Source organism: Xenopus laevis, chromosome 7S (genome assembly GCF_017654675.1).
Source record: "Xenopus laevis strain J_2021 chromosome 7S, Xenopus_laevis_v10.1, whole genome shotgun sequence".
NCBI lineage: Eukaryota > Metazoa > Chordata > Amphibia > Anura > Pipidae > Xenopus > Xenopus laevis.
Genome location: NC_054384.1, coordinates 52,983,013 through 53,089,894, shown reverse-complemented (window position 1 = coordinate 53,089,894; position 106,882 = coordinate 52,983,013). Strand labels below are relative to the sequence as shown.

Sequence of the window (106,882 nt, the reverse complement as noted above, 5' to 3'; positions counted from 1 at the left end):
GAAACAAATTACAATAATGACCCATTTTTTTCATTTTCTTCCCTTTAAACCTAGTAGCAAAAAAGCACACAGTCCTGCAGCTGAAGAAGAGGAGGATGGAGCCCCCGCAGCAGCAGATGAGGAAGCCCTTCATACAGAAGACAAGGAAGAGGAAGCGGAAGGAGCTCCCGCTGAAGACCCTGCAGTGGAGAAGATGATGGAGGAGCAAGCTCCTGCAGAGGAAGAAAAGGAAGAAGAAGCTCCTGGAGCAGCAGAAGAGGAAGCTCTTGCCTCTCAGGAGAAAGAGAAAGGAGCTGAAGATAATGATGAAGCTCCAACAAATGAAGAAACAGCTCCTCCCGCTGAAGAACAGCAAGTCCCTGAAGAGGAGGAGAAAGAAGAGGGAGCAGAAGTAGGAGGTTCTGCAGAAGAACATCAAGCCCCTGGAATGGAGGAAAAGACAACGGAGGAGCAATCTCCTGCAGTGGAGGAGAAAGAGGAGGGAGCTGATGGTGAAGAAGAGATCATCAAAGATCCTCTGGTGGAGGAGAGGCCGACCCTCCGAAAACAGTTCAGCAAGGCCATCATGAAGAGGCTCCGGAGAGTTTGGGTAATGTATCAATTTACTGACAATTACCCATTATCTAGAGATGCCGTTGTCCAATGCAGCTCCCCTTTACTTCCTGCTGTTCTGAGCATTTTCAATCAGAACAATAAAAGGAAATCATACACTGTCTGTTGAGCCCGCAGGCTGATTACTTTGAGGGCACCCCATAGACCAATGTTTGGCTGCCTTTAGGTTGTAAGAGGTTGATGACAGATAAAAGTCTGCAGATAAAGTGTCGATTCTATAGTAGGCCAATAACAGGGGAGGTAGGTAACGTTTATAGGGCTGCTGGACATCTGGCTTAGATATCCACCTATGGAAATGGGTTGCTACTGGGTAATGGACTGGCACCAGGTGATCAAAGCGTATAAAAGAATAAATGGCGCAGGCTCAGACTGAGATTCATAATAGGCCAAGGCATTCCATGTGTAGAGAGACCCAAACAGTCCCCACAGGCCCAACGCATAGTGCGTTCTTAAAGCAAGACCTGTAGCCTTTAATATCATAAGGAAACAAGTATGTCTTTATTCTTATGTCAACACTATATCTTTTCTTTTCAGCATTCCACCCAAAGACTCGCCTGCTGCTGCTGCCGCCGACCCGACCCCATGGACTGAATCCAAAAAAATCCTAAATGATCCAGGGTGTAAAACCGACTGCCGTTTCTAGGAGTCAGGAAGGAATTTTTACCTACAGTGCAGATTGGTTCCCATAGTACTCTAGGGTTTTTCGCCTTCCTCTGGATCATTGGTCGTTAGGGATGCCCAAATATAAATTAGCTGTTCATTTTAATAAATCCTGTGCTCTCCGACAGGTTTCCCCATAAAAAAGTCTCTGTGTTTTTTAATCCCTATGGTGAATATTGAGGGAAGGGGCTCCTGTGCCTCATTCTTCTAAAGATGACTGACCGGTTGGGTGACGGGGCAATTAATACTGCTGGGAGCTGCTCAAAATGGCAGCGTAAGGGGAAAACTGGGTTGTGGTGCGTATACAGTGGTTTATTGAAGAAGGGAATGGGTTAATATCTCTGCAGGGTTATTTGCTTAATATGTAGATTGATGGGGATGAAAGACATAGGGACACATATTGATCTACAAAATTGCTTTACTCCATAGGCCACAATGTAAGCATTTCCATTCAAGTCCATTGCCCTCTTAATATTGGAATTCCATCCACTTCCCACCAGCCTATTTATACTATACCAGACATTTAGTATATGAAGGTGCTTGATATTGGGGAATGCCTGTGCTGGATTTGTTTTTTGGTTACCACTCTCTCCAGGTTATGAGACATCCTTTTGGGGTGGGGGATTCCTGCTAAAGCGATGGAGGAGTATTATATTTCTTCCTGCCCCCACAATGACACACTCCATTGTTTGCTAGGCGAGGAAGCCCTTTGATGAGGTAATAAGGAAGGATTGGGGCAAGTTGGGCCAACCCTGCCCCTGGATCCACGAACCCCCCCACTCAGTACCAAAGTTCACATGGACATGAACCTGGAACAGTAACTTTTGGTCAAGGTAGACTCTTTAAACAGTTACCTAACTCAACCTAAATCAAATTTATTAGTAGAACTTTTCTGCATTTCTGATGTGTAAATATGAGGCAGTGGGTAAAATACTTTGGTCAAACACTCGACGGTCCGAATAAAGGCAATGGTAAACGAGGAAATGGGTTGCCTATGGAAAATCTGTGCTACTATCAGGTGACAATTCTCATGGAAATACTTTCCCCTCCTTTAAATGTTAAAAAAACATTGGTGGCCTAGGGCATTAAGAGTTGAAAACATTGGTCACCTGGGGCCCTAAGAGTTAAAAACATTGGTGGCAAGGGGCCGTAAGATTAAAAACATTGGTCGCAAGGGGCCCTAAGAGTTAAAAACTGATAGCCTGGGACCATAAGAGTTGAAGACATTGGTCGCCTGGGGCCCTGAGAGTTAAAAACATTGGCGGCAAGGGGCCCTAAAAATTAAAAACATTGGTGACAAAGCGGCCCCAAGAGTTAAAAACAATGGTGACAAAGGGGCCCTAAAAATTAAAAACATTGGTGACCTGGGGCATAAAGAGCTAAAAACAATTGTGGCAAGGGGCCCTACTACAAATATCCTTATCATCTACAGTGGGGGTACAATATCCCTTATAATACACAATACTCAGAGTTCCCTGTATAACTCAGCCTGTAGCCTTGTGCATTTATATGTGATGTCTATAGCCTTATAATTTACAATGGGGGTTTATTATCCCCTATAATACATTTGTAACAGTTCCCAGTGTAACTCAACCTGCAGTCTTGTGCATTTATATTGTCACAGAACCCCTCAATGACTTCTAATATCCTTATGAATGACAGACAGTATAGGGTGCACAGTCTCTGTTATAATACATAACACATGAGTTAAACGATAGTTCCCTGTATAACTCACCAGCAGCCGTGTGCCTTTATATGGATTCTCAAATCCTTATAATTTACAGTAGGGGTACATTATGCATTATAATACACAAAATATACTCATTGTTCCCTGTATAACTCAGCCTGTATCCTTGTTCCTTTATATGGTCCCAGAAATGTTTCACCGTCCCTCTCTACTATAGCACCTCATCTATTCAATGTGGCAAAACTGCTGATCCCCACATGATAGAAATCGCTGCAGCCCCCAATAATCCAGGACTGGATAAACAAAATGAGTGAATTATACCATTCTGAGGAAATCTCAGCTACAGCCCCTGAATATGTCACTAAATTTACAGCTAAATGGATATACTGGACCCTCTGTAAAGGGGTTGTTCACCTTCCAAACACTTTTTTCAATTCAGTTGTTTTTAGATTGTTCCCCGGAAATGAAGACTTTTTTCAATTACTTTCCATTATTTATTTCTTACTGTTGAATGTTGAAAGTTGAATGTTCCTGTCTCTGGTGTTTGATTCTAGCAGCTCAGTAAATCAGGTGCAGACTCTGAACTGTTACAATTTTGGAACATTAAGTTGATACATTTCTCAGCAGCATCTCTGGAGTATTAGCAACTATTGTATCAATTCTAACAGCTGCCTGTAATGAAACCCAGAGATTCTGCTCAGCAGGGACAAAGATAAGAAATGTATCAACTAAATGTATCCATTTAGAACAGTTTACAGGGTCGGCGACCCCCAGGGCTGCTTCAGAAGGTGAAAAATGACACTTTACACTCCAATATTAGAAAAACTGTGACACATAGAAAATAGAAAGTCATTGGAAAATGTCATTATTTCTGGTGATCTATCGGAAAACAACTAGTTGTTTGAAGGTGAACCACCTCTTTAAAGGGAGGCTGGGTTGTGCGCTGGGCCCCTCGGAAGTGCCAATTTAAAAAAAAAAGCACCCAAATTGCCTACCTCTACAGCCACTCTGAAGATAATCCTCCCAGCCGCTCCTAAATGAATCGTTCTAGACACTTTGCAGATAATCCTCCCAGCCACTATGAAGATAATCCACACAACCGCTCTGGAAATAATCCTCCCATCTGCACTGCGGATAATTCACTCAATCCATATGAAGATCATCCGCTCAATCACAACAAAGAAAATCCTCCCATCCAACCTGAAGATAATCCTCCCAGAAGCTTTGAAGTTAATCCTCTCAGTTTCTCTTTAAAAAATCCTCTCAATCGCTCTGAAGATGATCCTCCCAGCTGCTCTGAAGATGATCCTCCCAGCTGCACTGCGGATAATTCACTTAGTCCATATGAAGATAATCCTCTCAGTCGCAATGAAGAAAATCCTCCCATCCGACCTGAATATAATCCTCCCAGCCGTTCTGAAGATAATCCTCAAAACCGCTCTGGAGATAATCCTCCCATCCAATCTGAAAACAATCCTCACAGCCGTTTCGAATATAATTCTCCCAGCAGCTCTGAGGCTATGGATACACGTGCGGATGTTCGGCGCAGTTTCAGTGCAGTTTTTAAAAAAAGCCGACCTCTGCATAAATACTCTAGCAGTTTCAATCTTAGGTTTTTTTTAAAAAAAAACGCGTCGCGAACCTCTGAAAATCCACACGTGTCAATAGCCTGAAGATACACCTCCCAGCCGTTCTGAAGGTAATCCTCCCATCCGACCTGAAGATAGTCCAACCTCTCGGAAGATAATCAAGCCACTCTGAAGATCCTCAAAGCAGCTCTGAAGATAATCCAGCTGCTCTGAAGATAATCCTCCCAGGTGCTCTGAAAGATAATCCTCAAAAGGCTCCAAAAATAATCCAGGCACTCTGAAGATAATCCTCCCAGCCGCTCTGAAGATAATCCACCAAACCGATCTGAAGATAATCCTCCCAGCCGCTCCAAAGATAATACTCCCAACCCTCTGCAAATAATCACACAAAATGAGGTCTCAAAAGTAATTGCTTTATTGGGCCAAATTCCAAATTGCTTTCTTAAAGAACAAAAAATCAATATTCTATTTATCCAGATTAGCATCCAGGCAATCCTAGCTCCCCAACTGGTAAAAAATCTTCAGTACAGGTATGGGACCTGTTATCCAGAATGCTCAGTGTTTTCTGTTAACTAATCTTTCCGTAATTTGGATCCTCATACCTTTAGTCTACTAGAAATTCATTTAAACAATAAATAAACCCAATAGGCTGATTTTGCTTCAAATAAGGATTCATTATCACTTAGTTTGGATCAAGTACAAGGTACTGTTTAATTATTACAGAGAACATTTTGGATAATTTGAATAAAATGGAGTCTATGAGAGAAAGCCTTCTTGACATTCAGAGCTTTCTGGATTACAGATCCCATACCTGTAAAACAAAATTCAAGCAAGTGATACTAGAACTACCACAATATATACAACATGAAAACAACCTTCTGTAGAATTTCACACCAACCACATCACACTAAAAACCTAAAAAATGGGTACTATGCTAAAAATAACCCACAATATCAAACCCCCAATATCTCCCACAGCAATGCTGGACTAAATACAAACATGTTCTGTACCGACCAAAGCCATAATACTTACCATGAGAGTGTCCCAGGCAAACGTCTTCCTCTGTCTTCTGATCTCTCTTCTATCCCTTCTGCTATATCCTTCTCTTTTCTTCGGCTTCTTATTTGTATATTCCTGATAAAGACAAATGTATGTAAAAAAATACATTAAAAAAACCTATATTATGTTTTTTTTTTGACAACATACACCTTTCAAATCTGCCGTTGTACAATTCCATTTCTGTAACAAGATATAGACTAAAAAAATGAAGGGGAAAAAGATCAAATTGAAGGTCACTTTTGAAACCAACATACTTTAGGTTCCAAGTCCAAAACTCCCACTAACTGTAGGTTCACCCCACAGAATCATAGACTTTTTTTTTGCAAAATACACACAACCACCAATATGAGCCCATAACCCTTTAGCCCACACAAAAACCTCTGGCTCACTGTCCTGACCTGACTCATAACACTGCTACAGTGCACTATAAGAAAACTAAACCTATGCTAACTGAGCCTCACACTTCCTACTCACTTGGGTCCTGGTTGTGGTTCTCCTGCAAGGTGGCTTCTTCAGTAGATGTTCATCCTGTGATGCACATCTGTCCCTGTGGCTTGTCTCCAATTCTCTTCTAAACTCCACCCCTTTCTATGTGTTTCACTACTCTCACTCCCTCTAGTGGCCAAACACTATATATACAGGTAACATAGATCCAACCCAACTCTACACTGCCATCTAGGAGCAGAAGTTGGTAATTACAATGCAATAACTTGTGAATGCCTTTAAAGACGGATGGCACACTGGGAGATATGATGCCCACGTTTAAATTTGTGCTACCATGGGTGAAACATATCCCTGAAATGTTTTTCCACTGGCCAGGGCCAGAACTAGGAGCAGGCAGAAGAGGCAGGTCCTACGACGCAATGAAAGGGGGGCGCTGGGAGCTACCATTAAAAATGTCTTCTGCCTTCCCCTAGCCAGGTTCGCACAACTTACTCCCCCTTGCTCTCCCCTCCCTCCCCTCCATTGCTTTCTCTTCCCACCCTTCGTCACATTCTCCTCCCCTCCATTGCTCTCTCCTTCTTTGGGTGCATCCGGGTTGTTCTGCCACCGGCAATAAAGTAAATCGCCAGTCGGAAAACATACTCGGCACTTTGTTCCCAAAATGCAACTTCAGGTAACTTAAGGAACTTTTAATTACCAGCAGGGAAAACATTTTGAGAGAGATTTGCATAAATTCTATTTTCCGTATAATCTTGTCCAGCCCTAGAAGGGATTTTGATCTCCATCTCTTAATTCTGCTAAAAACATATAAACTTTAACTTAGTTATCATCAAGTACAAGACATTGTTTTATTATTAAAGAAGTCATTTTTAAAAAGTATATGTATTCCTTTGTACTAAGCTTTATGCAATGAATCTAGGATTTGCATATTCAAATTAGGGGTGGGAAGGGAAATCACGTAACTATTTGTCACAAAACAAGGAAGTAAAAATGTTTTTTCCACTTTTTACATTCCTGTTCACTCCTGGAAGCAGATTAAGGTTAGCAGACAATTTGTTTCGTATTACCTCAGTAGTTGTTACAGTGTATTTGTTACACTTGGATTTTATGGACACTGTAACGTGAACCTTTTTGAAACACACTGGTGACATCTTGTGGATGTTTTTAAGTATTACAAGTTGATCTTTTAAATTATAACACGGACATGGTTGTTTTCAAAAATATTAAATATTTATTCACGTATTTATATTTTTTATGGAAATACATAGATGTATATTTATGCACTGTTGATATATACATGATGGACACGCTTTTGTTTATTTTAACATATATGCAGATTCGCTACATGTGATAGGCACTTAATTGAAACACATGATTCACACGGAGATGTTAATTGAATGAGGGCACTGATTGGTCTAACTTTGTTATTTAATGTGAGTTTTTAAAGTTTTGTATCATCCTTGAAAAAGGTCGCATCATAACCCCTTTTTAGAAAAGGAACTTAAAGTTATAAAAGAGGATAAGATAGCTGGGAAGAAAAATTATACAGCAGTGGCAGGATAAGGTCTTAAATACTTATCAATCATAGGTGATTGGGGCCCTCTGCTGCGCCCTTGAACATAGCAATATCTTGATCAGGACATAGATTCTCATTTGGGGTGCCCGTATAGCTATTAAATCCATGTAGTACTCTAGCTATTCTTATCCATAAGTATCTGGGTATGTCGCTCTGGGGCTCTACTTTTCAGGGTTCAAAAACTCCTAGCAGCTCCAGAGGGAGGAAGGCTTCCAATGGTATTGCCAGTATCATCTGGAGACAATCTTGCATTCCACGGTGTTCTTGAGATATCCAAAGTTCTCCTTAGGGCCCTTTACTTGGGTCGCATCCTCCTGTAGTTCAAATTCTCTTCTGTCAGTTGCTCCAGGTCCTTTAGCCAACCGGTAGATCTATTGGGGTAATTGAGTTTTTGCATAAAACCTTCCGTAGCGGCAGGAGATCTGATAACTTGCTGTTATCCCACCTTGATCACCGTGAGGGAGAAGGGGTTCCCCACTTGGAGCTATATTTTTCCCTCTTCATATCCGGGTCAGTGCGTTTCAGCATTTTCCCTTTTAAGCAAGGTTTGCCTTGATAAGTTGATAAAGTCTTATAGTGGCTTCTATAGGAGACGTCGTCTGCCTCTCTGGCTTTCAGTAAAATCTCCACTTTAAGAGAAAAGTTATGAAGGCAACACAGGATATCACGTGGGGCGTTAGGTGGCTTTAAACTTTTGCACCCTGTGAGCTCTGCTAATCTCTATCTCTAAGGTTGACTCTCTTTTCAGGAGGTTGTTAAATATTTGGAGGCAGTCTGGTTGGATCCCATCATTTACTAACACTTCAGGAACATCTCTTATTCTGATATTGTTCCATCTACTCCTGTTCTCCTGGTCTTCCAGTTGTCTTGCAATTCAGATATTTATTATTTTGATCTGGTGATGTGTTTATGCATTGACCTTTGGTGGCGGAAACCTTATCAATATTTGTTCCAGGTTGTCCGTCCGTATGGCAAAGGCACTGATGTCTCTTTCAATATCCTGGATATCCTCTTTAATAGATCTTGTCATCTCATGGAGCATGTCTTTAAATCCGATTTAGAGGGTAGTTGTGCAATATAGGACTGTGTTTTTGAAAAAGGCGCCTTGCGAGGGGGACATGATTACAACTTTACAGAGTACATTAGAGGACATTTATAGACACAATTGGCAGGGGACCTTTTTTACCCATAAAGTGGATCACCGTACCCAGAGGCCACCCCTTTGTAGACTAGAAGAAAAGAACTTTCATTTGAAGCAACGTAGAGGGTCTTCACAGTCAGGACAGTGAGGTTGTGGATGCACTGCCGGGTGATGGTTGATGGCTGATCAGTTAATGCCCTTTAAGAATGGCCTGGATGATTTTTTGGACAGGACATAATATTAAAGGGCTATTGTGTACTAAACTCTATAGTAATTATAGGTATGGGTATATGATTAATTTTAATTAAAGTAGGGAGGGGTGGTGTATGGTGCTGGGTTTTTATTGGAGGGTTGAACTTGATGGACTTTGTCTTTTTTCAACCCAATTTAACTATGTAACTATGTAACTATGATCAAAACACCTCTTATAACCTTAATTACCACACAGTGTTCCTCCTCCCACCAATTACCTCATTAGTCCAGGGTAATAGTAAAAGTGTAAAATAGGTAGAAAATGTAAAACGTATAAAACGTTAAAAAATCCCAGTGATCTCCAGTAAAACTATGGCAGCATAGGTATCCCCTGTAGTAAGCACAATTCAGCAGGAACAGGAAGTTACATCACACAGAACTTATATGGTGCCGCAATCATAAGCAAATGAAGAGCTTCTAGAGCTGTTTTATGCAGGTATGGTAGAACATTCTGCATAATCAATACAGCGTTCTATCTTGCACTATTGTGAGAAATCTATTAGTAATATAATGCATCACTACTTTTCCTTCTGGTGTTGATCTTATAAAAACATCTTGTAATTTAAAGCATAAGCAGCGAGTAACAGGCCCGAACTAGCAATGGGACACTACTGATTGGGCTGTTCCATGGCATATTTAAAATGTAATTAGATGTAGACACACAGCAACGCGCTCTCTTTCTGCAGATAATCCACTGAAGATAATCCAGCTGCTCTGAAGGTAATCCAGCTGCTCTGAAGGTAATCCATCTGTTTTTAAGGTAATCCATCTGTTTTTAAGGTAATCCATCTGTTTTTAAGGTAATCCAGCTGTTTTTAAGGTAATCCAGCTGTTTTTAAGGTAATCCAGCTGTTTTTAAGGTAATCCAGCTGTTTTTAAGGTTATCCATCTGTTTTTAAGGTAATCCATCTGTTTTTAAGGTAATCCATCTGTTTTTAAGGTAATCCATCTGTTTTTAAGGTAATCCATCTGTTCTTAAAGTAATCCAGATGTTCTTAAGGTAATGCTCCTAGCCGCTCTGAAGATAATCCAACCACTCTGAAGATAATCCAACCACTCCTCCCAGGCGCTCTGCAGAGAATCATCTTAGTCCTTCTGAATACAATTTTTCCATCCGCTCGGAAAATAATCCTCCCTGTATCTGAGGATAATCCTCCCAATTGTTTTGAAGATAATCCAGCTGCTCCAAAAATTATCCAGAAGCTTTGCAGATAATCAACCCAGCCGCTCTGCAAATAATAACACAAAATGAGGTATCAAAAGTATTAAGGTCCACATGCACCACCCTGAACCTTCAGCTAGGGGAGCAGATGAAAACGGTATTATGATGGAGCAGACAATAATGCAACAATCTTCCAGACAGATGTGTAAAAAGAATGTAGTTTATTCAGAACGCAAAGGTACATTCTATTTACATCTGTCTTTAAGAGAGACAGAGAGCAAGTTCTGATGCAGCCGCCAGGCTGGAACACTATGCCTGGACTGCTCCACTAGATGACGGCGCATCCCCTTTGCGGGAAGAAGAGAACACCACGCCAGCAACAATGTTTCAGAAATGGCAGCATAGGTATTCCCCTGTACTAAGCACAATTCAGCAGGAACAGTCTACTAAGTTTGCTACTTTGCTCATAGACTGTACAGAGTTCCCCAAAAACTATAGCAGCATAGGCATTCCATGTACTAAGCACAATTCAGAAGGAACAGTCCCTACATTTACTAGTTTGCTCATAGCCTGTACAGAGAGATCACATAAACCTATGGCAGCATATTCCTCCTTACTAAGCACAATTCAGGAGGAACAGACCCTAAGATTGCTCATAGCCTGTAAAGAGAGATTCCATGAATCTATGGCTGCATAGGTGTTCCCATGTACTAAGTACAATTCAGTAGGAATAGTCCCAAAGATTGCTCATAGCCTGTAAAGAGAGATTCCATGAATCTATGGCTGCATAGGTGTTCCCATGTACCAAGTACAATTCAGTAGGAATAGTCCCAAAGATTGCTCATAGCCTGTACAGAGAGATTCCATAAAACTATGGCAGCATAGGTATTCCCCTGTACTAAAGGGATACTGTCATGGCAAAACATTTTTTTCAAAATACATCAGTTAATAGTGCTGCTCCAGCAGACTCCTGCACTGAAATCCATTCCTCAAAAGAGCAAACCTTTTTAATATTTATTTTTGAAATCTGACAAAGGGCTAGACATATTGTCAGTTTATCAGTTGCCCCTAACAGGTTATTGTGCCACCACTTTAGGATGGAACGGCTTTCTGGCAGGCTATTTCTCCTACTTAATGAAACTGAATTTGTCTCAGTGGGACTTGGCATTTACTATTGAGTGCTGTTCTGAGATCTACCAGGGAGCTGTTATCTTGTGTTAGGGAACTATCTGGTTACCTTCTTATTGTTCTTTTGTTAGGCTGCTGGTGGGGATGATATCTCTCCAACTTACAGCACAGCAGTAAAGAGTGACTGAAGTTTATCAGAGCACAAGTCACATGACTGAGGACACCTGGGAAATTGACAATAGGTCTAGCCCCATGTCAGATTTCAAAATTAAAGGGAATCTGTCGTCATTTTAAACTTTTTTTTTTTGCATTTTTATAAAAAAACACACATCCATAAACACTGTCTGGCAAATAAAATGTTAATCCACAAATCCATGCATAAGTTATTTTAGTTTGTATTTTGTCATGGGGGCTTCCATTTCTGCTCATTACACATTCATCCTGTGCTGCTCTAACAGCAGGCACAGCATTACCTGTGTGCTTGGAGGCAGCCACTCTGTAATGAAAAGCCAGGTCGCACTACGACATGAGAATCTAGCTGTACACTCCCCCTCCCCTCTCTGCCCATGCGTGTGATGTTTGGAGGAGAGAGGTCACATGGTTTGCAGGGAAGCAATTACTTTCACTTTCCTAGTCCTGCTCTACAGCTGCACTAGCAGCCCCTCCTCCCACAGACACTATCAAAGCTCCTGCCATTCTGTAAATTTGTTCTTTGCATTCCTTTGGAGGGGGGAGCTTTCTCTCCTTGCTGCCTTCCTAGTTTGTTTTACTGGTTACTAGATGAGGTAAAGGAGCTGTGAGCTCCCTCTGCTATCCACCTCACACAGACCTTGCTCCTTTCCTGCCTGCAATACTTCTTTTTTCATTAACTACTTACTGCCTCCTTTCTCCTGAGCTATTTTAACCCTTCCTAGACTTCCTCCTAAGTTTTCCTGGTTTTCAAGTATGTCCTCCTTATTTTATCCTTTTTTTCTATTCCCTGTCATCAGTCCTGGGAGTGTATATATAATTTTTTTTTTTTTTTTGAAACTTAAGTGGGGGCAGTGATCACAGGACTATCTTATTTCAGTCCTTCTGAAGCAGGGGCGCTCCGCCAATGAGGCGAGCTGAGCCGCTCGCCTCAGGCGGCAGCGCCAGACAGGATTCCAGGGGCGGCAAAAAGCCGCTCCTGCACCTTTAAGAGCCGAATTTCCGGTTTTTAAACCGGAAATTCGGCTGCGCTATTGCGAGAGAGCGCAATTGCGCTCTCCGCAATCGTTTTCCTGCCTCCCCTCGCCGACAGGTAAGTCGGTGCGGGGGCGGCAATGCAGGAGCCGCCTCAGGCGGCTCCTTCCCCAGAAACGGCGCTGTTCTGAAGTGGTGTCAGTGGGAGCTTATCTTGATACCTGCCTATTGTTCAATTGACAGGCTCAGCAGACAAGGCTCTATTTACATTACATCAGCTTGTAGGAGGGAGGGGTAATGACATCACTCCAACTTGCAGTGCAGCAGTAAATTGTGACTGAAGTTTATCAGAGCACAAGTCACATGACCTGAGGGCAGCTGGGAAATGTCAAAATGTCTAGCCCCATAGCAAATTTTAAAACTAGATAGAAAAAAAAATCCATTTCTTGTTTTGAAAAACGGATTTCAATGCAGGATTCTGCTGTAGTAGCACTATTAACTGATACATTTTGTAAAAAACATGTTTTTCCATGACAGTATCCCTTTAGGGTAAGGACACACTGGACGATTTGTCGCCAACGTTTTTAAAAAGCAAATCGCGGCGACATATCTCTCGTTTTGTCTCTGAACAAAACCAAATGAAAGACGCCAGCTCTTGTGCCCACAGCGCGTTTGTGAATCGCCTGTAGCTCCAAAACGCACTGAGACCCTTTTCCGAGCGATTTATCAGAAATAGCATGTACTTAGAAAAGCACTAAAATCTCCTAGACACGCACACACATACAGATAAGTAGCAGCAATTGTATTCAAATTACAATGCGAACGCAATGACGCAAGAACGTAAAGACGCCAGGTTACAGCGGGAAGCACAAACCGTTTCCGGTTTGGGTGGAGCACGTACCGCACAGAGTAATGGGATACAAATCGCTCTGTGCCAATAGTCGCTGTGAATCGTCTGTTCAAAAAAGACGATCGTCTTGTCGCCGCGATTTACTTTTTTAAAACGTTGGCGACAAATCGTCCAGTGTGTCCTTAACCTTAAACATAAGAAAAAATCTGTTTGCTCTTTTGAGAAATGCAGAATTCTGCTAGAGCAACAATAGTAACCGATATGTTTTGAAACAAACATGTTTTCACATGACTATCCCTTCAGCACAATTAAGCAGGAACAGACCACTTAGTTTACTCAGACTGTACAGGGAGATCCCATAAAACTGACAGCATAAGTATTCCACTGTACTAAGCACAATTCAGCAGGAACAGTCCCCTAAAATTTCTCATAGCCTGTAGAGAAAGATCCCGCAAAACTATGGCAGAATAGGTATCCCCCTGTACTAAGCACAGTTTAGCTGGAACAGTCAGTAAGTTTGCTCAAAGCCTGTACAGAGAGATCCCTGTATAACTCAACCTGCAGCCTTGTGCCTTTATATGGTGACAGAACCCCTCAATGACAGCTAATATTCTTATCATTTACGGTAGGGGACACAATACCATATAATACCTGTGTAATACTCGGGGTCCAATGTATAACTTAGTCTGCAGCCTTGTGCCTTTATATGTACACAGAGCCAGTCAGTGACATCTAACAAATTTATTATTTAAAGTAGGGGGTGCATTATCCCTTATAATCAATGAGTGATAGTCCCCTGTATAACTCAGCCTGCCACCTTGTGTCTTTATATGGTTAGAACCCCAGCCCAGTGCCCAAGGCCCACCCCAAATTCTGCCAAGCCCACACCACAGTAAAAAGTAGGGATGCGCCGAACCCACTATTTTGGATTCGGCTGAACCCCCGAATCCTTTGTGAAAGATTTGGCCGAATACCGAACCCTCATTTGCATATGTAAATTAGGGTTGGGAAGGGGAAACATTTTTTACTTGCTTGTTTTCTAACAAAAACTCATGCGATTTCCCTCCCCGCCCCTAATTTGCATATGCAAATTAGGATTAGGTTCAGCTGGGCAGAAGGATTCTGCCGAATCCGAATCCTACTGAAAAAGATTGAATCCTGGCCGAATCCCGAACCGAATCCTGGATTTGGTGCATTCCTAGTAAAAAGCCCAGCGCTAAAAACTAAACTCCCCACACAATTTATAAAAACCCATTGGTGGTTAAAACAAAAACATTGTTGGCCAGGGTCCCTTTTTAAAAAAATCATTGGTGGTCAGGGCCCCCCATAAGTTAATAAAAAAAATTGGTGCCAGGGCCCCCCATGTTTTTTTTTTTTTTTAATAAAAGAAAATTGGTGGTCAAGTTAAAAAAAAAAAATCATTGGTGGCCAGGGCCCTCCCCCTATAAATTAAACAAAAACCTTTGCACCAGGATCCCCAAAAAGATGTTTAAAAAATAAATAAATAAATAAAAAAAAACATTGGTGGCCATGGCCCCCTCTTAAAAGTTAAAAAGAAACATTGGTTGTCAGGGGCCTATATAGTATTAACATAATACATTGGTAGCCAGGGGTTTAATAAAATGTAAAAACACATTGTTCAGTGGACCTTACTCCTTTCCTGGCTTTGGGTCCTTTCAAGGCTTCAGGACTTCAACTTCGGGTCTTTTCGTGACTTCAGCTCTTTTTGCGGCTTTGAAGACCCCCCCACATGGTAGGTCATTTCAGGTACTGCAAAATCAACACATTTACAGCATTAATTTGGGGGCAAAGATAGTATAAAGTATGTTCACCCCAGAAAACCATATATTTTCAGAATTTATTTATTTCTACTCCAAAGCACCAAGCCACAAGCCTTTCCTAAATTTGGCGATTTTGGTGACATTTACAAAAATCACCTCATAACTTTTATCTTGCAGCATCTTATCTACCACATGCTATTAGGTACCAATATAAAACACCCCACATATGAAAGACTGGGGTCCCCTGAACAGTTTGATACCCAATGTACATAGGCTTATTGAAGTACATAGCATGTAAAGACAAAATCTACCTTGTGCATACTTATTTGATGGCTTACATTTACACTCATTTATAAACACTGGCAGTTTTATGTGGAATAAAAGCTACAAACAATTAAAGTGACCCCTGAAAACCATATTTTGTAAACTACACATTATGATGACTCCATAATGGGCGATTATGTATTTCTACTGCAAACTGTGAAACGGCAAAGCAATGTAAGAAAAAAACTGCAAAAAAATCACCAAAAAAACCCAAATACAATTAGGCAAATCAATAAGATAACTGATCAGATAGCGTGGTTAGTGTTAAGTCACCCTATGACATCTGTTTTGGGGGGGGGGAAGGGAAAATTATAAAAATGAAAAAAAAACAAAAACAAAGTGATCTGCGTTCCTGTAAAATTCAGCTTGCAACTTGGTGCTTTTATATGGTCATAAAACCACTCAGTGACATACTGTGGAACTACAGTAGCCCTTTTAAAACATGAGTGGAATTCAGAGATCCCTGTATAACTCAGCCTGCAGACTTGAGACTTTTTATGGTCACAAAACACCTAGGTGAAATCTAATATCCTTGTTTAAAGCAGGGAGTACATTATCACTTATAATTTATAGAGAGTTCCCTGTACAACATAGCCTACAGCCTGGTTCCTTTATATTGTGACAAATGGCCTCAGGGACTTCTAATATCCTTATTATTTCCAGTAACAGGGGCATTATCCCTTATAATAGATTTGTGATACCCACCGTTCCATGTATAATTCAGCCTGCAGCTTTGTGCTGCTATATGGTCACACAACCCCTCCATGACATCTAATATCCTAATCATTTACAGTAGGGGGTACCTTATCCCGTAAAGTAAAAATGAGTGATTCTCAGAGTCCCCTGTATAACTCAATCTGAAGTCTTGTGCATTTATAAGGTTAGAGAGCCCCTCAGCGACATCCAATATCCTTACAATTTACAGTGGGGCAACATTATCCCTTAAAATATGAGATACTAAGAGTTCCCCATATATATCACATCCTGCAACTTATGTCTTTATATGGTCAGATAACCACATAGTGACATCTATTCTTATCATTAACAGTAGTGGGTACCTTATCCCTTATACTGTATATAAGGGATATGTAAGTGATTATGGCTTAAAAGAGGGGTACATTATCGCCTATACTACAAAAGTTATACTCAAAGTCCCCTGAATAACACAGCCAGCAGCCATGCGCCTTTATATGGTCACAGACCCCCTGACTTCTAATATCCTTATCATTTACAGTAGGGGGTATTATCCCTTACAAAAAGTGATTGATACCCAGAGTTCCCTGTATAACTAAGCCTTCAAATTGTGTCTTTATATAGTCACATAACCTTACAGTTGGGGTACAATATCACTTAACATGACTGATAGTCAAAGTCCACTATATAAATCATAGTCTTTTATGGTCACAAAACCCATTATAAAATACTTATTTAAAGTAGGAAGTACAGTATATACATATAATCAATGAGTGATAGTACTCTTCATATCCAAGTCTGTAGCCTTGTGCTTTTACATGGTCACAAACCATCAGTGACTTCCAATATCCTTTAATGTACGATAGGGGGTACATTACCCCTTATAATATGTGAGTGATACACAATGTTCCCTTTATAACTCAGCCTGGGGTGGGGGGCATAACATAGTTACATAGTTAAATTGGGTTGAAAAAAGACAAAGTCCATCAAGTTCAACCCCTCCAAATGAAAACCCAGCATCCATACACACACCCCTCCCTACTTTTAATTAAAATTCTATATACCCATACTTATACTAACTATAGAGTTTAGTATCACAATAGCCTTTGATACTATGTCTGTCCAAAAAATCATCCAAGCCATTCTTAAAGGCATTAACTGAATCAGCCATCACAACATCACCCGGCAGTGCATTCCACAACCTCACTGTCCTGACTGTGAAGAACCCTCTACGTTGCTTCAAATGAAAGTTCTTTTCTTCTAGTCTAACGGGGTGGCCTCTGGTACGGTGATCCTCTTTATGGGTAAAAAGGTCCCCTGCCATTTGTCTATAATGTCCTCTAATGTACTTGTAAAGTGTAATCATGTCTCCTCGCAAGCGCCTTTTTTCCCAGAGAAAACAACCCCAACCTTGACAGTCTACCCTCATAATTTAAGTCTTCCGTCCCTCTAACCAATTTAGTTGCACGTCTCTGCACTCTCTCCAGCTCATTTATATCCCTCTTAAGGACTGGAGTCCAAAACTGAACTGCATACTCCAGATGAGGCCTTACCAGGGACCTATAAAGAGGCATAATTATGTTTTCATCCCTTGAGTTAATGCCCTTTTTTATGCAAGACAGAACTTTATTTGCTTTAGTAGCCACAGTATCTTATCCTTTATTAACCCTTCGAAAAGCTTTCCTACCACTGACGTCAGACTAACTGGCCTATAGTTTTGAGGCTGAGAACGGGATTATCCCTTATAATTTAGCAGTGATACTCCTTGTCCACTGTATAACTCCGCCTATAGCGTTGTGCCTTTATATGGTCACAAAACCCCTAAGTGACTTCTAAAATCCATATGATTTACAGTAGGGTTACCTTATCCATAATATGAGAGATGGATGTACATTATCTCTTATAACACAAGACAGTGTTCCCTGTATAACTCAGCCTGCAGCCCTATGCCTTGAAATGGTGACAAAACCCCTCAGAGAGTTTTAACATCCTTATAATTTACACATTATCACATGTAATACATGAGTGATACTCAGATTCCCCTGTATAGCTCAATCTGCAGCCTTGTGCCTTTATATGGCCAGGGAACCCCTCAGTGACTTCTAATATCCTTATAATTTAAAGTAGGGGGATATTATCCATTATAATACATGAGTGACACACAGAGTTCCTTGAATATCTCAGCCTGTAGCCCTGTGCCTTTATATGGTCACAGAATCCCTCAGTATCTAGTATTCTTATAATAACAGGTACAATATCCATTATAATACAAAACTGACAGTTCTTTGTTCAACTCACAGAACCCTTCAGTGACTTCTAATATTCTTAGCATTTGCAGTAGGGGGTGCGTTAAACCTTATAATACATGAGCAATACTCCCTGTATAATTTAGCCTGAAACCTTTTGTCTTTATATGGTCACAAACCCCCTCAGTGAATTCTAATATCCTTAGTTACACAAGAGGTACAGTATCCCTTATGATGAATTAATTTCACCTCTGTGAAATCTAAATTCCTTATCAAGTAACGCAAGAGAGAAATCATCCCTTATTATAAATGAGTGTTATGCTAAGATCCTTGCATAAAAATACCCATCAGTGGGGCTCATTTATAAACACTGGGCAAATTTGCACCGGGGCAGTAACCCATAGCAATCAATCAGTGATTAGATTTTTCCAGCCAGCTACAAGGAGAACAATGAAAGCAAACATCTGATTGGTTGCTGTGGGAAACTGCCCAGGTGCAAATTTGCCCAGTGTTTATAAATGAACCTCATTGACTTTTAATATCCTAATTTATAATGGGTGTAGAATATCCCTTATAATACATGAACAATTTTCCCTGTAGCATTGTGCCTTTATATAGTCACAGAACAGTAGTTCACAATAGCGGTTTCATTATCCCTTATAAAAAATGAGTGATCGTCAAGAGCTCCCTGTATGATGAAACCTGCAGCCTTGTGCTTTTATATGGTATCAGAACAACTCAGTGTCTTCCAATATCCTTATCCTAATACAGTAGGGGGTACATTATCTCTTATAATATAGGAGTGCTGCTCAGTGTTGCCTGTAAAACTCAGCATGTAGCCTTGTCCCTTGGTATGGTAACAAAACCACTCAGTGACAATTACTATCCTTATCAGTTACAGTACGGAGGAACCAGTACCCCTTACAATATGAGTGATTGGCAGAATTTCTTGTATAACTAAGCCTCCAACATTGTGCCTAATAACTTAACCCTTCAGTGACTATTTACCAGTAGGGGGTTACATTATCCCTTATAATACATGAGTGATGCTCAGAGTCCCCTGTATAAAACTAACCTGCAGCCTTGTACCTTTATATGGTCCCACAACCCCTCAGTGACATTGAATATCCTTATCATTTAAAGTAGGGGGTACTTTATCCCTTATAATACATGAGTGATACTCATTCCCCAGTATAAAATTTATAAAAAAAGTGATACAGAATCCCTTGTAATACATGACTGAACTCAGCCCAAAGCCTTGTTCCTTTATATGGTCACAGAGCCACTGAGTGAATTCTAATATCCTTATCATTTAAAGTAAGGGGAACAGTAACCCTTATACCGTAATACTCAATGATACAGTTCCCTGTATAACTCAGCCAGTAGCCGCGAGCCTTAATACGGTCACAGAAACCCCTCAGTGACTTCTAATGTCCTTATAATTTAAAGTTGGGGGTACATTATCCCTTATAGTACATGAGAGGGATGTCACAACTGTGATCAGTGTCTGTTGAACCTTGGTTTCAGTATGAAGGATCTAACCTCCCCCGCCAGTATGCAGCTTTTAAGGGAGAGGAATTGTCCAAACCAACGTCCATTTTTAAAAGTATGGGACCATACTGGTGGGGGAGGATAGATCCTTCATACTGAAACCAAGGTTCAACAGACACTGTAAGACTTTTTACACTATGGCCAGAGGCAAACAAGTTAGGGACCGGCATATGGGGTTTACCTTGACGTGGTATGGTGGCTTTTCAAATTTATGATCCTAACTTTGTAAGTAAATACCCCTGTTTTGTAAACTTACTTTTGAGACAGGGTACCAGGGAATGTGCATTAAAACTAGCACTTCCATTATACTTAAATATACTATAACTTAGCCTTTAGAGTGCTTCCACACACCCCCATTTTTGTACATGGATAGATAAAGAACTAGAACTCATCAGCACAAAAATGTCAGAAGTCACCAATTGCCAGTTCTCATACCCATTCAACCAGAGAAACATTACCATTGCACCGTTAACATTCCTTTTAAATATAAAGTGGCTATCCATCAATTGCAACAATCAAACTCGTGTTGGACTGCGGTGTAAGGGACCCACTGGGGCTGCCACCAGTTGCACCCATATGGTGCCAGCCACCCACCTGCTGCACAGTGTGAACCGGCTCTACTCCTTGCAACCACAATGGAAATGGGAAGGAGGACCAGCGCCCACATGTCCTGATGGGGGGGCGGGGGAAGCGGGGCCTCAGTCGGAGAAGGCCCACCAGGTCTGGGGCCAATTGGGTTTTTTTCTGGTCTCCCACCAGCCCAGTTTAACCCTGAATCCATCAGCCAGATTTAAAGGAAGGATTTAAAGTCAATTCAAGATGACTTGGCCCTATGGATTACATGAAGCTTTCTAATAAGAATATCCTATTTGGGTTATTTGTACTGGACAATGCAAAATCTATTTAGTGAATTAAGACAAGAAATATTCAGCATTGTGTGATTTTATATAACCTTTGGAGGAGTTACTGTAGAGTATAAATTACCATGGACCTGGGCTAGCAACAAGAACTGGCTGGTTTTATAACATTTCTTTATTTTCTCACACATTAGGTACCAATGTAAAAACACCCTAAATATGAATGTCATGAGTCCACTGAACAGTTTGATGCCCAGTATGTATAGATTTACCCAAGTATGTGGCATATAGGAGCCCCAAAATGTAAACAACTCATTTGAGCTTTCCAGATATTGCAAAATCAAACACCTTTACATGGTTTTGGGGGGGGCAAAGATAGGAAAAAAAAAAAGTATGTTCACATCCGGAAAACAATATAATTTCGAAAAAATTACACATTCTCCCTAATCCAAATTGGGTATACATGTCTTTCTACTCCAAAGCACCAAGCCGCAAACCTTTCCTAAATTTGGTGGTTTTGGCGACATTTCGAAAAGTCACCTCAAAACTTCCACCCTGCAGCATTTTATTTCCAACATACTACTCGGTATCAAGATAGATCGCCCCAAATGTAAAAGCCTGGGGCCCTCTGAACAGTTGGAGGAGGTGGTGTGTAGCTGGGAGGGTCTGAGGTGGAGGTAGGCCTCCGTATAGGAGCAAGCCAGTGTCTGGTCAGAAACTGTAATAGGTCACTATAGGAGGGACAGTTAGTGAGCAGCTAAGGCTCCAACAAGGAGTTCAGGGTTGAAGGGTTAGCACAACTACAAAGGATCAGACAGTAACCGTGAGTAATACAATTGTGTGTAAATAACCTGCTGCCACTACTTGCTTCGTGGAGTGTACCATCTGAGCATGCATCTTGAATATGTGACTGAATATTGAGAAGTGTACCGTCAGTTCAACAAATCGTTTGACTGTTTTAAAGAACCACTGGTGCCATAGTTTATCAAGAGTGACTGCTGTGTGCTTATACCAGCACGGTAATCCTTTCCTCCATACCATAAGCGGGGGGCCCCACATAAGGATAAAGAGTCTAATTATATTGTCCAACAGGAGTTGCTGGGAATTGGACTCCTTGCCCAGGTACTGAAACCAGTGGATAGTAACCCAAGGGAAGGTTTAGGTAATACCTGACCCATTCACCTGTTACACATCTATAAGGATTTTATAAATGTCATCCTTTTGTCTAATGCAAGTAACCCCCCCCCCCTTTTGGTAGTGTCCCAGATTGCATCCCATTCTTCCAATCAACCTATGAGATTTTCACATTTTTGCATACAGCTGTGTTTGTATTCTGGGGTAGTGAAAGGGTTGTTTAAATCTTCTATATTCTGGATATTACTACTTTCTGATGGAGTCCATGCAATGCTAAATGTTCAAAAAAAAGCTAGGGATGCACCGAATCCAGGATTCGGTTCGGGATTCGGCCTTTTTCAGCAGGATTCGGCCGAATCCTTCTGCCCGGCTGAACGAAATCCTAGGATTCGGGGGGGTCGGCCGAATCCAAAATAGTGGATCGGGGCATCCCTAAAAAAAAATAAAAAATCATCTGTTATACTTTTCCAAGGATAGATAAGATCTATTTGTCAACTTTGCTCAAAGATCCATCACAATTAAATATTTTGTACCGAAATCTATAAATACCAGGAATGTACAATAACTCAAAGCTCGAAGAATGCCCATTAAATCACTTATGCAGGCCTTTATATATCACCTCTTTCCAAGATTCTCCAGTTACCAAATTAAATGCATCTGACCTGTATTCATGATAGATACTTTGGGGTCCGTTTACTAAAGTGCGTTAAAAATATTCGCACAATATATAGACAGAATTTTCGCCAAATATGTTATCGCCAGTTTACTAACCTGCGGTAAATATAAATTTGCGAATTTTCTTGAGCAAGAATAATTGCCAGTTATCGCATTCGCTGAAAATAACGCTACGTACACATTAACGCATGGTTTACTAAACAGCGAAATGTGCTAAAGAAAAAATTAACACCAGAATATTCGCAAACTTTTACCGCCACCTATGTAGTGGCGTAAAAGTATTTTTTTCGCCAGAGAATTCTCAAGGGGCAGGAAATATCCCATAATACTGTTTTTTTTTACCCATCATTCTTTGCTGACAGGAGACAGATCTGTAGCTATTGCTGACAGGATGTTTTGGCTTCTGCTTCTATCTGTTGCAACAGCAGCAGTTTCAGCTCAGAGGTGTATTATTGGCAGCGGGCATCACAGTCCAAGGATTAGTCAGCCTCTACGCTTTTTTGGTTTCATTGTGATTCGCTACATTAAACTGTGCATTTCTATGAAGCAAAGAGATTGACTGGTATCATTTCTTGTTCCTATGATTCTATTGGCAGAAGGGTTTATATGATGCATACATGTTTGATTGGTGTTACTCTGGTGATGTTGTTGGATGTTGGCGTTTTGAAGATGCATTTCTGGCCATAAATGTCAGTAAAAATTGCCATAATAACCGCCATAAAACAAGACTATTTTATAGCATAAATATTCGCAAAAACTTAATTTTTCGCCAGAAAATTCGCAACTCGCTAAAATTACCGCTAACGTAACCTGGTTCCTTAACGTAGTTACCGCAAGTGATCGCAATGACTTCTGAGCGCATCGCTGTTTAGTAAACTTAGTCGCTGCGAATATTCTGGCGTAAAAATATTCTCAGCGATAACATTCGGAAACTTAAAGTCAGATTTACCGCACTTTAGTAAACGGACCCCTTTATGTTAAGCCCTGCTAGTAAACCCCCCACCCAAGTCTTAGGAACTTTCAAGCAATATCTTTGCAACTAAAAACCAGCATCTGGTCCTGTACTCACAAACTTTGCTAAGAATATTTTTAGGATAACTGGCTTATTCTATAACTACAAGAAGGTAGGCAGTTCCATCAAGAATCAAAATGACAAAGGTCTCTTGATTTTGCATAGTCAATTGAAAAACCTATAACACTTTCTAGCAACGGTATGCCACAGTCAGACTAATTTTGTGTGTGTGTGTGTGTGTATGCGCCTTTTATTATAAAGCTGAATATTATAAGATCAAAACCAAATTGAAAATTGATTATATACAGTATTAGAACAAACCGATAAACAAGGTTGCTTTTGAGAAGATTATTGGCAAGTAAATTAAAGGATAGGCTGTCAAAGGCAGAGATTGTCTGTAGGAACCCAGCTGCTATGTGGGTGGGCTGAATGCAGGCAGGTAACAATATGTTAAGTTTAGAGTGCACCACTGACATCTATAATGTGATTTATCTTAGCTGGCTAGAGCTAAAAGACAAATGTCTTTCAGTTCCGCAAAATAATGAGAATAATGTACTATACATGACAATGATTCTGGGGGTCATTTATGTATCTGAAAAGTTAGCATGGATAAGTAGTAACTGTATCACTAATCTTCCACAAGTACCTGTGCCAATATGGTTATGAACACAGAAAAAAGGAAGTATAATTTCCACAATATACAAAACCAACTTTACACTACATGCATGCTAGGCTTCCCAAAGCAAACATATGGGGTGCCAAATGTTAGGTAATCCCTAAGGATTTAAATTACTTACCTGATACCCCAGGCCAGAGTTTCTCTTAGCAGAAAACTGCACAGTCCAGGACACTAGTGAGTGACCGATTGTTTTTCTCTCTTCTTTATTTGCATGGGTGTGCATGTGCAGTAGAGTCAAAAGGTGGACTTTAACCAAAAAAATTTTTAAAAAACTAAAAAAAAAAAAAAAAAAAAAAACCTGCCCTTTCCGCTATAATGCCCATGTGTTGTCTGCTGGGTTTTGAAGAAAGAAGAAGGGAAGAGGAGGATCTCTTGCTCACAAGTGCCCCATGCTGGTGCAGTTTTTTGCCAACAGGAGCACCAGCCCAGGGTATAAGGCAAGTCATTAAAATTCGGCACCACCCATTGTTTAGGGCTTTTGTTATTTTTTAAACGTTCAAAGAATCATTTTAGATTAGACCATTAAAACTTTCCTAAAGCCTTGAAGCCTAGACAATCAAATTCACATTTCTGCATGGGAGCAGGTTGCTATATTACAGGTATGGGACCTGTTATCCAGAATACTCTGGACCTGATCTTTCCTTCATTTAGATCTTCATCCCGGATGTCTACTAGAGAATCAAGTAAACATTAATAAACCCAATAGGCTGGTTATGCTTCCAGCAAGGATTAATTATATCTTAGTTTGGATCAAGTACAAGCTACTGTTTTATTATTACAGAGAAAAATATAGTTTTTACTTGGATTATTTTGCTAAAATGAAGTCTATGGGAGATGGTATTTCCATAATTAGGACATTTCTGGATAACCGGTTTCCAGATAATGGATCCCATTACCTGTACTTGCCTTGAACAGCTTCTCCAGTAAATAGTAAAAATGACAGGAGATACAGGTATGGGACCGTTTATCCAGAAAGCTCCAAATTATGGTAATGCTGTCTCCCATAGACTCCATTTTATCCAAATTTTTAAAAATGATTTCCTTTTTCTCTGTAATAATAAAATAGTAGCTTGTACTTGATCCCAGCCAATATATAATTAATCCTTATTGGAAGCATAACCAGCCTATTGGGCTTATTTAATGTTTACATGGTTTTCTTGTAGACAAGGTATGAAGATCCAAATTACAGAAAGATCCATTATCCAGAAAACCCCAGGTCCCGAGCATTCCGGATAACAGTTGCCCTACCTGTACTAATAAACAAAATATTTTGGCTCTTCTATTTTACTGTTAGTAAATTCCTACTTATAACAGATCGATATTGCATTTCTAAATGTACAGCTGGTATAGGAAGAGAAAACCCGGAGATGCATAATACATGTGTGGCACAAGACCGGCCCATACAAAATAATTATCTATTGGCCTTATACATAGACCTCAGTGCACTGGATTTTCTGCCAGGCACATTTAATATCTGAACAGCCTTGACCAAAAGAACTAGTTCAAATTCAGTGGCTAAAGGAGGCCCATATCTGCCAGAAAACCTTAAAGGACCAGTAACATTAAAAAAAAAAAGTGCGTTAGTTTACAGAAAAAAAACCCACCAAGACAAAGTATACTTTAAAATCACAAAGTCTTTATTAAGAAATAACTTACCAAAACTCTGCTTCCCCTCTTCAGAAAAGGGACAGAGGGACCATCAATCCTGCGGCGTTCGATTTCTCCTCCCTGGCTATTCTACCGACAGCATGCGACTGGGAAGCCCTGCGGATAGCGCTCCCACAGGCCAAGGCATGAGCTTCTTCCCTGGGAGAGATGGCTAGCGGCGGCTCCAGCTCAGCCCCGTCCTCTCAACCTTCAGGAGCAGCATCCCAGCCGCGCTGGGACAGGGTCTGATAGAGTCTGTGCGTCACCCCTTGTCAAGCAGCGGGCTTCTTGGGGCAGGATGGACTTTGTGATCAGCGCGATGTACGAGTAGGGGGCTTCACCAATGTGCTCCTGCTGACCCAACCCGACCCTGCCGCCTTGTATGGGTCTTTGGTGAAGGAGCAGCGCGGGGAGCGGGGCATCAGCAGGTCCCCATCCTCTTCCTCCTCTGCCCGCGGCCAGGGCCGCTATTAGAAATCACAGGGCCCCGTACAACAATTTTCAGGGCCCCCTGGGACCCGCCTACCACGGCCCCCAAGCCCCAATTCAGATCCCGCCCACTCCACACTACAGTTAAAAGACCACATAGACATCAGTGCTAAAAAAGGTAACCCCCCCCCCACACACACACACGTTATGAAAAGCTACAGATTGTCAGGCCCCCTTATAAGTTAAAAAAAAAACATTAGCGCCAGGGCCCCCCATAATTTTTTTTTTTTTAAATTGGTGACAAGACCCTCCCTTAAAATTAAAAAAAATAAAAATTGATTGCCTGCCCCCCCCCTCCACAAGTTATAAAAAGCCATTGGTGATCTGGGCCCCCCCTGCAAGTAAAAAAAAGAAATTGGTGGCCTGGGAAAGTTAAAAAAAAAAAAATTGGCTAGATATCCCCAAATTTTTTTAAAAGATACTTGCCAGGGCTTTGTGTCTAAGGGGGGGCCCGGCCATGCTTCACTTACTTGATTAGCCGCCCCCCCCTGCTTTCAGCGTGCTGCCAGTGGGACACTGCAGCTCTGTGCACAGTAATTTTCTCCAATCAAGATTTCCTGTACCCTCGTGGTCCTTTAAAAATAAGTCCAAGTAAAGCTGTACAGGGATTGGACAAGGGGATCCAATCCCAATGCAGATTTACTGGGATTTATTCTTAATGGACCAATGAGGGTACAGGAAATCTTAAAGGAACAGTAACACCAAAAAATGTAAGTGTTTTAAAGTAATGAAAATATCATGTACTGTTGCCCTGCACTTGTAAAACTGATCTGTTTGCTTCAGAAACACTAATATAGTTCATATAAACAAGCTGCTGTGGAGCAATGGCGGAAATTGAAAAATGGCTATATGGCACAGGTTAACTAATGGATAACAGATAACACCATTAGACAGACAGAGCTAATCTGCTATCTGCTGTGTAACTTGAGCTTTTTCTCCTTTGAATGGCTGCCCCCATTGCTACACAGCAGCTTATTTATATAAACAATAGTAGTGTTTCTTAAGCAAACAGCAGTTTTACCAGTGCAGGGCAACTATATTATTAGAATTATATTTTCATTACTTTAAAACACTTTTATATTTTGACGTTACTGTTCCTTTAATTGGGAAAAGCTTCCGTGCACAGAGCTGTAGTGTCCTACTGGCAGCACGCTGAGCTCAAATCAAGTAAGTAAGCACGATTGGGCCCCCCCCAGACAGAAAATCCTGCGGCTCCTCGTCTTCTCGTCTGGTTACTTTCTTATTTATCTTACAGATGACAAAATAAACTAGGAGAGCTCATGTCCATGTCACAACCGGCAACCAGCATAACCAAAAATAAAAACATGTGGGTTTCATATACAAAAAATAAAAATTTACTCAAATGTAGTTGGTACTGGCTCAGTAAAGTTTTAGCCTTATAGACCTCCTACTATGTTATAATCCCTTTACAAACTGTCACAGAAAGCCTTGCCTAGCAGTACATGGTTATGGAATGCTATCCATTACGGTACTGGCATCGAACAGGGCCATGAACATTACCCGATAGTAAGGATATGTCCTTCGTTTTTCTCATAGCCCGAGAGCTAAAACGAGATATACATAGAGAGAATAAATCTAAATTTCCTTGTCTTAAGCACAAATAGATAAGTTGTCCCAGTTAAAGAAATCCATAAAATCACACCTAATCACACATAATAATACATGTGTGTTGTCCACGTGTGCCACCGTAAAATTCCTCACCAGCGATTAGCTCCCTGCTGCTACATGAACCTTAACTTTACTAAATGCTTTACTTTCATTAAAAAACAAAATAGTTAATTGTGTGCTCCAAAGTTTGTCTCATACTCCAATATGTAACAAACTGGTTTGTTTACCCTTGAGAAAGATCACAGTCCACAGTTCAGCAAAAATGTAAAAACAAATGGTGTACACCTTGTTTTTTAATATCTATATTGTATACAGAGATTCAATTAAGTAGTCCTATACTTTTTCCTTATACAGTAAGATATATAATAACTATAAATACTCTATGCTACAAAATGTTATTTATTATTGTCCCCTAAAAAGGACATACTGTATAAACAAAATACTATCTGTAGGTAAAGCAGGATTACCTGAAAAGGCATTGCTTGTGTTTAGAAAAGAGATTTCTTACCTTCCATCTTCATCAATATCACAGGCAGCGACCACGATAGCATTACCTTGGCGATCTCGTAAAGCATAATATGGAGAGCTCCATTCATCCACAGCTACAGTATATGGACTAGGTGAAATCTTTTATATATTTTAGCAGTAGATTTGGCCCATTGTATCTAAGATAGAAAAAGGCAGAACCAAATTAGAATGAAGTTGCTTAAAAAAAAAATATTAAGCCAATAATAAATGTATTTTTGTACCCGGTCATAAACATGCAAAAATATGTTCTCAAATGATTACTAAATTGTCCTTTATTTTGATTCAAGATTAACAAGCAGTTATCAGCAGGACATTGCGAAGGTTATTTGTTATAAGTCCAAATGCCAAATACTCCAAAAAAATGTAACTATAAAATCCAAATTTTTAGAGAAAAAAAAAACTAAATTTTTTTGAGATGTGAATAGAAAAAGTCAGAATCTGTAAATCCGGCATTCTCAAGCCTTCCGACCTTGAATATATGTCAATGGGAGAGGTCCCTATCCTATTTGCAAGTTTCTGTGATCTGTGTTGGAATTAGCCTGAAAACCCAACTATTTCGGGTTTTTCAGCCAAAAATCAGAAAATCGTACTATTAGAATTTTCATTAGTTTTTTCTTTGTGTTTGCCCCCCGATCTGATTAAATTTTGATTTTTTTTTTTAATAAATAAGGGCAAATCTTGGATTCTAGTTTGGTCTGACTTTTCTCATTAAAATAATCAGAAAAATTCGGAATTAATAAATAAGGCTAGAACTAAAGGTTTTGGAACGGATTTAAAAATGACCCAGAATACAGTGAACTGCGTATACTTTTGATGGTTCTGCCATTGTGACTATTTTTATATATAAAAACAAATGAAAAACAGCCCAGTAAGGTACTTTCCAAGATAATAGTATTATGTTATATTATCCAGAATGCTGGGGACCTGGGGTTTTCCGAATAATAAATCTCTCCGTAATTTGGATCTTCATACCTTAAGTCTACTAGAAAATCATGAAAACATTAAACAAACTCAACAGTCTGATCCTGCTTCCCATAAGAATTAATTATATCTTGGTTTGGATCAAGTACAAAGTATTATTACAGAGAATAAGGGAATTTTAAAAACATATTATTTGGATAAAATGGAGTCTATGGGAGATGGCCTTTCTGTAATTCAGAGCTTTCTGGATGAAGGGTTTCTGGATAACTGATCCCATACCTGTATTAATATTATAGGTCTGGTTACTATTTTAGATTTATAACTTTAGTTAAGATTGATTGGCCAAACAGTTCTACAGTACACCTTAAACTGAAATGTTATTAACCTATTATAAGGCTACTATAGCTCAAAGTTATAGCTAATATGACTTTAGTTACTAAAAAAAAAAAAAAATCACATAACTTGGGCACTGTTCGGAGGTATGGAGCTGTGATTAAGAGGATTTTCTATTTTCCCTGGGGCTACAAAAATATTTGTATCCTGAGATTGAGTCCCAAATATAGCAGAGCTGTAAAGGTAACTTTATAAAATATTAAGTATCAGCAAAATATTTGTCAGGTCATCGGGCCATGTCTAAATGTATGTCTCTGGCAAGTGAAGGTAGTTTTTGCTAATGCGCTTATGCTTCCCCTATAGTATCTGGTTATATCCCCTTATAGGATATGTTAAACTGTCTAATCAAATTAAAACCTCAGGAAACACAGCCTAATTACATGTAGGTCTTGGGATAATTCTCCTAATTGAGATATTCCCCCCCCAAAATATTGGACCATTACTAGTTAGAATCAAAGATAACTGCATGCTTTTTTAAATTCGGGTCTTCTGATAAAAAAAGATTATCTATGAAGGAGGCATATTGGATTTAGCATTTGAAAACAATAAGACATCTCTAGTGGAATGAATAAAGAGTGGGAAGTATCTTGTTACTATTGGCTTCTGGTTCTCTCCTGCAATTTTATATGGTTTCCTCTTTTTTGTAAAAATGTATGGATATTTTAAATAAATAATTGTGATACTTTATTGTGCATTATGTATTTTTGGATAATGTACATAACTACATTTTTAGATTCCAGTTTGTCACTTTCCGTTGTGCTTTATACTGGTTTTTCGTGCATTTGTAGTACAGGTATTGGATTAGTTATCCGGAAACCCAATATCCAGAAAGCTCAGAATTACGGAATGGCAGTCTCCCATTGATTCCATTATAATGAAATATTCCAAATTTTTTAAAATAATTTCATTTTTCTCTGTAATAAAGCAGCACCATGTACTTGATCCCAATTAAGATATAATTAGTCATTAAAGGGGTGGTTCACCTTCAGGTTAACTTTTAGTATGTTCTAGAAAGGCCAATTCTAAGATACTTTTCAATTGGTCTTCATTATTTGTTTCTTTTTATAGCTTATGAATTATTTGCCTTCCTCTCCCAACTCTTTCTAGCTTTCAAAAGGGGGTCACTGATCCCATCTAAAAACAAATCCTCTCTAAAGCTACACATTTATTGTTATTGCTACATTTTATTACTCATCTTTCTGTTCTGACCCTCCCCTTTAATATTCCATATTCTCATTCAAATCAATGCATGGTTGCTAGGGTAATTTGGACCCTAGCAACCAGATTGCTGACACTGCAAACTGAATAAAAAGCCAAATAACTCAAAAACCACAAATAATAAAAAATGAAAACCAATTGCAAATTGTCTCAGAATATCACTCTACTTAATAATAAAAGTTAACTCAAAGATGAACAACCCCTTTAATGGAAACAGAACCAGTCTATTGGGTTCATTTAATGTTTACATGATTTTCTAGTAGACTAAAGGCTGAACTCCACGGTGCGCCAAGGAGAAATCTGTTGGCATGCGATGACACGCATGCGACGTGTAGGATGTCCATAAGATAAAGGAAGTGAATGAGAAATCGCAGGTAAAAACTACATATATCCGACTGTCGGATGAAGACGCAGCGTGGGATTTGGGATTTAATGTCTTGTGCAGCCTTCTTTTTTAAAAAAGAAAAAAAAAAACAGAGTCCAGAGTCTATAAAGCACTTATGAGCACCCAAGACTCTAAACTTCCAACACTTACTTACCTAAAGTGACAAGTAAATATACCCGATTTAACGACAGAGAAATGGGAAGATGCCACTGAGGACCCATATACCCACCTTCCCTCAGGGACAAACTTATTCAGTGCAAGTTCCTGCACAGGGTATACATAATGCCCAAAAAACTTCACCAAATAGGACAAAGAACAAATGACAGATGTCATAGATGTAACCAAGCCCCTGCCCACTGGTTTCACGTGTGGTGGTAGTACCCATGCATCAAAAATATTGGGGCAAAATAGCAATATACATGGTCAATGATCTGGGGCTGCCTCTGACAACGGAACCCAAGCAGGTGCTACTAGATGTTATAGAAGACCTCCCAAATACAAGCAAAGCTACACGTATCTTAGTAAAAACCCTTCATTACTATGGTAGGAAAACGATCCTTATGCATTGGATGGGGAGGAAAAACCCACTATAATAAACACGGTACTTCCTCTATACAAACTTACGTATGAGAAAAGGGGAAACAGCAAAATATAAAGTATGGGGACCATGGTTAACAAGAAAGATCTGGATTAGACGACCTACAAAACATGAAATGAGCAATAGGGAAACAGGTAATTTCCCCCCCATACCCAATGTTATGTTTTGATTATGCTGTACCTCATGTATAACATCGCAGTTGTTGTTATGCATGTGATTGTTTGAATAAAAACAAAAAAAACATTTTATATAAAAAAAAAAGAGAGAGACAGTATGTCTGTAATTTCTAAAATAGTCTAAAAATATTTTCACAAACAGCTCAAGTGAATACACTATTTAATTCCCACGTGTAAAATGAAGGCAGATAATCCCAATACCCGCAGGCACCACAAGCAAATAAAAACCAAGATGCCCAAAAATGTTCTGCATATTCTGCTGTTATGATAATACAGAAGGGAGTTAAAATTTTCTACAGAACCATGTTTAAGAACATACCTTCTGGGGTTAACAACAATGACATCGAATGGCTGATTCATCTGAAATTTGGGATTTAATGTCTTGTGCTGCGTTCTGTTATTGTTTAAAAAAAAAGTCAAAAAAGTAAACTATATCTAATTTCTAAACTTCCAAAACATCTTCACAAACAGCCCAAGTGACGGAGTTAGTAGATTTTTCTATAGAATTTTTATTGGTGCCACCACTAAAAGAAGATACAATAGAACTCCTGTTGAATGTATTGAGTCGATATAAAGAACACAACCATATGAGCAGAACATTCATGTGATTTACAATGTGATTGTTCCCATTCTGACTAATCTAAACTCACTCACACAACTGACCCGACACTGACTAAGCCGCACCCTCTCTACTTACTTGTTTGCAGGTGGTGTCTCCTAGGTGGCGCACTTCTGTCGGCTTCTTTCCTATTCTAAACACAGGCCTCGGTCCCAACCTCTTTTATAGCCTTGGGCCGCACCCCTCTGGAAGGATTTCTGGGGCGTTTCCTTGTCTCTTTTGCTCCCTCTGTTGGTTACACACTAAAATTGCACCCTAAATGTACTTTTCTTAACACTAGTGACAATTTAGTAATTACCTTAAAATAGCTGCTTTTTTTTACAGGTTATAAACTAAACCTCATTTCCCCCTATAATAGGAAACATTTCTTAGGATATCAGTTCAAATAATAAAAAAGACATAATTAATCAAACATCATAATGACCTTACAATTAAAGCTAACATTCATTAACCCTTTAAGTGCCAGCAAAATTTCGCATTTCAGTTGCATGAAATGCGAAACGTTTTTGAAACATTTTGTGCTCTCTCACTTTAAGGGCATTTTCTGAGGGGAAACCTTTAGTTTACCTAGGAAAACTATACATTGTTTTTTTAGGGAGAACCTGAGCTTTCTAAATCTGCCTGAGTTTTCATGTATTTCCACCGCTGCAAAAAGATTTATATCACTAAATACAAAAAATACAAAAAATTCCTATTTTTCACAATATATGAATATATAACAGAAAAATATTTAGGGGCCGATTCACTAACTTCGAGTGAAGGATTCGAAGTAAAAAAACTTCGAATTTTTGTGCTCCTCGACTATCGAATTGGCTTAAATTCGCCTGAGTAGAATGATTCGAATAGATTGAGTGCAAAAACGCTGCGACTATTCGCCATTCAATAGTCGAAGTACTTGATCGAGCGCAAAAACGCTGCGACTATTCACCCATTCGATAGTCAAAGTACTGTCTCTTTTAAAAATACTTTGACTGCCTACTTTGCCACCTAAAACCTAGCGAATTGCTTTAAAAGCCTATGGGAAAGTCCCATAGGCTTGTTTTCCAAGTTTTTGATCGAATAAAAAGGCATTCGATCAAATGAAAATCCTTCGAGCAAATATTCGATCGAGCGCCTATTCGCCTGGCAAATATTCGTCAATTTGACTATTCGCCAGCGCGTAAATTCGCCCGAATTGCCTATTCGATTCTATTCGATTCTATTCCCCAGTCGAATTTCGAGGGATTTAACCCCTCGAAATTCGACCCTTGATGAATTTGCCCCTTAATTTTACACAGGAAAACCCAACTGATTTGGAAAGCCTCATGTCTTTCGAATGTGCCAATAACTCCAGGCAATGTATTACCGAATTTTGAAAGCACTAAGGCAGAAAACAGCATACTTTAGATTCCAAGGCCAAAAAATCCTAAACAATAGGTTTACCCCCAAAAACTATATATTTTTTAAAAAAAGTACACATTCCAAAATGGGTAACTATGTCTCTCTACTCCTAACTACCAAACATCAAAGCTTGTCTGAATGTAGCGGTTTATAAAAATGTATTAAAATTCTGAAAAAATCACTTCAAAGGTTTTATTTTGCTGCTCCACATCTCCCACACCGAATAAGGTACCAAGAAAAAGCACCCTGAATATGGTTGCCAGGGGCCCTCCAAACAGGTTCTGAACGCCAGGGGTCTACAATACAGTTTGATGCCCAATATGCATAGATTTACCAAACTATGTGGCATACAGAGACCCCCAAATCCAAATAGTGCATATGAATTTTCATGTATGACATGCTGGCTACTACAATATAAGCACCCGGTATGATTATTATGTGCCTTGAGACCCTCTAACAGTATCGAGACCCTAGAAAACCATATATTTTCAGTACACATCCTAACGAACCTAAAACGAGTAAATATGTCTTTCTACTGCAAACGACCAAACTGCAAAGCCATGCTAAACAATGTTTTTTTAGACATTTCTGAAAATTGTCACAAAGCTTGCATTTTACCCTATTGCATACCCCACAGTTCATAACGTACCAGCATCCTAAATATGAATGCCAGGGGTCTAGTGAACAGCTTGATGCCCAATATGCATAGATAAACCAAACTATATGGCTCACAGAGACCTCAAAATGGATATATAGCAGACAAAATTTCCATGGGCAAAACAAAGTAACAAAGAACAGAGCGGAATTCGATAAAATCACTAAAATCAAAAAAAAACACACAAAAAGCAATGCTTTTTTTTTTTCCCCTAGTGTAATTAGCAGTCAGAATCAGAGTTGTAAGCAGCAGATCCACGTTGAATATCGTTGAACTGGACTGGAGGCGCTGGAGGTAGGTGTCCCACGCAGATCCAGGTCGAGGGTCGGCGCAGGGAGGGAGAGGAAGTAGGCTGTGATACAGGAAGCAACAGAAACTTGTCCGCTGTTCCTATGGGGCCCCTGGGCGATCCCGCCAAAGGGGTACCTCATTGCCTAGAGGCGTGGGAACAAGCAGAAACGAAAGGCGTGTCTTTAAAAGCCGCTCCTTCGCTCCCCCAGTAGTAAACGCTGCAGAAAGTAGATTCTAGTTTCTATGGCATTTAAAAGGTTAAACCCACTTAGTTGCATGAGCATCATTTCTCCAACCACTACCCCCTTAGGTGAATAAACAATGGTGAATAAATCAATCAGAATAGACTGTATATAAATAACTAGAACTCATCAGCACAAAAGTCGCTAATTGCCAGTTCTCACACCCATTCAACCAGAGAAACATTACCATTGCACCTCTAACAATCCTATCCTATATAATAAAATCCAAGTGTCTCTGCGTCCAGTCCGTCCCTGTGTCCGTGGAAATGCGCTACTGCGCATGTGCAGCACGGACCGTCTCCTAGCAACATAGCAACAGTTCTAGCGCCGCGCAGCCAATAGGAAGCGAGTCGGTTCTAGGCTAATCCAGTGCTCAGCGCAGGCAGGAGCCGGAGGGAAATGCCTTGGGACGAAATGAGCTCTCTCGCACAGAAGGTGGCCCGGCAGAGTTTTCACAGCAGCGGAGGGGTCGGTCTGGGCCTGTCGGAGGAGAACTTGGGACAGCTGTGGAAAATGAGCCAGGTGCAGGGTGGAAGATGTGGGTCTGGGTCCTGGGAGGGACTCGGCGAGTCGGCTCGGGAGGGAAGGGCCCGCGGCCGCCCATGACTTACATGCACATCTGTGAGACTTCGTGCTTCGGCATGGGAGTGTTCCTGCTGCGCCCCGTGGACTGTATCAGCTTAACGTGCTCTACGGCAAGTTCCACATTAACGGCTTTGATCGGCTGGAAGCGGCCGGTGCAGCAGGAAAGGAGCCCCTCGAAATTCTCACTTTCACCCCTCCGCTGCTCCCCTTCCAGTGCGGCTCTGTGCGCCTGGTAGCGATGCGCTCCGTGCGAAAGTTCGGGATAACAGCCCGTCCTGCCTGCTAGCTCCACACAGGGGGAACCTGCATCACATCAGCGCATTGGATGGGCCCGCTGCCTTCCTGGTCATCCTGGCATCCCCTACGACACCCAGCGGATGACGGGTATTGTCACTACTACAGCTCGATGATGTCTGGTGTGGGGGGAGCCGGGGGGGGGGAGCCTGGGCACAGGTACAGATTTGGGGCCATATTTAAGGCTGACTGCTGGCACAATTACAGATTTGGGGGCATATTTATGGCTGACTGCTGGCACAACAGGTACAGATTTGGGGGCATATTTATGGCTGACTGCTAGCACAGGTACAGATTTGGGGGCATATTTAAGGCTGACTGCTAGCACAGGTACAGATTTGGGGGCATATTTATGGCTGACTGCTAGCACAGGTACAGATTTGGGGGCATATTTATGGCTGACTGCTGGCACAACAGGTACAGATTTGGGGGCATATTTATGGCTGACTGCTGGCACAGGTACAGATTTGGGGGCATATTTATGGCTGACTGCTAGCACAATTACAGATTTGGGGGCATATTTATGGCTGACTGCTGGCACAATTACAGATTTGGGGGCATATTTATGGCTGACTGCTGGCACAAGTACAGATTTGGGGGCAATATTTATATAAATGAAAAGTTTCATCAATGTTTTGTAAGGTTTGTTTATTAAAAAACTGTAATGGTAAGGTGGGAAATGGTAATACAAGATAAGGGGGGCGCTAATTGAAGTCCTTGCCTAGGGTGCCAAACTACCTTGGCCCGGCCCTGCCCACGGATATGTTCTAGCGCCCGTTAATTTAACGGGCTTAATGTCTAGTTAAATATAAAGTGGCTATCCATCAATTGCAACAATCTAACTAGTGTTGGACTGGGGTGTCTGGGACCCATATCTTCGTTCTTCTGAATTTGTATCTGGACAAACTGTAGGTGACTTTGCAATGTGTAGGTTTTACCACTGGCAATTTCAGTTATTGCCAATGGAAAAGCATTTTTGGGAGGTTTGTAGCCCACAGCCATGCATTTTTATCAGGGGTGACAAATCTCCCTTCACCCCTGTGGAGGCTTATTTATTAAAGGTTGGATATTAGTGGTTTTTGAAACCAAGCCTAAACTCACAAGCTCTTAAACACCAAGGGGCCGATTCACTAAGCTCGAGTGAAGGATTTGAATGAAAAATACTTCGAATTTCGAAGTATTTTTTGGGTACTTCGACCATCGAATGGGCTACTTCGACCTTCGACTACGACCTTCGACTTCGATTCGAACGATTCGAACGAAAAATCGTTCGACTATTCGACCATTCGATAGTCGAAGTACTTTCCCTTTAAAAAAACTTCGACCTCCTACTTCGGCAGATAAAACCTACCGAAGTCAATGTTAGCCTATGGGGAAGGTCTCCATAGGCTTGCTAAACATTTTTTGATCGAAGGATTTTCCTTCGATCGTTGTATTAAAATCCTTCGAATCGTTCGATTCGAAGGATTTAATCGTTCGAACGAAAAATCCTTCGATCGAACGAACGAACGTTTAGCGCTAAGTCGAAGGATTTCAATTCGAGGGTCGAATTTCGAAGTATTTTTTACTTCGAAATTCGACCCTTAGTGAATCTGCCCCTAAATGTTATTGAATTTATTAAAAGATCCATATATAAAAAGTATGGACACAAAAAAAATGCTGAACCGATTCGCTAAAAATTATGAATACCTTAAAAACCATTTAAAATTTTAGTTTCATGGACAAAGTCCAAAATGATTTACATTGGTCCAATAAGATCAGCACAGCTATCATGGACTTCTATAGCATCTAAACAACTTTTACTTGGAGAATTCTGGCATTTGAGGTTTTTGAGGTATTTACATTAAATAAATTTCCAGTTTTTAGAGCTTATAATATAGGAAAACCATACATTTTCTGAAATTTGCGGGGAAAAAACCTCAACTCAATTGTTAGTAAACGGGCTCATCACCATTAGGGGCAGATTTATCAAAATGTGGGAATAGAACTCAACACAGAAAAACTCACTCACTTTCTATTCATTCCTATTGGAGTTTTAGAATCATATTTATCACTGGAGTTCATCATTTGATAAATGTGCTTTTCGAAATCCCATAGGAATGAATAGAAAGTGAGTTTTTCTGTGGCAAGTTCTTTTCTCGCATTTGAATACATCTGCAATGTAACACTCAGATTTATAAACATTATCTTAAAGGGCTTGGTCACCTTCCTAACACTTTTTTTTAGTTTAGTTAAGGTATGCACCAAATCCACTATTTTGGATTCAGCCGAACCCCCTAATCCTTCACGAAAGATTCGGCCGAATACCGAAAGGAATCTGAATCTGCATATGCAAATTAGGGGTGGGAAGGGGGAAACATTTTAACTTCCTAGTTTTGTGACTAAAAGTCATGCGATTTCCCTCCCCGCCCCTAATTTGCATATGCAAATTAGGATTAGGATTCGGATTCGGTTCGGCCGGGCAGAAGGATTCGGCCGAATCCGAATCCTGCTGAAAAAGGCAGAATCCCGAACCGAATCCTGGATTCGGTGCATCCCTAGTTTAGTTGTTTTCCAATTATTCACCAGTAATAAATACAATTACTTTCCATCTTTTACTTTTTCCATTTTTTTCTATAATTAAGAAGTTGAATGTTCCTGTCTCTGTTGTTTGAGTCTGGCAGCTCAGTGATCTATGAGCAGATTCTGAACTGTTAAAGGGGTTGTTCACTTTTAGTATAAATGTAGAGTTATATTTTAAAACAATCTGCAACTGGTTTTCATGTTTTGTTGTTTGCTGTGTTTCAGTTTAACAGCTCTCCAGTTTGCAATTTCAGCAATCTGATTGCTAAGGTCTAAACTACCCTAGCAACCATTCATTGCTTTGAATAAGAGACAGAAAAATGAATGACAGTTCCTGAATAAGATAAAAAATAAATACAGGTATGGGACCCGTTATCCAAAATGCTTGAAACCTGGGATTTTCCAGGCAACGGATCTTTCCGTAATTTGGATCTTCATACTTTTGTAATGACATACTCAGGGGCCTCATGAGGCCCAAATAAAGAGCAATTTCAACATATATTGGTAAAACAGGTCAACCTCTGTGTATTTTGGGGGTCCTAAAATTAGTTTGCTGTGGGGCCCAATAACTTCTAGTTAGGCCACTGGACATACTAAATTGTAAGAAACTCTACAGCACCCAGCAGCAACTGGAAGGGTCTACCACTTGCTCTTCAATTAGAAGCCCGGCGGTGAGCAGTGTGACAGGAAGTAGGCGTGGCTTAAAGCAAATGGAGGCGAGGATTAAAGCAAATGGAGGCGAGGCTTAAAGGAATTGTTCAGTGTAAAAATAAAAACTGGGTAAATAGATAGGCTGTGCAAAACAAAAAATGTTTCTAATAGTTAATTAGGCATAGATGTTATGTATAACGGCTGGAGTGACTGGATGTGTAACATAATAGCCAGAACACTACTTCCTGCTTTTCAGCTCTCTAACTCTGAGCTAGTCAGCGACTTGAAGGGGGCCACATGGTACATATCTGTTTAGTGAGTTTTCAATTGATCTTATTGATTCAAAAGCAACAGATATGACCCATGTGGCCCCCCTTCAAAGTCTATGTTCTGTCTATGTTCTGTCACGCCAGTCTTTATACATTACATATTTGGCTAACTAAGTATATTAGAAACATTTTTTATTTTGCACAGCCTATTTATCCAGTTTTTGATTTTGATTTACATTGACTGGTTACCCTGGTTACCAGGCAGTCACCAATCAGAGACTTGAGGGGGGCCACATGGGTCATATCCAGTAGCGTAACTAGAGGGGGGCGGGCCCTGGTTTGTGATGCGCAGCCGGGCCCCGCCCCCCTCCATACCGCCCGCGTTTTCAGTGGAGCGCGGGCTGCCGGGGGCCCTGAGGGGGTGCGGACCACTGGTCCTATCTGTTGCTTTTGAATCTGAGCTGAATGCTGAGGATCAATTGCAAATTCACTGAATAGATATGTCCCATGTGGCCCCTCAAGGCCTCTTCAAGTCCACGACTAAATCAGAGTTCTAGAGCTGAAAAGCAGGAAGTAGTGTTCTGGCCATTATGTTACACAACCAGTCACTCCAGCCTTTATACATTATACATTTTTGACTAACTAACTACATTAGAAACATTTTTTATTCTGCACAGCCTTTTTATTTACCCAGTTTTTATTTCTACACTGAACCGTGCCTCAACTTTTGTCAACTAAATCGTTTTTCTATTGTGGTTTAAAAGAAACCCTTACAGTATTTTGAATAATTGTCCGTCGCGCTGTGCGTTACTCCTTTACCCTCTCATATAGTGAAACTTCAGCTTTAAATGCTTTGATTTGAAGTTTCCCTCCTTATACATTGTTTTCTATGGGTGTTCTACTGAATGCCTTACTACTCTCAAACGAATGTGCTTTTCTGTTAATTCCTTCCAATGTCAAGCCATATTGCTTTCCTTTCGCTGAACTGAGGATTGCTCCACCAGGTTCAAAATGAAGCAGGCGCCGCAAGTCACATGTGCGTGACGTCACCGGAGGCCTAATATTGACACGGAACTAGCGCGACGTTAGCATTGCCTGTTAGCAACTTGGAACTAGCAGCTACCGTGGAGGCATGTTGAAGGTGGAGGTTTCGGTAGATATTCGGGAAGATCAAGACCAGTCACGTGACAGCACCGAGACCATTCCCGGTTTCTCAGACAGACGCTTTTGTTAAGGTTTAGGTTTTTGTTAATTATTTTCCTTCATGCATTGAAATTGTAGCTAGAACGTACACACCAGTGATAGCTGAGTATTTTTGTTACGTTAATACCGAAGATTACGTTTTTCACACATTTGAACAAAAGCTTAGGTAATGTTTAAATCAGTATTGTGTGGAAGGCAACAGAGCAAATTTTATCACTTAAAATGCTGTATGCGAATCCCCTTCACACACTTTCTGACATATTTATCTCCAAATCTCAACTGTTCGTAAACATGCCCCTTTCCCGCATAGAATAAATACTATTTGCGAAGAATTGCTAGTGAAATCGTTGCTTACATTTGTTGAATCACACAGCACTCAGGAGTGATTTTATCTATTTTTATTTATGTTATCTATAGTTGCTTACGATTAAAGGGAACAACCCCTCCCTCTGGTCTGCCAAGTAACATGCTAATTAAAAGTTAGTTTATTAGGGATTAGACCTAAAATACTGTAATTTTTTGTGAGTCCAGTTCAAGGCAAATACCTTGTGGATTTACAACTTTTTTTTACAATCTTACGGTACTTGTTTTCCAGCATGCTCTTGGAACAGTTGTTTCAGCAATGAAGGCTTCCACTGGTCTTCCACAGGATGGGGATGAATATGATTTTTACCGTATTTTTCCTGGATTTCGTGACTTCTGTGAATCACGGGGAGACCGTTTACTCCACTGGTAAGATTGTGTTTATTGTGATAAAATGTTTGGAATCTTGTCACATCTGAAGTTCCATATCATTTTGGTCCATGATAAACAAAATTGGAGGTTATTTAAAGAAAAGTTGCTATGCTGGCAACAGATTTTATTACCTACAGCAACCAATCGGCAAGTAGTAGTTTACTGTTTGCATGTTTTTTTTAAAAGTTTTTTATTTAAAGTTTAAAACATAACACAGTTAAGAACAACAAAGAGACAAAGAGACAGAAAAGGGAGAAAGTTGAGAGAGAGAGGGGGGAGGGGGGGTAAGGTATAATATGATACATCCAATAAATTAGTGTATAGGCAGTTAACCAGTTTGCACATTCAACCAAGTACCCCAGATCGCTTCAAATTTCGCGGGGCATCCTCTCGAGAGATAGGTCAGTTTCTGATTCGAGAGAGAATCATTTACCAGAGTTTTCCAATATTGTATCGTGGGAGGGTTGAGCGATTTCCAGTGCATTAATATGGCTTTCTTAGCATAATACAGGAGCTGTAAATAACATAAACTAGTATACGGGTGCAGCTGCAAATCCCCTACTATCCCCAACAGACAGGTTTCTGGCGAACGAATGCTGGGCAGTGCAAGCTTTTTATTCAAGTATTGGAGGACTGCACTCCAAAAACTCTGAATTAATGGACAGGACCAAAACACATGAAACAGAGTACCAGGTTCCACACTGCACTTAGGGCACAGGTCCGACACCGTAGCATAGATTTTAGCCAGGCGGTAGGGGGTTAAGTAAACTCTATTTAAAAATTTAATTTGTATAAGCCTGTCCCTCATGGATATTGATAGTGCTGTTACAAGCTGTAGTGCGTCCTTCCATTTTTCATCATCCAGGTCAGGAATGTCTGCTTGCCATTTGCCCTTAACTCTCTCAAGGGGAGAGGGACCAGCGGTAGATAGTATCGTATATAACCAGGATAGGGGTTTTGGTAGGTCTAACCTGTGCAGATAGGTCTTTAGGTCCACAGGCTTTATTGGGAATTGCACGTTGAAATCATGGCGTAATTGGAAATAACGAAACAACTGGCTAAAAGATAGACTACAAAGAGTGGTGGTAAATGGAACATTTTCTAATTGGACCAGTGTTGTTAGTGGAGTACCGCAGGGCTCTGTACTAGGTCCCTTGCTTTTCAACTTGTTTATTAATGACCTGGAGGTGGGCATTGAAAGTACTGTCTCTATTTTTGCAGATGATACTAAATTGTGCAGAACTATAGGTTCCATGCAGGATGCTGCCACTTTGCAAAGTGATTTGTCTAAACTGGAAAACTGGGCAGCAAACTGGAAAATGAGGTTCAATGTTGATAAATGCAAGGTTATGCACTTTGGCAAAAATAATATAAATGCAAGTTATACACTAAATGGCAGTGTGTTGGGAGTTTCCTTAAATGAGAAGGATCTAGGGGTCTTTGTAGATAACACGTTGTCTAATTCTGGGCAGTGTCATTCTGTGGCTACTAAAGCAAATAAAGTTCTGTCTTGCATAAAAAAGGGCATTAACTCAAGGGATGAAAACATAATTATGCCTCTTTATAGGTCGCTGGTAAGGCCTCATCTGGAGTATGCAGTTCAGTTTTGGACTCCAGTCCTTAAGAGGGATATAAATGAGCTGGAGAGAGTGCAGAGACGTGCAACTAAATTGGTTAGAGGGACGGAGGACTTAAATTATGAGGGTAGACTGTCAAGGTTGGGGTTGTTTTCTCTGGAAAAAAGGCGCTTGCGAGGGGACATGATTACACTTTACAAGTACATTAGAGGACATTATAGACAAATGGCAGGGGACCTTTTTACCCATAAAGAGGATCACCATACCAGAGGCCACCCCTTTAGACTAGAAGAAAAGAACTTTCATTTGAAGCAACGTAGAGGGTTCTTCACAGTCAGGACAGTGAGGTTGTGGAATGCACTGCCGGTTGATGTTGTGATGGCTGATTCAGTTAATGCCTTTAAGAATGGCTTGGATGATTTTTTGGACAGACATAGTATCAAAGGCTATTGTGATACTAAACTCTATAGTTAGTATAGGTATGGGTATATAGAATTTTAATTAAAAGTAGGGAGGGGTGTGTGTATGGATGCTGGGTTTTCATTTGGAGGGGTTGAACTTGATGGACTTTGTCTTTTTTCAACCTAATTTAACTATGTAACTATGTAACGTATCCGGGTGGGGGTGGAAGTCCTGTTGGATTGTGGCAAAGCTCTTACAGTCACCCCCCGCGACGATATCACCAAGAGTTTTAATCCCAATCTGTGCCCACCGGGCGATGTCTGGGAGTGAGCGTAAATGAGGGAGGTGATTATTACCCCATAGCGGGGTATGGGGGGACCAGGTGGTGGAGGTTCCTCGAACCAGTTCTTGGGATTTCTGAAATGCTTTCACCACTGTTTGCATAGGGGTAGTGGTCACGTGATATGGGGAGACACCTCGGTAAGGGAGTTTGGCAAGGGCCTCAAAGGAGCCTAACACTTCTAACACCACCGCTGAGTTGCTTCTATCAGGGACAATCCACCAGTGGGCATAAACCAACTGGGCCACAAGGAAGTAGAGTTTAAGATTAGGTAATGCTAGGCCTCCTCCAGAAGCCGGCGCCTGTAACACCCTAAAGTTTAATCGGGGATGTTCTCCTGCCCATAAGAAATTCCTAATTATTTTGTCTAGTCTGGTGAACCAATGGGCCCGAGGGGTTATGGGAGAGTTGTGGAGAGTATATAGAAATTTGGGTAAAAACATAATTTTAAACATATTAATTTTGCCTGGTAAAGAAAGAGGGAGGTCTTGCCATACAGCAACTTTGTTAGTCAGGGTCTGCACTACTGGATCTAAATTAAGTTGTACATATCTATTAAGGTCTTTATGAATCTCTATACCCAGGTATTTAAATGAGTTCACAACCTTGAGTTGTAGTAAGGTGTCCGGCGAATACGGGGGAAGGGGATCTATGGGGACCACCACCGACTTAGTGCGATTTATTTTCAGACCGGAGTATTGTCCAAATTCAGAAATAGTTGCCAGGAGATTTTCAAGGGCTGCACCCGAGTTGGCCAGATAGACAAGCATTTCGTCAGCGTATAGCGAGATTTTTTCAATCAGGTTACCTACACACAGGCCCTGTATATCCTCATTCGCCCGTATTCTAATGGCGAGGGGTTCTATAGCCAGGGCAAAAAGCAAAGGCGAAAGAGGGCACCCCTGGCGGGTGCCTCTTCCTAGATAAATGCTGTCGGATATTTGTCCATTGACCAATACCTTGGCCCTCGGGTGTGCATACAGAAGCTGAATCCACTTCTGAAGTTTAGGACCTAGCTTATACCGAGTTAATACCTCCCATAAGTATTGCCACTGGACCATGTCAAAGGCCTTCGATGTATGGAGGGACACTACAATTCTATTCCCCAGATTGTCATGCTGAATCGCTAGGTTAGTAAAGAGTAGGGATGTAGCGAACGTCGGAAAAAAAGTTCGCGAACATATTCGCGAACTTGCGCAAAAATGCGAGCGGTTCGCGAACGGTTCGCGAACCCCATAGACTTCAATGGGAAGGCGAACTTTAACATCTAGAAAAGACATTTCGGGCCAGAAAAATGATTTTAAAGTTGTTTAAAGGGTGCAACGACCTGGACAGTGGCATGCCAGAGGGGGATCAAGGGCAAAAATGTATCTGAAAAATCTGCCTGTGTGTGCTTGGAAGAGATAGTGTAGGGGGAGAGCTGTTAGTGATTTCAGGGACAGATGATAGTAAGTTTGCTGGCTAGTAATCTGCTTGATACTGCTCTGTATTGGAGGGACAGAAGTCTGCAGGGACTTGAGGGACATTTTAGCTTAGGTAGCTTTGCTGGCTAGTAATCTACTGTTCTCTTTAAACAACTGCCATACGTTGACCTTGTAGGCATTGTTTGCCCAGTTTTTTTGGACGCAGCCACTGAAGCACAGTTGCCAGAAAAAATATGCCATATAAATGCTGAAAATAGTCATTTTTCGCCATACGTTGACCTTGTAGACATTGTTTGCCCAGTTTTTTTGGACGCAGCCACTGAAGCACAGTTGCCAGAAAAAATATGCCATATAAATGCTGAAAATAGTAATTTTTCGCCATACGTTGACCTTGTAGACATTGTTTGCCCAGTTTTTTTGGTTGCAGCCACTGAAGCACAGTTGCCAGAAAAAATATGCCACATAAATGCTGAAAATAGTCATTTTTTGCCATATACGTTGAGTCAACGTATGGCAAAAAATGACTATTTTCAGCATTTATATGGCATATTTTTTCTGGCCTCTGTGCTTCAGTGGCTGTGGCCAAAAAAACTGGGCAAACAATGCCTACAAGGTCAACGTCGTTGACCTTGTAGGCATTGTTTGCCCAGTTTTTTTGGCCACAGCCACTGAAGCACAGAGGCCAGAAAAAATATGCCATATAAATGCTGAAAATAGTCATTTTTTTGGTCGCAGCCACTGAAGCACAGTTGCCAGAAAAATTATGCCATATAAATGCTGAAAATATAAATTTTTTTGGTTGCAGCCACTGAAGCACAGAGGCCAGAAAAATTATGCCATATAAATGCAGAAAATATGCATTTTTTTGGTCGCAGCCACTGAAGCACAGTTGACAGAAAAATTATGCCATATAAATGCTGAAAATATAAATTTTTTTGGTTGCAGCCACTGAAGCACAGAGGCCAGAAAAATTATGCCATATAAATGCAGAAAATATGCATTTTTTTGGTCGCAGCCACTGAAGCACAGTTGCCAGAAAAATTATGCCATATAAATGCTGAAAATAGTAATTTTTTTGGTTGCAGCCACTGAAGCACAGAGGCCAGAAAAATTATGCCATATAAATGCAGAAAATATGCATTTTTTTGGTCGCAGCCACTGAAGCACAGTTGACAGAAAAATTATGCCATATAAATGCTGAAAATATAAATTTTTTTGGTTGCAGCCACTGAAGCACAGAGGCCAGAAAAATTATGTCATATAAATGCAGAAAATAGGCATTTTTTTGGTCGCAGCCACTGAAGCACAGAGGCCAGAAAAAATTAAACCAGTAGGGTTTGCACCCTAGTTTGTAACGGTGGCGGAGGGAGGAGGAGGACGCTAAAGGACAGCTGTGTGTGGAGTCATGAGGCTTGAAGAGAAGGACAGCTGCATAGAAGTCAGAACAAGTCTTCCGGCGTGCAGTAACCCTCCGAGATCCACCCCTCATTCATTTTAATAAAGGTCAGGTAATCGACACTTTTGTGACCTAGGCGAGTTCTCTTCTCAGTTACAATCCCTCCTGCTGCACTGAAGGTCCTTTCTGAGAGCACACTTGAGGCTGGGCAAGACAAGAGGTTCATGGCAAATTGTGACAGCTCTGGCCACAGATCAAGCCTGCGCACCCAGTAGTCCAGGGGTTCATCGCTCCTCAGAGTGTCGATATCTGCAGTTAATGCCAGGTAGTCCGCTACCTGCCGGTCGAGGCGTTCTTTGAGGGTGGATCCAGAAGGGTTGTGGCGCTGCCTTGGACAGAAAAACATTTGCATGTCTGACGTTACAGACTGGCCAAAGGGCTTTGTCCTTGCAGGTGTGCTCGTGGCAGGATTACTGGCACCTCTGCCCCTGGAATGTTGATGAGTTCCTGAAGTGACATCACCCTTAAAAGCATTGTACAACATGTTTTGCAGGCTGGTTTGTAAATGCCGCATCTTTTCGGACTTGTGGTATGTTGGTAACATTTCTGACACTTTATGCTTGTACCGAGGGTCTAGTAGCGTTGCGACCCAGTACAGGTCCTTCTCCTTAAGCCTCTTGATACGGGGGTCCTTCAACAGGCATGACAGCATGAAAGACCCCATTCTCACAAGGTTGGATGCAGAGCTATCCATCTCCGCTTCCTCATTATCAAGGACTGCATCATCCACGGTCTCCTCCCCCCAGCCACGTACAAGACCAGGGGTCCCCAAAAGGTCACCACTAGCCCCCTGGGAAGCCTGCTCCTGTTGGTCCTCCTCCTCCTCCTCAACAAAGCCACCTTCCTCCTCTGACTCCACTTCTGGCACCTCTCCCTGCGTTGCAGCATGTGCCTGGGTTCGTTCTGGTGATTCCGACCAGAAATCGTGCGCTTCCAGCTCCTCGTCACGCTGGTCTACAGCCTCATCTGTCACTCGTCGCACGGCACGCTCCAGGAATAAAGCGAAGGGTATTAGGTCGCTGATGGTGCCTTCGGTGCGACTGACCATATTTGTCACCTCTTCAAAAGGTCGCATGAGCCTGCAGGCATCGCGCATAAGCACCCAGTAACGGGGGAAAAAAATCCCCAGCTGTGCAGATCCAGTCCTACCACCCAGTTCAAAAAGGTACTCGTTGACGGCCCTTTGTTGTTGCAGCAGACGTTCCAACATAAGGAGCGTTGAATTCCAGCGAGTCTGGCTGTCAGAAATCAAACGCCTGACTGGCATGTTGTAGCGCTGCTGAATGTCAGCAAGGCGTGCCATGGCTGTGTAGGAACGTCTGAAATGGGCCGACACCTTTCTGGACTTGGTGAGAACGTCCTGGAATCCTGGGTACTTGGAGACAAAACGTTGGACTATTAAATTTAACACATGTGCCATGCAGGGCACATGTGTTAAATTGCCTAGTCTCAACGCTGCCAACAGATTGCTTCCATTGTCACACACCACTTTTCCGATCTGCAGTTGGTGTGGGGTCAGCCACCGATCGGCCTGTGACTGCAGAGATGACAGGAGTACAGATCCGGTATGGTTTTTGCTTTCCAGGCACGTCATCCCCAAGACAGCGTGACACCGGCGTACCTGGCACGTCGAATAGCCTAGGGGGAGCTGGGGGTGCACAGGTGTGGAGGAGGAGAAGGAGGACCCAGCAGCAGAGTAAGAAGAAGAAGAAGACGAGGTAGAGAGCGATGGAGGAGTAGAGGTGGTGGCAGAACCGCGTGCAATCCGTGGCGGTGACACCAACTCCACTGTTGTTGTTGAGCTACCCATTCCCTGCTTCCCAGCCATTACCAAGTTCACCCAGTGGGCAGTGTAGGTGACATACCTGCCCTGACCATGCTTGGAGGACCATGCGTCAGTAGTCATATGGACCTTTGGCCCAACACTAAGTGACAGAGATGCGGTAACTTGGCTCTGCACATGTTGGTACAGGTGTGGTATTCCCTTTTTAGAAAAAAAATTGCGGCTGGGTACCTTCCACTGCGGTGTCCCAATTGCTACAAATTTGCGGAAGGCCTCAGAGTCCACCAGCTGGTATGGTAAAAGCTGGCGGGCTAAGAGTGCAGACAAGCCAGCTGTCAGACGCCGGGCAAGGGGGTGACAGTCAGACATTGGCTTCTTACGCTCAAACATGGCCTTCACAGAAACTTGGCTGGTGGCAGATGACTGGGAATGGGAACAGGTGGTCAAGGTGGAAGGCGGAGTGGAGGGTGGTTCAGACGGGTCAAGGAGAGCAGAGGTAGAGCAGTAAGATGCTGGACCAGAAGGAGTGTGGCTTTTAGTTTGCCTGTTGCCTTTGAGGTGTTGCTCCCAAAGTGCTTTGTGCTTGCCGCTCATGTGCCTTCGCATAGAAGTTGTACCTATGTGGCTGTTGGGCTTACCAAGGCTCAGTTTCTGACTGCACTCATTGCAAATTACAATGCTTTTGTCAGAGGCACACACATTAAAAAAATCCCACACTGCTGACTTTTTGGAAGTGTGCGATCTGGCGGTAACAGTAGAAGTTGGCGGAGTTGGCGGTATTGGCGGCAATGGCGGGTGCGTTGGCCGGCTGAACACAGGTGCCGATACATGTTGTTGCCCTACTGATCCCTGCGGGCTGTCCTCCCTGCTTCTTCTAAGTCTTATTCTCCTACTGCCTCTCTGACTCTCCGTCTCTCCATCTGAACTACCCTCCTCTTGCTCTCTTCTACTAGGCACCCACAAAACATCAATCTCCTCATCATCATTCTCCTCAGATGCATCAATTTCTTCTGACACATCACAGAAGGAAGCAGCAGCGGGGACCTCCTCCTCATCACTCATTATGTCCATCTCTATCGTGTTCTCTGCCAGAATTAAATCTGGTGTAAGGTCCTCATCTCCTTCATCTTCTTCTGGCAATAATGGTTGCGCATTACTCAGTTCAAGAAACTCATGGGAAAATAACTCCTCTGACCCCAGTGAAGAAGGGGCACCGGTGGTGGAGGAAGTGTTACGTGGGGTGGCCATAGCAGTGGAGGATGAGGAGGATGTTGTGGTAAAGTTAGAAACGGTAGAGGATGGGGTGTGCTGTGTAAGCCAGTCAACTACCTCTTCAGCATTTTGGGAGTTCAGGGTCATTGGCTTTTTAAAACTGGGCAATTTGCTTAGGGCCACAGGATTGCATAGCAGCACGGCCCCTAGCACGGCCTCTGCGTGGCGGCCTGCCTTTGCCTGGCATTATTTTTAAAAAAACAACAACAACAACAAAAACTCAGTTGGTTTTTCTGGAAACGATAATACACACAGCTAGATGGCGGGTTGAAGAAAACACTGTGCAAATAATGCCTACAAAGTCAACGTATACACTACTACAGCGGTGGATACGGATTACGTAAAATATATGAATGCTGCTTGAAAAAAAGTAACTCAAGTGGTTTTTCTAGAGACGATAATATTATCAATATTTAGACAAAATGTGAACAAGGTCACACAGCTCGATGGCGGGTTGAAGAAAACAGTGTGCAAATAATGCCTACAAGGTCAACGTATACACTACTACAGCGGTGGATACGGATTACGTAAAATATATGAATGCTGCTTGAAAAAAAGTAACTCAAGTGGTTTTTCTAGAGACGATAATATTATCAATATTTAGACAAAATGTGAACAAGCTCACACAGCTCGATGGCGGGTTGAAGAAAACACTGTGCAAATAATGCCTACAAGGTCAACGTATACACTACTACAGCGGTGGATACGGATTACGTAAAATATATGAATGCTGCTTGAAAAAAAGTAACTCAAGTGGTTTTTCTAGAGACGATAATATTATCAATATTTAGACAAAATGTGAACAAGCTCACACAGCTCGATGGCGGGTTGAAGAAAACAGTGTGCAAATAATGCCTACAAGGTCAACGTATACACTACTACAGCGGTGGATACGGATTACGTAAAATATATTATGGCTGCTTGAAAAAAGTGACTCCGGTGTTTTTTCTGGAGACGGTAATATTATGGATATTTAGACAGAATGTGAACAAGGTCACACAGCTCGATGGCGGGTTGAAGAAAACAGTGTGCAAATAATGCCTACAAGGCCAACGTATACACTACTACAGCGGTGGATACGGATTACGTAAAATATATTATGGCTGCTTGAAAAAAGTGACTCCGGTGTTTTTTCTGGAGACGGTAATATTATGGATATTTAGACAGAATGTGAACAAGGTCACACAGCTCGATGGCGGGTTGAAGAAAACAGTGTGCAAATAATGCCTACAAGGCCAACGTATACACTACTACAGCGGTGGATACGGATTACGTAAAATATATGAATGCTGCTTGAAAAAAGTGACTCCGGTGTTTTTTCTGGAGACGGTAATATTATGGATATTTAGACAGAATGTGAACAAGGTCACACAGCTCGATGGCGGGTTGAAGAAAACAGTGTGCAAATAATGCCTACAAGGCCAACGTATACACTACTACAGCGGTGGATACGGATTACGTAAAATATATGAATGCTGCTTGAAAAAAGTGACTCCGGTGTTTTTTCTGGAGACGGTAATATTATGGATATTTAGACAGAATGTGAACAAGGTCACACAGCTCGATGGCGGGTTGAAGAAAACAGTGTGCAAATAATGCCTACAAGGCCAACGTATACACTACTACAGCGGTGGATACGGATTACGTAAAATATATGAATGCTGCTTGAAAAAAGTGACTCCGGTGTTTTTTCTGGAGACGGTAATATTATGGATATTTAGACAGAATGGGAACAAGGTCACACAGCTCGATGGCGGGTTGAAGAAAACAGTGTGCAAATAATGCCTACAAGGCCAACGTATACACTACTACAGCGGTGGATACGGATTACGTAAAATATATTATGGCTGCTTGAAAAAAGTGACTCCGGTGTTTTTTCTGGAGACGGTAATATTATGGATATTTAGACAGAATGTGAACAAGGTCACACAGCTCGATGGCGGGTTGAAGAAAACAGTGTGCAAATAATGCCTACAAGGCCAACGTATACACTACTACAGCGGTGGATACGGATTACGTAAAATATATTATGGCTGCTTGAAAAAAGTGACTCCGGTGTTTTTTCTGGAGACGGTAATATTATGGATATTTAGACAGAATGTGAACAAGGTCACACAGCTCGATGGCGGGTTGAAGAAAACAGTGTGCAAATAATGCCTACAGGGCAAATAATGCCTAAAAGGTCAACTTATACACTACTACAGCGGTAGTAAAATAAAAAAAAGTAAAATAAAAAAAAAATGAATATTAAAAAAAAAAATTAAAGTTGGTGCTGCTGAACTACTAGGAGCAGCAGATTAGCACACCAGTCCCACTCCCCAACACTGCTAGACTAATAGCACTGGGCTCTTATAGTAGTAGTAGTAGTAGTAGTAGTAAAACAACAAAAAATAAATAAAAGCAGTCCTTACAAGGACTACTGTTATTGCAGCAGTCAGCAGATGAGATCAGAAGCAGGACAGCTGCCCACTGCAGCTACATACAGAGCACTGCAGTAGAAGGTAGATTACTAGCCAGCAAAGCTACCTAAGCTTAAATGTCCCTCAAACCCCTGCAGACTTCTGTCCCTCCAATAACAGAGCAGTATCAAAACGATTACTAGCCAGCAAACTTTCAACTGTCCCTGAAATCACTAACAGGCAGCAGCTCTCTCCCTACACTATCTCTTCAGCACACACAGGCAGAGTGAAAAAACGCTGCAGGGCTTCGGTTTTTATAGGGAAGGGGAGTGGTCCAGGGGAGAGCTTCCTGATTGGCTGCCATGTACCTGCTGGTCTGGGGTGAGAGGGCAAAAAAAAGCGCCAACAATGGCGAACCCAAAATGGCGAACGTCGCGCGACGTTCGCGAACTTCCGGCGAGCGCGAACACCCGATGTTCGCGCGAACAAGTTCGCCGGCGAACAGTTCGCGACATCTCTAGTAAAGAGTCGTCTCACATTGATATCCGTGGCCTTAGAGGGCATGAAGCCCGTCTGGTCCGGATGTATCACATCAGGTGCTATCAATTTAAGTCTGTTGGCAATGATTTTGGCAAAAATCTTAATGTCACAGTTAAGGAGGGAGATAGGCCTGTATGAATCACATCTATCAGGGGGTTTGCCTTCCTTGTGTATTAGGGTAATAAAGGCATCATAGCATGAGTCCGGCAGTACCCCAGTCCTAATGGTGCCATTGAAGAGAGCAAGGAGTTTGGGGGCCAGAAAGTCAACATACTTCTTATACCATTCTATCGGAATCCCATCCGGACCCGGTGTTTTCCCCATTAATGGCATCTTTAATTTCATCTAAGGTAATATCTTGGTCTAATTGCGTGGCTAGATCTGGAGAAATTTCCGTACATGGAGCATTTCCATCAGTAATGGCCTGTATCATGGTCTTAGGCTCATCTCCCCTGGCCAGTAGCGCCAGCAGCTTCCCATTTTTATCGCCCTTGTCATACCAGGCAGCTGCTCTATAGAGCTCCCGTTGCGAGTATTTGTCAACTAGTAGTAAGTCCAGATCCCTCTGAGCTGATTGCATAGCCTGCTTAGTTACATCCGATTCGTTGTGCGTCAGTTCTGATTCTGCTTTAGCTAGAGTGTCCTGAGCCAGAGAGAGAGCCAGGTCACCCTCACTACGTGCTAATTTAATAAGGGAGATATATGCACCTCTTATAAAGGCCTTACCGGCGTCCCACACTATATGGTCTGCTGCAGTGTCTTGGTTTATTTCCCAATATTGTGTCAGCTGAGGGAGGAGACGTTCGTGAACCTGTGGGTTAGCTATCCATTTGGGGGGTAATCTCCATTTATCTCTTCTAACCTGATTGGTGCCACCCAGACACAATAATAGGGGGGCATGATTAGAACACATCCTTGTCAAGTATTCTACAGAGTCAACATATGGCAATATTTCAGTTGTACCTAGACATATATCGATACGAGACATTGCCGCTGAGGCCACCGAGTAACACGAATACTGTTTAAGCTGGGGGTGCCTCCATCTCCAGACATCTATCAGGCCAGTAGCTTCCACCCAACGGGCAAAAGTTTTGGTGTCATGGGCGGAGGGGTGAAGCCTATCTAGGGCCGGATCAGGGACCAAGTTAAAGTCACCTGCCCATATCATACGATGGTTGCCCATTGCAGCTACTTTTTGTAGGATTTCATTTAGTATTTGAATATCTGCAGGAGGAGGTAAGTAGACATTAACAATGATATAAATGGTACCGGCAATTTGGGCTTTCAAAATTAAATATCTGCCACCTCTATCCGAGGTTAGTGCGTGAAAATGATAATGTAATGACTTTCTAATCAGGATAGCAACTCCCCTGGAGTATGTTGAGAAGTCCGCATGGTATGCCACCGAAACCCAGTTCCGTTTCAGAGCACGGACTCTCTGGCCTACTAGATGTGTCTCCTGTAATAGGATAATATCCGCCCCAGATTTTCTGGCCGTATCTAAAACCAGTGCCCTTTTGACTTTATCATTAATCCCACGCACATTCCAGGATAGTAGTTTAAAACTTTGCAGAGTCATAGTTATTAGTAGGGTAAACTATGATCCACTGGGGCCCGGGTGGTGCTAAGGGACCGAGGTCACCCAGCAAGAGATTGACGTATGTAGGTGATATTAGAGTATTCTTCGAGTTTCGTGGGATATCGATAGCAGTCAACAGCAATGTCTCGCACCACCAGCAATAAGTGTTAGACCTTAAACCTCCCCTCACAGAGGTAAGCAAAGCAAAGGAAAAGGGAAAAGAGAAAAAAGACAGACAAAAGATATACCCATTAACATTATACCCCCCACCCGGTATCCTCCTCCCAACCTGGAGATACATTTTCCCTTAATTCAAACAATCCCAACAGGGGAGTGGGTAGCGCTTGGCAATAACTCCCAAAACAAAAATATACGTTGGTACAGAGGTAGAGTCCGAGTCTCCGTGGTACCTAATATAGCATATGCATGTCGGGGAGATCCTAAGTTCCATCACTGCAGCAGGATCCGACTGAGGTAGCCAAGCGTATCAGGCACTAGTGCAGTACGGGCAATAAGCACAACACACAGGAATACTCAGACAGTGTAAATCTCAGGGTATGACCGTCCCCCTGCCGTACACCGGCCATATCATGGGACAATCTTTCAGTGGATAGGTTATGACACGCTCTAGCGTAGTATCAGCACATAGCCATTAAGGAGAGAGCGGGCTCCTATCTTGAGTATTCCACAGAGAGGGTGTCAAGAGTGGCTCTGAAAGCTCAAAGGTACATGCATGAACAGTCTGTAGCAACCAATCCGCAGTCATGGCTCACAAAGTTCAAGCCATGTGCCACTCCAAGATGGGAAAGGTACATCCATATATCACTGAGCAGTGTGGGTACAAGTGAAGCGATGCCCTCACCCTATCACCCGTAAATGGAGTCTGCTACATACGGCTCAGGCGATAGTACGAGGCTACATCAGTCAGAAAGGTATAAACAAGAATGATCTCACCTGCTGCAGCATCTGCTTCCAGCAACAGTCTAGTTGGGACGGCGAGGGCTGGCTCTAGGGGACGAAGCACCCCTCGCATCAAGCCAGTCACTTGCATCTTGAGCTGAGGTGAAGAAGTTGGCTCTATCTCCGGCTTGAACCCTCAATTTGGCTGGGTAGAGCATGCCATATTTCAAATTGGCTTCCCGCAGGCGACGCTTGACTGCCATAAAGGTGCCTCTTTGTCTTTGAAGCTCTGCAGAATAATCTGGGTATATGGATACCTTTTTGCCTTCCACCGAAATATCTGGGCTTTGTCTGGCTGCCTGAAGTATGGCGTCCCGATCCCTGAAGTTCAGCAGCCGAACCAAGAAGGGCCTAGGAGGCGCCCCTGGCGGGAGGCTCCTACCTGGCACCCGATGGGATCTTTCGACCGCATAGAAGGGTGAGAAGGCAGCTGTGGGGAGAAAGTCTCTCAGCCATTTCTCTGCAAAGGCCACTGGGTCATTCCCCTCTGCTCTTTCTGGGAGTCCCAAAATACGTACATTATTTCGTCGCTGCCTATTTTCGTAGTTGTCCAGCTTGTCCGTGCAGGCTTTAAGTTGAGTTTCCATGCGAGTTATTGCAGCAGGGAGTGGAGCACAGGTGTCCTCAAGGGCTGAGATTCTGTTTTCTGTTTCACACACTCTCTCCCACATATTCTGCAGGTCAGCCCGAAGCAGCGAAAGATCGACTTTGACCTCCTCCAACTTAGAGGACAGCGAGGTCCTGCAATCTGTAATTGCGTCCAGCAGCAGTTGCGTCGCAGCCTCAGGTTGCGATGATGAGGAGCTCGCAGCCTCTGGTTGAGGCTCTTTCGGCTGAGAGCCATTTTGAGAGGGCTGCCTGGCAAATTGCTCAAGTTTAGATGCCGCATCAGACTTGGGTTTTTGAGTTTTGCTGCCTCCCATCATGGGAAGAGTAGTGTCGTTATATCAGGAGCTGTACTTGTTGCTAGAGTAGGGTCTCCAAAATAGTGGTAGAATGCGGTACACAGAGCTCACGTGTGGGTTCTCTACATTAGATCAGTGCCCAGGTGTGACCATTCCATAAGGCAGGATGATGGCAGGAGTGTTGTAGGGCCTTGAAGTAGAGCTGGCCAAGGAAGGGACTGTAGAGGTCAAATGGGTACTCCACTACAGGGCGCAGGGCTGCCGTTACAATATAGCCGCAGGGCGTGTACAAGGAAGGGAGCGTTGCAGAAGCTCTGCCTTTGCACGGTATGGTGCCCACCCTTCTCCTTGTGGGTACCACCTAATAAGGCTGCCTCATTTACTGTCAGGGACCTTCTTGAAGGTGGCACACAAGGTGGTCCCTCCTGAGTTTGTACTCCTAAGGGCCTCAGGCAATATCAGTATCCCTGTATTGTAGGGAGTGGCAGGAAGCCCCACAGTCTCAGGCCCTGGAAGCCTGCAGTGGAGTGGGCATTAGCTTGTCTTAGGGACGGTGAGATGGGGCGCCCCCAGGGTCAGTGTGGCACTCACCCCTTCAACACGCCACCGCGTGTGCCCTGCTGTGTTGGTTTCCGTCGCAGTCGGCGGGATGCAATAGCCGGTCCGGATGCGGCCAGGGCAGAGCTGTACTGGAGTCCGCGGCTTTAAGTGCGGGACTAGGCCGCACGTCAGTTCGCAGCCTAGGAGCTGCTGGGGCGGTGGATGCGAGTCCGGATGGAAGCGGCCGACTCTGTGGATCTCCAGGTAGCTTGTATCTTGGAGGACAGCTATATTTTACAGGGGATAATGGCCGGAATTAGTAGGGACCCTGGGAGCGCTTAAAGTGGACCTGTCATCCAGACACAAAAATCTGTATAATAAAAGTCCTTTTCAAATTAAACATGAAATCCACTTTCTATTTTTTATTAAAGCATTCATAGCTGTTGTAAGCTCATTTAAAAATCTCAGCTGTCAATCAAATATTGCCTGCCCCTCCTCTATGCCAGTGGCATAGAGGCGGGGCAGACAATTACTTTCACTTTCCATTCAGCACTTCCTAGATGTCGCTGCTCTCCCCACATTCCCCCGTTCTCTTTACCGTTTAATTGTGTAGCCAGGGCATAGAAATGGACATTGGGTCCCCCATTCTGGTGCACAAACAAGATTCTGAGATGATACAAGACTTGTCTTAATAACACTGTCCACAAAATGGCTGCTTCCTGCTTGTTATAATTATGAATTCCCAGACTGAAGGAAACAAGATTCAAATAATTTATATAGTGTAATTAACGTTCATTGTGCTTGACTAATGTGATAAAATAGGATTTGGAATTTTTTTTTTTGGGTGACGGGTCCCCTTTAAGAGACGCGTCCATGCTGCTTGCCGGCTAGCCACGCCCCCCACTGTTTGCATGTTTAAAGCAAATAGGTTAAAGCAAAAGGTTTCTATAGGTTACTGCAGCTGGGTAACAGTAGTGCTTTTTTATTACATATGGGGGGGTAAGTCTTAAAGGAATAGTTCAGCGTGAAAATAAAAACTGGGTATATAGATAGACTGTGCAAAATAAAAAATGTTTCTAATATAGTTAGTTAGCCAAACATGTAATGTATAAAGGCTGGAGTGACTGGATGTGTAACATAATAGCCAGAACATTACTTTCTGCTTTTCAGCTCTCTAACTCTGAGCTAGTCAGCGACTTGAAGGGGGCCACATGGTACATATCTGTTTAGTGAGTTTTCAATTGATCTTATTGATTCAAAAGCAACAGATATGACCCATGTGGCCCCCCTTCAAAGTCTATGTTCTGTCTATGTTCTGTCACTCCAGTCTTTATACATTACATATTTGGCTAACTAAGTATATTAGAAACATTTTTTATTTTGCACAGCCTATTTATCCAGTTTTTATTTTTACAATGAACAATTCCTTTAAACACAACTACTTCAAGATTTTATGGCATTTCTGAAGCTTGAGACTTAGGAAATCCACAGTGTATTGTTCTCTCTTGTAAAAAGCACCTACAGTTTGGGAACACCTCTCAAGCTGCATAATAATTTATTCCACTTTCAACAAAAAGACAACAGTGGTATGTCTTTCATTTCTCAGGAACATCTGAGTACTGGGATGTGTTCTGAACAAAGATTTTTAGTGAAGCAGTTGTATGAAATGAAATGTGAAAAGCTGGCTGTGCAAAAATTTGAATACCCTTGTAATTTTGAATATTTTAATACATGTAACTGCTCAATACTGATTACTGGCAACACCCAATCTGTTGGATTAGCTGGTTAAGCCTTGAACTTCATAGGCAGGTGTGTCCAATCAAAGATACAGTATTTACAGTAAGGTGGCCAATTGCAGGTTGTGCTTCTGTTTGACTCTCCTCTGAAGAGTGACAGCATGGGATCCTCAAAGTAACTCTCAAAAGATCTGAAAACAAAGATGGTTCAGTATCATGGTTTAGGGGAAGGCTGCAAAAAGCTATCTCAGAGTTTAAGATGTCTGTTTCAACTGTAAGGAATCTAATCGGGAAATGGAAGGCCACAGGCACAGTTGCTGTAAACCCCAGGTCTGGCAGGCCAAGAAAAATACAGGAGCAGTATATGTGGAAGATCGCGAGAATGGTTATAGACAACCCAAAGATTACCTCCAAAGACCTACAAGAACATCTTGCTGCAGACAGTGTACCTGTACATCGTTCTTCAATTCAGCACAATTTGCACAAAGAACAATTCGGATGATTTCAACCCAGTATCAACAAATTCTTCAGGATAATGTTCACTCATCAGTCACAAAGTTGAAGTTTTATGCAGGGGTCGGATATTCCAACAAGACAATGACCCTAAACACACTTCGAAATCTACAAAGGCATTTATGCAGAGGGAGAAGTACAATATTCTTGATTGGCTATCACAGTCCCCTGACTTGAATATCATCGAAAATCTATGGAATGATTTGAAGCAGGCTATCCATGCTCGGCAGCCATCAAATTTAACTGAACTGGAGAAATTTTGTATTGACGAATGGTCAAAAATACCACCATCCAGAATCCAGACACTCCTCAAAGGCTATAGGAGGCATCTAGAGGCTGTTACATTTGCAAAAGGAGGCTCAACTTAGTATTGATGTAATATCTCTGTTGAGGTGCCCAAATTTATGCACCTGTCTGAGTGCTGTATAAAGCAGTCTTTGGACCATAAATTGTGAAAATGCAAACAGTTAAGTGAAAAAGTTTAAATGGGAAAATATCCCATCCCTTTTGGACAAAAGCCAATTCAGTTTGGCTCATGTATAAAAGATACATAAACGTATCTTTTGACAAAGACCTATGTGATTCCACATATTGATTATGTGAATCATGAAGGACCACTGTCCCACATTCCTTAAGATCAAGTGTAATACAACCCTTCCCTTACCATGTTTCTTTGTGAAGTGATGGATTCTGAGATTCTGTTTTGCTTGTATTTATAATTTTATGTTTCTTTTCATGATAGCATGAGTCAAATTATGCAGTATCATGGCTGTCGTAGTCATATTCGGGATCGAAGCAAAGTCACATTGCTTGAAGATAAATTTGATTTGCTTGTTGAAGCCAATGACGTCATTCTGGAGAAAGTGGTACGTTTTTATGTAGAAATGATTGCTTTGATATTTTGTGTTTTATCTTTAGCCTTGAGCCTTGCATATTCGTACTTCTCTCTGTAATTAAGTTGCTTGATGATTGTTGATTTTATACTTTTCAATTGCTATTAAAGGAACAGTAACACCAAAAAATTTGTGTTTTAAAGGAATGACAATATAATGTACTGTTGCCCTGCACTGGTAAAACTGGTGTGTTTGCTTTAGAAAGACTACTATAGTTGACAAGGAACAAGCTACTGTGTAGCTATGGGGGCAGCCACTCAAGCACAGGATTCACAGTAGATAACATCCCATTGTATATAACAGAGCTTATCCGTTATCTGCTATATCTGTTATTTTTCCAGCTTGAATGGCTGCCCCCATGGCTACACAGCATCTCGTTTACATTATATTTTCATTACTTTAAAATACTTATTTTTCTTGTTGGTACTATTTCTGTATGTCTTTTCTATTAACTTTTTGAAATTATAGAATAGATAAAATAGAATAGTCGTTTGAAGTAACATGGTGGTTTGTAGAGTTAGATGCCCCAAAACTCTTCCCAACATAAAATATTTAAAATATAATTTTATACTAAATAAAAATATTACATATTTTTAAGGGCATTTTACTTGATGAAGTATCAGGATTAAACAGGAATCGGCAGCCCATCCTCCCTGCTGAACTTCAGCCTCCGAAGACAATTTTTTCCAGCTGGAATAGAAAGGTGAGAATTTGATATTCTTTATTTGTGCTTTTTTTATCATACAAATGAATTTACAGACATATAGAACAGAGTATTTTTCAATCATATGTCATTGCTGCTCATAATCATGTTTTTCCACTGGGAAATGTAACTCATTTTTCAGATGTGTAGCATGGGAATAATGGGTGCCCATTTTTGTAATCTATAAATCTAATTTTAAAACAAAATTAATGCTATTCCTAATTGTTTGTTTTTGACAAAAGGAATTTGAGACAAAACGGAGGTGTGTGGGGGAGTGGCACTGTGTACATAGCTCTCCTACCTGCCTAACGCTAGGTTCGGCCTACCCCTAAGTCCATCGGCGCAGTGAGAGGAAGGGCAGGGTGTAAAGAAGTTGATTTGTTGCCAGCTGTGTTGGAAAGGGACTTCAACCTTGTACTAAATAATCACATATAGAATGTTATTAGCATGTACATTGTTTGATTTCTTAAAAGCAACCCACCAGCTCCAGACCCCATTATGGTAATTTTCAAGCCATGTTGGCTTGTAGGGCATAGATTGGATGTGTTTAACCCTAGAGAACTGTTATGGGACAGAGACGTAAACAAACAAGAAAACTATTTTTGTTCAAGCTATTTCCATGTGTGCCGCTGTTGCCTTGACGAACTTGCACCATGAGTTCGATTTCATCCAGGAAGGTTGTTTATTCTCCTTGTGTTTTCATAGGTTTCCTTTCACACTCCAAAAGTTTATAGGTAGCAATGTTCCCTCCAATTCCTTCTCACCAATGTGCACAAAAAATGTGCAATTTTTAAAACTGTGCTCAGGTCAGAAATTATACAAAATTTGTGCTTTCAAACAAAATTCTTCATGTGCATCTCAATTTATTGCGTGTGATGGCCTCAATCTGTGTCCTCGCACACGAGTGCACACCTTAAAAGGAAAGATAGGCGGTTAACCTTTTAAGTGCCAGCAGAATTTCACATTTTGGTTACGCGAAATGCCAGCCGTTTTTGAAACATTTTGTGCTCTCTCACTTTAGGGGCATTTTCTGAGGGGAAACCTATAGTTTACCTAGGAAAACTATACATTGTTTTTTTCGGTAGAAACTGAGCTTTCTAAATCTGCCTGAGTTTTCATGTATTTACACCTGTGCAAAAAAATTTATAGTGCTAAATACCAAAAAAAAATGAAAAATTACCATTTTTCATCGTATATCAATTTATACCAGAAAAATATTTCATTTTACGGATGAAAATCCAACTGATTTGGAAAGCCTTATGTCTCTCGAACGTGCCAATACCAGATATGTATAGTTTTAGGGAGATTTAGGATTTCTGTACAGCAAAAACTCCCGGCAGTCTATTACCAAATTTTGAAAGCACTAAGGCAGAAAACGGCATGCTTTAGATTCCAAGGCAAAAAATCCTGAAACCGTAGGTTTACCCCAGAAAACCATACATTTTTGAAAAGTACACATTCTGCCGATTACAAAATGGGTAACTATGTCTCTCTACTCCCAAGTACCAAACATAAAAGCTTGTCTGAACATAGCGGTTTTTCAACAAAAAATTAAAAATTCTGAAAAATCATTTCAAAGGTTTTATTTTGCTGCTCCGCATATCCCAAACTATATTAGGTACCAAGAAAAAGCACCTGAAATATGATTGCCAGGGGTCCACTGAACAATTTGATACCCATTATGCATAGGTTTACCAAAGTATCTGGCATTTAGAGACACCAATATGTAGTTAGCACATCCAAATTGTTCAGGACTTTACTTCAGCTACTGAGAAATCAACACATTGACTGCATTTTTTGTGGGGTAAAAACACAGAATTATATGTTTACCCCCCAAACCCATATATTTTTGGAAAGTACACATTCTACTGAATCTAAAATGGGTACCCATGCCTTTCTGCTCCAAACTACTGAGTCTCAAGGCTTTCCCAAAATTGTCGGTTTTGGTGAAATATCTGAAAATTTCCTCAAACCTTCAACTTCCCAGCACCATATCACCCATGTATCATTACGTACTAAGAAAAAGCACCCTAAATATGATTGCCAGGGTTCCTCTGAACATTTTGGTGGTCATTGTTCATAAGTTTACCAAAGTATCTGGCATTTAGAGGCCCCAAAATGAAGTTAGCGCATACAAACAGTCCCGTGGGTAACTTCAGCTAATGAAAGATCAACACATTGACTGCATTTTTGTGGGGTAAAAACACAGAAATATATGTTTACCCCCCAAAACCCATATCTTTTTGGAAAGTACACATTCTACCGAATCTAAAATGGGTACCCATGCCTTTCTGCTCCAAACTACTGAGTCGCAAGGCTTTCCCACAATTGTCGGTTTTGGTGAAATATCTGAAAATTGCCTCAAAGCTTCAACTTCCCAGCACCATATCACCCATGTATCGTTACGCACCAAGAAAAAGCACCCTAAATATGATTGCCAGGGTTCCTCCAAACAGTTTGGTGGCCATTGTTCATAGGTTTATCAAAGTATCTGGCATTTAGAGGCCTCAAAATGAAGTTAGCGCATACAAATAGTCCTGTGGGTAACTTCATCTAATGAAAAATCAACACATTGACTGCATTTTTGTGGGGTAAAAAACACAGAAATATATGTTTACCCCCCAAACCCATACATTTTTGGAAAGTACACATTCTACCGAATCTAAAATGGGTACCCATGCCTTATTGCTCCAAACTACTGAGTCGCAAGGCTTTCCCAAAGTTGTCGGTTTTGGTGAAATATCTGAAAATTGCCTCAAAGATTCAACTTCCCAGCACCATATCACCCATGTGTCATTACGTACTAAGAAAAAGCAGCCTAAATATGATTGCCAGGGTTCCTCTGAACATTTTGGTGGCCATTGTTCATAAGTTTACCAAAGTATCTGGCATTTAGAGTCCCCAAAATGAAGTTAGCGCATACAAACAGTCCCGTGGGTAACTTCAGCTAATGAAAAATCAACACATTGACTGCATTTTTGTGGGGTAAAAACACAGAAATATATGTTTACCCCCCAAACCCATACATTTTTGGAAAGTACACATTCTACCGAATCTAAAATGGGTACCCATGCCTTATTGCTCCAAACTACTGAGTCGCAAGGCTTTCCCAAAGTTGTCGGTTTTGGTGAAATATCTGAAAATTGCCTCAAAGCTTCAACTTCCCAGCACCATATCACCCATGTGTCATTACGTACTAAGAAAAAGCACCCTAAATATGATTGCCAGGGTTACTCCGAACAGTTTGGTGGCCATTGTTCATAGGTTTACCAAAGTATCTGGCATTTAGAGGCCCCAAAATGAAGTTAGCGCATACAAACAGTCCGGTGGGTAACTTCAGCTAATGAAAAATCAACACATTGACTGCATTTTTGTGGGGTAAAAACACAGAAATATATGTTTACCCCCAAACCCATATATCTTTTGGAAAGTACACATTCTACTGAATCTAAAATGGGTACCCATGCCTTTCTGCTCCAAACTACTGAGTCGCAAGGCTTTCCCAAAGTTGTCGGTTTTGGTGAAATATCTGAAAATTGCCTCAAAGCTTCAACTTCCCAGCACCATATCACCCACGTGTCATTATGTACTAAGAAAAAGCACCCTAAATATGATTGCCAGGGTTCCTCCGAACAGTTTGGTGGCCATTGTTCATAGGTTTACCAAAGTATCTGGCATTTAGAGGCCCCAAAATGAAGTTAGCGAATACAAACAGTCCCGTGGGTAACTTCAGCTAATGAAAAATCAACACATTGACTGCATTTTTGTGGGGTAAAAACACAGAAATATATGTTTACCCCCCAAACCCATACATTTTTGGAAAGTACACATTCTACCGAATCTAAAATGGGTACCCATGCCTTATTGCTCCAAACTACTGAGTCGCAAGGCTTTCCCAAAGTTGTCGGTTTTGGTGAAATATCTGAAAATTGCCTCAAAGCTTCAACTTCCCAGCACCATATCACCCATGTGTCATTACGTACTAAGAAAAAGCACCCTAAATATGATTGCCAGGGTTACTCCGAACAGTTTGGTGGCCATTGTTCATAGGTTTACCAAAGTATCTGGCATTTAGAGGCCCCAAAATGAAGTTAGCGCATACAAACAGTCCCGTGGGTAACTTCAGCTAATGAAAAATCAACACATTGACTGCATTTTTGTGGGGTAAAAACACAGAAATATATGTTTACCCCCCAAACCCATACATTTTTGGAAAGTACACATTCTACCGAATCTAAAATGGGTACCCATGCCTTATTGCTCCAAACTACTGAGTCGCAAGGCTTTCCCAAAGTTGTCGTTTTGGTGAAATATCTGAAAATTGCCTCAAAGCTTCAACTTCCCAGCACCATATCACCCATGTGTCATTACGTACTAAGAAAAAGCACCCTAAATATGATTGCCAGGGTTCCTCTGAACATTTTGGTGGCCATCGTTCATAAGTTTACCAAAGTATATGGCATTTAGAGGCCCCAAAATGAAGTTAGCACATACAAATTGTCCGGTGGGTAACTTCAGCTAATGAAAAATTAACACATTCACTGCATTTTTGTGGGGTAAAAACACAGAAATAGATGTTTACCCCCCAACCCCATATATTTTTGGAAAGTACACATTCTACAGAATCTAAAATGGGTACCTATGCCTTTCTGCTCCAAACTACTGAGTCGCAAGGCTTTGCCAAATTTGGCGGTTTTGGTGAAATATCTGGAAATTGCCTCAAAGCTTCAACTTTCCAGCATCGTATTGTCCATGTATCATTACCAGCATAAAGCATCCTAAATATAAACATATGGGTCTACTAAACAGTTTGATGCCCAATGTGCATAGATATACCAAACTATGTGGCGCACAGAGACCCCCAAATGACAATATGTATAGACATTTTCACGGCTGACGCTCTGGCTGCTGCAATATGAGCACCTGGAGTGTGTATTATGCGACATTAGACCCCCCTAACAGTACAGAGACCCCAGAAAACCATATATTTTCAGAAAGTACACATTCTGACAAATCCAATATGGGTAAATAAGTGTTTCTACTGCAAACTGCCAAACTGCAAAGCAATGCTGAACATAACGGTTTTTATCAAATTTCTGAAAATCGTCACAAAGCTTGAATTCTACCCCATTATATGCCACACATTTCGTAACGTATCAGCATAAAACATCCTAAATATGAACGCCAGGGGTCTACTGAACACTTTGATGCCCAGTATGCATAGATATACCAAACTATGTGGCGCACAGAGACCCCCAAATGACAATAGTGTATATACATTTTCATGGCTGACGCGCTGGCTGCTGCAATATGAGCACCTGGTGTGCGTATTATGCGACATTAGACCCCCCTAACAGTACAGAGACCCCAGAAAACCATATATTTTCAGAAAGTACACATTCTGACGAATCCAATATGGGTAAATAAGTGTTTCTACTGCAAACTGGCAAACAGCAAAGCAATGCTGAACATAACGGTTTTTATCAAATTTCTGAAAATCGTCACAAAGCTTGAATTCTACCCCATTATATGCCACACATTTCATAACTTATCAGCATAAAACATCCTAAATATGAACGCCAGGGTCTACTGAACACTTTGATGCCCAATATGCATAGATATACCAAACTATGTGGCGCACAGAGACCCCCAAATGACAATAGTGTATATACATTTTCACGGCTGACGCTCTGGCTGCTGCAATATGAGCACCTGGAGTGTGTATTATGCGACATTAGACCCCCCTAACAGTACAGAGACCCCAGAAAACCATATATTTTCAGAAAGTACACATTCTGACAAATCCAATATGGGTAAATAAGTGTTTCTACTGCAAACTGCCAAACTGCAAAGCAATGCTGAACATAACGGTTTTTATCAAATTTCTGAAAATCGTCACAAAGCTTGAATTCTACCCCATTATATGCCACACATTTCGTAACGTATCAGCATAAAGCATCCTAAATATGAACGCCAGGGGTCTACTGAACACTTTGATGCCCAGTATGCATAGATATACCAAACTATGTGGTGTACAGAGACCCCCAAATGACAATAGTGTATATACATTTTCACGGCTGACGCTGGCTGCTGCAATATGAGCACCTGGTGTGTGTATTATGCGACATTAGACCCCCCTAACAGTACAGAGACCCCAGAAAACCATATATTTTCAGAAAGTACACATTCTGACGAATCCAATATGGGTAAATAAGTGTTTCTACTGCAAACTGCCAAACTGCAAAGCAATGCTGAAAATAACGGTTTTTTATCAAATTTCTGAAAATCGTCACAAAGCTTGAATTTTACCCCATTATATGCCCCACATTTCGTAACGTATCAGCATAAAACATCCTAAATATGAACGCCAGGGGTCTACTGAACACTTTGATGCCCAATATGCATAGATATACCAAACTATGTGGCGCACAGAGACCCCCAAATGACAATAGTGTATATACATTTTCACGGCTGACGCGCTGGCTGCTGCAATATGAGCACCTGGTGTGTGTATTATGCGACATTAGACCCCCCTAACAGTACAGAGACCCCAGAAAACCATATATTTTCAGAAAGTACACATTCTGAAGAATCCAATATGGGTAAATAAGTGTTTCTACTGCAAACTGCCAAACTGCAAAGCAATGCTGAACATAACGGTTTTTATCAAATTTCTGAAAATCGTCACAAAGCTTGAATTTTACCCCATTATATGCCCCACATTTCGTAACGTATCAGCATAAAACATCCTAAATATGAACGCCAGGGGTCTACTGAACACTTTGATGCCCAGTATGCATAGATATACCAAACTATGTGGTGTACAGAGACCCCCAAATGACAATAGTGTATATACATTTTCACGGCTGACGCGCTGGCTGCTGCAATATGAGCACCTGGTGTGTGTATTATGCGACATTAGACCCCCCTAACAGTACAGAGACCCCAGAAAACCATATATTTTCAGAAAGTACACATTCTGACGAATCCAATATGGGTAAATAAGTGTTTCTACTGCAAACTGCCAAACTGCAAAGCAATGCTGAACATAACGGTTTTTATCAAATTTCTGAAAATCGTCACAAAGCTTGAATTTTACCCCATTATATGCCCCACATTTCGTAACGTATCAGCATAAAACATCCTAAATATGAACGCCAGGGGTCTACTGAACACTTTGATGCCCAATATGCATAGATATACCAAACTATGTGGCGCACAGAGACCCCCAAATGGATATAAAGTAGATAAAATTTACAAGGCAAAACAAAATAAGGCAGTAAAGAGTGAAATGCAAAAAAATCCAATAAAACCACAAAAATCAATGTTTTTTTTCCAGACTAGTGTTATCGGCCGTCAGAATCACAGTTTGAATATTTTAGCTGGGCCAAACAGGTTATACGGCTAGAAACAAGTGAACACAACATACGCAGAGCTGAAAATGCAATAAAATGGCTAAAAATTCAATAAAATGGCTAAAAATGCACCAAAATACCCAAAATTGCAATATAATCACCGAAATAACATAAAAAAGATATTGCACAGTACGGTTAGCGAATACGCTATTCGTAATGGCAATAAAACATTTTTTTCAGCCAAAAAAAGAGACGATACGATAAGAAAAAAAAAAAAAAAGCCACAATGCCATGTATGTGCGTGTGCGTGTGTACAAATGGTAAATTACATGTTATGTGCGCGTGTGTGCGTGTGCACATGTGTGTAAGTGCAGTGAGTGTAAGTGACCCCCCCAATCCCCAAAAATGTATGTGTAAGTGTGTGTAAGTGTGAATCTAAGTGTGTATTACTGTAATAAGTGTGTGTTGGTGTGTTTGTGTGTGTAATTGTTGCACTAACCTGAAAAAATCGCTGGAGACTGTTGCAGGCGCTCAGGAAGACTCCCTGGAAGACATCTGCCTCGTGGTTCCTGTCTGTGTGCTGTGGGGGCGGAGATCGTCGATCCGGTGCAGGCTGCAGCAGCAGGACACGTAAGTAACACGTGCCTGCTGCTGTTTTTGGGCCCCTGGGCGATCGCGCCCCAGGGGCCACTCGATCCCCTGCTCTGCTCGTTGCCTAGGGGCAGGGGATCGAGCAGGAACGGAGCGAGCGGCTCTAACAGCCGCTCCTCCGCTTCTGAACCCGGAAGTGCTGCAGAACGTAGAATCTACGTTCTGTGGCATTTCAAGTACCTTTGCCACAGAACGTAGATTCTACGATCTGTGGCATTTAAAGGGTTAAATGGCTTCTGATAAATTTGGCCCAACTGTGTGAATGTGATAGGGACCAAAGACTGTAAGTTTCACTGCGGCAGGGACTGAAGCGAATGATGTATTATCTCTAAAGTGAGGCAGAAATGTCTGTGCTCTGTTATTCAAGGAAATTAATAACCCAACTTGTTATATTTTTATTATTATTTTTGCAGACTAGTGACATAAGCAAAAAAAAGGAAAATATGAAACTTTTCGACTGCTTCATGCTAAGAACATTTTGCGCCCCCAACTTAAGTTTAAAGAAAAGATTGACAATTCCAACACTCCTTTTGTTCCAAAGCTCTTTGTGAAGCCTAATGCACAAAAGCCTTTACCTGAAGGTAAGTTAAGACCCATTTTGCTATTGTAAAGATATCATAAAATTCTTACATAAATAAACCCTAATAATAATATACTAGCTTCTATGAACAAGTATATGTTGTAATGAAACTTTCTCATTCCTTGAACTATACTCAAGCCTCGCTTGTCAAACCACCTCTCTGCAAATAGCTGCACTGGCTACCTATATAGTCTTGCATCAAATTTAAACACCTGGCCCATACCTACAAAGCTTTCTCGTTTCTCTTCTTATATTTCTATATTTCCGCAGATGAATAGGATCAGGATACCCCTAGATCACAATGAGAGGTCGAGAGCCTGATTCAGGCACACCCCACCTTTAGCAGAGCCAACCAAAAACATTTTCAAGAGGCAAAAGAAGTCTTGTGTCTTTCCAGCCTATGAACAGCTGGGTGACATTGTTAAAGCACAATGGAAAACGCCAGACCATAGAGTCCAATTTTCCATCGCTTTACTCAAACTTATCCTTTTACTGTACAGACCTTGGTCTTCACCCCCGGCAGTGGACCCACCGGTCTCTAAATTGTCAAAGACCACCACCATTCCAATAGCCGATGCGGCTTCCTTTAACGATCCTATCGACTAATGTCTTGAGGGTTTCTGCAAGTCGATTTTTACAGCAGCAGGCGGAACTCTCCGACCTATTATTGCCACCCCATGGGTATACAGGTCAATGGAAGTTTGGGTGGAACAGGTGGCCCAACTCATGGCTCAGAAGACCCCTCCACAGACCTCTTCCTATCTCCGATAGCGGACACAAATATATATATAAATTTGCGTAGCAGTCCTGGACGCGGCTAAGCTCGTCATAAGGGCTTCGGCATAATCCATTGCAGCCAGAAGTTTCCTTTGGCTAAAAAACTGGTCAACAGATCTTACCTTGAAGTGGTCTCTGCTTGGTCTCCCATTCTCGGAAAACAACTTTTTGGTGCTGAACAGAGAAGGTAAATTCTCAAGCTACAGGAGGCAAGAGCACTTTACTTCTGCAAAACAGACCCAAGAGGACTACTTTCAAAAGGCAACCATTTTTTTTTTTTTCGTCCCTTTCGCCAAAATCAGAGCCAGAGGTCCCAACATGAAAAGCAATAAGCTCCGACCCGCCCCAGATTCCAGTCAAGGCAGAGCACTTCTTGGTCAGGAAGCAGAGCAGCACCTAAGCCTGCACAGGACAAAACAGCCTTACGCTTAAGTCACTTTCGGGAGGTGTGACGGCATAGAGTACTGGACCCCTGGGTCCTACAGATCATATCTATCTCATAGAATTCCCTCAGCTACCTCTGAGGTGATTTTCCATCTCAAGGCTCCCTACCACAGAACCCAGGCACTCAGCGTGCCAAGGGGTTCCACACGCCCTGACTGCCTCCGCGGTAGTAATGGCGGTCCCTCAAAGGTAAAGGGGCTTCGGTTTCTACTTAAACCTGTTTATAATACCCAAAAAGGATGGATCTTTTCACCTGGTGCTAGACCTAAAGGCACTAAATGACCATGTAAAGAAGCACCACTTCAAGATGGAATCCATCCAGTCAGTCCTAATGTCCCTGGACATAGAGGATTTCAGGACAGTGATCGACATCAAAGATGCATACCTGCATGTCCCTATACATCCCAACCACCACTGGTTCCTTCACTTTTTGGTGGCAGGAGAACATTGGCAATCCCTGGCACTCTCCTTCAGACTATCCTCCGCGCAAAGGGTATTCACAAAGGTCATGGCTGCGGCTCTAGAGGACCTGCGACTGCAGGGAGTGAGTGTCATACCATACCTGGATGACCAACTGGTACAGGCCTGTTCCATGGCACTGGCCGCAACTCATCTCCAGACACTAATGCTGTTAGGCTGGCAGATAAACTCCAAAAATCTCGATTCATACCTTCTCAGAGTACAGAATATTTAGCGCTTGATCTAAATTCTTCATTGGGAAGAGCCTTCCTTCCCCAATCACCTCAATGCAGGGGCTCCTGTCAGCTCTGCAGAAAACGGATCAGGTAGCTTTACGATTGCCATGAGAGTGCTAGGGACTATAGTGTCATCCTGCGATTCCATATGCGCAGCTCCACACCAGAGCCTTACAGAGCCTTACTCCAACACCAGAGGAGGAACTGAGCGAACCTAAACTGCAGGATTCCCCTATCAGAACTAGTTTGAACCTCTATCAATGGTGGCTTTGACCAACAACACTTCAGTCAGGAAAACCCTTCCCCAATCACCAGTGGACAGTCATCACAACAGATGCCAGTCTACAAGGTTGGGGAGAAGTATTGGGAGACCTAACCATACAGGGACGTTGGTCAGAGAAAGAACTACTCCCCATCAACATCCTGGAATTAAGAGCAATCTACCTGCCATTGCTTCAATGGTCAGGCAGACTTCAAGATCTACCTGTAAGAATACAGTCAGACAATGTGACAGCGTTGTCTTACATCAACCACCAAGGAGGCACAAGGAGTCAAGCTGCCCTCTCAGAGGCACAGCAAATTCTTCTGTGGGTGTAAAACACAGTACCAGCTATCTCCGCAGTTCATATCCCTGGAGTGGACAACTGGATAGCAGATTTTCTCAGCCGAGAGACCTTAGATCAGGGAGAGTGGAGCCTACACCCAGAGGTTTTTTCAACTGATTCTGGCAAGGTGGGGCACTCCGGAAGTAGACTTAATGGCATCCAGGTACAACAACAAGCTTCCGAGGTTCTTCACAAGAAGCAATGACCCTCTGGCCTTAGCAATGGACACATTGGTGGTTCCGTGGCAGTTTCACCTAGCATATGTCTTCCCACCACTGGCACTTCTGCCAAGGGTAATCAAGAAGGGTAGAAACCGTTCTAGTGGCACCCTACTGGCCACACCACACTTGGTTCGAAGAGCTCATAAGTTCATCAGTGGACGCACCATTCCACCTTCCAGACAGAATGGATCTGTTATCTCAGGGACTGATCCTCCACCCGAGTTCACCATGGCTGGCTTTAGCTGAAGCATGACACTTGCAGCCATAATCCTAGCCAGAGTTCCAAAGACGGCCATACCGACCTTACTAAGGGCCAGAAAGCCCGTCTCCGCACGCATCTATCACAGGGTATGGAGGACATTCATATACTGGTGTAAATCTAAAGCCAAGGACCCACAGTCCTGGGACGAAAGTAGCCTATTGTTATTCCTTCAGGGGGGTTTAGAAAAAAGGGCTGGCGCTCAGCTCACTGAATGTTCAGGTATCAGCCTTATCTATCCTTTTTCAGCAGCAGCTCGCAATGCTGCCCAACATCAAGACCTTCCTACAGGGAGCATTGAGGATGATTCCTCCATACCGTCATACAATCCCTCCCTGGGATCTCAATATGGTACCTTCTGTATTGCAGGAGTAACCGTTCGAGCCATTGGATCAATTCCATTACCTCTGCTGACTCTTAAAGTAGTTTTCTATTAGCCATCACTTCGGCTAGACTAGTTTCAGAACTAGCAGCTCTATCCTGTCGTCCACCATTTTTGATTTTTTACAAGGACAAGGCGGTGTTGAGACCTACCCTGGATTTCTTCCTATGGTGTCAGAGTTCCATCTTAACCAGGACCTGGTGGTTCCTTCATTTTGTCCTGAACAAAAGACAAATTTGGAACAGTTACATAAGTAGATGTGGTTCGTTCTCTCAGAACATACACCAGGGCTACCAAGAGTAGAAGGAAGCCTTAAGGCATCTAAGGCCACCAATGCAAGATGGATTAGGTCAACAATCTTGAAGGCCTATGAGGTATGAGGTAAGGCCACACCCTTCCGGGTTCAGCTCATTCTACTTCTTTACTCAGCACTTCTTGGGTGGTTCGCCTCCAGGCTTCAGCAGAACAGGTCTGTAGGGTTGCAGTGTGGTCATCCACACACACCTTTTCCAAATTCTACAAGGTGCATACATTCGCCTCAGCCGAAGCGAGCTTCGGCAGGAAAGTGTTGCAGGTGGTTATTCCCTGAACACTAGGGGTAAAAAGTCCCGCCCTCATGGGTAGCTTTGGGACGTCCCCATGGTGCCTGTGTCCCCCAATCTAGGCAAGAGAAAAATAGATTTTTGTACTTACCGTTAAATCCTTTTCTATTGTCCTACATTGGGGGACACAGGCCTTCCCTCCCTGTATTAGTTCAAGTTAATGTTGATCAGTTAATATCTTATATAATTTTTATTGTTCAAATACCAACAAGTTCAAACAGCATGTGGTTCATACCGTGCTTAGCTTGCATTGGGGAGGTGCTCCTTCTCTTCACTTGGGCAATTGGTAGGGCTCGTCATCTCTTCTTCGGTCAGAAAACTGAGGATTGAGGAGGTAGGCGGGGATGAAGCCCAGAGCAGGAGGAGGAGGAGCCACTTTAACCTTTTAGTGTCCTTTCTCCAAGCAACAGGATTTTCAACCCCATGGTGCCTGTGTCCCCCAATGTAGGACAAGAGAAAAGGATTTAACGGTAAGTACAAAAATCTATTTATTTTTATACCCTATGTCTCACTTATCCCTTGCGAGCAGGGCTTATATTACCTGCGGTATTGATTTGTACTTACCCTTAGATATATATATATATATAGCACTGCCGAGTATATTGGCTCTTTTAAATAATTGGGCTTTTTAAAGCTAATTGCCTTGTATAATTTTTCATTTAAGATTTTACATGTGTATGTAGAGTCACATTTTGATATGCTTTAATTTTATTTGTTTTATCTATCTATATTCTTTAAGCTTCATGAGTAATTCCCTCTTATTTATTAGTTCTTGTGAATAGACTAGAAAGACAGCTGAGACAAGAGGATCTAGATGTTCCTCCTGCTTTGGCAGATTTTATTCATCAGCAAAGAATGAAGATAAACGAAGAGGATATGTAAGTATAATATAGGGATTTTGCTGTCCCTGTTTCCATAGATGTTAGAAAAAATGTGCCTAATAAACCACCAGTAACTCTTAAGCTGTATAGCTATTTTTATTATGCCATTTAGTAAGGGGTATTTGTGAGTTACAGGACAAGTGAAGGCAAATTCAGTGGGGGTACCGAGGGTGTTAGGTAAGTTTTTATATTCACTGGGTGTGCCTAAGTTGTTCTGCTGCCACTGTTTGCTAAGAAGTGCACCAGCCAGGTGTCCCATCTTGAGGGCGTGTGCAGAGGGGCACGCGCAGGTTTGAATTTTTCTCTACTGCACTTTCACACTATTCAGGACAGCACATTGAGTGACACAACCTAAAATATACAAAACCTGTGAAAAGAGAACTCCAAGTGGCCAAGTGAGTCTATGCAGTTGAACAGTGAACAGGACATTTTTTTAAATGAATCATCCACAGAGCACTGTTGACCACAGTGTCCGTGCTGTCAAAGTTTACCATGTGGGACAATGATCCAGTATAGCACATCATGGCTGTAGATTATAGTAAATAATTGGTATAATTAGAAGTCTGTGGACACTGTAAGTGGCCTGGGGTCCAGTGGTTAAAGGAGTATCACATTTTACAAACTTTTCTAATAAGTCTTAGCAACTAGACAAGACTGGCTGGAGTAATTTCTTTTTTAATTTGGAAACTTAAGTTTCAACTACCTCACCCAGGCATTAGCAAAAAAAGATCAGAGATGGCCCCAGTACCTGCAAACAGCTTTGTGGAATACTTACCAAATCCATTTAGATGTCCTTGTAAGGAAAGTCTGGTAATGGTTTTCTTTATTACTGTTCATGAAGCAATTTAGTGTAGGCCGTATGTCACTTACAGGATATAATCATAAAATGGAGACTACCAGTGATTTGCAAATGGGATGCTCCCAACTTTATGAAAGGTGCATGAGGACACTTAGGGCAGATTTAGCAAAAAGTGAGATTAGAACTCGCCATAGAAAAACTCACCATTGTTAGTTTTTAAACACACTGCTATTATTCTGAACACAACTATACGTGTAAATGTTCCCTGATTTATTCAGCCGTCTGAAATAAATATTGGCATGTGACTTGAGGAAGGGCTGAATAAGTTCCAGAACGTTTGTTCTTTTAGTTAAGTTTGGAGCCTGTCCATTTTGTGATTGTGCACTGTATATGCCGGCAAGCAAGAGGCCAGGGGGGATCTTAAAGAATGCCACTATTTATTGTTTTGCTTAGTGTATTTCAGTTACTACACACTAGCCATGCTTTTGTTAAGGTTCTGCCATCCCTATCAGTATGAATTGGATCACTTTGTACCATTGGAGTCATCAATGGAGAAGATATTCAGGTGAGACCACAAAAAAGGCAGCCTGTTATTTGTGTAACTGATGAGAAATTTGATTCCAATCATTCTAAACTATTAGCATGTCAACAGGGTTTCCTGTCTCTGCAAGATGTCCCATGTAAGTTTGTGATGAAGCTGGAGGACTTAGTGGCACTCAATGAGAAACTGCTACAGTGTGCAGAGTTTGCAGTGGATCTGGAAGTAAGTCTGGTGGATTTTTTTTAAGAATGTTTATGTATTAAGCTATGTGTAGAACTTTTTTTTTTTTTTTTTTAAATATGAATAACCAATCTTTCTTTACTGAAAGCATCATTCCTACAGAAGCTTCCTAGGTCTTACATGCCTGATGCAAATTAGCACTCGAACAGAGGATTATATTATTGATGTGCTGGAATTAAGGAGCAACTTGTACATTTTGAATGAGAGCTTCACTGATCCCTCTATTATTAAGGTCTGTAAAATGTTCTTTTCCCTGTGCAACTCAGGAACCTGCTTAAAGGTACCTTATAACTTCTTGTTGAAATGTTGTTTTAGGTATTTCATGGAGCTGATTCAGATATATAGTGGCTTCAGAAGGACTTTGGCTTATACATAGTAAACATGTTTGACACACATCAAGCAGCAAGAATTCTTAATCTCGGTCAACACTCACTTGACCACCTTCTTAGGTTGTATTGCAATGTGGAGTCAGACAAATGATACCAGCTTGCTGACTGGAGAATTCGGTGAGTTCTAGCATAGATTATTGCTTTTATGTAGCTTGAGCTTTATTTAAAGTATTACCAGCTATTAAAACTTGTATGCAATTTTCAGCCCTTTGCCTGAAGAAATGATTGCATATGTTGCATATGCTAGAGTAGATACGCACTACTTGCTTTACATATATGACAAAATGCGGATAGCACTACTAGATGCAGCCAATGGGCAGCAGAACCTTCTCCAATTGGTATGGCAGAGGAGTAAGGATATTTGTCTGAAGGTAAGACACTTTCTTAAATGCAACTTTACAAAAGCATATTTGGAGGATATCATGCCTCAATGTGTATTTTCTACAGAAATTCAGAAAGTCAATATTCACAGAGGGCTCATACCTAGATCTATACCAGAAGCAAAAGAAACACCTTAACACACAGCAAATGACTGCCTTCAAGCTCCTTTTTGCGTGGAGAGATAAAATAGCTCGACAGGAAGATGAGAGCACTGGGTAAAGATATATGTTAATGTGTTCATAGAATGTAAGTGTCAAAGCTGCTGAATTGTAGTACAAAATATCAGTGTTTTTTGTTTAACAGTTATGCATTATTTTTAATATTGCAGTTATGTGTTACCAAATCACATGTTGCTGAAGATATCAGAAGAACTACCCAAGTAAGTGCTTCGCAGATTGTCTGATGGTAATTGGTTAATTTCCCAATAGATTTATTTCTAAAATGGAAACATTTTGCCTTTACATTAAATAGCAACCTACCCATTTTTTTCCTTTTCTACGGTACTGTTTGTTCCAAATATTAGTGACCAACACCAACAAAAACTCTATGAATGGTTTTCATTAAGACTTTTTGTATGTTTCATTTTAGGGAGCCACAAGGAATAATTGCTTGCTGCAATCCAGTACCTCCACTTGTGCGACAACAAATCAATGAATTGTATCTTCTTATTCAGCAGGCACGTGAGACCTCACTTCTAAAGGTATGTTATTACATCTGGCTACTGTACTCCCTGTTCAAACCATCTACTGTTTCAGTTAATTTTTAGTATGTTATATAATGGATTATTCTAAGCAACCTTTCACTCAGCCTTCATTTTCTCTTTGTTATAGTTTTTTAATTATTTACTTTTTTCTGGTTCTTTCCAGCTTTCATATGGGAGTCACTGACCCCATCTAAAAACAAATGCTCTGTAAGGTGTTTTTTTTTTTTTAAGTTTTTTTATTTTTGTTTTAAATGTAAACATTTACAAAACCAACAGAAAACAGAGGAAAGAAGAGAGAGGGTAGAGAGGGGAGGTGAAATAAGGGTACACGTCGTCCTATACATATGAGTTTAGATGTACTTAGTTTGAATATTTAGCCAGATACCCCAAATAGCTTAAAAATTTCCTGGGCAACCTCTAGCCAGATAGGTCAGTTTCTGGTTTGAGAGAGAGTCCTTTATCAGTTTTTGCCAATGCTGTATTGACGGGGGGTTGAGGGATTTCCAATGCATTAATATGGCTTTTTTGGCATAGTATAGGAGCTGTAGGTAATACATTCTGGAGTAGGGGTGAAGCTGCAGATCCCTGTTAACCCCAACAGACAGAGTTCTGGTGAGCGAATGTTAGGTAATGCAAGCTTTTTATTTAAGTTTTGAAGTATTGCACCACAGAATCTCTGGGTTACCGGACAGGACCAAAATATAAGGAACATATTGCCAGTTTCAACTCTGCATTTGGGGTATTGATCTGATAATGTTAAATACATTTTAAGACTCTGTTTACGAATTTTATTTGTATGAACCTGTCCCTCATAGAGATGGATAGTTCCACGACAAGTTTAAGAGCATACTTCCATTTTTCATCATCCAGGTCGAGGATATCTCTTTGCCATTTGTCCATAACTCTATCAAGAGGAGAAGGGCCGGTGGTGGACCATATAGTATATAACCAGGATAGGGGTTTTGCCAGGTCTAGCCTGTATAAATAGGTCTCAAGTGTTGTCGCCTCTAGGTTTACAGGTCTTGCTGGAAGCTGTACATCGAAAGCGTGGCGTACTTGCAAATACCTTAATAGTATATGTGGGTGTGGGTTCTTAATAGCCTATCTGGGTGGGGGTTAACTTCCTGTCGTATTGTGGCATATGTTTTGCATTCTTCCTTTAGAGACAATATCTCCAAGAGTTTTATCCACAGCTGTGCCCATCTGGCAATGTCTGGGAGTGAGTGAAAGTGGGAGAGGTAAGTATTGCCGCACAGTGGAGTATGCGGGGACCAGGCTGTAGAGGCGCCTCTGGTACAAGTCTTTCAGAAATCTCAAAAATTAGTCACAGTATGCAGGTGACATAATTGGATGAGACACTTTGGTAGTGCAGTTTAGCAAGAGCCTCAAGGGAGCCTATTACCACAGCCTCTAAGACCATTGCTGAGTTAGTCAAGTCAGGAACTAACCACCAATGGGCATACACCAGCTGGGCAGCAAGAAAATAAAATGTAAGATTTGGTAATGCTAGACCTCCTCCAAGGGAAAGTGCCTGTAATACCCTAAAATTTAATCTTGGGTGTTCCCCTGGCCACAGGGAGCCCCTAATTATTTTATCAACTCCAGTGAACCATTGAGCTTGGGGGGGTTATGGGAGAATTATGGAGAACATATGTAAATTTGGGAAGAAAAAACTTTTTGAACATGTTAATTTTGCCTGGAAAAGAAAGTGGTAGGTCTTGCCATATTGAAACTTTGTCACTCACTACTGGATCCAAATTTAGCTGGTCATATCTGTGGAGATCCTTGTGGATTACTATGCTCAGATATTTAAATGAGTTACTACTCTGTAGCAGGGTATTCGGTGTGCCCAAAGGGAGGGGGTCTATGGGAAACACAACCGATTTAGAGAGATTGATTTTCAGACCTGAGTATTGGCCAAACTCAGAGGCAGTTGCTGCGAAGGCCATAGAGTAACACGAGTACTTTCAAAGCTGGGGGTTCCACCATCTCCAGATATCTAACAAGCCTGTGGTTTCAACCCAGCAGGCAAAGTTTTTGTATTGTGGATAGAAGGCTGTGACCTATCTAGGGCTGAGTCCAGAATAAGATTAAAATCTCCTGCCCACAGTATAGGGTAGTTGCCCATTTCAGCTACTTTTCGTAGGATCTCATTTAGTATCTGGATATCTGCGGGAGGGGGTAGATCTACATTAACAATTGTATATGTGATGCTGGCAATTTGGGCTTTCAAGATTAGATATCTACCTCCACTATCAGAAGTTAGTGCCTCAAAATGGAGTAATATTATATCTGTCCCGGATTTCTTGGCCGTGTCCCATACCACTGCTCTTTTAATCTTGTTGTTAATTCCACGCACGTTCCAGGATAATAATTTAAAATTATGAGGAGCCATTTTAATTTTTAGGGTACATTGGGATCCTTTGGGCCAAAACGGCTCCAAGGGGCTTATAATCCCACACCAAAAGATGGTTTTAGCAGGTAATATTAGAGCATGTTTTGGTTCTCGTGGCCTATTGGGGCTCTTTATTATTCAGTATTTTTATTTTTTGTATATACAGGTAGGTGAGTTAAAATGTGGTTCTGTCCACACCAAAAACTGAGAGAAGAGGCTCTGGCATAAAATCTATTCATAAAATCAATCATGGTTCTTTGGCTCAGTAACAAATTAATTGCTTTGAATATGCAATTAGTTAAAAATGTCAGTCCTTTAGGTTATTCCTTCCAAAAAATCCAAACGAATATATATACTTCCAGGGAAATATATCAGCGCCTGTGGCAACAGAAATTAGGAACCAACATAGCGTAATACGTTCACTCAAAATGAGGGGTATCACCAAGTGCTTTAAACTGACTTATTATGGAAGTGCTCCCCTTTCTCTAATATGCATCTAGTTAGAGAAAACAAATACTCTAGGGGTGCAGATAAAGAGTAAAGATTGTTCTCCAGTGTGGCAATTAGTTGCGTGTTTCAAATCTGGAACACCTCCACCCTTTGGGTAAAATGCCTACTTACAAACCACTATCGTGGTAAAGCATGTCCATTAAATCCTCCTGTGCGATCCTTGTTTGACCTCGCACCCTCTGTAGACTCCAGAGCAAGGATAAAAGTCGGAAATAGTATAATACCGTTTTATTTAAAATGGCTTCTTAAAAACAACAATAAATACACTCACATTTCTTTCCCTTAGTGTAATCGCATTCAGTCCAATTTCTGAAGCTGAAAAGTCCCAGAGGATAGTGTTTGCTGGCCGGATTCAGACCTCCTCGTGGTGCTTGTAGTGGACCGATGTGCATTCACCTTCACCTAACGCGTTTCGCTGTTGCTCACAGCTTCATCAGAGGCATAATTACTAAAATCCATGTCGCTCTTTTTTTAAAAACCCCTTCCGGTCGGTTGTCTCGGAAACCGTTCATGTTCCTGATTTCCACGTTCCACCTTGTGCATTCCAGTGCGCTTACTTCCTGTTTTGCGCAACTTCCGTGTAGGTCCTTCTCTGCTTCACGGGTTGCCTTGGGAATTCTGCATTTTTCTTATACAACAGGGGGCTTTCTACAATCGTTGTGGCTCATCGATTCTCCCTCTTTGATTATAGTGGGCCAGATTGGCTATTCAGAACCAGTTATACATCACTATACACATTATACAGGGGTTGATTACATACATTCGTGAGAGTTGTAGTTCACCTACCGGATCAAAATTTCAAATACATGGTGCTATTTGATCTCTTTAAACACTGCAGAGCATATTGGCACTATTTAAAAATATAAAAATATATAGTAAATAAAGTACCCCTTATTGTAAAATATAAGGATTTTATAAGTTATCGAGGAGTTCCATGACCATATAAAAGCACGAGGCCGAAGGGGTACTTTATCTATTATGATACACAAGTTTTAGAGACAAAAATGACATCACTAAGCTCTGTTTATAACTGATGACATCACTAAGCCGTTTATAAGGATATAATTTACAGGATAGTCATGGCTTTTGCGTGTTATATAAAATTAATTTATATATGCCTACTGGAACTTATCAAAAAACACATCTTTCCTGAGACCTGTACTCTACATGACTTGAAATGCTTTTCAACTTTGACCATTTCTGGGATTTATTTGCATTCTTTTGCTGTTTCATATTGCATCAGTTTCTAGCGATGAACATATCACATGTTAATGCTGTATAAAGGTCTGTTTTCAGTTAATAAACTGTTATTTGTACCAGTCTTGCAGAATTGATTGCAAATATATTCTGTTCTGGTACCATAATAGAGCTATAAATGTTTTTAGCACAACTCTTATTCTTTTCCCTCCTATAGTCAGAAATAGGCAGTGCAAAGAAGAAAGTGCCCATGGCAAATCCTAAGGTAAGATATTGCAGTGTATCAGTATACCAGACAGTTACAAAAGAATGAAGACAATGAATGACTTGCTTTTCTTGTCTTACTCAGAGAATGGAGAATTTGCTTTTTGGCCCTCATGACACATCTTTAAAGTTTGCTGATAAAAATCACCATTACAGTGGAACAGGTAATTAAAACTGTACTTAAACACTTGGCACACAATTGTGTGAAACTGCTTTTCTCTGCAGGCTGAGAACCTTCTGCTCCTGCTCTGCCTGCACTGGGAAGCATTGGATACAGGGAGATGCAGCTGATTTCAGTTCTAAATTGCATTTCGAGCTGAAAACTGCCCTGCCTACAGAAGAAAAGGGGAGCAGCTGGGCAATGGATTCGCCACCTTTGGAGAATCCATAACGTCTGGCCCTAGCCTAAAGCATCAGATAGTAATTGTACGGCCCTCTTATTTATTTATAGTGATCATGTACCCCCTTACATGCCTCTTCTCCAGTGTAAACATTCCCAGTTTGACCAGTTTTTCTTCATAAATATTGTGTTTATACTGTTTAACCTTTTTTTCAGTAATATGCTGTCTGGGCACTGGAAAACAAAACTGCACTCTATATTTTAGATTAGACAATTAAGAGATTAAAAAAAAAAAAAAAAGTCCCAAAAAGTGATTCACAAAACTCACCAGGTGCACCCCTCTGAGCTTTCAGCTAGGGGAGCAGATCCAAACATATTGATAAATAGCAGGCACTTAAAAAGCAAACAGGCATGTAAGAAACAATAGTTATTCATTCAGGTACTCTTAAGGGTAAGGTCACACTGAGCGTTTCGGGGGGAGATTGTCGCCTGGTGACTAATCGCCTCGTCTTTGCGGCGACCAGTCTCCCCGAACACCTTTACCTCACTCTTGCGCTGTCTAGAATGAAAAATCACTGGCACTAAGCACACACAGCGATTCGTTTTCCGGAAAATAGATCACCGCTTGAGCTTGGCGCCGGCGATTTTTCATTTTAGCCAGCGCAAGAGGGAAGGAGTTCAGGGAAATTGGTCGCTGCAAAGACGAGGCGATTAGTCGCCAGACGACTAAATCTCCCCGAAACGCTCAGTGGGACCTTACCTTAAAGGTAGCCTTATGTGTTTTTTGTTCAACAAACACTTACGCATAGGCTAATCCTGTGATCACAGCACAACATATTTAAATTAATAAACACCAATAGAAATCTAAATTACAACTACCAGTCCCAAAGATGGGAAAGGGCTGTATACACAAAGCATTTGTCAAAGGCTGCCCTTCAAAAAGACCCCTAGGCTTAGAAAATAACCTTTTTTTCATTTCTATCATAATATTATGTTTAAATGCTATTTATAATCTTGCCATAAAAGTATTTGCCTGATGGTTTTACATTACCTTTTTTACCCCTGTGTTTCTCTATGAGGGGGCTGCCATATTTGTGCCGAAGTAGTCCGTTGGCATTATAAACTCTGACAGGTTAAGAAGGGACAGTCAGTTTGGCAAAACAGTCAGGTTCTAGGAACTTCAAGTAACAATTACTTAAAGAAGAACTATCAGCAGGCAACATGACCTATAGGTAACTTTTAATGCAGATTAATAGTTTGAAAAGAAAATGTTTAATGTCAGTATCACTTTAAAGACAAATTAGAATAGAAACAAACTTTAATCAGACACACACAAAATATAAAGAACATGGGTAACTTGTGATCAAAGTAAAATAAAATTAAGTAAAATAAATTGGTGATGAGAAGCTTCAAAGTTACAATAAATGGCTAGAGCTGTATAAGGTATTATTTATAAATAACACAATACAATGTATTCATTGTTCATACTAAATGGAAACCTGGTAGCCAGTACAAAAATCCATTTGGCTTTGCCATGAAGCAATCTCTTTACTATATCACTCCCTCTCTGAAACTGTACCACATATGGTGAAGGCATTAAGATTACCACATGTAAGTGTCCTAGTCTGACCCACATACCTCATTTCTTACATGAGATTAATTGCTACAAGTGCTGCAATGTATATGTCATCTGATCAGAAAGGCTTTACCTTCACTCACTTTTTGGTGAGGTAATATATTAGTATGACATGCTTAAAAGAGCCTTTTTATTCCTACCATGTATGTTCCTTATGGGTCTGTATCATACTGGGGAGCAATATATTTCTCCAGATCATAAATTTTATGAAAATCGAATCATCTAATATAGGGTCCGTCTTGAGGATAGCCAAGTTTCACTTGATAATGTTAAATATGTTGGAATACTGGCAGCTTTAAGGATCTGTAGGATTGTAGGATCAGGTGGTGGACCCCTGCCTTTCTTATACAGACTTGAGACCAGTTTTGTTTTATATTTAATAAATAATGTGTCTCCTGGAGTCTGAAAAGCCTGAGTCAGAATAGGCATTGATTACCCTCGTGCTAATAGCCTGTCCCTGGGATCACTTGACAAAATCATTGGAATTTGAACATTTGTGTCTTAAGTCTCAGGAATGGGCTTGTAAGTATATTACATACCAAATGCAATCGTGATGCACATGCCAAACGGTCAGAAGTGCCCAATTTGACTGCAAGGGTCAGAATGAAGTGAATTTTTCAATATCATATTTAAAAGTTCATCTTTCCCTTGGGGAGGGAAGTACAATAATACTGCTGTAGTCTAATACTAAACCCCTAATAAATCACAGCTTACAGTGCAGCAGTTGATGAAGAAAAAATATGTACAGTATTGATCACTGTGTGTGTGTTTTAACAGGGCTGCAGCTTTCAGAGGGAAGTCTGTTTACTGATGAAGAGCCAGCTGTTCCTGTACCTATGAATCCTGCATACATACTCTCCAGATCCAGCATTACAATGTTTAATGTAAGTCTATTCCTGCAGGGCTTAAAATAAAACAACTTCTCTATTGATTAATATGTGTATGCTGTTACATATAGGCCATTTTGGTTGTGTTCAGCTCTGACTTAAAGAAAAAATAGTTTAATTATTTAAATGAGATTTAAACTTAGCTCTTCTTATATTTCCTACAGAAGTAAAAATGGGTGTGTATAACTATATAAATGTGCATTTATTGTAGATCAGTCTTTTGACCCCCATAGGTATCTTTGCTAATAAAATCATTATAAACAATTTGAATTAACTATGCAAGGGTCTGCAGCATTTTATTTTTACTTCTCAACTGCCTAATGTAGGGTTTTAAAGGTGAAGAGATTCCATCAAAGAGCTGGTCTGTTTCGCAACAGAAGGCAAGAACTATTTTGGAGGCCTTTGAGAACCCATTCAAAATGGTAAATTATTAAATTCTTCCATTACAGTATACTGATCTATATAAGCGCTAGCCCTCATTCAAAGTAATCTATTTTTATTTTTAACTCTGTTCTTGTATAGTTTTTGCCATCTGAGGATCGCCGTGCTCATTTGTCACAAGCAGCTAAACTGGACCCCAATACAAAAATGTTTGAAGTGCGTACATTCTAAATTAAGAAAATCATATTTTGTGCATTCGTAAAATGTCTTATGTTAAGCCTACCTTACTTTTAAATACTTTATAGATCAGTAAGCAATGGAAGCTTGTAAGTCTGGCACAGCAAGAAAAAGAAGCAAAAGACAAAGAAAATGCCAGAAGAAAGAAAAGGGAAGAAAAGGGTAAATTTATTTTAATGATTGTGTTGATACATCTGCAGTATTTATGAATGGTAGCTAACATTCTCACTCGTTTCTCATTTGCTTTTTCATGCAACAGCTGCTCGGGAGCAATCTAAAAGGGATTTTAAGAGCAGTTTAGAAAATCTGAAATCTGTCCGTGAGCAAGCAAAGGTGAGAAAAGTATAATTTTAGCTAAACAGCACCTAGTGATCATTATTTTAAGCCTAAATGAAAAGTATATCCCATACTCTGATTACAGCTGATTGTACTGTTTGCACATATGCTAGTGGTAAGTAAGGTTGAAAAAAGACACATGTCCATCAAGTTCAACCACTTAATTATTTTTTAACTGGCTTAACTGCTAGTTGATTCAGAGGAAGGCAAAACACCCCATCTGAAGCCTCTCCAATTTGCCTCAGAGGGGGGAAAAAATCCTTCCTGGCTCCAAAATGGCAATCTGATTAGTCCCTGGATCAACTTGTACTATGAGCCATCTTCCATAACCCTGTATTCCTTCACTTGCCTTCTTAAAGCTATCTAATGTATCAGCCTGTACAACTGATTCAGGGAGAGAATGCCATATCTTTACAGCTCTCACTGTAAAAAAAACCCTTCTGAATATTTAGACGGAACCTCTTTCCTTCTAATCGGAATGGGTGACCTTGTGTTAGCTGGAAAGAACTACTAGTAAATAAAGCATTAGAGAGATTATTATATGATCCCCTTATATTCTGGGTGGGCCTTACCAGTGCTCTATATCAACATCAGTTCAGCTTGCAGTTCAGCAGTAAAGCGTGACTGAAGCATTTTAGAGCATCAGTCACATGGCTTAGGGAACTTGGGAAATGAAGTTAATGGCTTGCCTCATGTTACCAAATTTGAGAAGACCATTCACAATCAGAAGCAAAATGTTACCACTGTGTTTTTAATAAAGCATTTAAATAAAATAGTTAACTTTGTGCAGGATAGAATTATTTAAATTTACTTTAAATAATTTGTGTTCCTGTAAAGTTCTCTCCCCTCCTACCACTCTGTTTTTAAAAATTGTACAGTTATTTTGCATTATGTCATTGAAATAAGACCGTTGTTTTTATATTTAATTTTCTTAAGCAACTCTTCAGCTAGTTTCCTACCACTAAATATCAACTATTTCTCACAATGAATTGCTAGTAATCAGATACAAATTCTGACTGCTGAATGAATGATCAAATTCTTTGTACCTGTGGGGTCTCTTAGGTAGTCTGGGTATGCTTGGAAACTCTGCACTCCCCTGATTATTTGGATTCCTTGAGTTTATGGTACTATGTACTTGTAATGTAATCCTTGTGCTGAACACTGGCATCATTTTCTTTATTTTTAGGCTTCATTTTTGTTCTGGCATGCAAGCAAAAAATGAATGCAGCATCTGTAGGTTATTTACAGTTTGTTGAAGTATTATTCCTTTTATACTCTCCAACTGTTAAGGATAAAGAATCCAACAAAAAACGGGAAAGTGTATCTAGTGACCCAGGGTCAGAAACAATGAAATCTGACAAGAAGCGCATGAAACAGTCTGAAGAAAAGCAGAAGCCTGTTTCTCATACACCATTTACCCCTTTTGATTATAGCAAGTCAGACTTCAAAATGTTTGCAGGTGTGTTTGTCTTGCAGTGAAGGAAAGCCATTAATTTACCAGTCAATACTGCCTTGAGTAAAACTAAATTAATTTACTTTTGCCTGAAAGCAAGCCTAGTGTTATGTAAGGTTCTGTAGTTTTACACGATGGTAGCTTTCTAGAACTAGAATCAAAAATATATTTTTAATATTTTTAAATTTAAAAATTATTTAATTTAAAATTGAGCACTCCTAATCATTTATTTTCTATGATAACAAATCTTTACTTGTCATTTAAAGGCAGCAGTAATCTGAAAAGTCAGTCTGAGTTTGATCCCGATAAGCAGACACATAAAGAGAAGGTAAGTGATCATGCTAACCGGAAGATTGACATCTAGCTCTTATTACTGTGAGCTTCCACTACAGAATATGGTAATGTTAAAGTGTATATAGTGCAATGCAAAAAGTATTCATAATCTTGATCAGTTGACTCATTTTACTAAATAAGAGTAAGGGCCCAGCAGAATTTTCAGGCCACAAGCACTCGGTTTAACTGTAGTGCAGCTACACAAAGAACAGATGGGAGCAGATCTGCTTTTCTCTTGACTAGGGGAGGGGGCAGGCACCATGGGGGGTTGAAGATACTGTAGCTTGAGAACAGACACTAACATGTTAAAAGTGACTCCTGCTCAAGGCTTCATGCCCTGCTTCCTCCTTTAAAACCTCCTTTTCTTTTTATATAAAGTAAATGGTCAGAACTACAGTTCAATATCACATTGGGAAAGTACATTGATCTCGGAGTCTCTACATACCTACCAAGTTTTTAAAACCCTTCCTGCTCCTAGGAGGACTGCAGGCAAGCTCTAACTTCCCTAAGGCTGTTCATTTCCTCTCTCTGGAGTTCTACATCAGCCTATAATGATTAATTACTGAGAAAAGTAAGGACCCCCATGCCTACCTGGACCCGTGTGTATGCTACCTTTGGCTATATCACCAAGTGATGATCACCAACTGCCACGTTTGCATCAACTCATAGTACATTAGGTTCCACTACAACTATGACTTCAGCTTTAAACTGATGAAGCCACTTTCACTGCTCCGTTTTGCTACTGCCGACACCATGAGAGTGCAGTTTTGCCATCTTATCTGCTTGCAGAGAACTTTAGTATAGAAAGGGCACAAACACCAAATATTCCTTAATCCAGTGCCATCCTGAAATCTGGGCAAGTAACTTCATGAGAAAGGGAGTTTATACACACGTGTGTGTGTGTATGTATGTGTATAAGTGTATTTATTTATATCTTATATTTAGAAAGTATATTTCCATGAGAGAAAGTTACAATATTTCCCCTTTAAGTTTTTTTTTTTTTTAGATTCATTGCCTACCAGCTTTTGAAGGAAGTTTGATCAATTTTCCCTCCTAGTTATATAATTATATTTGTCTCTTGCTGGCTCTATATAAATGTATTATAATGATCATGATGATGTAGCATACCAGTTTGGTAACAAATGTATTGTTGCACCTTGTATATTTTGCAGCAGAAAAATGCGTCAACCAGGAAAGGACACCAATTGATGGGAAATAAAAGCATGTCTTTTGTAGCAACAAAGTCAGACCGGTATGTAAAACATTTTAATCAGAAAATGTCTTGTAAATTGTTGATCGCTACACTTTGGAGGAAGCATTTCTTTAAAATGCAATTTATAATGAAGGTTTGGTTTGAGTTAAACCATTGTTGCCATTGTTTCTATAGGTTGAACGTGTAATGCTAATCTTATGCAGAAATAGGAAATTAGAGACCACACGTTTGTTTTTTGTTTTTTCAATTGCCACAATCTGCCTCTTACATCTATACTTGACATTTCTGCAGGCAATCGCTCTATGAAAACCAAGGCTGTGTGTTGGAATAGTGTTTATTTTTCTTATTTTAAGATTAAGATATATAACTCCTATACAAATAGTCAGCCAACACTCACCACTTAAATTCTTATATGTAGCGACCAGGTGCATGTTGAATGGTGTCCACTTCCATCAACTTCAGTATCCCAAAATCGTAGTAGACAGTACCAGTCTTGAAAATTGTTTAAAAAAGCCTTTATTGTTACTTCATGGCTTTATCATCTGAACAAATTCAACAATGTTTCAAGCCACATGGCCCTTTATCAAGTTCGACTTGATAAAGAGATATATAACTCCTATAGCAAATTGTGGGGTTTTGACACTAGTGTTGTCTGCATATGGAATTCTGACAGGAGGACATATACTCAAAAAAATCTTTGTTTGCTCCAGGCTTTAAAAAATATGAGCTTCCAATATATGAACTTCAATAAAATTTCCATTCTACGCTTTACTTTAAGTTAATCCAAATCATAATATAGCTTTCTCTGTTTCCGAGTGGCTTTCGACATAGTTGGCCCAAGAGATAGAAGCAAGATCCTACTTGGAGGAAGAAGAGCTCCTTGGAATCTTTTTTTTTTGCTTATGTTTTTATTAAAGTTTTACGGGGGAATGTAATAAAAATCGCTAACGGAAAAACTATTCGCAATGCGAAAAGTTATGCCTTTGCGCGAACAAATTTTGCTTTGTGCGAATTTAATATAGCTTTTGCGAGCCCAGAAACTGTTTAGCGACCACTTCCGACAGTGAAAGACCGTTTGCGAATTTTATAGTTTGCGCCAATGCGCAGTCAATGTAATAAAACTTCTTACTGAAAAAGTCGTTATGTTTGCTCCAAAAGATTACGACACCTTCAAGCACTTCTTATGAGTGCGCAATTAAAATTCGCAATGCTCAATTAAAATTTGCAGTGCGCAATTAAAATTCGCAATGCAATAACCGTTTAAGGAACAATATTACATTGCGAGATGTTGATTTTTAGTCTTATTGGTGCGAATTGTTTTGCTCTTTGCGACTTTTATTACATTCCCCTGATTATGTACAAAATGTTTGACTCCTTGTCTAATCTGGTGCCTGTGTTGGTTTCTTTATACTGTCGAAAGTTCGGGAACCCCTCTTAAACAAAACTCCAAAGAATTATTATTGGCTGAGATTTCAAAGAAAAAACTTCCTTTTAATATACAACATGCCTTGTGGAAACAGTAGTATTTCAGCAGTGAAATAAAGTTTATTGGATTAACAGAAAATATGCAATATGCATCATAACAAAATTAGACAGGTGCGCCGAAATGCATATAACCCCCTGAAAAAATAATCTTGCACAAGTGAACTGTAACTTTCTTAAAAAAAAGACACTTTTAGTTAAAGTTTGTACAAAGCATGCATAAGCCATGCATAAGCTGACGCGCCCCGTCAAGGCAGTGTCCATGCGTCAGTCCTATCCTAAGTGAAAAAATAAAGTGTTACCTTTGGGGGGAGACAGACCATACCTGCTTTTCTCTTTATTTAGCATGATCTCTTTCAAAGACACCATTGGGCGGGGGTTGGGAGAGCGAGCATTTAAGGAAAAAACAAACAAAATAAGCTGAAATGCCGCTCCTCACCTTTCTTATTGGGTTTATGTAGGCAAGGCTTAATTTACATACTATAAGTTAGCCCCAGCACTCTCAATATATAACCCCCTGAAAAAAATATTCTTGCACAACTGAACTGTAACTTTCTTAAAAAAAAGACACTTTTAGTTACAAAGTTTGTACAAAGCATGCATAAGATGACGCACCCCGTCAAGGCAGTGTTCATGCGTCCGTCCTATCCTACGTGGAAAAAAAATAAAATATATATATATATATATATATATATATATATATATATATATATATATACCAGCAAACGCTCGCACTCCAATCCAGTCTTAATCAACGCTGGGTGCTGGGTCAAAAGGTGAACATGTAGTAGTTTAAGATGTTTATTCAAACTTGTGCATCCAACGTTTCGGCCCGTGTTTGGGCCTTTATCAAGGATCCTTGATAAAGGCCCAAACACGGGCCGAAATGTTGGATGCACAAGTTTGAATAAACATTGATTCTTCACTATAAAGACTGGAATGCGAGCCCTTCTTAAACTACTATATAAATATATATATATATATATATATATATATATATATATATATATATATATATATATATATATATATATTGTAACCGTTTGAGGTAACAGGGTCGTCGTCTCCTGGGGGGTAGACGGGTGCACAGCAGTATTGGAGTCCACGTAAAACAACACAAAACTGGTTGGTAATGTGCAACTGGCCGCAACCAGTTTTATTTGTCTGGTTGGCAGGAAGACAGGAATCAAAACAAACAAAAATGAAAATAAAACCTTGCCTGTCCGGCACTAACTAAACAATCAGCTCCTAACTAACTAGGTGAGGATCTAACATCCAGCACCTAACAGAAAACAGTATTTGTGGCACAGCACGTACTCACATGAATCTGGCTCTCTCACAGGCCTGCACCGCCTGCTCTATAAAACGTCTATAGTACTCTGTGATACCTAAAAAAGCCCTAACTTGCTTTTTGTTTACTGGGTGGGGACAATCTTGTATGGCTCCTAGTTTGCATATTTGGGGTTTTATTAAACCACGCCCATTGGTGTAGCCTAACTACTTGGCTTCCTCCAGTCCGACGGAACATTTTTTTGGATTGGCAGTAAGTCCTGCATCTCTAATAGAATTCAAGACTGCTTGGACTCTAGGAAGATGAGTCTCCCAGCTTGTACTTTGTATAACCACATCATCAAATAAGCTGCTGCATATTGGTTGTGGGGTCTTAAAATTTTATCCATCATCCATTGAAACGTTGCGGGGGCACCGTGTAAACCAAAAGGCAAAACCTTATATTGAAATAAACCCTCTGGGGTAGAAAATGCTGTCTTTTCTTTTGCCCTCTCTGTAAGTGGTACTTGCCAGTAACCTTTCGTTAGGTCAAGGGTTGTTAGATACCTAGCTGTACCCAGTCTGTCAATCAATTCATCGACACGAGGCATTGGATAAGCATCAAACTTAGACACAGTATTGAGCTTTTGGAAATCATTACAGAAGCGCAAACTACCATCTGGCTTGGGAATGAGTACTATAGGACTTGACCATTCACTTTGAGATTCTTCGATTACCCCTAACTCAAGCATATGTTTGACTTCTTTTGCAATAGCCTCCGTCTTGCCTCTGGAACCCTATAAGTTCTCAGTTTAACCCGCACACCGGGCTCTGTTACTATGTCGTGTTTGATAACTGAGGTGCGCCCTGGAGTCTCTGAAAAAACACCCCGGTTCCTAACAAGAAAATCCCATACTTCGTTCTTTTGGGTGACTGATAACGTCTCAGCTACCCTGACTTTGGGTATTAAGGCTATATTTTGGGTAACCGTATGCTGCCTCGAAGAGGGTTCTGCAGCGAGGGTCTCCCTCTCTTTCCAAGGCTTAATAAGGTTTACGTGATAAATTAGTTCGAGCTTTCTTTTACCTGGCTGCCGAATTTTATAATTTACATCACTTACTCTTTGAATTACTTCGTAGGGCCCTTGCCAGTTAGCTAGGAACTTACTTTCCACTGTTGGGACTAGTACTAGGACTCTGTCACCAGGTACAAAAGTACGCAGTTTGGCTCTACGGTTATAAGCTCTTTGTTGTGCCCCTTGGGCTTGAAGCATGTGCTCCTTTACAATTGGCATCACTGTCGCAATCCGATCTTGCATCTGTGAGATATGCTCAATGACACTTATAGGGTGTGACCTGCCCTTCCCAGGTTTCCTTAGCTATATCGAGAAGACCTCGCGGGTGTCGCCCATACAATAATTCAAAAGGCGAGTAACCAGTCGATGACTGTGGAACCTCTCTTATTGCAAACATAAGGTATGGGAGCAGGTAGTCCCAATTCCTCCCATCTTTGTCTATCACTTTCCGCAACATACCTTTTAAAGTTTTATTAAACCTCTCAACTAGTCCGTCTGTCTGTGGGTGGTAAACAGAAGTACGCAACTGTGTGACTTTGAACAACCTGCACAACTCTTTAGTGACTCTAGACATGAATGGGGTACCTTGGTCCATAAGGATTTGTTTTGGAATGCCGACCCGACTAAAGACCTGTACCAACTCTTTTGCAATATTTTTAGCTGAGGTAATGCGTAGTGGTATAGCTTTCGGATAGCGGGTGGCATAATCTAGAATAACCAATATGTGCTGATTACCCCTGGCAGACTTTACTAACGGCCCCACCAGGTCCATGGCAACTCTTTCAAATGGCACATCGATGATGGGTAGGGGAACAAGTGGACTACGGTAATGTGGCCTGGGAGATGAAATTTGACATTCTGAGCAAGAATTGCAATATTCTTTAATTTCAGCAGAGAGACCGGGCCAAAAAAACCTTTTCATAATTCTTTCAGTAGTCTTTTCAACTCCTAAGTGTCCCACCATTATGTGTCCATGGGCCAGGTCTAGTACCATTCTCCTTTAGGGTTTGGGGACAACTAGCTGCTCCACAATGTCCTCCCCCTTCTTTGACACCTGATACAGCATATCCCCAATTAATGCCATGTAAGGAAAAGCCTAAGATTAGGCTCAACGGGTTTTCCATCTATAACCTGTACATTTTCTCTTGCTCTGGCTAGGGTAGGGTCCTTCATTTGTTCACTGCCAAAGTTATCTTTTTGGACCTCTAACTCAGGCATTTCTAAAGTATCCTCTGACCCAGTCTCTGTTTCATCTACATTCCCCAACAACACAGAGAAAGGGAAGGGTTGAACATCTTCCGGGAACTCATCATTAATCCTAGCAAGAGAACTATCAAAGGGCTCAGGACCGACATTAGTATTACTGGGAGCATTTACAAGCCTGACAGGGTCCCTGTTTTCCCACAGTTCCCAGAAATGTGGAAAATCCCTCCCAACTACCGCATCATGCAGTAAGCTAGGTACCAAACCCACAGGATAAGTCAGAGAACCAACAGGGGTACCAAATTCTACTTTCGCTGTAGGGTAGTCCCGTGTGTCCCCATGAATACAAATTACCCCTATCATATTGCCCTGACTTTTTTGGGGCTGAACCAGGTCCGACTTTACTAAAGTGACCAAACTGCCTGAGTCTAACAATACGGTTATTTGCTTGCCTTCCACAGAAAGGGAGCACATTTGTTTTTCAGTTTGAGTTTGAGGCACAGCAGCACAAACTGCTTGTGCAAACATAGACTGTCATCTGTTCCCATAAACTAAACCACATTGCATGGGTTCATCTCTCCCTGGACAATTTGCAGCTATGTGACCCAACATTTGACAATGAAAACACCTTATAGTCTCTTGGTTCAGTCTGTTATTAGGCAGGGACCTTCCTGGCAATGCTTGCCAGTCTCTAGATCCAGTGCTTACAGTCTCTCCCGCTTTATATATCCCTTGATACTTTCCAGCCCCCCTTTTCCCCGGAACAGTCTTACAGGGTGCAGATGCAATTCTGGCCTTCTGGGCTATGGGACGCTGGCAAGGTACTGGACTTATCAGCTCCTCTGCTGCAGTATACCTCTCTACCATCTCAATGAGTTGGTCAGCCATTTTGGGATCCGCATGACTCACCCACTTCCGCAGAGTAACAGGGAGAGCTTTTAGGTAACGATCCATCACTACCCGCTCCACAATTTGGGGTCCAGTAAGGATCTCAGGCTGCAACCACTTCTTAGTTAGGTGTATAAGATCATGCATTTGGGAGCGTGGAGGCTTTTCCATGTGGTAGGTCCAGCGGTGCACGTGTTGGGCCCGGACGGAAAGGGTCACCCCCAACTGGGCGAGGATTTCAGCCTTCAACTTATCGTAGTCCCCAGCATCTGGGGAATCCAGATCGAAATATGCTTTTTGTGGCTCTCCAGACAGAAATGGGGCCACTAGTCCTGCCCATTGTTCCTTTGGCCATCTCTCTCTCAGCAGTTCTTTCAAAGGCAGACAGGTATGCCTCCACATCGTCGTTTGGGGTCAATTTTTGCAGAAAATAACTTGCTCGCACAGAGGTCACCCCAGAAGCAGCTACCGTACGTTGGTCAAAACGCCTCATTGCCAACTGTTGCACAACTTCAGTTAATGCTTTTCAGTCTGCATTGGTGGCCTCTGTCAATGCAGTCAGCTGTGCAGATAGCAACCGGTTTGCTTCCTGCTGTTGTCGGATTGCCTCCTGCTGGTGTCGGATTGCCTCCTGCTGGACAGTTGTACCCTGCTGCAAACTGGCATTTGTTTGTTGCTGAGTAGCATTTGCCACCACCAGTTGCTTTATAATCTCCTCCATTGTATTGGGAACAGTCTTTCACACAAGTGAAAAAAATTAGGGTCTGGCCCTTTAAATTTTCCTGCGTAGAATTTCTGCTGTGAAATTTTTGTGCCAAAGCATCCTCCACCAATTGTAACCTTTTGAGGTAACAGGGTCGTCGTCTCTTGGGGGGTAGACGGGTGCACAGCACTATTGGAGTCCACGCAAAACAACACAAAACTGGTTGGTAATGTGCAACTGGCCACAACCAGTTTTATTTGTCTGGTTGGCAGGAAGACAGGAATCAAAACAAACAAAAATGAAAATAAAACCTTGCCTGTCCGGCACTAACTAAACAATCAGCTCCTAACTAACTAGGTGAGGATCTAACATCCAGCACCTAACAGAAAACAGTATTTGTGGCACAGCACGTACTCACATGAATCTGGCTCTCTCACAGGCCTGCACTGCCTGCTCTTTTCCCCAGGATTGAGAGAGAGACACACACAATCCCTTCCCTACTTAAGGAGAGAGAACACCTGTTCCTCTCTCAGGTGTTGGGCAAAACCCAGACTGTCCATCTGGAATCGGATCCCACCCAACACTCAACACTCTTGTAAAACGGGTCCTTTTTCCGGCTATTACAGCTAGCCACAGACCTGTGAAAAAATTTACATTTACTTGGTTGCTTAAAAACAGTATGACAGAAATCTGGATGATACATACACCCCTTCAACCAATTTCCCAGCATTTCTGTTACTATATATATATATATATATATATATATATATATATATATATATATAATATATATATATATATATATATATATATATATATATATATATATATATAATTATAATTGCTTGTCAGTTTATTTGAGAGGTTGTAACAACACGGCATTAGATGCACCTGAGCGTTATGGGTTAAGGCCCAGAGACCCATAGACTACAGTAATAGATTAAATCCTGGGATGTAACACAACAGGGTGTAGCTTTACATAATATATTCTAATAGTTTTGGCAACTAGGTAGCTTCTGCTTCGCAACAATAGTGGAATGAAGGAAATAGAGGTGGATTAAATTATATATAACGTTTTTAAACTAAAAGATAGATTGGAAAAGCAAAGGAAATATCTGACACTGGATCTGCATGATTTGAGGAAGAACACAATGCATAGCTTTAAGAGACTGGTAGCTATTATATTTAACATCTGCTCAGAGAGTAACACAGTGGCAACAAAGTTTATTTAATTTGAGTTTATATTCAACAGCTAAGTTAGTTTTATATCGCTATCTTGTGTCTTGTTTTTAACTTTGTACGTGACAAAGAACTGTTTTTATTTTAAGGAACCATGGATGGCACTGGTCAAAAACCTACAAAGAAAAGTATCATTGGCATATGCTACAAACTACCTTGAATAAGTGACAAGTTTGAGGCACAACTACTATTACAAATAGAAGCAGCTTCAAAACTTGGTCACATTATTATTAATGGTGACTTCAATTAATCAGACATGTAATGGGGTTGCCAAGTCAGAAAAAGCGAACGGGTTTGTAAATATGCTAAATAACAGCTTTTTATTTCAGCATATTTCAACATAATTCTGCCTTTTTATGGGTCCCTGTTAAGGCTTCACCTGGAGTATGCAGTTCAGATTTGGGCTCCAGTCCTTAAAGGGGACCCGTCACCCAAAAAAATTATTAAAAATCCTATTTTATCACATTAGTCAAGCAAAATGAACTTAAATTACACTATATAAATTATTTGAATCTTGTTTCCTTCAGTCTGGGAATTCAAAATGATAGCAAACAGGCAGCAGCCATTTTGTGCACACTGTTATTAAGGCAAGTCTTGCATCATCTCAGAATCTTGTTTGTGCACCAGAATGGGGTCCATCCCCATGCCCTGGCTACACAATTAAATGGTAAAGAGAACGGGGGAATGTGTGGAGAGCAGTGACATCTAGGAAGTGCTGAATGGAAAGTGAAAGTAATTGTCTGCCCCGCCTCTATGCCCATGGCATAGAGGAGGGGCAGACAATATTTGATTGACAGCTGAGATTTTTAAATGCGTTTACAACAGCTATGAATGCTTTATTAAAAAACAGAAATTGGATTTCATGTTTAATTTGAAAAGGACTTTTATTATACAGATTTTTGTGTCTGGGTGACAGGTCCACTTTAAGAGGGATATAAATGAGAGCTGGAGAGAGTGCAGAAATGTGCAACTAAATTGGTTAAGGAGATGGGAGATTTAAACTGAGGGCAGGTTGTCACTGTTGGGGTTGTTTTCTCTGGAGAAAACACGCTTGCAACGGGGCGTGATTACTCTTTATAAGTACATTAGAGGGTATTATAGACTGCTAGCGTGAGATCTATTTTACCATAAAATGGATCATTGGACCAGAGACCACCCCTATAGACTAGAGGAAAATAACATATTTGCAGAAACGTAGGAGGTTCTTCACAGTGGAGACAGTGTGATTGTGGAATGCTCTGCACTTTCCCAATATGCCAATCAATCTAGGGTTACCTTCAGAAAGCTTCTAACACACAAAGAGAAAAACTACAAAATAATAGACCATGCTATTTACCCACTTAACCCCTCCGCTTGTTGGAGATTGTCTGATTATATGGAACCGGCCTATAATATAAGACTACTGGAAAGATGTATTAGCCTTTCTCGACAGGTAGACAGCTAAGGCTAAATACAGAAAAGCTTTTGTTGGAGCTCCATTTCCAGCTACAGAACCATTTATAAAAAGCAGAAAAAGAAAGGCAGAGGTTGAGAAATGTGAAATATTGCAGTGACAAGTGAATATTAGGCCCAGACAGAGTACATCAGAGTGTGTTGAAGAAAGCCCACATGAGTAAGAAAGAGACAGAAGAAACAGCTGGTAAACAACTGTGGGATAGAAACATATAAGATCCAAGCTGCAAAGCTATCCAAAAACTTGGTTACAGGTCCTGAAGGGTGATAGATTACATCCTCATAGACAGAGAATAGGGATGTAGCGAACGTCAGAAAAAAAATATTCGCGAACTTGCGTCAAAAATGCGAACGGTTCGCGAACGTCGCGAACCCCATAGACTTCAATGGGAAGGCGAATTTTAAAAGCTAAAAAAGACATTTCTGGCCAGAAAAATGATTTTAAAGTTGTTTAAAGGGTGCAACGACCTGGACAGTGGCATGCCAGAGGGGGATCAAGGGCAAAAATGTATCTGAAAAATACATTGTTGACACAGCGCTGCGTTTTGTGCTGTAAAGGGCAGAAATCACACTACATTTCTAAACCTGTGTAATAAACTGCTTTAAAACGTCCGGCGTCTACATGCCAATCAAGTCGTGTAAAGGTTACAGCCTGTTCACACGCAAAGACGAAACGCGGCGCTTACTGCAACGCAAAAAAACGCAAAGAGCTTTAATGAATGATACCGTCAAGTGAGCAAATAATAGTTGTTAATTACTAGTTGAGCTTGTCACCTCCAGGATGTTCGTCCTGTTGGTGGCAATATTTCTGTTGTGGTGTGTTTAGCAGTCACCGTGCTTGTGCGCACGTGCACGGTCAGGCAGAGGTAATTCAATGTACAGTGAAGTGAACCAAAAAACACTGATTCTGCAGTGTGGGCCCAGTTTTGGTCTACTTTATTGATCACCTGCGGTGACCATAAAAGATGCGATTTTGCCACTGTTGCAGAACCCTGAAAAATTAGGCATGTGTACTTTCCTGAAAAATTATGTTTTTTTTGTCGCAGCCACTGAAGCACAGAGGCCAGAAAAAATATGCCATGTAAATGCTAACAATATAAATTTTTTTTGTCGCAGCCACTGAAGCACAGAGGCCAGAAAAAATATGCCATATAAATGCTAACAATATAAATTTTTTTTGTCGCAGCCACTGAAGCACAGAGGCCAGAAAAAATATGCCATATAAATGCTGAAAATATAATTTTTTTTTTGTCGCAGCCACTGCAGCACAGAGGCCAGAAAAAATATGCCATATAAATGCTAACAATATAAATTTTTTTTGTCGCAGCCACTGAAGCACAGAGGCCAGAAAAAATATGCCATATAAATGCTGAAAATATTAAAATTTTTTTGTCGCAGCCACTGCAGCACAGAGGCCAGAAAAAATATGCCATATAAATGCTGAAAATATAAAAAAAAATTGTCGCAGCCACTGAAGCACAGAGGCCAGAAAAAATATGCCATATAAATGCTGAAAATATTCATTTTTTTTGTCGCAGCCACTGCAGCACAGAGGCCAGAAAAAATATGCCATATAAATGCTGAAATATAAAAAAAAATTGTCGCAGCCACTGAAGCACAGAGGCCAGAAAAAATATGCCATATAAATGCTGAAAATATTCATTTTTTTTGTCGCAGCCACTGAAGCACAGAGGCCAGAAAAAATATGCCATATAAATGCTGAAAATATGAATTTTTTTGGTTGCAGCCACTGAAGCACAGAGGCCAGAAAAACTCAGGATTTACCTGGATTCAAATGAAACCAGTAGGGTTTGCACCCTAGTTTGTAACGGTGGCGGAGGGAGGAGGACGCTACAGGACAGCTGTGTGTGGAGTCATGAGGCGTGCAGAGAAGGACAGCTGCATGGGGAGTCAGAACAAGTCTTCCGGCGTGCAGTAACCCTCCGAGATCCACGCCTCATTCATTTTAATAAAGGTCAGGTAATCCACACTTTTGTGACCTAGGCGAGTTCTCTTCTCAGTTACAATCCCTCCTGCTGCACTGAAGGTTCTTTCTGAGAGGACACTTGAGGCGGGGCAAGACAAGAGGTTCATGGCAAATTGTGACAGCTCTGGCCACAGATCAAGCCTGCGCACCCAGTAGTCCAGGGGTTCATCGCTCCTCAGAGTGTCGATATCTGCAGTTAATGCCAGGTAGTCCGCTACCTGCCGGTCGAGGCGTTCTTTGAGGGTGGATCCAGAAGGGTTCTGGCGCTGCCTTGGACTGAAAAACATTTGCATGTCTGACGTTACAGAGTGGCCAAAGTGCTTTGTCCTTGCAGGTGCGCTCGTGGCAGGATTACTGGCACCTCTGCCCCTGGAATGTTGATGAGTTCCTGAAGTGACATCACCCTTAAAAGCATTGTACAACATGTTTTGCAGGCTGGTTTGTAAATGCAGCATCCTTTCGGACTTGTGGTACGTTGGTAACATTTCTGCCACTTTATGCTTGTACCGAGGGTCTAGTAGCGTTGCGACCCAGTACAGGTCCTTCTCCTTAATCCTCTTGATACGGGGGTCCTTCAACAGGCATGACAGCATGAAAGACCCCATTCTCACAAGGTTGGATGCAGAGGTATCCATCTCCGCTTCCTCGTTATCAAGGACTACATCATCCACGGTCTCCTCCCCCAGCCACGTACAAGACCAGGGGTCCCCAAAAGGTCACCACAAGCCCCCTGGGAAGCCTGCTCCTGTTGGTCCTCCTCCTCCACAAAGCCACCTTCCTCCTCTGACTCCACTTCTGATACCTCTCCCTGCGTTGCAGCAGGTGCCTGGGCTCGTTCTGGTGATTCCGACCAGAAATCGTGTGCTTCCTGCTCCTCGTCACTCTGGTCTACAGCCTCATCTGTCACTCGTCGCACGGCACGCTCCAGGAAGAAAGCAAAGGGTATTAGGTCGCTGATGGTGCCTTCGGTGCGACTGACCATGTTTGTAACCTCTTCAAAAGGGCGCATGAGCCTGCAGGCATCGCGCATAAGCACCCAGTAACGTGGGAAAAAAATCCCCAGCTCTGCAGATCCAGTCCTACCACCCAGTTCAAACAGGTATTCATTGACGGCTCTTTGTTGTTGCCAGCAGACGTTCCAACATGAGGAGCGTTGAATTCCAGCGAGTCTGGCTGTCGCAAATTAAACGCCTGACTGGCATGTTGTACCGCTGCTGAATGTCAGCAAGGCGTGCCATGGCTGTGTAGGAACGTCTGAAATGGGCCGACACCTTCCTGGACTGCCTGAGAACGTCCTGGAATCCTGGGTACTTCGAGACAAAACGTTGGACTATTAAATTCAGAACATGTGCCATGCAGGGCACATGTGTTAAATTGCCCAGTCTCAGTGCTGCCAACAGATTGCTTCTGTTGTCACACACCACTTTTCCGATCTTCAGTTGGTGTGGGGTCAGCCACCGATCGGCCTGTGACTGCAGAGATGACAGGAGTACAGATCCGGTATGGTTTCTGCTTTCCAGGCACGTCATCCCCAAGACAGCATGACAACGGCGTACCTGGCACGTCGAATAGCCTAGGGGGAGCTGGGGGTGCACAGGTGTGGAGGAGGAGGACCCAGCAGCAGAGGAGGAAGAAGAGGAAGAAGACGAGGTAGAGAGCGAAGGAGGAGTAGAGGTGGTGGCAGAACCGCGTGCAATCCGTGGCGGTGACACCAACTCCACTGTTGTTGTTGAGCCACACATTCCCTGCTTCCCAGCCATTACCAAGTTCACCCAGTGGGCAGTGTAGGTGACATACCTGCCCTGACCATGCTTGGAGGACCATGCGTCAGTAGTCATATGGACCTTTGGCCCAACACTAAGTGACAGAGATGCGGTGACTTGGCTCTGCACATGGTGGTACAGGTGTGGTATTCCCTTTTTTGAAAAAAAATTGCGGCTGGGTACCTTCCACTGCGGTGTCCCAATTGCTACAAATTTGCGGAAGGCCTCAGTGTCCACCAGCTGGTATGGTAAAAGCTGGCGGGCTAAGAGTGCAGACAAGCCAGCTGTCAGACGCCGGGCAAGGGGGTGACTCGCAGACATTGGCTTCTTACGCTCAAACATGGCCCTCACAGAAACTTGGCTGGGGGCAAATGACTGGGAATGGGAACTGGTGGTCAAGGTGGAAGGCGGAGTGGAGGGTGGTTCAGACGGGTCAAGGACAGCAGAGGTAGAGCAGTAAGATGCTGGACCAGAAGGAGGGTGGCTTTTAGTTTGTCTGTTGCCTTTGAGGTGTTGCTCCCAAAGTGCTTTGTGCTTGCCGTTCATGTGCCTTCGCATAGAAGTTGTACCTATGTGGCTGTTGGGCTTCCCAAGACTCAGTTTCTGACTGCACTCATTGCAAATTACAACGCTTTTGTAAGAGGCACACACATTAAAAAAATCCCACACTGCTGACCTTTTTGAAGCTGGCAATCTGGCGGTAACAGTACAAGTTGGTGGCGTTGGCGGCAATGGCGGGTGCGTTGGCCGGCTGACCACAGGTGCCGATACATGTTGTTGCCCTACTGTTCCCTGCGAGCTGTCCTCCCTGCTTCTTCTAAGTCTTATTCTCCTCCTGCCTCTCTGACTCTCCGTCTCTCCATCTGAACTATCCTCCTCTTGCTCTCTTCTACTGGGCACCCACAAAACATCAATCTCCTCATCATCATTCTCCTCAGATGCATCAATTTCTTCTAACAGCTCACAGAAGGAAGCAGCAGCGGGGACCTCCTCATCACTCATTATGTCCATCTCTGTTGTGTTCTCTGCCAGAATTAAATCTGGTGTAACGTCCTCATCCCCTTCATCTTCTTCTGCCAATAATGGTTGCGCATCACTCAGTTCAAGAAACTCATGTGAAAATAACTCCTCTGACTCCAGTGAAGAAGGGCGCCGGTGGTGGAGGAAGTGTTACGTGGGGTGCCCATAGCAGTGGAGGATGAGGATGTTGTGGTAAAGTTAGAAACGGTAGAGGATGGGGTGTGCTGTGTAAGCCAGTCAACTACCTCTTCAGCATTTTGGGAGTTCAGGGTCATTGCCTTTTTAAAACTGGGCAATTTCCTAGGGCCACAGGATAGCATAGCAGCACGGCCCCTAGTGCCTCTGCGTGGCGGCCTGCCTTTGCCTGGCATTATTTTTAAAACAACAACAACAACTCAGGTGGTGTTTCTGGAGACGGTATTATTATTGATATTTAGACAGATTGTGAAAAAGCTCACACAGCTAGATGGCAGTTGTTTGAAAATGAAGAACACACTGGGCAAACAAATTGAAACAATGCCTGCAAGGTCAACGTATACACTACTACAGCAGTGGATACGGAATATATTATTGCTGCTTGAAAAACGTCACTCAGGTGGTGGTTCTGGAGACGGTATTATTATTGATATTTAGACAGAATGTGAACAAGCTCACACAGCTAGGTGGCAGTTGTTTGAAAATGAAGAACACACTGGGCAAACAAATTGAAACAATGCCTGCAAGGTCAACGTATACACTACTACAGCAGTGGATACGGAATATATTATTGCTGCTTGAAAAACGTCACTCAGGTGGTGGTTCTGGAGACGGTATTATTATTGATATTTAGACAGAATGTGAACAAGCTTACACAGCTCGGTGGCAGTTGTTTGAAAATGAAGAACACACTGGGCAAACAAATTGAAACAATGCCTGCAAGGTCAACGTATACACTACAGCAGTGGATACGGAATATATTATTGCTGCTTGAAAAACGTCACTCAGGTGGTGTTTCTGGAGACGGTATTATTATTGATATTTAGACAGAATGTGAAAAAGCTCACACAGCTAGATGGCAGTTGTTTGAAGAACACACTGGGCAAACAATGCCCTACAAGGTCAACGTATACACTACTACAGCAGTGGATACGGAATATATTATTGCTGCTTGAAAAACGTCACTCGGGTGGTGTTTCTGGAGACGGTATTATTATTGATATTTAGACAGAATGTGAAAAAGCTCACACAGCTAGATGGCAGTTGTTTGAAGAACACACTGGGCAAACAATGCCTACAAGGTCAACGTATACACTACTACAGCAGTGGATACGGAATATATTATTGCTGCTTGAAAAACGTCACTCGGTGGTGGTTCTGGAGACGGTATTATTATTGATATTTAGACAGAATGTGAAAAAGCTCACACAGCTAGATGGCAGTTGTTTGAAGAACACACTGGGCAAACAATGCCTACAAGGTCAACGTATACACCACTACAGCAGTGGATACGGAATATATTATTGCTGCTTGAAAAACGTCACTCGGATGGTGGTTCTGGAGACGGTATTATTATTGATATTTAGACAGAATGTGAAAAAGCTCACACAGCTAGATGGCAGTTGTTTGAAGAACACACTAAGCAAACAATGCCTACAAGGTCAACGTATACACTACTACAGCAGTGGATACGGAATATATTATTGCTGCTTGAAAAACGTCACTCGGATGGTGGTTCTGGAGACGGTATTATTATTGATATTTAGACAGAATGTGAAAAAGCTCACACAGCTAGATGGCAGTTGTTTGAAGAACACACTGGGCAAATAATGCCTGCAAGTGCACTACTATTGGTGCACTACTATGAAGAACAGCAAACAGCACTGGACACGTTAAAGAACAGTAAGATAAGTAAAATAAAAAAAAAAATATATGTATATTAAAAAAAAAAATTACTCGGGTTGGTGCTGCTGAACTACTAGGAGCAGCACAGTAGCACACCAGTCCCACTCCCCAACACAGCTAGACTAATAGCACTGGGCTCTTATAGTAGCAAAGTAAAAAAACAAAAAAGAAAATAAAAGCTTTCCTTACAAGGACTATTGGGTTATTACAGCAGTCAGCAGATGAGATCAGAAGAGATCAGTGCCCACAGCAGCTACATACAGAGCACTGCAGTAGAAGGTAGATTACTAGCCAGCAAAGCTACCTAACCTAAAATGTCCCTCAAATCCCTGCAGAGTTCTGACCCTCCAATACAGAGCAGTATCAAGTAGATTACTAGCCAGCAAACTTACTATCAACTGTCCCTCAAATCACTAACAGCTCTCTCCCTACACTAGCTCTTCCAAGCACACACAGGCAGAATGAAAAAACGCTGCAGGGCTTCAGTTTATATATGGAAGGGGAGTGGTCCAGGGGGTGTGGGGGTGGTCCAGGAGGGAGAGCTTCCTGATTGGCTGCCATGTATCTGCTGGTCTGGGGTGAGAGGTCAAAAAAAAGCGCCAGCTAAGGCGAACCCAAAATGGCGAACGTCGCGTGACGTTCGCGAACATTCGGCGAGTGCGAACAGTCGATGTTCGCGCGAACAAGTTCGCCGGCGAACAGTCCGCGACATCCCTAACAGAGAAAGTCAAATACAGCAGCATTGTGCGGACCCTTAAAACACATGAATGAAAGTGAGGAAATAACATGTAGGGCCTGAAAAAGTGTGGGAATAGTGATTTCCCTACCCCTCATTCTTGCCTATAACCAGATTTAGGGTTGTGAATGAATGAGAGGCCACCGTATGTGAGCACTGCAGGGGATGCAGCGTCTGTAGAAGTGAATATGTTTCAGTTAGAAGAAAAGGAATAGATCATAAATGGATGTATTACATGTGAAGTGGAGATAGAGTGCTTTCTTTACTGACAGCCTTGTGTGAAAGTAAATTCGAGATAAAAAGATTCTGTTCATAGGTGATAGATAGGTGGTGTTTGTGCAGTACGTCTGCAAGGGGACATTATGTGTTCATGTTAAGGATGTAAGTAATCAGGTAACATGGGGAGGCCCATTTATCAAAGGTCAAATTTCGAATTCATGTGAATTTTTTTGATTCGAATATACTCACAATTCAACTGGAAGGATATTTAAAAAAATGTATAATATTTGATCGAACAGTTCCATTTCAAATTGTATTTGATTCATATGAATTGAATTTTTCTCCTAAAAAAAACCCTTGAATTTCAGGAAGGCTATTAACATCTTTAAATGGACCTCTGCCATTGACTTGAACATGAACTTGGCAGGTTTTAAGTGTCGAATAATCGAATTAGGACTGTTTCCATGAATGAAGTGTGATAAATCTCACATTCAAATTTACATTCCAATAAGGAGAAAGTCTGATTTTAAAAAAATGTAAATTCGAATTTACTGTTCGATCCTTAATAAATCTGCCCCTAGAAGATTGATAGAAGGATGTAATGGTGTGCAGATATTGCAGTTATTGTAGATAGATGATGGTAAGTTCTCTATATTCAAAGGGGTGTAAGTCTTTTTGAAACAGGAAATTGTTGTTTGCAGTCCATAGAGAGTCTTGAGAGCTAGTACCTGTCATGATCGCCGCCCGGAGCAGGTCCAGGAGCTCCGGGTGGCGCGTCCTTCCCTGCCGGCGTCGCTCCCAAAATGGCGGCGCCCATGGCCGCCACATGGGTAGCGGCGCTGGCGCGATGACGTCAGTGCGTCGACGTCGACGCAAGGACGCAGATGACGTCAGAATGGCGCCAAATTCAAATATAAAAGCCTTACCAAGACGCCAGAATGGCGCCCAAGTATAGGATTCATTCCTGTGAAGTTTCCTGGGTTTCCTGTCTGCTTTGCTGAAGACTTATCTTGTTCCTGTTTGTTGCTGACCTCTTGCCTGGACTTTTGGACTTTGCTAATATTCTGCCTGCCTTTGAACTCTTGCCTGGATCCCGACTACTCTTTTGATTAACCCTTTGGACACCGCGACCTTGCTCCCTCAAGAGGGCTTCCTCCTCGATCCTGACTACCTCCCTGGAGGGACCTCCCGGCTCCTTGACATTATACTTGGGCCATGGATCCCACTGAGGAAGCTCAGCCAGATTTCGGCAGGGCCTTTCGAGGTCTGCATACCCGCATGGAGGCGTACGAAGCTCGGCAAAATTACGTCGGACGCACACTGGAGGCGATCTTGGAAAATTTATCCATGCTCACGCCGACTACTCCAACGACGACAACGCCCACGCTAGCTGCTGCCGATATGGCTACACAATCCTCCACTTCTGGTCCGCAAATTCCTGCACCGCCTCTCTACAGTGGCAACCCTCAAGCCTGCCGTGGTTTTGTGAACCAGTGCCAGATTCGGTTCG

The 106,882-nt window shown here is 41.5% G+C and overlaps 1 protein-coding gene, 1 long non-coding RNA gene and 1 pseudogene across 4 annotated transcripts; 2 read left to right on the top strand and 1 right to left on the bottom strand.

Annotated features, from left to right (window-relative positions):
- Positions 1-9,129: 9,129 nt before the first annotated feature.
- On the bottom strand, positions 9,130-33,036 carry LOC108705628. 3 transcript variants are annotated; one of them, XR_005963019.1, is made up of 5 exons: positions 32,958-32,990; positions 32,580-32,654; positions 28,550-28,706; positions 14,978-15,094; positions 9,130-10,249 (listed from the first exon to the last, which is right to left on the bottom strand). It is a non-coding gene; the product is annotated as an uncharacterized LOC108705628 (long non-coding RNA). The 3 variants fall into 3 exon arrangements; XR_001933828.2 differs by lacking the exon at positions 32,580-32,654 and having other exon boundaries at positions 9,133-10,249; positions 32,958-33,036; XR_005963020.1 differs by lacking the exon at positions 9,130-10,249 and having other exon boundaries at positions 14,933-15,094.
- A 2,632-nt stretch (positions 33,037-35,668) lies between these two features.
- Positions 35,669-36,450, top strand: LOC121396016 (2-aminoethanethiol dioxygenase-like). Its single transcript, XM_041570612.1, has 2 exons — positions 35,669-36,170; positions 36,247-36,450. The coding sequence occupies exons 1-2, from the start codon at positions 35,984-35,986 to the stop codon at positions 36,411-36,413; spliced, it is 354 nt and encodes a 117-aa protein (XP_041426546.1). The 5' UTR covers positions 35,669-35,983; the 3' UTR covers positions 36,414-36,450.
- A 4,490-nt stretch (positions 36,451-40,940) lies between these two features.
- On the top strand, positions 40,941-89,395 carry LOC108697516 (annotated as a pseudogene).
- The last annotated feature ends 17,487 nt before the right edge of the window (positions 89,396-106,882 follow it).

Excerpts from the sequence above, each read along its gene's own strand:
- LOC121396016 (XM_041570612.1), top strand. The coding sequence starts at position 35,984 with ATGTGGGTCTGGGTCCTGGGAGGGACTCGGCGAGTCGGCTCGGGAGGG. Across the intron at positions 36,171-36,246 it reads CACATTAACGGCTTTGATCG|TGCGGCTCTGTGCGCCTGGT; the intron begins GCTGGAAGCGGC and ends CTCCCCTTCCAG.